The sequence below is a fragment of the Pagrus major genome, chromosome 8 (genome assembly GCF_040436345.1).
Source record: "Pagrus major chromosome 8, Pma_NU_1.0".
Taxonomy (NCBI): domain Eukaryota; kingdom Metazoa; phylum Chordata; class Actinopteri; order Spariformes; family Sparidae; genus Pagrus; species Pagrus major.
This window is the reverse complement of record NC_133222.1, coordinates 17,656,744-17,800,922: the sequence shown is the minus strand read 5'-3', so window position 1 is coordinate 17,800,922 and position 144,179 is coordinate 17,656,744. Positions and strand designations below refer to the sequence as shown.

The window sequence follows — 144,179 nt, the reverse complement described above, 5'->3', positions numbered from 1 at the left end:
TGTTGACGCTAGAAATTTGTCTAAGAAGTGACCGCCCAGTATAGAGAGTGGTAGCAAAGATAGCAACCGTTTCACTAGGTTTTATTTAACTCAGCAGCACACAAGTAGGGAATGCACAGGATGGTTACAGACACTACCAAAGTTTTATTAGTTAGAGTCAACCGGATGATAAGGCACCTTTCAAAAACCAGGCATGTTTCATGCAAATACACAGGAGTTGTGGCGCTCAGCAGTAGTGGCGTACTTCTCACAGCAGGGTGGTGATGAGGCGTCCTGCTTGATGTGTATTCTGACAGTTTGAAGACCCACTTGAACCTGACGTGACACTCATTCCTTAATTTCCTTAAATCAAGTGTCAAGTTGGTTTATTATGTGAACATACCAGTGCTCTCTTTTTTATCTCCATCATTAACAACAGTAGCAGTAACATTATGTTTCCCTCCATTTTCTCCCAGGAAGCAACCACTAGCTGTTGTTTTTACCTTTTTACATATGTGTTTAACACTGTTTGAAACACATTCACATTGAAGAATACATAAATACATGTAATTCCCCTTCAAGGTTTGTGATAAGCTCTTAATGCCCTCCTTATCAGCAGAGTAGAAGGCTGTGCAACATGTCAGTGTAATTTTGAAATGGTTGCCTCCCCCGTCAGGTGCCTGACATCTTTTCCTATCGTCCAGCCAAACCGTGGCTATCGTTAGCATTAGCATTAGCATGTGAAAGTTGTCGTCTGGAAGGTGACGTCAGCAGCTGTCTCCACCCGAGTTGTCTCCTCTCACTTCTGTGTCAAACAAACGAGCCAGTCAGCCTCGCCTTTGTCTTTGTAGCGTAAAAGTAATCACGTCAGTAACATCTCTGCATTCCTGCATAGATAAAGAAATCAGATGCCTAACAGAGTAAGTAATGAGGCTCTATTTATCACAGGTAAGTAAGTGCCTCTTGTAATGTAGAACGGCGCATCAGGTGCTGTCATTGCCATCAACTGTCACTAAGAACGGTGATGTGTCGGTCGGGAATGAGTCGACCTATGAGCCAGCTTCTCTAAGTGAATGATTTCTTCAGAATAATCGGATGATCCAATAACGCAGTGGTTCTCAAACTAGTCCCAATTTTCCATAAGCGACATATGAGCCTACCTGTCGAAAAAGTTAGTGTCAGGACTGAAGAGTAAATTCTTAGAGTTAGACGTCCATCACAAAAGAGGAGGGGGCCCACAATGTTTAAATGTATATGCATTCATGAGAGAAGGGTGTGACTTTCACATCTTTACTGGAGAAGCTCGCTTTTCTTACACTTTCACTACTGTTATTGGTATTTTCTCTTTCTCTTTTTCACACTGACTGCAGGCATGTCCAGGCAAGTTCTCCAGGGTTCAAATGCCTCCACAGGGTTTTATGAGAAACACTGAGCACTTCATTAAAATAGCACAGGTGATTTGCTCTGCAATCGAAATGAGAAAATAAGGCATTTGTGCAACTCACTGTGTTTTTTCATGGCTCCCTCATACAGAATGCACTTAACCTGACGACACTATGAGCGTTTTTTTAGTCTACTGACGGAAAATGAAGTTTTATTTTAAGAATTTACATGTTTTTTAATAGTGTTGAATTATATTAGTCGTACAAAACAGGCATTGTCAAGAGGTCACTTGAGGCTCTTGTGATGTCATGTTTCAATATTCTCAGAATTTTTGCAAACCAAATAATCATTCGATTGATGGAAATAATCAGCAGATTACTCATTATTTCCACCTCAACCAAGTATGTCAATAAAAACCTGTTTTTAGATTAAATTGTATGATAGAATATATAATAGTGTAACAGTCACAGGGGACATTTTTCTGCACTGCATACTTTTACTTTTAATACTTAGTACTTCGTTCAACACTTGGAGTCGATGTTTCCTGGAAGTTCTTAAATCTGAAGTTGAGGCTTAGTATATGTTTGTACTGTAACATGATCTGGACTGTATTGGGCAGACATGCGGTGAGTCTGTGTGTCAAAGAAGCTTGACCTGTATGTCTTGTTGTTGTGCAATGATACCAAATTCCTGTTTTCTGACTCGGGGGTGATTCCAGACACAAGGAAGTAGAAAGTGAATGTAGAGAAGGGTTTTTTCTTGTTTTGCTTTGCTCTGATTGTTTCTTTATTACTCACCTCAGATTTCTGGTAAAGCTGCGTTGTGCTGTCATCCATTGTCATAGTTACATTTGTTCACAGGGGAGGAAACATCTTCAACTGAAGGAGTGACTCACTGTCACTGCCGAGAGTTCCCCGTCAGAGTGAAGCATCAAAAAGTCCCACCACAAAACCGGTTCTCTTCAGTATTGTATGATGGTCTCAGACTCATTTCATACTCCTTCATTTCCTCTCTTCATCTCTGCAGTCTTCAGTTCCCATGTTTGCGTATCTCCTCCAACCTGCTTTTCCTTCTAAGCCTTTAAAGCTGTGCTGCTATAAAACTTAATTCCATTTCTCTTGATTTTATCTCTCAATCTCTTTACATGTCAAGTTAATAAACTCTGCTTTTCATCCATGACTCAGAGAGGACAAAGATGAATAGAAAATTAAAGAGTCATTTTTCCCCAGGGTGAATTTATCATCACAAAACCTCAGTTGGTGAGTGAATATCAGCCAGCACGCAACACTTCAAACCACTTTTTTACGGGTGATGCCTTGTCCTATCACTCAACGTACAACCTCACTGTCAGCACACAATCCACTTCACACAGCAAGTCATCTAAACAACAATCAGTACGCTTCAAACACGAGTCATATGTTTTCTGATCGGAAACCTCTATTGTGACTCTGATACGCCAGGATAGGCAGCTAAAGGTTTATGGCTCATCTCTATCTCAAAATCATAGACTTTTGGACACTGATTTTACTCTTTCTCCTCTTTCTCGTCTTTGTGCTAAGCTAAGCTAACCAACTGCTGGCTTCAACTACCTGTTTACTTTACAAACATGAGAGTTGTGTAAATCTTCTCATCAAACTCGTTCCAAGAAAGCAAGTATTTCCCAAAATGTGGAACTATTGCTTTCACACTGACCGACACACTAGCATTTTGTGTTCGGTTAAAATGATACTGGTAACCACAATGCTTTAGTGGAACTGCTAGACGTTCCTGAAAAAAACAATTTAAGGAACAAATACCAAGGTAAACGAGAGCAGCCAGATTCAGACCACAAACCTTTATTAAAAGACAAATGTTTCGACACCATGTGCTTCTTCATCTGAGTCAGACAATTTGTTTAAACAGAGCATATTTTAAACCATTTTAATAAACTTTAAATAATTTTTTCTTGAGAGGACAGCCTTCAAAACAGGTTGCACAGGTCAAAACATCTTATTTTCACAGGGAATCGGACAGTATCGAGGCAAATTCTACATAAACTCTACATATAGATTTATTGGAACGGGTTAGTTTTGTGCTGATATGTTTTTGTCTTGTTTGTTGTTGTAAAATCTCAGTCTTCAACAAACCAGAAAGAACTGTTTAGGTTTTGATTAAGTCATTAATCTGCCAACAATAAACTAATCCATGAATATTTACATTACCAGGCTCCCGAGATTGTCGGCGACCTGCCGAAACCTCTGCGGTATTTTGGCTCCAAGTGCCCAAACATGGAACAACAGGTCAACATATGGGCAATCTTACTCATTCAACACAGAATTAATCATGTGTTGGACAACTTAAAATATAAGTTGACTCAAAGCCACCAGTCATGTAATTATTGGTAACTTTCCCTCAGCTCTTCCTCTAAATTTATTGCACCATAAATCCTTTGCACAGCTGATTTATTAACAAAAGCCCATTAAAGACAGTCACTGCATCTTAGCTCATGTTATAAACTCGACGTTTTGTTGTTTGTGTGTAGATATCTATCTTTATTCAAATAAACATCATGATCTGTTTTTTCTCTCTCGTCACTCTTTACTTCTGTCACTTTCTTCTCCAACTCCTCTAACTCCTCACCTTCTTCGTCTTCTTCAGTCGCTCTTCAGCTCCCTGCGCATGTTGGATGTGATTCAATATCCTGGAGTCAAAAGGCGACTGGGACTGTGTTTATTCTTGTAGGGCCTCAGGTAATACAGCTGCTCTTAATATTAACTGAGAGATGTTTTGAACTGTAAAATGCATCACATCAGAAAGCTGATATCGCTGAAGGGTCTCATTCAGGTGTGATATTTTGGGCGTGTAGCTTCAAAGTCACATGAAACTCTTTTTTTTGGACCCTTGATGACAGCGTTGCTTTTGATTTTACAAGGATGCTGTGGGATATCATGTTTCTAATGACTTAAATATTCAAGGTGATGTTTTCATTAATGTTTCCTTGTCAGTGGCACTAATGCAGTTTTAAATTGCTTGTCACATTCATCCATCAGTTTTCCACTTCATCGTCTTCACCTGACAAGTAATTCCCACAGGCAAAAGGCATTTTTCTGTCTTTTGGCTACAAGTATTTTGTGTCGTGTCAACATTTCTACAATACATGGAGGCATGAGATCAAGGTGAAACGGGTGCAAAGAGAGAGACCAGCGCAGTGTTTCATACTTTCTGTTTCAGATTTTCTAAATGTTACTGGGTTGAAATTTCACTGAGGTTTGTATGAGAACCACATAATTAATACATTTGCATAATTTAAAAAATAAAAATGTGATGAACTGTTGTTCCCAGCAGTTTCTCAGTCTGTAGACCACCTGCTTTGAAACATGCTGGCTCGCTCACATATATGGCTCTGTAAGTCTGATATAACACAGCTTTTGAGTAGAACTAAGCAACCAGTCCGTCAGAGCTTTTGTTTTAAACTTTTACAAAGGCATTTTTAGATCGACTTAATTTAGATTTTGTTTTGAGTGGAAACCAAATTTATTGAGTTAAAGGGCAATTTAAAGGAGCACTATGTAGTTTTGGAGAATAAATTCAAACTCAGAATTGTAATATTTACAATATTAATGAGGTAATAATACAAACTCGGAAATATGTATATTTTGAAAAAAACAAGCTGTTTTAAGAGGAAAATAAGGTCCCCAGAACACTGTTTGTTTATATTTGGCGGACCCTGCCACCTTTCTAGCTTCAAAGTATAACAGTATGAAAACTGTGTTGTCCTTTAAGGTCAGTTTATGTCAGTCAGTCATGAAAACAAAGAGAGTTTGTTTATTTAGTTTGTTTCTCATAAAAAAAATCAGTCAATTAATTATTTTTCCTGCTGATTAAAATGTCTACACAGTGCACCTTTAAGTTTGTTAGAATTGTATCCTCATCAAAGTGAAAAGCCTCTACGAGGCAACAGCAGACTGAGTCACCAAGACACAAAATAATGTATTAGATGTTTTCTATTCAATCCAGAGGCTAAACCTGAGAGCAGTCATCAGGATTTAGTGCAGTAAAACAGAAAGAATATATGACTAATTAAAAATCGTATGACACACCCGAAATGTGACTCATTTATTGCTGTGTTTATGCCAAAAGTACATTTACATGCACATTCTGATTAAGGCTCTGCCATTAAGGTGCTAAAAAACAGCCTGAAGCTTCAACAGGTGAAAAGAAGAGAAGATCAAGCTGCTGCACGATCAAATGAGATTAATCATATTCCTCCTACTGATGTCACAGATGAACATCAGTGTTTTGAGGACATAATGAAACACGGCAGATTTATTGCAACGCACCTGAACACACACACGCGCGCGCACACACATGAATACACACACACACAGGTCTGGAAAAATCCCCCACATAGCTCCCACCTCTCTAGTCGTAACTCTAATTGAAGCCTCATGCCAGCAATTGCTGCATTTGCTTTTATAGCCCAAATTCAGCAAATGATTTTAATGAGGGAAGGACAAAGGTTGAGTGATGCTGGCAGTTTAGAGCTACTGTTTTAGTGGCCACTTGACTCAAAACAAATGTTTTCATTTAGCTAATCCCTTAGCTGACAGAAATCTATCAGAAAAAGTAAAACATGATTCCTAAAAGAGGACATGCTTTGATTAAAACATGTTTCATACAAACATACAATCTGTTGAAAAAAAAGTTTGCAACAAGCGCTTCCCAAACGATGAAGCACTAGATGTATATCATTTTTTTATTATGACATGTTTTGAGTTCTTTATTGCCATCATGTCACAGAAAAAAAAAAATCTAAGCAACTATGTCTTTTAAGTCAGTCTGCTGAAGCGACCTCAAAGAAACCAAATTACTGTTCTGGGGAGGCTGGTGGAACATGAAGCACATTTGCCCCGGGGCAGCTCTGTCTGGGGAGGGCTCCACTCCGGCTCCAGTGGTCTACAGTTAGTTGGGGAGTCTTCAGACAGATGTGGCGAGCTGCATGTGATCAGTGCCACTTTAATTTTAGTTTAGTCATCATGTGGTGGTGAACGAGGCAGACTGATGCCAGTCTGGCAGGAGGAGCATGGATGCAGGAGTCCTGCTTCGTTGCTGCTCTCCTCTCGTCCTTTTTCCTTAAAGAATAATTAGATGTTTGACTTCTGACGTGTGTTTATGTTAAACTTTTATTTCAAATGGAGATTGTACGAGCTTGGACCTTCCCTGTATATGATTGTTTACTGTATTTGTGCAGTTATTTGACTCATCAGTCTCTACTGGTTACCCAGTTCTATTCAAACTGCCTGATCTACTTCAATGACTCCCTAACGTTTCCCTTTGAAATGGTGGATTTCCCCCTGTATGACAAATATGTGAGTTTGGAAGCTCTTTCAAGATGGCTCTTTGATTCTGAGGTAGCAACTTATTCAAAGATCAAAATTTAGATAACAGGGAATCTTTCCTTTATGCCACCTGCACTGTCAATATCATGAACATTACAGAGATTTAATTTTTTCTGGCCTAGTCTCATTTGGGAAATCAAATACCAACGTTTTGACACGCCACTCGTACAGACCCCAACGCGGTCGCAAGAATGAAATGTTTTCTGTTTTTCTGGTGACCACGATTCATTCAAATTTGTGCTATATTGACACTTGTACAAGACGTGTCATGTCACGTTCACATTACGTGTTCATGAGCTGAGCGTCATGTTGGGAAGTGAGGGGGAAGGTGGTGGTGTTACATAGTGGTGGCTTCTATACCACTGTTCGGGACTGCATTTTATTATTTGTAAGTGTGAAACCACTGAATATTTAAAACGAGACATCAGGATCTCCAGCAATGTTTGTGGTGTCAAAACCAGGTATTTTTAAGCCAAAGCATGATTTTTCCTAACCCTAACCGAGTGATTCTTGAGCCTGAACCTAACCAGACCATAAGCATAGCATTGTCACCCCATAAAATTGAAAAGTGAGCCAAAAGAAACAAACTTTGAACATATTTGTGGTTTGCTGTGTAGCAGTCCCACTGTGTGGTACTTCTTTTTTTTTGTTTAAGCTGAGTTTCAAGGTCTTCTAGGTTACATGCATCAGGGCCATGCTCATTTGTGCAGGAGGGTTGCTGGCCTTTCAATAGCAGGTTTCTTGTGTTTGTTTACATTATCTGAACCCCTTGATACCCAAGCTCCTCTAGACACCTTCAGTTTTTTTCCTATTTCATTTCATTGGGGACTTAAAAGGTGTTAAAATAGGTATATTTCAGTTTCATTATCCCTTATAAAGGCATTATTCCATTATCCCCAAAGAGGCATTTGTTAATTGTTATCAAAGCATTAGAGACATTGGCATTCCCCGTAAATATCTATTTTTTTTGTTTATATTTGTATGTGGTTTGGGGCTGGTTTCTAGGCATTTCCCTGTCAGTACCACCACAAGGTAACCCGCTTCCAACTAACTCCAATGTAAGCCCATCCACAGCAATATGAGTCACTCGCAGCAACTGCTCCACCTGACGTTGCACAGAGAGAGACAAAAGAAATCCCCCCCCCCCTCACCCACTCTCCTTCCGCTGTCAAGAGTCTAGCAGTTGATGAGTGTTGGAAGACAGAGCGTGGGTGCCTCTGACCCAGAGCGATAGTTACTTATGTAATGACTGGGCCTCGCACAGTTAGTGGGAGGGCAGCAGTTGACCATGAAGCAACGCTGTCGAGGTCAGTCTATAATTAGCACCTTTTGGCAGGTCAAAGTGGAGGAAGACGGAAGTGTGGCTGCAGTCTAATCAGCTTTACATCCGAGTGTAGGTGATGGAGGGAGGTGTACTGAATATATAGAAGGTTTAATTACACAGTAGATATGTCTGTTCTGTCCGCATAAGGAGTGGGAAAAAAAACGACAATGTAGTTCAATCATGTTCGCACTCATCAGGTCAATGCTTTGATTTTTATTTCATTTTGTTTCGGGTTTCACTTCACTTCAAAGTTGGTTTGTTTATGCCAAACTGCGACCCTTTAACCACCACATCCTCTGATCACTGTGCCTCCATCTTGAGCTGTTGTGAAGAGCAAATACGTTTTGTGCAGGAAAAGTACGAAATAATTTGACTCTACCTTAACAAATGATTGCATGAAACAGAGAGGACCTGAAGAAGGCCAACGTGACCATGCACAGAGTGAAATAATAAAATAATATTTCAGTGGTTTTCAATTTAGTGTTGGAGTCACATGCAAAAAGCTCTCCGACGTACAGAGGTGGGAGACGTGAAAATGGTTAAACGTGGTGAAAATGGCATATACCTGAAGACAATCTCTCCTGGAAGACATTCATAGAGTTTCAGTCAGTTGTTCATGTGAAAAGTGACCGAAATAGCTGTGTAAAGAATGTAAACAGAGGGTTTAAGAGAGAAGTCCTGGTGCGACGTCCAGCTCGTACAACTGGCGTCTAGTAGGGTTGAAGGTCAGACTGATGGTGTCCAAAAGTTATAGATATCGTTAGAGGCAGCCCACCCAGTTACGACATCAGATAGTTGTGGGGAGAGGGGTCTCAGGCACTGTGTGATCCTCCAACAAGCACGGTTAAGGTGGTGGATCGGTGGATAAATCCTCACTTCGAGTAAAAGAACCAAGGTTTAAGTTCACCTCGTGTCAGTACATGGTTGAAATTGAAGCTTTTCCTTTCTTAACCTCAGGCTCAATCATATTTCATTTACTTTACTGTTACATTTAGCCAACAACACAGTGGCATATCAATTTGTGCTATCATCACATAATTTGTGGTAAAGGATCATAATTTAAAACATGTGATCTGTGTGTTACAGTCTGTGCTTATTTCATCAACTTTCAGGAGCTGTTTTGGAACCATAACTTGATCTTCCCACTCCCACCATATCTGTCTTTGGCTCTCATTCTCTCTGTATCTGTTACAAATAATCCTCTCTTACACTCTGTCTGTCTAACCCCCCCACCCCCACCCCCACCCACTCCCTGTTTAGTGTAGTGGTTGATGTTATCTGGGCTTTTGCAGCCAAAGTGGTGCAGAGTTAAAGCGCAGACAGAAGGTTTGGTTGGCTCAGTGCCCTTAAACCAGAACAGAGCTGTGAGTGTGATTACAACACTCCAGTTCTGTGTGTGTTTAGGATAGTGTGTGTGTGTGTGTGTGTGTGTGTGTTATCGGGGCTCATTGGAGGACCTGTCTTCTTAATGTTTGCTCAGAGCGATTGGACGTCAGCCAGATGCCTTAAAGTTTAGGATTACTGCAGAGCATCCTGACACTTAGTGGGCGGATGTGTGTTTGTGCCTTCGAGCATGGCAAGCCTTACGGTTCATTGCATGTGGTAGCAGGAAAAAATTAAAAACACATATCATATTCACATGAATTATCCGGAATTCAATACTTAATTGCCAAGTTAAGTTTAAATTCTCTTCAATGAAGAGTCTCAGTGTATTGAAGGGTTTAATGGGTACCTGTCGGTTGCAGAGGAGCCGCACCTTCCAAATTCCATCAATGGCTCATGAAGACCTGCATGCCAAGCAAGCTGACTGGTTTTCTGAACTCCTGTAGGAAGGTGGGTTGTAAACATAGACAGAAAAAACATATTAACAGAGTACAAGTTAGTGTGACACAATGGAACCAGTCACCTGATTGAGCCACGTGGATCCTGGAGAAGCAGGTTTCAGTCTTTCGACACACAATAATGGATCATCTGTGAGGATGTTTGCAGAGTCGTCAGTGTCGGTCATTGTCAGACATTTTAAATTCATCCTTTTTTTTTGGACTTGGAAATGTATCAATCAAAAGTCAGACATTCCTACTATGTGCTACTTTACTGGCCCTGCTGTTGTAGCATTTTGTCATGGAAACATAATTGGATTAAGGCCAGAAACATGGTTCACGTAAGTACCTAAAAGCAAATGGCAACACCTGGCCCAGCTGGCACGAACCAGTGTCATCATTAACATACTCAACATGTGCTCGTGTGCACAGGAGGTCACTAACGTCAGTCATCAGAGGGGTGACATAGAGATAGAGATGTTTCCATGACTGCAGTAGTAAACATTGTGTTTAAGGAGGAATGCGTCCTGTCGTACCTACTGCACAGAGGGAAGAGAAAAATGGAGAGGAGAGGACATTGATGCCTATGAAAATGTTCAGCAAGAGCTTCATCAGACTGGGAAGCCGTGGTTGTTCTAGTGCTCTGTCGCTTTATATACGTATTTGGTTGTCTTAATTGAAATTACAAACCTTACGTTCTTCCTGGTCTAACTTACCCGTGTTAGTGAGTAAACCAAGCCAACAAAGAATCCTGGCGTGTTGAATCTGTATTTAACACAATGCAAGATTACACCAGTTACACTCACAGGCTGCAGCTTGCAATTGCAACGTAACAACTTCCGTTCAAACCTTTAGCAAGGTGGTGCTTTCTCTGCTGAGTCGATTATGTGCACAACAGGCGCCTGCAGACCTTCTACCAGTGCTTTGTAGCTGGTGCCCTGTTCTTTGCTGTGGTGTGCTGAGAGGCAAGTAGACTCAACAAGCTGTTAAAGAAGGCCAGCTCTGTGGTCTGGTTGGAACTGGATAGTCTGGAGTCAGTGGCAGAGAGGAGGACGGAGGACAAGATCAAAGCCATCCTGGATAAGCCCTCTCACCCTCTCCATGACGAGCTGTGGTAGCCACAGGATCATCCCACCGAGGTGCAAAACGGAGCGCTCACAGCCATCAGACTGTCAAAAGACTGTCTGATGACTCAGCAAGAATGTCTAATCATATAGTTACAGTATGAAAGGCACGATATAACATTACTGTACACAAAGGAAAAAAGGATGTACCACACCACACACAAACACACACCAGTTGTTGTTCTCAGTGCTGACACATCATTTCTCACACCGTACCAGCTACTGACTGACACAGAAGCCAGCTCGTTAATCCTCCCACTCACACACCTGCAGACTGACTCCCACAGAGACATACACACACGCTCACACACCCCATCCTCACCCAGCCTACCCCTCGATCAGCAGGCTGACCTTTACCCCCCAGGGGCCTGAGGAGATGCAGACCAACAGAGGCATGTCTGGACGTCTGGATGCTGCGTGATTCACTCCTATAGCTCCAGCAGGGGAAAACACTGGGCTGATTGTCCTCTGACATCACCCACAGTTTATTTTCGGAGGCTTTGTTCAGGCTGAGATGTGTTACACAGCTGCAGATGAAAGTCAAAGTCCAGGATTTCAACGTGAACTACAGATTTATTGTGTGGGATAAAAAAACAATTATTTAGGTTGCATTGTGAATAGTTTGAGATAAAGATAAGTTATTGTACTTTCTTGAGGCAGAATACTGAAAAATTGTCTCACCTGTAAGAATACTTAGCCAATTATTTAAAGTGTCTGTTACACACAGACCTGTGGCTTTTTTGCGGTGGCATGTTTAAGATTAGTAGTTTTACAATCTTTTTGGGTTCTTGACCCCTTAAAATAAAGACTTGTGACCACTCATCACAGGTTATAGCCTGTTAGCAAGTATTTATTTCTGGATTTATAGAAGCCTAACCCTCACCCTTCACTTACATTAACTTTAAACGCTAGATGATGAAAATGTATAAAAAAAACAAAGAAACTCAACAATTTTCTATAACAGATCCTTTTCCTTATCCCTTTAATCATCTGGTGATGACTCAGATTTATCTCAGGATCCAACCCCCAGGCTGGAAACCTCACTTTATGACATTTTAATTTGCTTTCCACAAGATTAATAAAACAAGATTGAGCAGCTATGGCATGATCGATGTACTGTATGTGTGGGTGGTTCCAAAGAAACCTTTATTGCTTATCTCAAATTATAAAGTCAACTTAAAAAAAACAACAAATGAGCAGCCAAGCCATTCACTTGTGTCATTTTAGTTCTTACATTTTTATTTTGGTCAAGTTTTGATGCAGGTTTTATATGATGGAAAAGGGTATGGCATTTTTACAGGGGTTTTATATAAGTCTGTACACCACAAAGTTACTATTAAATATTTTTATATTTTCCAGACAGTAAAAACGATGTGATTTAAAAAAAAGACATGTATTTTTTCCTGGCAAATGTCTATGCCTAATGCCTATCTTTTGAATACATTTCTATAAAGATAGAAATTGGCTAACCTGGTGAATACGTACTATTTTGTGTCTCTACCTCTGAATGGACAATTAACACGAGTCAAACATTTATAGTCCTCCAAACATTAGAGCGACAGGATCTACAGTCACACTCAGTAGATCACTCCTGCTGACAGTCAGGATGAGAGCGACGGCCAAATGCCTCACATTTTGTAAATAAATACTGCAGACAAATATATTTCAAATGTAACCAGTAAACAAACAAGCGCGCTCTTCCATCTACATATCTAAACATGTGTTGTGTCAAAGGCTCCATTCACTCTCCTGCGCTGCATCACAACATGTTCTGACAGGCGGATTCACAGAGCTGAAATAAGACAACCACAGATTATGTGGAAGGATGATGTTGATTCCCAGAAATAAGACAAAGTGGTTCCTAGAATCTTAAGTTATAGAAAGAATGTACCTGCCTGAAATTCTAATGAAATAGCCTTTTAGTAATTACTGTGATTGCACTAATCAGCTGGGAATTAACACTTACATTCATTCATTCACATCTCATTGTCCCACAGCAACCCAGTCTCATCAATCTGTGTATAAATAACATGACTTTACACTTTCAAACTGTGCGCAGTGCATATGCCAGAGTCCAATTTACCATGTAGGTGATATGCAGTTAATTTCTGTTGAGAGCAGATCCATAGTCAGGTGACCTTCTTTATGGTAACAAAAATAAACACAATTGTTGCAGTTTAGGGGAAAATGGCATTATGTATATGACTTAAGTTGAAAATGTCCATTAAGGTACAGGTATTAGAACATGTCAGTGTTGACTTCTCCAGTGGGAATTTTGTGTTTGTTTCTGGACTTTCTCACTCTTAACACATCACCTGACATTTTTTATCAGTATCACCTGCATGCAAAATTACTTTTCATTTTCAAATCTAACTCAATCCACTTTGGTCACATTTGAGAAAATGAGGAATACGTGAGTCTAAATTCACTTTATAATCACATGGTTTGGTTTGGTTTTCTCTTTTCATCCAAGTTTATCTTGTACATCTGCCACAAAAGTGGCTTGATAATAAGTTACAATAAATGTCTGATCTGAACACTCATAAGGCGTTGCCATGCGTGCAGTTACACTCACAATCCATTTTGAAAAAGTTTGCTGCATTTTGCATTTTTATCTGATTTATTTAGGTACCAACACACTACCCAGGTCTTGAACCAGGTCGAGGAATTAATGGAAGGATTTATTTTTAACATATACATAAAATGTTTTAGATCATTATTCGTGCCAAATTGTCAAAGCAAAAAGAACAGTTTGCTGTGACATCAGTAACAATATTTATACAGAGAACTTTGTCCTTGGAGGTTGTTTCTCCATATTTTGGTGCAATGATGTTGTCAGTGAGGTGGAGATTTAAGACAAGGTTTAATATTATTTGCAAAGACTTCATTTTCACTGAAACCAGCTTCTTTGTGGTCATAGCCCAAAATCTGTTTTCACTTCACTACTAATCAAAATACAGAATAGTATTACAATAATTCTTGATACCATCTGCGTCAATGAAAATACCGTTCCATTACCTCTTGAACACTACTAAATGCAATGCCAGTCATGTGTGGCACTGATCCCATTGTGTCTGTTTCTTTTGTGACCTCTGACCTTTCTGAGAGGAGTTTCAAGCGGGTTGCCTTAGTGATGGGTAAAGTCAACAAGAATCGTAGAGGAGAGAAACTTTATAGACCTCATGATGACATTTACAAGCTGATGTTACATCGAGCAACTGCACAAATCAGGTTAAACATTTACCTTAACCTTGATATCCTTAGCGAGGTCATATTTTTTGATAGGTGGGAGATCCCAGAGGACAGGAAGCAGGGGTTTGGTACACACAGGAGCCACTGGTTTACTGAAGGCTACTCATTAGCACAATCCTAATCACTTGGCTGGGTTTGCCCTCAGCTGGGGGGCTGTATGTGTGTATATATGAATCTGTAGACTATAGAACATTGACTGCCCCTTGGCTAGATGTCTGCCCACTCGCGGTTGCTTAAGTGCTGCTATTTAGGGGTCTCCTGTCTGCTTTGGGAGGTTATTACCGTGGAAGTGGGGTCGGGCCAGAGCTGGGGGCGCGCTGCTAGATAATTGAGGTCCTTGTTGAGGTGGTCACATTTTACTGAGTAGGTTTTAAATTGCAGACCCCAACACCAGTAGCAAGCAGACTGTGATTGTAATTGTTTGATAGTCCACTACTTTAGCTGAGTTACAGTCCTCTGTGGAGTTGTATACCTCTGATCCACAGCTGCTCTGGAGCACAGAGTCTCAGTTGTTTTCTCTGTCGTCTGGGGTCATGACATTATTAATGGCGCTTGCAAGCCTTTAAGTGACAGGGGTTATATTATGGATTTGCTATGTTAAAATGAAAAAAGGCTCCTCTGTGTATAGAAGCAGCGCTAATGAAAAAAATCACCCACTGCTTAATTGTGCCACAATTTCAGTAAAGAGTGTAGTCATCTAGCAATACAAGGCAAGTAGCAAGTCATTTATGTCCCTGTAATTAAAAGTTATCAGCAGTGTAAACACAATAGTAGAATGCATTATTTTGTAACTTTTGGTAGGTTTTAGAACAGTTTGAACCCTGCAGCTCCACGTGAGGGCCGGACTTCTGTGCTGTGAGCATTAACCGTGGCTAATGCTAAGCTACTTTTTAAAGGTACAATATGTAACTTCTGCTGCTTGGGGGCTCTCTATTAAAACAAAATATCACATGTTTTGGACAGAGTGGGGGGCAAGAGCCGCTACTCAGCTGCTTAGCGCCAGCTAGAGAGTCTAGATTTGAGCCAGACCCCCCAAAACACCTGGAGTCACTTCTGATTTTGCTCTGATCCAGAACCATTTACTGACGTGAGGAGAGCTCAGAGATTACCTTTAAACTCTTGGGATTATAAAGCAGATTTATCTTCACTCCTGTTTATCAACCTGACTGCAACAGCGATCTGTGAAACTGACCTCTTTTGCGTTAAGTTTGCCAGCTGGAAGTAGCGATAGGCGACCATATGAAACGCACCGTTACCTTGAGTAAACTTTTAATACAGAATTCCTAAATAGGTCAATTATATCTGATACCTCCAAAATGTAGGATTGCCCCTTGCTATACCATAATGATGTATACTAACATTCGAATAACATTCAACATGTGTTTGGAGGATTTGAAGTTGTTGTTTACAGCCATCTTTGATGGAGCTATGCGCGATAAAACAAATTAATTTTGCTGTCGTTCAATTAGTCGAGTGATGTAATTAGTTTTTAAATGTCCAAAATCCTAATTAATTAAATTTTTCAAATAACACTGACTCAGTCTCATTGGCAGCACTTTTGCTCACACCAGATTGCTCAGCCTATCGAAATAAAGTTCTGAGAACTACTCGGGTATTTTAAGGTCCTAAAAGCACCGTTGAGCTCAGGTAAAAAGGGCTGTTGAGATGGTTAATTTGGGCCACCAGGTGTTTATCATGTGTAAATATGCGTTTGTGTGTGCCGTGTGATTCTGTGTCCGCCTCATGTCTGCTCTTGGGTTAGTGTATTTACATTGTGTGCCTATGCTGCATACTTGCATGTGTCTACTCAGACTGCATGGTGGGCAGCTCGTGCACTTATTTTACTGGGCTTCTCAAAATAGCTCCGGCCCCAGTGTGATTGTGTGTTTATGTGTGACGGACACTTCTAAAAGCGGGGGAAAGGCTAGCCTGGCAGCTCGAGCTGTCTTGGAGCCAAACCTCCAGCTCGATGTGTGGTTAGCCTGCATGGCTATACTTAGCGTAGCGTACCCTGTGTGCAGCTGTGTCTGTATGAGTGTGTGTGTGTGTGTGTGTGTGTGTGTGTGTGGGGTCTGCCAGATAGAGACAAGGGGATGCCTGTGTCCACCCCTACCTATTAATTCTCTTGGGGTGGGGGCTGTGGCTAACGGTTAAAGCTAACCACAGCTAAATTGAGTTGTTTGTAAATCCAGGCCTAGAGCGTATTAGTGGAAGATATGTGTGTAAAACTGTCAGCTTAGTTCAAAACTGTGTGGAAGTTGTTCAGTCTCTGTTTATGTGTGTGCATGTGTGAGCGGGCGAGACTGGGCTTGGAATGCACTGTGTGTTTGTATTTGGGTCCATATTTACAACCCGTTGGGGAAAAGCAGAGTGAATATGAGATGAAGGGACGGTGAAAGAGACTTTAAAGGAAACAAACAGCAGCACAAGATGAATGAGGGATAAAACATGTCTGCCGCACTGAACGCTAGACATTCTGTCACCAAATGTATATATGTGTTTTGCTACAGCATCAAAGACATTTTACTAACCTCCTTTGACTTTACTTTGAGCATACAAGCCCTTTGGTCAGTGTACATGTTACGTGATAAAAGCAGACATTTTAGATGAAAGATGAAATCTTTGAATTCAAACATTGGAGTTGCAACAGGATTACCATCAGAAAGCATGCTGGAAAGCCCTTGTTACAGAGTGAACCTAATACCCAGAATAAATTTTGACAAAGTGAGTTTCTGTAAAACCACAGACAAGTTAAAACTTTACATTTCTTTAGGTTAAATTTTAAGTTTTTCTCTTGTCACAACACTGTGCTTATGCTCTGGTTAGGTCTAGGCACAAAAACCATCTGGTTATGGTAAGGAAAACATCATGTTTTGGCTTAAAATACCTGCTTGGTCGCCACAAGCATGCTGGAGATGTCCCAAGGCCTTCCATGTAATATCTATATATATATGTTTTGTTACCATGCACACAGCTGGAAATTGTCTCTCCACCACGATCCTCTCCACCTCCCCATATGAAAGTCAGGTAGTGGGAGTACACTTGGGAGTGTGTACAACTTGCATATAAGTAACCAGGTTACTCTTAACTTGAATATATGCACAGCAGATCTACAACCAAATCTCTCCTTCAACACACTGATTTTATCCACCACTCAACTACATAAATAAACTTAAAGCAAATCACCGCAAGAGCTTCCCAGTTTTGTACAATAACTTCCACAAGCTGCAGGAACTTCATTAGAAAAACAATGCATGGAAACACACCACTTAGAGAGTAGACTTACAGACTGAAATTTCTGTTAAGTGACCTTATGTAACTTTATTTGTTGTTGGATAAGACTCCATGTTAGCAGACCTGACTCTGATTATCTAAAGACAATATATGCGTGCAGCTCTGGTTATATTGCAGATAAAACTCATTTATCTGAGCAGCTTTCTTCCAAAAGAAGCTGGATTGTCCTTAAAACCCTAAACTAGATTTATTTTCTCCCCAAAAGGCCTCTGGACTAAAGTTCAGCTGCATGTGCTTCCTTTAAAACATGCAATGAATTTTATTAGGTTGAAAATTGACCATTTTTATATTTCGAGTTGATCCAGCAAACACTGAATGAAATAAACTTTATTGGCATGAATGCAAGTTACATTATTGCCAAACCTGAATATATAAATATGTATGTATAAATATGTTTTACATAAGAAAACTAATTAATCACAAGATACAAATACACAATACACATTTAATTGAGCCTCGACCACAACCACAAGTTGTTTGGCAAGACTTTCAAACAGGAGCATTCGAAAACTGAAGGGTATGAAGCATCTACGTGTTGCAGGATGCATGGAGCACAGGAGGGTGAAGAGGAAGATATAGTTCTTGATACTCTGTGAAAGTGAGTAGGAAGGATAGAGAACACGGACAAAACTGACACTCACCAAAGATAATTCAGGGTTATTTTTTTTAGCTCCGTACGGTTAAAGCAGGGGTTATGTTCAGGTCTAGTTTTAAGGCTTTGGCACAGGAATGTAGCTTTAGGGTTCAGATGTGGGTTCATTTAAGGGTTTAGGGTTAGAAAAAAAGGATTCAACTCTAAAATAAATCTTAAGAGGAACTAGTATGTGTGTGTTTGTACAGTATGTATGAGTGTAAGAGTGTACAGTATGAGGACAATGGCTGTTGACTGCATGCCTTCACTACGGTACAAAATGTTCTGGGTCAGGAGAGCTGGCATTACACCAAGTCTCTGGACTGGAGTAACCTCAGTCTCACTGCTCCGTAACTCTCTCGATCTGGCTCGCATTAATTCAGCCCGAGCTTAACCCCCACAGAGTTACACAAACGCACACTGTAATGCCTGATGGTGTGTCATGTTCTCTCTGATGACGCACACCCACAAATCATTACACATTGTTTAATAACATCAAAATATCCTCATTTGCTGTATTATGTTCTGTTTGTGTGCAGAAACAGAAACACAACATACGCTGAGATAAACATCGTGTACAGACTGTTTATAAAATCTTTATCACACACCTTTTTCCTGTATGTTCTCTCTTCAAGGCTCATTTGTTTGGTCTCTCAGGACGTTACAGCTCTGACCTTTGACAGTTTTGTTATTGTTGTCCTGTAATGCTGCTGATGGAGGAAGTGAAGCTTAGTGCATTGTCTCACTTAATGTCCTCTGTTCATTTTTCAACCGAAACAATGGAGCCAGGATCCTTCTCCTTACACTCAAAGGAGGTTTGAGGATTGCCTTTATCTTTAGCCAGTAATAATTTTGATTTGTATAGGTAGTACCTTTTCCCTAATAGACTCATTAGTGGGGCTTTTCCACTGGCACTTTTAGCCAACTCAAACTGAGCCACGCTGATTTGCATTTCCATCACCAGTTTTATCACGCACGTTGAGCTAAACCGCGTCTGGGATGGACCTTCTCAGGAGTAGGTGCATCGTGCGCTCGCCCTGCCACCAAGCGGGCCGACCCCCCTTCTTTCCCACAACAAGCCTGTGTTGCGAGACTTAACTGATGTCTATGCAGGAAACTTTAGAGAAAGGTGTTTTTAGTTTATCTCCAGCGTCCCTGTTCGTACCTTCAGATATCTGCTGTATTTTACTGTTTCATCGTGTTTGCTTTAAGCAGCATGACAAGCATGTCATCAGTTAAAGAAACACCTTCGAGCAGGTTGCGCTGTTGTAGCAGAAATAGAAATCCCTACCATGCTGGGCTGATGTGCCATGTCAGACAGAGTAAAGTCTGGACGGCAGATGTAATGGAAAAATGCCATAGCTTGAAGTTTTTGGGTAGCTTACCAACAGCTGGTAGATAGTAGTGACCTTCTAGTAAAAAAGAAAGTAAGCACATCATGTCATTTTTTTATTCCCATCACCTTAAGGTCCAGTGTGTTGGCAGAAACAGAATCCTACACAACAGACCTTTAAAAGCTCTGAGTGAGGAGTTTCAGGAGTGAATCAGGAATGTGAAGCACACTTTCTACATTCTGGGAGCTCCTGATTTACAAATTAGGCACCGGTTATTTCACAAGACTTGGGTGTGCTACAAATCTAAAATTATATATTTTTTAAGACAGAAGATTTGTGAGTCTCCATCCCACGCGTTCACCACGGGGCGGTCGACAGGAACAGGGGGATGCTTGTGGAGCAGCAGAGGGATACTTAATGATCACCCATTTTACACTGGTGGGGTTTGGGGTGATCATTTTATAACTTTATGATTAGCAGCCTGAGCTGTGGAATTTGTGAATGTTCCTCTTGTTTCATGCAGAAGAGAGAGAGAGAAAAAGGCCGGGTTTGACTTCAGTGATGGATGGTGAGGTCTGGAGGCTGGAGGGTCCTGCGGTCCAAGTAATATACCCCTGCCCCTTCCTCCTTGGCCTTTTAACTTCAACAGTAAAAATGGGGTTGGTACATTCTTTGGGCTGAACAACTTCTGGTCACAGGAAGTCAGAGAGCCTCTTGACTGTATGCGGTTTCTACTTATTGTCTCAACCAGCAGGAAAGCACTGATTTTCACCGCTGCCATGTTTTCACTTCATCTGCTGCTTTCCACTTGAACCCACTGGGTGAGCAGTGGTTGTGTGCATGTTGGTGGCTTTATAATCGTGTGTGTTTTGTGCAAGTGTGCGTATGTGTGTGTCTCAGTCATGCAAGTTTTAATGCTAATGTTCTGCATGAACTAGCTAAAAGATTGTGTTCATTGAACATGCTGTTTGTTTTTGGTGAACGATGAACTTAAGTGTTGCAACTAAATGAACGGTAGTTCACATTTTACTTAAGACATTTTATTTATAATCATTAATTGATATCTTGTCATTTTGACTCTAAATGGGCTCATTTGAGAATCAAAATGACAAGATATCACCTTATTATTATAAATAAAATGTCTTAAGTAAAAAGTCTTGTTATTTCAACATTAGAAAATATTGTTATTTACTGTAAAGAAAGTAAAAAAAAAAAAAACACAAAAAAAACCCATCCATACCTGCTCTCTGGTCATTGGTAAGAAAGAAAAATCATGCAAAGCAAGACAGGATGAACTCTCCAAAATGAAATTCACTGGATTTCTTCATTATACTGTAAATTCAACTTCACTTGCAATCGTGACAAGTAAAGAGCCAACAGGAGGACTGACACTGAACAATCTATTTTAGATATTGCTCATCATGAACGGTGATTTAGTCTGGAGTCTGCCTAGTTTCTGGCACTGATATCTCAGTGCAGCATCCAGAGATCACAGAGGTCTCACTGAGGTTTTTTTGTTTTTTTTTTGCAGATGGAAAAACTGTTTATCATCATGGCACTCTGCCTGCACTCAACAACCGCTGCAGCCAGGTGGGAAGCAAGCCTCCATAGGCCCTCCTGTGTAGACGCAGCGCTGCCTCGGCCTGCTGTGCAGCACCAGGCTGCAGCGGAATTTTCATTATTTTCAAAGAGGCTGCTCCTTCTTGGGTGGTCCTCGCCATGTGTCGGCCCAGAGTATGTGTAAATATGTGTGTATCCTAGTGTGTATGTGTTAGGGAGTTTGTGTCTTGTTGCTTGCACGCTTTGTGAATAAATTTTGTCCGTGTGGCTTTGCAAACGTGTGTTTTTTGCCCAAAACTGCACAAGTCACGGATTCCCTCCCCACGTAATTAGCCATGGCTGCAATTTCACGAGGGTGATAATCTAAACTGGGCAGCAGCCAAGTGGTTAGGGCACAGCTAAATACAGCTGTTGTCCACTGCTTTTTCTTTTTCTTACCACAGACTAAAAATCTGATTAAGATGTCATCTGTTTTTTTTTTACAAAAAATAATAGTAGTAGTGACCCTTTAACAGAAATGCCCTGTGTCCATGTAGGCTCCACTGGATGAGAAACATTTAGAAGAATAAAATATCCATTTCTGATAATACATCCATCCTTTTATCACTTGTATGGTGCACAGCAAACAAACACAATAGTAGTTAAAGTGTGCTCTCCCCAGCCTGTCCACTTGGACAAGGACATTTGTAATTTGTCTGTGTAGAGGATGGGTGCCCAAACTTTTTTCTTTGGAGAGCAAAACCTGAAACTTAAAGGTGGAACATGGGACAAAAGCAAACACCTAATTTATTGTGTTGTTAAGATGCAAACCGGGACTAGGATCCCAAGTTTTGTTTAATTGACTGATCTCCTGTGTCACTTTTCCAGCATGAAGATTTTTAAAACACTCTACCTATCCATCTCTATATTGCATTAATTCATCATTTCATTATCTAAACTCACACTTACCAATTTAAAATAAGATATATCTGTTAGCCGGGTATGTGTGTAGCTTTATGCCTACATACAAAAACAGAATTCCCTGCAAACAAAAGCAGTGACTGTTCCCTAATTAAAGTCTTGATTTTGCCTAATGCATGTCCAGTGTGTCTGCAGCACAGAGCACCAAAAATTCTAAAATATTTGTGGTTGTTTGAGGCAGGGAGAGAAATTTGACTCTTCTCCCCCAAAATTATTTTTCCATTGTTTTGGCCAATACCACAGAACAGGAGAACGGAGCCAAAAGAGCCAACTGTTAGTCACAGTGAGGTTGCAAATGTTTTCTAGAGAATACACCAGCTGCGTGTGCCATCATACCATTATGTAAATACCAATGTAGCACACTAATCACACAGAGAAGCTGCAGCCAATTTTCTCGTCATGTCTTTTCACACTGACAATTTACCAAAAACACAGCCCATTCAGGCTTGGGGATAATTGAGGCACCATTACCCTACCACTGCAGATATTATATTTTCCAAAATATAATTACTCAACAGATATTACTGCCAACGATTCCTAGTCCCATGCAGAGGAGCATCCACAAAGGCTTGAAGCAAGAATCTTTCATGTAGAGTTTTTACTAGCTTTTGCTATTAGTTATTTCTTAAATGATATTTAAAGAAGAGCATCCCAAGAGTGACTGGCTCGAGGAATGCAGGCAGAAAGGACCACTGGTCGGATATGATAATGTAAAAGTATTTAATTGAAAGGAACTTTTTCAAGTGTGGCAGAGTTGATCAGAGCACCTGTAGAGGAAAAGTTCTTCCCTGAATGTCCATCAAAGCTTCATTTTATAAAAATCAGAGGGAGGGAGGACATGCTAGTAGTGAGTTAAAGCATGATGTATACCAATTAAATGTTTAAAAACTGCAAACCAAGGCAATCAAATACCTATGTTATGCTCAGAGAGTCATCAGATGACACAAACGTGAATAAAAATCAGTGACAACAACTCTATTGTGTGATTGGAACCAATATAAAGTTGAATTCTTATATTTTTGCTCTACAGCGCCCAAGTAGGGCCGTGAAAGCATGCATCATCCTTTTGGAAAGGTTTCATCTTGACCTTGTGTTTTCACAGCCCAGTGGCCAGAAAAAAATGTTGGCATTTAACGTTTCTGCAAACCACTGATATGTTTACATTTGTACATGTCATACGTACGGTCATGTTACATGTTTATGACACGCTCCAAATGTCTGACTTTCATAACGGGAGGTGGATGGTGAGAAGGCCGCCAAGACAGTGACCAAAGTTTAGGACTATGCTTCAACATTTGTAAGCGTGAAACCAATGGATACTTCTAAGGAGGCCTAAGGACAATTTAAGAGAAGTTGAGACACCTCCAACCGTGTAAGCAGTGATCAAACCTGGTGTTGAGACCTACGGACATGTCCAGCCATGTTTGTGGTAACGCAAACAGGAAAATGGTCATGTCATGTTTTGGCTTAAAATATCTATCCCTAATCAGTGTTTTTTGTAACCCTAAACCTGAACAGACCATAAGCACAGTGTTGTCACGACATAAAATAGAAAACTGAACCCAAAGAAGTGCAAAGTTGCAACATAAAGAAATGCAAAGTTTCAAATGTGCATTTCCAACCTTTATTCTGCCGATGGGGATGGTTTTCAGTTCTCAATATCATTGCAAGAACAGCGACTCAGTGTTGATACAAGACATCAAGATCATATCATCAAACGTTTTGTAAACATTCTAGCTTTGTTCTCGTCTTTGTTTTTTTCTAAAACTTTTCCTACAGTTAAGGTTGTGTCTTGTAGTATAATGACATCACCTTGCTCAAAAGTAACTCCAGGCATTTGGCTCAAAATCCATGTTTCTGATCCATATCTTCACAAAAAATACAGGTCATACCAAGGTCATGCAAAAGATTTACCATAAAGGCATTAACCTTGAAAGAGCTTTTGCTTCTCTTGCATATCAACAGCCTGCAGCCAGAGTGTATAGTGATATGTTAAAGAAAGATACATATATATATACAGACTGCAAAACCACTGGTGGACTAAGCAGAGACTGGAGTGAATAAGGAGTAGGAGAGGCATTAGGAAGAAGGATGCAAAAAAAAGAACAGTCTACTGGAGAATGGAAGAGTGTGGCGCTTGCTGCTCAGAGCAACAACAGCACACACGAACTGATCTGAGTTTATTTACTGTATTTACAACAATAAAGTATGAGAGCTTTAAATGTGTGCTATTTGCAGGTCTCTGGGATAAGTTTATTAATTTTAAGTCTAAAAGTGTGCTCGTGTGTGCGTCAGTCTGTCTCTCTTTGTGTGAACATGCCTCTCTCTCTGCCCCACTGGCAGGAACAATAGCCTGCGGTGAAGTCCTGAGGAGCAGCCAAAGCCGGGAACAATGCGAGGGGCGTCGCGTGCCTCTGCAGGAGGTGGTTCATGCCCGGGCCCTCACCGAGGGGTGGGCGTCAGGAGTCACCATTAGATCCAGGTGAAATGCCTGGCATGCCACAGTCCCATCTGGCTTCCTGCAATGGAAACCCAGAAAGGGAGAACTTGAAGGATTATGTTCGCTGTCCAGTGGAGAGGGGGGGGTCGGGCTCAGAGGGACGGAGACAAGCCAGCAGTGCCGATTGGACCCGGGCCATCAGGGATCTGGTTTTTAACTGCTCCATGCGGTTGAAGGTGGGGGTGACACATAACACTGTTAAATGACAAACTGGTTTATATACCTTTTTATTTTTTGCACTTTTTTTGCTGACATTTTCATATATAAATCCTGAATGAATCTCTGGACTCCGGTTGTGAACATTTGAAACAGAATCAATGCACCAGTTTGTTCTTAAGGGACTGAAAAAATTCTACAACAGCTCAAAGACACCATGCATGCATCAATGTCAGCCCAAGTTTTACCCTCTCTGCTTTCCAGTCCATGTGTTTCCATCTATCTGTTTTTATGCATTTCAACTTGTAGAGGGAGGTGAAAACGCCAGCATGTGAGCGAAGGATGGTAGAAACATATTTTTCAAATAAACAATGACATTATGATACCTGCATCTGGTTATTTTACTGCAGATAAATCACCTGTGTCTGATGAAAGCCAAAAAAGAGAATAAAAAGAGGAGGGCAAAGGCTCAGTTCAGGTTTCGGTCAACTTCCCTACTTTTCCTTTTTCTAGAACAAAATATACAGTTTGTCAATGCCATGTAGAGCGACACATAAGCATTTTCTTATCTGACGGCCTCATGTTTTTGTTGACCTATCCATTCACCTCGACCTCTTCCCTATGCAGACTTTTTCTCTCCTCTGAAATCGTACTGAAATTTCGTTTTTGGGGGTCTCAGATTTCGTACTGCTGTTTTCCACATTGCAAGTCTTATAAATGTAGGGAATTGATGGGGAAGTGGTGAAATTATTATGGTTTGTCTGATTCCCTATGTTTATCTGACTTGAAACCTGAAACATAGAAGAATCGTATGCGAGCTTTGCACCCTGTATATGAAGGCTTTGTCGCTCATACGTAAGCATATGCCATTTGCTTAACCAACTGGTGCAGTTGTTCTTCTTAGAGGCCAGACACACCAAACTGACATCAAAGAACTAGTGGTGATGAACGCCAACTGTTGTGTCGCCTCACATTGTCTGTATCTCAGCCAAAAATCTCCATTTAAAACAGATTGCGAAGTCTACAGAGGACAGCCAACTAGGTCGTACATCATGCGTGTGAGAGAAAGTAACACTCCATACCAGCAGGTGGCGATAGTCTGTATGCATCATTCAATGACGGAAACCAGACGAAAACTGTTATGTTAAAGCAGCGTTTTCTCGGAAGTATAGCCACTTTTTAATCAGAAATATGCTACAGTGACAGGCTTGACGGGCTTACTGTTTCTTTTTCCGTTTCTCTTCTTGTCCACTGTTTCACATAGCTTAACAGCCAATCAGAATGATCTGTCTCATCGACTTGCCACGCCCCTGATTTTAAACGCTCAATCGTCTTAAAAGGACGCTGACAAGGGCGGGACACACCACAACAACTCAGGCCAAAGACGCTGACGGACAGCCCCGATATTGGCTGACAGCCATTAGCCTGGTGTGTCAGGGTCCTTAGTAGGACAGTGACCTTTTCTAACACCAAAAAGTTTTTTCTCAAGTATTTGATTATTTTCTGGAGTAAAAGATCTGTTATTTGCAAACCTCAAGGTGATCTGAGCTGTCTGAAGTTCTGTCTGACCAACAGTCTAAAACCAAAACATATACAGTTTATTTTAAAGCATGACAAAGAAAAGAAAAATGTGAGGTTTTACATTTTAAAAGCAGGAACCAGCAGGGTTTTGCTGAGAATTGAAGATACGATTGATTTGTTTACACTAATCGATTGCTAAATTAACCATTTTGGTATCAGTTATACGGATCACATCTATTTCATGTAACATCTGTTTTATTTAATGGCCTCACAGGCTGCATTACCCAACTCACTCTTCATTTCTGTGCTTTATCATCGACGGTGGGGGAGGACACCGCTCTTTTACTGCCCACTTGTTTCCCTGTAAACTTTTATGTGTATTGCCAAACAAATCATGTGTTGTTAACACACACAGACACACACACATGCACACAAACTCCGATTACACACACACAAACGTGAAACCTCGCCCAGCCCCCGACCTCCACTTTGCTGACTTGACATAAATAAGTCAGAGAGGCTGAATTAAAAACAAGCCAGGACGCATCGCTGCGCTCACTTTTCCTCTTTGGCTCTGCTTCATGTTCTGGCTCTCTGTCACACTGAGGGAGGATGTGAATGGATTGAAGAGAAAAGAAAATATAATTTTTTGAAATATCTTTCAAAGTTTTCATCAGTCATAGAGTGTAAATTCTCCACACAATAAAGCAAAAACAGCTCAGTTTTTATGTCGGCCCCTCTCTGTTTGACAATCTCTCCTTTTTTTTCTTTTGCCCTTTCTCGCTCTCAGTTTCTCTCTGTCTCTGTTTCACCCTCAATGTCCTTCCCTAAGGTGTGAATTTGATTAAAACCATGTGTGCTGCATTGGCCTTGAGACGGAGCCAGCATTTTATTTTATCATTTTTTATTCATAGTCCCTGCAGAGAAGGAAAGAACGGGACAGCAAAAACACCTGGAATCGCTCTGAGAGTTTCGAGATAGACAGGTTGTGCTTTCAGTGCCAATACTGGTGTGTGTGTATGTGTGTGTGTGTGTGTGTGTGTGTGTAGGTGTGTGTGTGTGAGTGCATGTGTATGCGTTCTGCATGTGCTTGTACCATATCTCTGCTTCCTTCTGCACTGTCTTGTACATTTATTAGAACTTTACATTAAATGTCCCTCTATCCACTCTTTACACACAAAAACAGTCACATGATTTTTTAAATTTAGAGGTAAATACCAGCTCAGTTAGAGACACTAGCATCGAGCATTTATAGTAAATGATAAAACAGGGAGATTTGGTGGAGATTTCAGGGAGCTCTCAAAGAACCTGTGCAGCAACAAGGATTCTGCTGAAAAACTAAGCTCCCAATTAAACACATGCATGAACATTAGTCAACAGTACCTAAAGCTTTACACATAAAGAGGGGATTGGGTTGATGAAGGCATTAGCCAATCAGAAATAGCTAAAAAGAGGTCAGGCTTTGCAACAAACAGTCAGAAGATCAGATACCTTAAAAACATATTTGAAAGAGAAAACACAGCAAACAGTAAAGTTAGTATCCAGATGTCAGTTGTGAGCATCTATCACAGTTTACAGACTTCTGACTTCCTGGTTCAACTCAAGGAACTTTAAAAAGAAGGAAGGGTTGCTTTGGTGTCAGACTGTGGTGACAGCTCGAGGTGACTGTGGTGACATGCATGGAGAAACACTAAAACCAAACATATCTACGTCGTATGACTTCTGATCAAGAAATGCCTCCAGAAAATGAAAGCAAACACTTTAGAGAGTCATTGTAGTCTCATCAGCGATGGGATAGGTTCCTTGGTTCAACTGTACTTGCAGGACTAACCCATAAATTACAACATTCAGGTTAAAATAACAGATTTCAGACAATGTGGTTCTTGTCCTATTCGGTAGCCCTTTCAACTTGTTCGTACTTCTATCACTCAGTGCAAATACACACATTTATAACAGTCACAAAACTTCATTTTCGCTGCATTGAATTGAGATAAACTGGCAATGTAATGTAATTTTCTTAACCTGGCAGGGTGACCAGAGTGTTCGTTAGCAGAGCTACATCACTACTTTTGGTGCCCACCTCAGAAATTGCTCTTGAGAAAATGTAATGTACGTGTCCCCTCAGATTTCCCCCTCGAGCATGTTTGTAGACCTCAGCTTTTTATTTGATGACTACAGTTATCATGAATGATGAAATTATGGCCCAAAACTACAAAAAAACACACAAAAAGTCCCAACCTGAAATAAATTATCCTCAAAAATAAGAAACAATGGCAACCTATTTCTGACACAGAAGCACGTTTGTCACCAGTTTGAAGAGATGTCACAACTTGTCGTAAAACACACTCAAATCGCCACTAAGGTTGTTCTGTGCAGGTGCAAACATAAAGTACTGAATGTGAAAAACACTGATGCTGAGAAAAACAGGTGCGAATAGCAAATGGGTTCCCCTGCAGCAAGTACTTTAAAATACAGATGGTAAGTGACACTTGCATGAGTAAGTAAGGAAGTCTGATTTTTAAAGGAGTTTACAGGTCAGTCATTCAAGGAGAACCTTCAGAATGATTGCACACAGAACTACAGCTTTTAAAGAAATCAGTGTTAAATTTCAATTTCAAAAGGTAGACCCCAAAGCTCATTGACTTGCAGGAAATAAAATCAATGTATTCATCTGCATCACCAATGTTTGTGTTAAATTTAATCTGCATCTCATTGGCATTCTGCCTTTGAATCCCAGCCAGCGATTTTATCCTACAGCTTCGTTTTCACATCAAAGCCCGACTGAGATTGCAATAGGTGCTTTGGGACGTGTTGAACCCCTTCTGTCTCAGCGTCCCGGCGTCCTGTCCTTTGTGTCAAAACTCATTTAATCACTGCTATTGATTGTTCTTAATCACCGCATTTGGTTTCATCTCGTTTGGTGAACACTTTTTCAGTAATAACGATACGCCCATCGCCATCTGTTCAGAGCGCCAGGCAGATCTGATTATCAGCCATGTGGCACCTATTCCCAGAAGACGTGCCCGTACAACGCTCAGACGACCTGCTCCACCAGTATGGAGATGCTCCTCTAGCCCACAAAGTCATTACAGGATACTTGGTAGTGTGTGTGTGTGTGTGTGTGTGTGTGTGTGTGTGTGTGTGTGTGTGTGTGAATAAGTGTGAGAGAATTAATAGAGCTAATCTGTTGATTTTACTTTTTAAAATTGTGTCAACATGTACAATTTATTTTATTTTAGAGGAAATAAGCATTTTAAAGGTGTTTTTTTTGTTTGTTTTGTTTACAATCATACAAATGTTTACAATGTGTGAAACTACTGCTTCACTTTGGAAAAATATTGTATTGCAGTTTCCACAGATGTTTTCAGGCTGGATTTTGATGTCTCCAAATCACCCGATTTTTACGAAACATTCAGTGCGAAGTTATAAAACACAATGACAAAATACAAAAGGCGGGGGAACACCTAAACTCAAGGGTATCCCTCAAACAGCGTTCCACAGTAGAGACAAAACAATCAAACAAAAACAAACTGTGCTGACGAGCAACTGAATTGTCATTGAGGGTCGGTGCTCAGAGCGAGGACACTGAACTGATAATGGAAGCTCTGTCCTGGGCCTGATGGCCCCGCAGCTTTACAGCCTTTTACTGTCTGGTAACTCAGCGCCAACAGATGTGTTTACACAACCTTTATTACCTGTCATTAACGAGCTGTTAGCATGAGTGTGTGTGGAAACAATTGTAGGTTTACCTCAGAGACATATGTGCAGGGGCTGTGACTGAGAGGTGGTTTTAAATCTGTGGATTTGATCTGCAAAAGTGTGAAAATTACTAATGATGCCTTCGAGCAAAACACAACAGTTTGGGCGATGTCTGCTCTCTATCCTTAAGTTAAGGTAGATATATGAACATGTTTTATGTTAAATTCATGTTTGTGCAGGTAGTATAGAGCTCCAGGACATATGAAGTCTTGTATTAAGTTGGCACGGAGTCTGGAAGCAGTCAGGAGAGCATTTAGTGTCAGGAAATTGTGTGAGGGTGGTTGAGATTTAAAAAATTTAGTTGCAAGTAATCACAGCTTCTGTTGATTATGAGTAATGAGTAAGTAATGTGATCACTTTATTCCAACACTGGTTATAGGGGGATGTTTATCCTCGTATGACTGCAGAAACAGACACAGAGGATTTATTCATAAGAACAAACTCCTGTTGTGAAATTAAAACGAGAAACCACAACGATTTTTAAGCTTTTCAAAATGTCTTAACATTATTTTTATGTTTTGTACAAACTGTATTTTGACCTGTGTTTCGGGTTGTAGGGTAGTTTCACCCTTGCAGTAAACATATTTGTTGCAATCAGCTTGCAAAACACTGTTTTGTTCCCTTTTTCTATAAATTCAGCATGTTGCAACAGGCTTTGCCAATGAAAAACATGTTTTTGACGAATGGTTTATGTTTTCACATACAAAGATGGATGTAGATAGAGTGACTATCCGGTCCAGTTGGTTACAGGGGTTGGACAGAGGCAACATAAAGAAGAAAAGCTTGCATTTTCAGTTTGTGGAAAACTTCTTTCTTTTATGTTTCACATACGAAGAATAAGATAGTAATCACAATACTTGTTTTGTTATGTATTCATGCAGGAAAGATTAGTTTGCACATCTACCTTCAATCTAAGGTCAGAGGTAAGGGCTGCCAAACACCTGACAGGAACTCAGTGTGTAGCTTGATGATGGATGAACGCTTGCGGTCACAAGTGCCTCGAGCAACTCAGAAGGTGTGCAGAAAAGAAAAAAGGTGTGTAGATAATGACTAAATTAACCACCATAAAGGCATACAATGCAGGATTTGTCATTGCTTTTAGTAAACACACCATTCAAATTGGGCCCCTCCTCCCCAACTCGGCGAGTGACATAGAGACTGAATGAAGAGAGGGAACAGTGTTGAAGAAGAAAACGTTAAAAAACATTAAAAACATTATTTTCTGATTGTTTCACATTCTATAGCACAAACAAACGCACCCATCACTCTGGATTTTGTGTGAATACAGCCAAACTACAGGCTTCTTCCTATACACTGTTTGCCTCTCTGCTCTAAGTGTGTGTGTGTGTGTGTGTGTTTGACTAGCCCCACCCTCAGTCAAATAGATACACAGACCTGCAGCTTTTTATAGATATATAACAGCCTGAGAACCGAGCAGAGAGAGAGAGACAGTCATATAAGCTGTGCGCTATGTTTTAAAGAGTCCCAACCTTGCCTTGTTATTGGCTGTGGGCTCGCACCACTTCCCAGAGGTCGACACCAAGAATCAAAAGCAGTCAAGGACAAAATTATAGACAGAGGGCATGGTTTCTGCAGAGTCAGACACTGCCACACAGTGAGTCAGAAGTCATTGATTGTCATGGGCATATACATGTGTTTTTAAGGAAAATCCTGCATACTATACCTTTTTAAGAAGACGTCAACACAGCAAAAACACAAAAAATATATTCCATATTCACACGGCGGCCATTCTCTTCAGATGTCTCACTATAAGTGTAGGGTAACTGACGAACAGTTATGATTTCCTGATTGATCACCAACTGAAAAGACAATGGATATTAAAAATCGTATTTCAAGGTAAAACAACATATTTGATAACCCATTAACTACTGTTTGACAACAGCTACCGTTAGCTTTCAGCTGCTTCCAAGCTAACATTGCCATTTAATATCAAAACCTCAGAAATGTTCTGGTTAATTCCGTAACGTTATGTGACATTCACTGGAACATATTTCTGTGTAATGTTCATATTCAGTAGATACATCCAAGACAAAAGTATATTCCAGTGTGTTTGTGTGGCACGAAGAGGCTGGCATGACACTCCTGCTTCATTACATCACGTTACATTTCAAGCTTGTTTACCATCAGTGCGATTTACCTCCATGCGTAATTAAATGTGTCCAAGATATGCATTGGTATTTCAGAGTTGATTTACTTACCTATCACATTGTCTCACACTACCAAACGGTAATGCTAGCCAGAGAGTTGTTGAACGCGACGTTAGCTGTTGTCTAACAATAGCTAATGAGTCATCACATATGTTAACTGACTCGAAATATGGCCTGATGTCCCTCTTGAATTCCACTATCCAATCACTTTTAAGTTTGATAATTGAATGGGAATTGGTGAAATGATTAATATCTGTTATAGTTCCAATGGCTTGCATTTGATGTCAGAGAAAAATTTGCCGCTGTGTGAATGTGGTCTTGCTGACTAAAAGCAAAAGCAAAAGCAAAGAGTGAATAAAGAAAATGCGTCAAGCAATGATATGCAGGAATATGAAAATAGCCCTAATAAGAGAAGTGAGAGTGTGAGTTTATAAAGAAGGAACTTATGACACTGCTACTACTGTTATCAGCTACACAATCATTTTCTCATGTGTTTGATGATTCAGTCTGATACACCTGTTCCAGCTCCTATAAATAAAGGTTTTAATTTGACTTGTGCTTTCTGCTGCATGATGAGTCCTTGCTCCTACCATGCCAGCCTTTCTCTGCATGGGGTAAAATGACTGAAGGGGCCATGTAAAAGACTAAAAGTGTCTGTTTATTTTCTGCCTGTCCAGAGTTTGTTGCTGTTTCTGGTCGGCTGCAGCCTAAGCTTTGGAAAGGTCCACAGCTGCAGGCTGTAGTGTACCGTACAGACCACTACAATCATAGTAGAGCATGTCAGCCAAGCAAACAGCTACAGTGGACACTCCGGGGAGTGTGTGTATGTGTGTGTGTGTGTCTGTTCTGCTACATTGTGTGTTTAGTTATGGACAGCTGCCAGTGGAAGGAGAGAGCAGTGAGGGGGGCTGGTTGGATATCAGTGTTTGCTCTGGCTCTGCGCCAAAAGACTCCTCTGTTTTTCTCAGCTGGCGATAATAAATGGAGAGGAGAGAGGCGGAGAGAGAAAGAGTGAGACTGACCAAAAAAGAGGTAGAAAAGAAGAGGAAAGAAACATGGAGTAGGGTAAGAAAAAAGTAAGAAGAGACAAGACGATAAAAGAAGAGAACGTAAAATGTTGAAAGACTGAGATACACACAAAACATGGAAAAAGGGAGTGAAGGGGGAAAGAGAAAACAGACACAACACTTAAGAGAAATGGGTTGACTCTCCTTGCGTATGTACATGGGGGGTTGTAGCAACAGGAGGGAGTAAAAGGAGTGATAAGAAGTGGAGGGAGGGAGGACAGCAAGGAGGAAATGACAGGAAAATGAAGAATAAGAAACAGGAAGAGGAAAAAGACAGAACAAAGGGAACAATCAGGGGAAGAAGAAGAAGGAAAGGGGAGGAAAATGACCAGCTTTGCACTTTAGGTCAGTCTCCTCAAACTGATGTTGAAGACTTATTTGTAAGTCTTCAACATCAGTTTGAGGAGCAACTCATCAAAACCTTTGGGATGGTGGCCAACCCGTCCTTCAATCCCAAAGCATCAGTTTTGATGAGTTGGCAGTGAGAATCAAAAATCAACTGCCAACTGACATGCGTTGAAGCAGCGTTGGCAGTTGATCTACACTGACACGTAGACCCACCCTTGTTCAAAACCTCCTGGTTCAAAGTGGGTCAGACACTCCCCGCTAACCGCTGTGGTTAACAAGCATCTTCTCTTGTGGGGATGGCATTGTATGTATTCTACTGTAAATGCATGTTGCTCAAATGGGGCATATATGCGCACACACTGTCCGTTTAAAACACACACTCAGAGTGCGTCAGAGGGCAGAACATTAGCGTCATGTTCGCTCCTCAAGCAGTACAGTGGTTACAATAAAGAATTACAGCAACAGAGCCCATACATCAACTCCTCTCTCACACATACATACACACATGCAGCTCCAGACCTATCATCCCCATCGGTGACTTTGATCGCAGTGACCACAAATCCAGCCGGGGTGGTGTTTATAGTGTGTAGTTGTCGCCTCTGTGCAACTTTAGGTGGGCGTGGCACAGAGCGACACGACTTCCAACTTCATAAAAGAGAAGCCGAGCACAATTAGTACTGTTTTTACACTCCGGCCCTGCTACCCAGCAGCCTCTGGCCTTTTTAATGCAGAAATCTATGTGTGTCTCTGCTCAAAATGTGGGAAAAAAGAGGGGGTGGGACGCAGTGAAGCAGCTTTGCTAGCTAATTGGGAGCCACATCTGACACAAGCCTCTGCACTGATGTCAGATCCCAGCCCAGATGTGACGTTGTGGGCAGATGAAAGACTTTAATAGACATGACTCTTTTTTTTTTCTTTTTCTTTTTTTTCCATTCACGGAAGCAATGAACGAGTCGAGGTTTGATTCCGGGACGAAGGGTTTGGTAGAAGAAGAGATAAAAGATTTGAATAATAGCTTGATAACACCCAACGAAGCAAGCGAGCAGGAAGATAAAAGAAGCTGACTCCTGGGGTTCAGCTGGCTTTTTAAAAAATGTTTGTTGTTGTTCGTTTTGAAGTTTTCTGTTGACGATAAGAGCGCCCTCTGATCATAAGGCCTTATTATTGAACTACTCAGAAGTTCAGGCAGCTCATTAGGGCCATCTGATAAAGAAGAGCAAAACAAAAAAAGCTGATTTGTGTTTTCATAAGAAAAGATAAACACACAATATCTCCGTCCCAGTGGCTTTGTTTGCTTACTTTGCTGGCCTCCCCTCCTGTCTGTGTTGCAAGTGTCTCTTGAGGCCGACAGTGTCTTATTTGGGGCTTACCACTCTCCTCCTTTGTTTGAGTCAAAGGGGCGAAAATCCTCTTGGATGTAGCAGAAGCAGGGATTGGATCTGTTACTGAGACGGTCAACAAGCCACTCGAATACCAACGAGCGACACTCTCCACAGGAGAGCATGTTATCCATTAGTTCACTGAGGGGACTAGCATGGTGAGACTTTATCGTCAGTGTGGATCAATGCAGCTGAGTGCATGATGGCAGCATCTCAATAACTCATACACAATCTTTAATTTAAAAAATAAATGTTTTTGCCCCCAAAACTAACCATAATTTTTGCCATTACCATCATGTCTTCCCTTTATCTTAACCTTACCATAGTTGCCATGCACAGATATTGTTGAAAGTGATCCTTTTACTAACATCTTCATTGGACATAATCTTGAGCATAATTGTGTAGAGATATTCTTAGCTGTTGGCAGACTTGATAATCGACTGTCAGCGACTTCAATAAGGACATTTCAGTCAGTAGATCTTCATCAAGGAAGATGAACAACTACGTTAAGCAAGGTAAGGAATGGACTTAAACAGTAGACTGACTGAATAATCTCAACCCCAGTCCCAGAATAAATGCTGGCAGTGTATGCTGTCAAAAATATCAGTTTTTCGTCGCCACAAAAACTGAAAATTGTTACAAGAACAAATATTGAAACACGGTCTTAACCTTAACTCTGCCACCATCACCTCAACCTCCTCTAATGACAGTCTACTGACAGATATCACACATTTTGCAGAAATGTCAATATCGTATGTAAGCTTTGACATGTACAAATGTGAATTGTGGTTTGCAGAAACCCTAACCCAAGTGTCGACATTTTATCCTGGCGACTGGGCTGAATATTCTTCATAAAATTTTATGAAGAAAAAATGTATTTTTTTTCTTCTTTTTAATGTGGAGACGAAAGAGACAGCTGCTGACAAATTAAATTAAAAAAAACTGAGCTCATAAGTGGGCAAACAACAAATGCAGATGTTTCCATACCAAGCACCTGGCTCACTAAATGGTTGGTCAGCGCTCTCTACCACCATCATCGAAACATCAAATGAGAGAATATCTTTCGTTCACCTCTACAGTGGCATTTCAAAAGACGATGAATCCGTGCTGGTACTGAAACATTTTTTGTTGGCTTCTCCTTTAATTTGTCACCCAGCTGTGTTTCTCCTTTAATTTGTCACCCAGCTGTGTTTCAGACAAAGTCAGTCTCAAAAAAATCTGACTGTTATCAGCATCATCATGTCAAGAAAAGAATTACAACAAATTTGCAGCATCCAGACGTCTGTCATCCTCCCGTCTGGGCCTTCTACTTCTCACATCGGTCACATGGGGGCATACTTGAACCGACAGACTGCTCTTTCTCACCCACTCTGGACTGTTGTGACACACACACACACACACACACAGGCACACACACACACACGCCCTCACTCACAAGGGGCTCCGACATTCACTCTCACACAGGGAGACACCCCCTCTCTTTTCAAAATACACAATCACCATTCACTCTGCAAAATCCACACACACCACGTCCTGTCTGGTTGGGTACACTTCATCAACACACACACGCTCCTGCACGCGCACGCTCAGACACACACACACACACACACACACGCACACTTCACAGAGGGCCCCTCGCCTTATTGCCCCTCCATTTGGCTGGTGCCATTTGTTCCACACGTTTTGTCAGTGGTTGACGGAGAGCTGCTGCGAGCTGGTGGTGCTGTGAGGCCACATGATGGAGGTGCTTGTCCTGACATGTTGAAGACTTATGTCATGACCTGAGTCTTTACTTCTGTCACACAAGTGATGCTCTTCAAACACAGGAAACTTTGATGAATCTACTGTTAGAACAGCGAGGCTTTGAGAGATTCGGCTTGCTTAAAACTGTATAATACGAGGATTTAGAACTTACCCTGTTGTTTCAGGCAGTGAAAGCACCAGTGCATGCCTTTTTTCTGTCTGAAACAAAGTCTGCATTTAAGGGAAGAAACTATATTAACACTTTGCAGTCCAATTATGGTGATTGGTGATGTAGCTTTTGATATTTCCAGCACAGTAATAGAATTTCAGAGTAGATTTTGTAGCATTTCTGGTAAAATATTGAGTGGAAAAAAACTTTTACTCTCCTGCTCATACCACATGACTCCTTTTCAAGAACAGAGTAACACAGGGACATCCCTTCGAGACCCTCATAAGTCATCAGCTGTTGCAAACAGCCAACAGACCTGCAACCTGTGCCTAGCATCAAAGGACGGAATGCATCACAGAAATACGTGTAAATGTAGGACTGTTACACACAAATCAGCAATGCAATGTAATGTTAGTTGGCTTGCTAGTTTGCTACCGATGCTACCTTTATGCTTATATAAAGGAAACACCATGATACATTGAAGTTCTCATAACCCAGCAGTTTGAAGTGTGCCTCTGGAAAAGCTCAGTTTGGAGAGCGATGTAGCCCGAACGCTTGCCCCTAACCCCTCTATCCCAACGAGAATCAGGACACCCTGCCTCTAGACGTGAACACGCAAAACAGGCATGGACGAGAGGTGTATGGGATTCACGGCTGCTCTCTGCTATTGTTGAAGGTCGTTTTGGGACATGTAGGACAAAATTCAGATCTCTAAACTGGACAAGGTGTAGACAAGACAAACTAAGGGAACGTGGGTACACCAAGAAAAGAAAAATAATAAGTGATGAAGAAGAGGGGTGTTTTCAGAGAGCTGATGGATGGATCGAAACTGATATCAAGATTAAGCTCTGGACAACAGATCAGATGTTTTTTTGCTTGGGTTTTTTTTTGGGGGGGGGCTTTTAGCCCTTTTTTGATGGGACAGTACAGAGTATGGTAGGAAATGGAGGAGAAAGTGAGGAAAGGCATGAAGCAGAGGACCATGGGCTGGAACCAAACTGTGCCGCTGCTGAGGACTATCTCCTTATATCTGTACTATTGTAAAATTTAAATCTTTTTACATTCTGATGTTTTTGGGGGTTTTTTTTGTCTTTTGTGGCCTGTCCTCATCTGTCCTCCTGGATCCACACTCTTCATATATATTTTATATAATTTACTTGTATCAATGTAATTTGTAAACTGTGATTTTGTTGTTCTATTATATGATGTTCTATCCATTGCATGTCTGTCTGCCCTGGGAGAGGGGTCCCTCCTCTGTGGCTCTTCCTGAGGTTTCTTCTCACTCGAATCAAGGGTCTAAGGACAGAGGATACTGTTCACTGTACAGATTGTAAAGCCCACTGAGGCAATGTGATTTTGGGCTACATAAATAAATTTGATTTGATCTGATTTGACCCTCAACCGACAACTATATGTTTTTTTAAATCCCAGCAGCACAAGTTGTATTCAGGTCATCATCAGCAAATGTGGCTGCTTCTGTTTCGCCTCTGAATGCAGCATTTTACTTCATGCAGCCCATTTATTAATGGCAATCAAATGATCATGTACAACTCAAAACGATTATGTACAGCAAGGTTTTGTTGATTCAGTGGATGTCACATGATCTGACGCCCTGAGAGAGTACATTTCAGTTTTCATAAACACGCTAGATGCCGGTCAGCACTTCTGTTCTTTCTTCTGGTCTTCCTCCTGACGCCAAGACGTTTTTACCTGCATTGAGTCTGATTTGTGGTGAGTGTCTCTGTCAAACACACACCCTGTTTCCATCCCTCTCTCTTTCCTTATCTTTCTCTCTCACAGCTTGAGAAAAGCTACTGTTTTCTGCGTGTGAGACCAAGAAAACCATCTGATTATGCTTTTACACGAACTGGACGGACCACACACCAGCACGCACACAGGCACATGTGGTGAACACACACACACATATACACACACACACACACCTGAGCCACACTTGACTCGGTGGGTGGTGCAGAACTCACCAGATTTTACCTCTTTTAAACAGAGCAGCAATATGCAGCAAGGTGGAGAAGGGTGTGTTGTTTAATCGTGGGCTTAGAGAGTGAGAGTAAAGAGTTGGCACTGGGATGAAGGCTGGCGCTTTCACCACCCTCTTTTAAGTGTTTTCTTTTCTTTTCATACATTTCTGTTCCTCACATGTCTTTCCAGCTGCAAATCTTTACACTTGTAGCAGCTGAGAACAAAACCAACTCCATGACTAGCTGTTGTAAAATCTTAGATATCAATGCAATGATTTATGTCTCATAAAATGAAACTGACAGTAGAGAAAAGGGCGAACGGTTTAAACTTTGTCTCACACAATAGGCGTTAATTTGCAGCCGATTTGCAATAACATTATACTGTCACTTGCAACATTTATTCCTGTGTTTATATGGGAAAGAAGACGTGAATACAGCCTTTCTGGAAAGCCCCAATCTGCAAACCACCCGATGAGCGGTGAGAGGAATCCTGCCTAGAAAGGATGTATAGACTGAACCCAGTGACCCTTGGCCTGTACTGTCCCTGCACAAAGTCTCTCGTTATCCATGAGTTATGTGTTTCTTTTTCTTGGAGAAGAAAAACTGGGTCGTTTGTACATATATGTATGAAAGGGAATATTTTTCATACAAGACGTATATGAAAAACACAACAAAGACTCAAACAGGCGAGTTGTTTTTTATTACGTAAAATTAAATAATCAAAGTCTTGCAGTAAGCTTTCAAAGAATAACCTATTTTAACCTCAAACCAAAAAGCTGTACTGCATTTGTAGCTATTTGACTTATATACTATACATTTTAAAGTTATGTCTGCCTTGTTCTTTTTTTTTTCTCGCTCTCTCCAGCAGTGACAGTGAAAAGCGAATGTGCTTTCACCAGTCAAGAATAAGATTACTATGCTAAAAGTAAACACAGATGGGAAAATAAATCACCCACAACTTGATAATTGCACCAGTTTAAACTTGTTTGCTCCTTTTAAAAAAAAATAGCTAGAAAATTGAAGTAATTGCCTCTTATGGGTCACAGGAGGATGAAATGGATAAAGTATATAAAATATACTAAATAATGTGTGAAACAGAACTGTCTTTGTTTTTTCTCTAATTTTAACTTTTGTCTTGTGAGTTGGATATTTTCGCCTCTTCGGGCCTTTAAAAAACACTTCAATTGCTGCAGTGAAAATGAACAACCACTCTTGTGGTGTCTTTTACTGAAAACCAAATCTAGTTTCATGGTACAAATAACCTTGTTTTCAAGTGCTGGTTGGTTGGTTTGCCAGCAGGATTACACAAAAACTACGGAACGGATCTCCACAAAACTTGGATGGAGGATGAGTCTCAGTCCAGAATAGACCGCATTAACTTTTGGTGCCTATCCAGAGGCAGAGAGGGGGACAGATCCAGAAATCGTTTTTCTCACTTTCATTAACATTGGGAGACAGGGCTTTTTTTTTCTTTTCTTTTCTTTTTTACATTTTCAATCATTTCTCAGGAAGTAATGCATGGATCGTGATGAAAAAAATCTGGTGTATTTTGATAACTGTTATTTCAAAAGAGGACTGTTGGGCCTTGGTGGAGGTATGTTTTTATTAAAATAAGTGACTAACTATACAACATTTTGTTTCATTCATTTTTGCAGGATTTTAATCAGTGAAAGAGACAAATAATTGGTTGACAGGATGCAAAACTCCTCTTCATTTTAACCAATCTCATAGACTGACATGGTGCACTTAACAAATCTCATACACTGACATGGTGCACTTAACAAATCAAATGATGCTGATTCTTCCTTGTGACCCCTCTCCATCACCAGTGACTCTGTAGTAATGGCTCAGGGATCACATGGAGGGGTTTTGGGGGGTCGAAGGTAAAAAAAAAGGGGGATGAATTTAGGGGACGGACAGGAATGGGGGGTGCCTACGGTGTCTGGGAGCAGATGGCGTGCCTCTCCCTCTCTCTCTTTTTTGGTGACGTCCACTGGGAATTGGAGAGGCCTTTAAGCATTCCTTTAGAGGCCAGAGACAGATAAGTGAGTTATGCAGTTCACCACCATCTGGGCTCAGACAGCGCCTGGCCTGCAGCTGACAAGTGTGTGCGTGTATGTGTATACTATAGTAATAGTAGCGGGGAGGGGTCAGGGTGTGTTTCCATAGCGATAGGTCCTATTCCTGGAGAGAGGTCTGTGCATACACTCGCACGCCGACCTCCTCCCTGGTGCTGTGTCGTCATTGTAAACTCAGACGCTGACTTTGACAACGTTTTTTTTTTTGTTTCTCTCTTCTTTTTTGTCCTTTTTCCTCCTGCCCTCCAGTCCCCACCGTCATTGTCAACAAATTTCAGCCCATTCTTGTGCAGCTGACAGTGTCTTCATGGAACATAGCATCTGTTGTGAAACAGAGGGAGGGAGCGAGGGATGATGGCAGGGGACCATGTTAGGTTTGCCAATTTCCCTATTCCCATCGTTCAGGGCTTTGTGTGCATTGTAAGATCCCTCGCTGCGCTGCCAATTCTGATCTGCGCTTGACCTGCTGCATATCGGCCTGTTATCTGTGTTTAGGTCTTTTGTTTCACTCAGGGGTTAACATTGTGCAAATGCATCTGTGTGTGCAGCTCTGGGGATTTTTTTTTTTTCTTTAAATCTGCGTTTTTATTTTGTACCTGCCTCATTACTTAAAACCTTTTATTAGTAAATCTTCTTGTTGCAGTTCCAGCGAAATAACAACACAGCTGCAGTCCCTCCTGCTCCTGGCTACCACTACAACTTCCACTGTAGTTGGGCCTAGTTGGATATTTAACAACCTGCCATGGTCGTAACATCTTCAACATGAAAAACTGCAAGGCTACAAAGCAAAACTTTATATATGGAAAAGTAAAGTGTTCAGTTATAAACACTAATATAATATTATGAATGTTTTGGGACTGAGTGCTCTGCAGCCCCCTTACAGATAATAAAGGCAGCAAACCAGTCCAGAGAGCTTTACAAGCCAAATACTAACCAAAGGAGTCCTTTACTTAGCTCTCAGCCTGAACTGTCGAAAGTTATTTTCATATTCAATTTTCAAAGGTTAGTCCAGCAATTTGTACTGATGGATTAATGTTGCAAGAACAGTGTTGGAAAGTAACTAAGTACAATCACTCAAGTGCTGTTCAACTGTGTGTTTCGTTTTAATCCTACTTTAAATCTACTACATTTCAGAGGCAAACATTGTACTTTTTCCTACTAGTTAATCAGAAGATATATTTCAATAATACAAAAATATAATCAACAAACACATTATGAGTAAAAGTAAAGATATCAAGTTAAAATATTACCTTGGTAAAAGTGAAAGACACCATACCCATATACAAGAAAAGTCTTAAGTATTAGTTTTAAAAGTTTTAAAATATGAATTTTTATATCAAATGTACTTAAGTATCAAAAGTAATTTTCTTTCTTTTTTTAATTTAATAATGCAGTAACAAACAAAGTGTTGCCACTCCAGGAGAAAGACAGTGTATACAGAAAACAAAATAAACTAAACAACAAACAAACAGAAGATCAAAATCATAAACAGAACAGAAAACAAACAAAGATCAGAAACTAAAACATCAGAAAGGTGAGTTCAAATAAACAAAGCCCAAACTTGGACTAACACCAACCCAAAATAATTTTCTGGCAATAAATGTAGAGTATAAGTAAAAGTAAATTATGCATATATTAACATGTATGTATACTGTATATTATTGGTCAACAGATTATCAGTCTGGCTGATTATCACATCCAAAATCCTTCATTTTTCTGATGATCAGAACCAGTGTTTTTTTTAAATTTGATTGCTGATAAAAGAAACTGAATTAAAGGTGAGCTACTTAAGGCTCTGATAGCACACGTTATCTAATAAGTAAAGTTAGAATATAAATGTAGTGGAGTAAAAAGTACAATATTTGCCTCCAAAATGCAACGGAGTGGAAGTATAGATCATCACAAAATGGAAATACTAATAATAAGTACAAGTACCTAAAAATTGTACATAAGTACAGTACTAAAATGGCTTGAACTACAAATAAGTTGGATTCTACACTTTCTACCATGCAACTCATTAGCCCAGCAGAAATTGCCCAATTTATTTATGAATAATTTCTAAAACAATCTGCACAAGTGTTTGCAGATGATCAGTAATAGTCAAAAGACATTAAATGTTTACTTTCATTGCATGACTACATTATCAGTCACTTGCCAACAGTGCTGAAGGAGCATCTTTACTAAAATCCAGGACAATACAGGACAATTTCACGGTCACACCTTCTGAATAACACCCTGTGATGCATTCGGGTTGGAAAAATTTGGCCGTTTTCATCTTTGGCAGGCATCTGTTGGCACTGCGATGCTCTGATGATGTACAGTGCCATCTCTGTGAAGATAAGCTGCTGCTGAGCCCCTCGATACATTGATTTCCATGTACACAATGTAGGCTGAATACCCACTGTGTAAGTACAAAACCCCAAAACACACACTGAGACAGTTTCCCTTTTCCCTTCAGCCTCCCTCTCTCTTTCTTAAGTCTTCTTCAAAGCTGCCTGCCGCCACATCACCTGCTTCTCTATTCATCTTTCCATCTATCCATCCATAAACATTTAAGTAAGCTTGTGTGTTTGTGTGTGTGTGTGTGTGTGTGTGTGTGTGTGTGTGTGTGTGTGTGTGTGTGTGTGTGTGTGTGTGTGTGTGTGCACGCAGGCATGCATGTGTGTGTGTGTGTGTGTCTAAGCAGGCCTTTCCTGCTGTGTAATTGCAGGCTGCGTATCAGCCCATTGGTGTTGCCCTGCGTGGAGACTAAAAGATGTTGCTAATCCGCCAACAGAATACAGCAGGTCAAGCAGCCAGCAGCGGCTGAATTCAACCCCAGGACCACAGCCACAAATTAGGACAGGCTGACAAGGCCCCGCGGCATTCTGGGTATTGTTATGAGCTGCCAACGGGCCTCTAAAGCTTCTGGCCCTATGTGAAGAGACAGCCAAGTAAAGGTGAAGATTAATAGTGGCTTGGTGACCCGGGAGCAGGGCTGTATATCTATATCGCCACCAGACGCTCATCTATAGTGCATGTCCGTCAAGCACACATATACACAAACACACACACACACACAAGCACGCAAACACACGCACACACCATTAATGTAAAATCCAGGACTGATCAAACAAAACCTGTGGAAGATTTTCTGATGAGTTTCTCCGCGCCAACTCTTCTCAACTTGCATGTAGCTGTGTTTTCCAAAATGAAGCAACCATGCCCGAACGTGATGCAAGCAGCTGACAGCTAGCAGGACGAACCCAAATTCTGCCACTCCTCGCTGCTGTGCTGCCTGATGAATGATGGTTCTTTGTTGTGTTTCCCATAAAGGCTGCCGTGGCCATCCCTTTTCATAGGACCTGGCGAGCAAATGTGAGGCGTGAATAGCATTAGTCCGAGTCAGTGCACCCATAGCGGTGTAGCCAGCCCTGAAAACACAGCCTGCTAGCCCTCCTCCCCAAGTTTTATGAGCCAAGATGATTGAAGGAGAAGAAAACTGTTCTGCCAATGGGAAAGGACAGGGAGGAGAGGAGCAAGGAGGAGAGGCGTCAGAGATGGATGGATGGACAGATAAAACAGAGACAGCAGCCGCTCGACAGAGGACTCACATCCCATGCAAGGAGGGACGTGAAGGGGAACAGGTTTGGTTCAGAGGGACTGAAAGGCATCCAGACAAAGGGAGAGAGGAGAAGAATGGAGGTGGAGGACTCTGGCTGTCAGGACTGGCGCTGGGATGGAGTTAGATCTCATTTCTCAAGTGTCATCGCACTATCTGTGTCTCCTCCTCTCTCCTCTCTGTCCAATTACTGCCACAATGAAGCAGGCCCCCTTCCTGCAGAGCTGCATATGGCTCTCCGGTTGTAAAGCCATCACTCCAGAGTGAAGCTATGCAGTTTTGAGAGGTACAGTATGTGTGAAACTCAAAGGGCCACAGTAGGTTGTTGTTCGACTGACCGTGAGCTGCTGCTCGGACAGCTTGTCTCGACATGATTTCCTGTGAATGCTGACATGCCACCAGCCTATCACGGACTGTAAGCAGCTGTGTGGGATTAAATCATCTACTGTCAGCTTCAATATCAAGCTCAGAAATTATTATTCGGTTTACTGCCACGCCGACAGGCTCAATTTCCAACCCAATCGGCAGAATAAATGTTAGCTGAGTACATTTCTACAAAACCACATCTGAACGTTTCTTTATGTTGCCACTTTTCTTTATTTTAAGCTCAATTTTCTATTTCTCTCTCTTCACTACTCTGTGCTCATGGTCTGCCTAGGGTTTAGGCATAGAAACCACTTGGTTAGGGTTCGGAAACGTACCCAGTTTTGTAACCACAGAAAGGCTGGAGATAGTCAGCCTTCCAATGCGAACTGCGGTCACCCGCTTGGAAGGAAACTAACTTGTAACAGTAAATTAAAGATCTGCTTAATCGTCCGAGTCTTTTAAGCACATTTCCTCAATCTATAGTTCAAATTTCTCAATGAAAACACTTCACCATTTTGTCAAAACTCCACAGATCTCTTGTAAAATGAGACACTGCACTTAAAACCATACACTCGTGTCAAAACTGATTTTTTCATAAAGATATCTCTGACAGAGCTTCATTTAAACACTGGTGTCATACGTTTAAAACATTTTCAAATGTATAAAAATGTGGAGAAATTGTTTCTATAACATTTTGTTTGTTTTGCAAAATATCTTGCAATTTTGTGGCACATGCAGTTTAAAGACTGTGGCCATCTTGTGCAGTTCTGTGAATATATCGTATAAATGAATTGAATTTGTCTATCCAATGAGCTCCTTTAGATTTCGACTAAACTCACAAGCAACCTCCCCTGATTCATGCAGTAAACTTATAGTTGATGCCGCAGCATCATCAAGTCGAGTTCAAACCAAAGTTGCACAGATTCCTCTTCCTCTTCCTCTGTGTTATCGTCGTCGTCTTCTTCCTGCTCCTACTTGCTCTCACTCTTCCTTTTCCTCCATTTTTTTCCCCAACAGTATAGGTCACCTAAGGCCTCTTTTATGCTCTGACAGGTGATTAAAGTATTTTACCAATTGAATTTAAGGGAAGTAAGTGAAAGTCTTCAGGTGCGCCTTTTTTTGTTTGTTTTTTTGTTTTTTGTTTTTTTTACAAAAATGCAATTTATGAGTCTTATTTAAGTGAAAACAGTGGAATTGTACTTTGAGATTGGCAGTCTGAAGGTTTTTTTTGATATATGAGCTTCAAGTTTGCAGAATTGCTTGCACAGTTCCAGTTTTTGGAGAAAAACTGTAATATTAAAGCTAAAAACAAGTTTCAGTAGCTTCACGGTACATTTACATGTCAGTTAGATTGAAATTCCCCTGATATCTTTGTCGTGAAGGCACTCAATAATCACATAGCATCACTGGCTGCTCGTGTCTGTTGTCTGTGTAGAAATGCAACACACACACACACACACACACTCACCATATGTTGATGGTGATCTGTAGATGGTGCAGCTCAGGATCAATCACACAGGAATCTCTCTCAAGGACTCTCTGGCAGCTTTGAGTCCAGCTGACATGAATGAGCAGGTTGTTTGTTTAGTGTTGAGTTTGGTGAAAAAAAGGCTGCTTGACAGATTGACCTGTCACCACTACTTGAATAGTTTAATTAATTAGAAGCTATTAGCTATACTCTCTCAAGTCCATGGATATTTTGCAGCATTTTGCAGTTCAAACAGAGCAATATTTCACAAAACAAAACAGCATTCAATTTTTGTTATTGTGTTTCTTGTCATGTCATTGTGTTTTCTGAAATGTCATCATGTTTCCTGTAATGGTGTGTGTTTCCTGAAATGTTTTATTGTGAAATTTGATCGTGTTTTCTGTAATGTTGTGTTTTGACCTTCAGGGCCACCGTACAAAAGGTTATAAACTACATCTTAAAATAGCTTATAGGTTATGAATGTATCGCTGTTTTAAATGATAGACTGGAGGGGACCAGCTACTGTCATAGAGTACAATAATACCAACCTGATCCTGTAGACTTTTTCACAGACATTTTGACTTGTCCTAAAAAAGCACAGATGTGACTAATTACATTAATACAAGGATCCATCCACTCCAAAGCAAATTGAACAAGATTTTTGCTTTTTCCCAAACTTTAGGCCACGTTTTTGTCGTAAAAAATTCCCGAACAAGAATCTTTTAACATGTGAAAACATTTTGATGCTCTTGTGGTGGAATGACAATGATGGAATTTAGAGCTGAATGGTGTCAAATCATGCCATGACCTTTCACCTTTCAAGGCGGGAAAACTGACCGACCCTATAGAGGATCGACAGCCTGTAATCGATGCTCTCTATGCTGGAGAAAAACGTCCAACCCTGAGTCAATTAGTCGAGTTTTTGTCTTGAATGTCTTTTCGTTTTTCTTAATGTGAGCAAATCTGAGGCCAGAGCAGGAGAGAGGGGGGGATGCAGCCATTCTTTCCCACATCAATTAGCCCACATGCCTGTTCAGCGTTAATTAAGCCAACATATAAGGTGTAATTCAGGTTAAATTTGAGTTGTAATTTCTGTTTTTATCAACAATTCTCAAAAACTCAGTGATCAAACAGTCAGTAAACATTTTAAAGAAAATATCTTTTGTCAATTTTGGCACAAGTGTCTTAAATTTGATGTGTTTTGCAGCGTGCATGCATCTATTCTTGCAAATTCTTGCAAAGCTGCAGATCACTAATGAATCCTCTCAAATGCAAAAAGGCCTGAAAGCTACAAAAATCAAAAAACTCATTTTATGAAGCTCACAATATGATAAAAACTCTTTCTAATGAAGCGTCATATACAGTAAATGACTGTTTATTTAATGTGTACCGTCCTGCATTTATAATAACAGAAAAAGTCAACAAATGTGAAAAAAAGGATAGTTTTAGGCCACTTTCTCAATGTTCCAAACAAAAGTTTAAACCCCTGCACCTCCGCCAGCTCTCCTCCACAGTACAGGCTGTATGTTTGCAGCCCAGACGAGACATTAAGCCGCTCGCTCCATCACGTTGTGAAACATTGTAAAGGATCTGCTTTTTTCTTCTGGCCAGCGTTAAATCCGATCCCCTTGATGCGTGGGGAGAGCAAAGTGAATTAGAGATTGAGGTGGGAGGCTGATTAACCCCCTTCCCTCCTCCACCCCAACCTCCTCCTCCTCCTCCTCCTCTCTCTTCTCTCTCCCCTTCTTCTCCAACCGCGACCAAAGTCGAGATGCAAAGAAAAGGAGGAGACAGAAAAGAAGATATTTGAAAAGCTGCCACGAGTTCCCTGTCACACCGCCTCCTGCGTGGATTGAGCCGTGCTCTTTGTTATCCACAGGCATGAATACTGAGTGGATGTAAAGAGAAAAAGAGCCATGAGAGGAGGAGAAAAAAAAGAAAGAAAAAAGAAAAACACAAGGGCACGTCTGCATCGAGGAACCAAAAATAACTTGACCTACAAATTTTCGATAATGTGGCTATAGGGCCTGACAGTTAGTTTTGTAATGCTCCTATTGTGCTTTATGGTATTTACTGTCTCCGATGTCACAATGGGAATCTAAATATTTGCCATTTTTATGAGTTTATCACACAAACAAGTAAGCTTAATTTACATTATAAGCCTGTAAGAGAACTTCTACTTCAAATTCTTTCACTTTTGGCGCCTAATTTAATTATTTTATGACTAAATAAAATAAATTCGCTCGTTATTAACTTTTTAAGATGATTTTTTTCCTACTTTAGGCCGTTTATTTCCTTGTTTGGCGATGTTGTTTTTGTTTTTTTGCATAAGGCTTTCACTGCGTCTCCGACAGTGAAACACGCCCAAACAACAGATCCTTCCTCCGGATACAATCACCTTTATGCAAACACGTGGGTCTCTGTCTGCCCACTTCAGTCGTGGAGTGTGAGGGTGGGGGTGGGGTGGTTTGGGAGTAGCACAGGTGTCCAACAATCCGACAAACACCCTTTCAACCCCACCCACAAAACACCCTCTGCATGTACGCACAGACACACACACTCATGCCATTATGTCATTGACCTCGCTGAAAACAGAAGATCCCAGGGCGCAAAAAAAGACAGAAACAAACAGGAATAATTTAAGAAGTCTTAAATTGCGCATGAATCGAAATGTTTCATTATTAATTGTGGAATAAATGCAAGAAAGGCGTCCAAAGAGAGATGAAAGAGGCGTATTGGTGCGTAAAGCAGCTCAGCAGGCCCGTGCGTAATGAGGTTAATACACCCGCGTTAACATCATTTAGTTTGTGTTTGATATTCTGTTTCTTCACATCATTACAAGGTGGAATAATTTGCTTCATTGTGTCTTGATTAACGTTTTTAACTCACCGTCATTTGAGAAATTGTGTGAGATGGCTCTCGGGAATCTGATTTCCTCATCTGATTCGAATAAAATCAAATTTTAAGACTATTAATGAGACAAACACAGCTGCAGGATTCTATCATGTGCGCTGTTTAATTAACAATTTCTAGATTGTTTTGGTCCGCACCTCCTAAACCCACTCAGACCTGAATTCAGGCCTCCATTTGTCACACTATAGGTTAAAAAAAAGAAGTCTTTTTGGGGGGAGGGGGGTAAAGGGGGTCAGGGAGCTTTAACTCGGTGACAAAGCCTCATTTGCAGGTCAATGCGATGGCACACTCGCCTCTCCTCTCCATCCAGCTCGCCTTTGTTCCCTGTCGCCTGCGCCGGTGCCAGATGGTCATGGAAAATGCTAATTCCCCTTGGCTGATTTTCCTCCTTTCTATATTTAATTGCAGTCTTTGCAGACTGTCCCGTTAATTGTGTGTTCTGAGAGGAAAATGTGATTTACGGGGTTTTTTTTTTCTTTCTGTCTGAAATTATATTTTTTTAGTTGATACATTTGCGTGAAGCCTCAGGGCCACCGTACGCGTCAGAGGGCTGCTGCTAAATCATTTGCCACCTCAGACCCATAAAGGAGCGATATTTTGGAGGAACTAGTGACGCATTTCGCTGAGGACTGACGAGATTTTATTAGCAGTCAATGTGATTAATTACGAAGGAGAGAATAAACTCACACAGAGGACGCATTGTGTCTGGGCGCGCTCTTTTTAAGATTAATTTTAAAGATCCATCGCGTTAATTTCACTTTAATCATCTCTTCTTTTCATTACGCCGATGGACACGGTCACGTAGAGTCTGAGCTACTTCAGATCATCATTTATTCGTTCATTTTTGTCGATCCAAACACAAACAAACCAAAAACAGTTTGCATCTTTGTTTCAGTTTTGTGCACACATTTTTTGATAATGGAATAAATGCGGGTTACAATTTGCAAAATTGATTTAAATGTTATCTAATTCAAAGGACTGAAGGCCTGTTCATAATGCCCCGAGGGCATATTTATAACCAAATTGATGTTTTCCATGTTGATCTCAGACTTAAAGGTCGAATCCATTTTTATTCTCACGGAAAATAACAGAGCGCAGCAGGCTCGTGATAGATGTATGTTACAGTACATTAAATTGGATGTGATTAAAGCAAATAACATTTGGTTTTGATGATGACTGAGACAAATATAACCCCAGGATGTGGGAGACTGAATGCGGCTGATTCTCTCCATCAGCAGCTGGTTGTTTAATCATATTCTATTGTAGTGGGCTTGTTAATGAGGTCTGTATGTTAGCTGTCATCTCTTTCCTATATCCATCACCAGCATACACACAACAGGGCTGAATTGAGTTATAATTGTCATACAACATATTCTACAGTATGGAGCCTGATTTAACTGGAAAAATACATCCGGTCACGACATGTTAAGGCCTTAAATCGTCTCATTATCCGTGAGAATTAATATACATTGATGGTTTACTGTTTAAGCTATGACTAGATGTTTCTGTTTAATTAAAAGAGAAGCTCACTGAGTTGAATTTCAGGCCTTAACCTTTGACCTTTCCCGCAGTGGCTCAACTCCAACACCCTTTAGAGAAAACGAATGTGATTTTAAGTTCTATTTATGTGGACAAATTTTATATAGTTGCACAGCTGTAGAGACAAATAAAGGAAGATGACCCCTTTAACTCTGAGGGGGGACTTGAGCCCTTGAATGTGTCCAGTCTCCAACATAGAGGGGACTTCATTAAAGTAACACATGAACAGCTGTTGTCTTTAACATGTAAACTATTGAGATTTTAAAACTACACTGAATGGCCCCGCAGCTCCCCGTGGGCATATGGGCGTTAATTAGCTGGATATAGCCATAGATTAATTATAATATTTTTTTCGCCCATCCGTATCAATAGAGCAGCCAGACAAAGTGTCTTTTGTTCTCTGATGCAGGACATTCTGTGGCTGACTGAATGGGTCTTGGCTATGTCTACATGGATTTGCCATATGGCAACAAAAAGGAAAGAATGGAGCCGGAGAGCGCTTTGTGTTGGAAATCAGAACAAGCCCGTCAGAGCTTATGGCTGCACGGAGCTGACAAAGTCACTCTGGCCATCAAAAGTCTCCATTTTCATCAAAACATTCATGTCAAGGCAGTCGAGGCAGCTCGAGCAAACGGGGAAACCTACGGAGGAATTATGAAATGCGCCTTTGTTTTTCTGCGCTTGTGCGTCTGAGGGCGCAGCGCACGGAGGGCCCGGCGCGCACTGCTGCGTTTGGCTTCTTTCAATTAAGGGTAAACTTGCAAGTATGACCTGCTGAATGGTTTGTTTCAATAGACGAGGACAATTACAAAGACTAGTAGTTTTCTTTTTCCAGCTCTGGCAGGTGGCCTCCACGCCCGGTGTATCCACGGCGGGGTAAACAGTGTGTGTGAGTGGGTCTTTAGAGGGCTTGTTGAGTGCGGGTGGATGTGGGGGTGTCTTCGTGGCGGACAAAGCGGAGATCCAAAGGCAGCTGCTGCTTCTTTAGAGGGGCGAAAGGGCCTTTAAATCCCAGCCTATATCCCGCAGCTGCCATGCTGCCCAAGGCTGCACGTCTGAATGCGTTTTTCCCCCCGCAAGGTATATGAGCCCACAGATACAGGCGGAGCTCAGAGAGGAGTAATGTACTTGCGTCCCAGGGGGAGAGTCATAAATGTCTGATAACGCTGCGTGGACTCTCTCTGGAGTTTTATTGTGTTTTCTTGTGCGAAGCCGAATAAATCATCTCTTAAAATTAGACCTGATGTGGTCAGCTTTCATTAGACGTACAATGAGGCGTTTGTTCCTTCTCTGTTTCTAAATAAAAACACGATGACAGAAACCAGAGAACACGAAGACGTCAAAGTCTTTTTGTCTCAGTTTCAGGACTAATTTAGCTGGCAGCTAGTTTCAAAACACCCTGAACCAAACAAGCAAACCGGACAGAAACACACCAACAGAGCTGCGTAAAGTTGAGGTGAAAAATATTTTTTATTCTCATCTTTTGCAAGACATAATTAGGGCACTTGTATGAAAACACAAAAAATACGGCTCAGAAACACAAAGAAACCTATTTTTTTTCCAAGTGTGCACTACTATGGGGAAGCTACATGATTGCAAAACATCACAATAACAAAAGGGAAATAATAAAATAAAATAAAATAAAATAAAATAAAAATAAAAATAAAAATAAAATATGCCCTTTGGCTAAATCAACAAGGCATTTAACAAATATAAAGAAACATAAATAAATTATAAGTTAGAATAGTCTTAAAAATATACATTTACAGAAAAAACTGAACAGAAATAAACATTTATAAGCTACTGTCTCTATAAAGCTGTACACTTTTGGCCAGTGTAGACAATTCTTTTAAAGTAATTTAGGATTGCACAGATGTTAAAACATTTAACACTGTCGAGTGGCTGTATGCAAAAGCAACAATGAATGCTACATTTGTACTGGATAGAAGTCATTCGGCGACATTTCCTCTCTTTCCACTTCCCTTCCCCCCCAAACCGTTTCAGTCCTGAGAGTCTGGCCCGGAGTTCAGGCTGCGCTCCGCCGAGGCGCACCGAGCCGAAGCAGCCGGCCGGTCGGGCTCCTTTCTCCCACGCCGTCCCTTGTTTTCTCTTCTCCGGCGTTGAAGTCGAAGGGGTGGGGAGAAACATCCTCCTCCCCTTGTTCCTCCAAAAAATTGCGCAGGCAAAAATAGTGCAAAAAAAAAAAAAAAGAAGACCTGAGGAAGAGAAATAAAACACGGTCAGTTTCACGATCAGTGCGGTCATTCCGGAGAAAGACGCGAGTCCGCTTTCTGAGGAGATGTAACCTCAGCAGCAGGCGTCACCCTTTACCCATGCCTTTTCCCGCCACATCGTGACGCACATTCCCCTCCCCCAACCAGCAGTGTTACTACAGCGACTACTATCACTACTACTGCGATTTCACCACAAACTCTCCCCACCCCCCTCCCAGATAAGACTGCCTGCGCTCTTTTGGCTCACGTAACCTTTCATAAATAAGGCAGGAAAAACAGAGCAGAAATAAAACATTGTAACGCAGCCACGAAGCCAAAAACAACTCATGATAATTAACGGATTGATCAAAACGGAGTATAACGAAACAAAACAGTCATTTCAAAGTACATTTTAAAGTGTTTTTTAAAAGATTTTAGCTGTTAAGAAAATACGATAAATCTTCATACCTTCAACGGATCCTCTTTCGTGGAGTAAGCTCCACTGGGATTGGAGACTTCGATTGATGGCAAGGGCTCACATCGAGAGATTTTCTATCAGCAGCCCTCTTTCGTTTCACGAAGAAGTCTGGGGGAAAGGAAAGAGAAAAAAAAAATTACAGTTAAGACACATCGATCCGCTTGAGCTGAAATTACGCACAGGAAAGAAAAGCGACACACGGGAGTAAAGTCGGATGCAGTGCGCAGCCACACGAGCAAACCGCGTGATTTAAGGTGTTTTTATTTACCTGTGATGTGTGTGTTGTTGTCAGTGGTGGCCGCCCTCCTGCGTTTAACACACGGGAACTGTCTGTGACTCTGCTTCCCTGAGTTGAGCTTGTCTGTGCGGTTCTCCTGGTTGACCTCCACCGGAGAGGGAGTGCTGCTGCTCTCGGGCAGGGCCAAGCGCTCCTGTACATCCATAAGAGGGGTCTCCGGGAGGGCAGAGACCGGGGAGGGCGTCTGCTTGACGGGCGTCGCAGGCACACTGGTCCTGTCGTTCTGTACAGAGTCCTGATACAACACCGGGGTCTTGTCCACGGGGACCTCCTCCCATTCGTAATCCCCATCCAGCGGGGTGTTGGCCTCGAAATTAAAGTTCCATCTCTGCTGGTCCCGCTCGGAAATCTCCCGCAGCTTGGCTTTCATCTCCCGGCTCAGCTCTTCGTGATCCACCGGTCCAAAGAGGTTGCGGCAGACGCTGGTGCGCCTGTGGAGAGGGAAGGTCCTCCTGGCCACCAGCCTCTCCAGCGCGCTGCACGATAACTGGACGTTGGACATCTCCAAAATCTCTCAGCCAAAGCTCCAAAATTTGGCTAAATAAATCCCTGATAAGCGCGTATCAGTTGGTGTTGTTGTTGTTGTGCGTAAAGTGTGCGTGTGTTTCTTCCTCCTCTCTCGTCTGTCTCTCGTCTCCACACAGTTCTGTTTAAATGTACCTTCGTAGTGAGACGTGCCGTATATAACCTCCCAACAACTCGTCAGTCACCGCAGCCACCTCAAGCGCTTTTCTCATTGGTTGCTTTAAGTCCGACCCTCTCCAAAAAAAAAACACGCACAACCCCCTCCCTGATTTCCCATCGGCCCCCGGTGCCCATTTGGCTGTGCGCCGAGCAAAGCGCAGCGTTTTGATTTCAGAACCCTCTGATAACACTGAGCGGACTTTCCCGATGTCACAGTGTCGAAGCTGCACATTTCAGTCGTCTTTTGGTTTTTAGACGAGCAGGTGATGGCTGTGTATCTATTATCGGACACCTCTTTTATTTCCCTTCTTTCTCCGTTGCTGTGCGTCCGATAATGGGCTAAACGGATCGATCGTTTCATATTACATGGAAACACTCAATTTTACAATCATAATTATCAGTTTGTTCGTTTAATATGATGATATTAAACGCGCAATCTCGCTGGTTACATTCTCTGTCCGATGTTTGACCCCCCCCCCCCCACACACACACACACACACACACACACACACACACAATACGTACACCCTCCTGCCCCCAACACACACTCCCTTCTCTCCTCCCTCACCACAACAACACCACGTACGAGCTCCTCAGGTCACAGCGTATCTTCATCTGCGCTCAGAGAGCCGCTTTGGTTTTACGCACATGAACAAAGTAAAGAACAAGAGGCTGAAGGAAGGCAGGGTCAGAAATATGAATTGTTTTACGCACAGCTGAGCAGTTTTCACCTCCATAAAGACACTTTTCTCAACTTGTCTGATTGCACCTCTTTCATGCTGTTTAGAGATTACCGTAATCCAGTTAAGCAGCGAATTACAACCTTTACTTTTCAACACTGGCAAACAAACAAAACGACCGCAGTGAAAAGGGTCAAAAACTATCAGTAAGTATCAGTTTCAGATTCGATTAACGAAGGTGTCCAGTTTCAGTACGGAGGAGTAATAAATCACTGCAGCCGTGACACAAACAGGCTGTCACCGCTGCTGTGTGTGCGTGAGGTGGCTTGGAGGATAATTACTGGTTAGAATAAGCAGCATTGGCTATTCATTACTGGACAGTAGATACCATTATTTAGCAAATCTAAAATCTAGATACATTCACTTTTTGTGGGTAATACTTTAACTATCCTTAATATCAGAACAATACCATTACTGACTCTGAGTGTTTAAGTGCCTGCGGAGTCTCCAGTCTGCGGTCCTCCCATCCAGTCAGGAGGGGCAGCCAACGCCTTTCTACCGGATAATAGGTGCCCAGCGACCTCTAGTGGTTTAAAACTGGTACTGCAGCACAAACGTGTTAAAAGTGTTAGGAAATGCAGCAAAAATACAGTACAGTTCTGTGCTTGAGTACAGTTTTGAGGTACTTGTATTTTAGTCGAGTATATCCATTTTACTGCAACGTTTTACCTCCACTCTACATTTATTTGTTAACTTTAGTTACTAGTTACTTTGCAGATTACATGCAGCATCACAATCAAACTAGTGAATTTTTAAATTATTTTTTGTGGCATCCAAATTTATTTTGTAATTTTCCTTTTTTGTCATAATGGGAATTTATATATATATCTATATATATATACATATATAATTATAATGTCTTTACCTGGCAGAAATTGGCTTCCATACTTGTGAGCGTGACGTAGCTTAATAGTATTTGACACATGAGAGTTGCTTGAGGGGAATGAACATGAGTCAGGTTGTCAGGATGCCTTCATGAGTCACCTGTCCCACCAAAGGTCAGGTGATGTCCCTTGAGACCTGGTGATACATCACCAGGTCTCAAGGGACATCACCAGGTCTCAAGGGACATCACCAGGTCTCAAGGGACATCACCAGGTTGGACATGTGATTCAGCTGCAGTGTTGCTACAAACAAATCTACACAATCCTATCATCATTATTTGGTGGTGAGCAGCACCTGATCAGACCATAAAATTACTTAGGTCTGATCATCTTTAACCTGATCAATAATGGATTATTTGGTTATTGCGACAAATTACTGTAAATGACTGAAACTTCTGGGGGAACATTAGTCCTGATATAACTCATCTGATGTGATTTTCCAGATAAATTTAAAGCTTGATTGTTGCTGTTCATTTAATGATAAAAATGACAGGATCACATTGTCGTTTGTTAAGTTGAGTGATGATGATTGTTACCTAGTAATAAAATGTTACTCTGTAGGCCTATATTTACTCAAGTACTGTGCTTATATACAATTTTGAGCTACTTTGGTATTTCCATTTTAAACTTCCACTCCACTAGGAGGGGGATATTTGACTTTTTACTCCATTACATTTATTTGATTGATTTATAAGTTAAGTAACAAGTTACTTTGCAGATTACATGCTGCATCAGAGCCAAAGCAGCACATTTTTTAATTAATTTATTTTAAAAGCAATCAGATAAAAAAAAACAATAAAAAACATTTCAACATGATATCCTTTTTTTTTCTCAAGTATGACTTTTACAACACTGATAATACCACTGCCTGATGATCACTGTCATCAGTTTGGCTCTGATGTTAAACAGGAAACACAAACTTTCCTTTTCTGTTGTTTAAGCAGGCAGAAATCTCTGTGTTGTTTGTTGGCTCCCTCTAGTGGTACTAGAATACTACTACTACTTATTTAAATGTGGCCTAATTTTAAGCAGTATGTGTATGCAAAGAGAGCCATTTGTATCTCATAAATTAACAAATAAAATATCCACATTTATCTTGTTAATATTCCTTGTAATCAGTGCATACACACTGAACGGATTAAAGACAACAATGATTAACAAAACCTTGCTTCATCAGTCTTGATCGTCGCTGTTCTTTTGTTTGGATATGAAACTGCCCCTGAACTTCAACTTATCTCACCCATCAGATTTTATAACTCAGTTTCAGACATGGTCACAGATTGACTTTGAGAAGTTAGAGACAAACTCCTGTAGCCTACCTCAGGCGTACTTTCAAACAGATATTATCGGCTAAAGCCATGAAAATTCGAAGCGAAAGTCTGTTTTCTTTATTATTCAAAGGGGGGATAATCTCACAGCTTTCATCTGGGCAGCAGGAGCAGTCAGTTGACGAGTGTGATGTCCTCCGACCTGTTTCTCTCTGACAAATGAAGCAGTATGATTCTTAAATCTTTACACACACACACACACACACGTATGTACACACACATACCTCCACTGGCTTAACTTGCTCTTTGAGAGGAATGCAAACACCCCAAGGGCTGAATGCACATTAAAAAAGACCAGGGCCCTCTTGACTTTTATGTTTAAAGACCAAAAACAGGTTTTATGTCAGAAAGTCTTAATGTGCAGCAGCTACTCAAAGACCCAAGAGAAATGTTGTATGTAACGTTAAATAAAATTCAAATAAACACATTTGGTGAAACTCAGTTGCACTTTTTGGATCAAATTGTACTTCATTTTATTCAATTGGATGCTTCATTTCCAATACTTTTGCATTAGAGTATAGTTTATATGATTCTGAAAAAAGAAATGACTAATGATTACGCACATTATTCTCTCTAAGACTCTACAAGCAGAGAAAAGTAAGATCTTCAACCATTTAAAGGAGAAGTTCACCCAAAAATGTAAAATCCTTAATTTTCTTCTCACCTTCATGCCAATGGAAAGTCGTGTAAAGTTTCGTTTATTCAGAAAACATCTCTGGAGCTTCACAGTAAAACAGGGTTGCAGCATGCTCCAAAACAACCGAAGAAGATGGGGACTTGTTTTAAAAATTTAAAAAACTACTGAAAAAAAATGTAATAGCTCCATACAGCACATACTTAGTAATTCAAGTTGACAAATTGATTTGAAAAGATGCTATTTACACCTTTTTTAAAGCCAAAATCTTTACTTAAGTGTTTGCATTCACCCCCTATAAATGGGTGCACAAGATCAACAGGGTGTAAATATTGTCTTTTCAAAACAGTTTGTGATCTCGGGGCTTCCAGAGACTTGGATTTTGTGGACGAGCTGTATGGAGCCATTATTGTCGTTATGTTTTAGTGTTGCTGCAGTGGCTGGACGTTGTTGTTTTTTACCTGTAAATGAATTCACTAAAAGGCCATTTCGAAGGTGTTGCTATACCCCCATCCCCCACCTGGATCACACCTGAACAAGCTCATCCTTTTGTTGTAGCAGAGGGGCTGCGGGCGTCGCCACAGGGTCCTTTAGGAAGAGGATAAATGGTTATTTGATCCCACAACCGTATGTGACACCTATAAAACCATTTTCTCTGGATGCTGCCTTTATGATTGAAGTTGGCAGTCGTTTGACACACCCGGCTGGAGTGATTTCCTGGACGACTTGCCACTGTTTCCTACCTAATGATCCACTCCACCAAATTATGTATGCTTATCTGTAAGCTCATCAGAAAAAACAAATTGGGGATCGTTTCATCACATTTTCCTGTGGGATGAAACATTAGTCCTGCAGAAACCGAAAGAAAAATAATGAGTTTACATTCTAATCTCACCTAATTATAGAACACAATATCTGATTGTGACTTAATCAATATTTTTAAAATGACCGTGCATTCATGTCTGTTGTAGAAGTACTCAGATCGTGTACTTAAGTAAAAGTAGTAGTACCCCAGTGGAGAAATACTCTGTTACAAGTAAAAGTCATGCATTTCAATTTTAACTTATTGATGCTTTAATGTGTTCATCCCTTTAATGTTGAAGCTTGTAAAGGAGGTTTAATTAGCTTATTTATTTGGTGAATTTCAGAGATCAATAAAGTTTTATCTTAATTTAAAATATTTCATCAATATGTATTTGTTTATTTTGTGCTGTACTATTAAACGTCTGCAAACAATATTTAAGTATAAAGCAGCAGAAAATTGAAACACTCAAGGTAAGTACAAGTCCCTTAAAAAGGTACGTAATGACAGTTACTTAATGAGTAAATGTACTTAGTTACTTTCCACCACTGTCAGCATCTATTGATACAGACAGTGGTTAGTAGTTACACAAGAACAGAAAAGGCTTATTCCAAAAGCTATTGTTGACCCCCCCAAAACTCCAGTATGTAATAAACATAGCATATTATGTCCTCACCTTTCTCAAAAGAAAAAAACAGGAAGGTGGAGTTTTAGCCAAAACATGTTATGAAATGCTCTCACTTGTTTTTCATTTTACAGTTGCTGACTGAGTAGTTAAAAATAGCTCTGTAATGTTTACGCAATACTTCAGCAGAAGCAAAGACCTAAATGGAAATAAATCATGAAAAGTGAGCTGCTTGCACCTAACGTGAAGATAAGACTTCATAGCTGTTTGCTTTGTCTTACTGTCCCTTGAACTACATTTGAACTCTATACCTCTCCAGCACTTTAGCTGCACTTTTTGCATTGCTGATAGATCTGTAATTTTTTACATTTCCTTGGATATTTAAAGAGCTTATTGTTATGCTCTGAATAGGAAAGAGAATGTCAGTATATTAAAAGAATATTCTTTTGTTCAGACACAATAAATGTCTTCAAAGGAGCAGCACCACTCAAGGGTTTTTGCCTTTGACTGCATGGCATATAAAACAATTCGTATTCAAACATAATAAACTGTGTTGAGACAAATACTTAAAGCCCAGGGCTACTCCTGCCATTCATTTACCCTTGAAATAACAAAACCTCTGTCCTTGCAGTTTATGACTTACAGAGGCTGTTATGGTTCTCAGGCCTCAGTGTTCCTTGTCCACCCTGCAGAGAATGTTGCCTTTGGCTGTAGGTACTGCAATATCAATCATTTTACACACACACACACACACACACACACACACACACACACACACACACACACACACACACACACACACACACACACACACAGGCACAGGCACACAACAACAGGTGAACATGTTTTTCTTCGTCTTACTTCGTCTTTTCACAAAATAAACTCAAAAGGTAAGCTAATCATGGTGCAATATGCAAAGATATGGAAGACTATTCCTGCCGTTTGAAGAAAAGTATGGTAATGGTATGTCATAATGATGAGATGAAAAGTAAAAATTGTGACATAAAAAGTCATAATTATGATATAAAAAAGTCAACATTAGCCTATTTGATTAAAAGTCATAATTATGTGATCAAAAATATCAAATTATGAGATAAAAAGTAAAATCGCATTTTTAGGGTGAACTTCTCCTATAAATAAAGCTGTTCTATAACTACAATTATTTTGAAGAATGGTTCCTTTGAGAGTGTAAAATGATCAAAACTTAACCTCTCTCTACCTTTGGCCTGGAGTCGTCAGAGAGAGATAAAGGTGGTTTTGCCATGTGTTGTCAGCTGAGGGATTTTCCTAGCTGGAAAATGAAGTCTCGAGGAGAGTCGTATGAATGGATCTTTTCACAAGTCAAAATTGGTTATAGCAAAGGTTATTATTGACCAACACTGACTGCACTGCTGTTGTGGTTCGCTCTTGAAAACTTCTCACACAGTTGTTGAAGAAGAAAAAGTGGCCTTGAGGCTCAAGCTGTTGCGGTGAGTTTACACCAGAGATGAGATCTTCTACAGCTTACATAAAAATAAACCTTTCTGGATTTATTGCAGTGAAGTGAATAAATGAGGAAACTGTGCTATAAACATGACGTTTCAGGAAAGAAAAATAACCTTTGTAAAGAGTTTTATATTTACCAACCTACCAATAGCTTTATAAATGCTCATGCTGCTTTGTTGATCAGTAATCATTAGGGCTTACAGTAATAAGAATATTTGGGTTGCCAGGTTGTGAAAAATTGGCTGGTATTTATGGCCTGCAAGCATGACACTTGCTTTTAGATTTTTAATTATTTGGGAAGCAAACTTTATTCATTCATAATTAGAAAGTAGAAAAGCCCTGACGTGTTTTCCCAACATTTATAACGACTCTCTACAACCTGGCAACTTCTAATCAATGCTTATAACTGATCTATGAAGTGTCTGTAAGTAATGCCATACATTAATACATTTATTGTGAAAGCTGTTTTTATTATTCAGCATAATGTGACTTTTTTCCTACAGCAAAACTGTGAAAGTGTGCTCATCATCATCATAATAATAATTTAATAAAAATAATAACTATAGGATATATTTTTGTAATTTTTAAAATTAGACAGAAATCTCCTTACAGAATAATTTCTTTGATTTTTTAATTCAATTCTTATCTTATTTTGCTCATTGCTTTCATTATGGCTAATGACGGCTGAGGCGTGGGCTAGACGGAAGTGACGACATACAAATTACCAAAACATTTTGTAAGGACACCGTGCTCGGTAGCACGTCTTTTCTAGACGTTTTGCCCGTTAAACTCCGCCACGTGGTGGAGTCACTTGCATGTTTCCCGTTGTTACTGTGAGATTTCAAAACTTGAACTCATCAAATGTAACAAAGAAAGCGCTAAAACGGATGATCCTCAGCTAAACCCGCCAGATCGCTCAGGCTGTCGACGTCACAAAATCACCTAAAGTCGCGGAAGTAGCATTTCCGAGTTGCATATTTCGATTTCAAAATAAAGCAGTTATAACGTATGACTGCGAGGGCGTCCTTTATTGTGAAGAGAATTGTAACGGATGCAGTGCTGTTGCCTATGGTAACTTGACACCAAGCCGACTCCATGCCCATGTGATGTGTCTGGAGTGTAGCCCACGGTCTATGGTCTGGAGCGGTTTGCCTTTTTGTTGGTATAGTAGAGGCGGAGTGTGACACAGTTGCCGCTAAATTGTGTTTTCTTTCTACCAACGAAACGGATTACAAGCGTCTGTACTGATGTAGCGTTAGCATCTCCTGAACTCATCCGGACTTCAGTCAGTAATCCCGTAAATTCAACTGGTAAGTAACGTTAGCTTAAATTAAAAAGAAACATCTTCCTACAGCTAACGTAAAGGCAATTTCTGCCACATATAAGGTGAAGCAGTGTCTTGAGCAATGGTGGTTTTACGTCGGTTAATTGTTAACAAGCTTGTCAGTTAACTTTAGCCTCGTTAGCAAGGTCAAATAGTCAAAAAATAGCCTGCTACTATTAGCTAACGCGGTTAGCCAAGCCGCCTGACATCAAGGCTTCGTACCTATCGCAGTGCAGCCGCTGTGATTTGTTTACAACCTGGGAGCCATCAATTAAATACCCGTGCTGTGGTTCTGTCAGAAAAGGGGTGGCCATTGCTGACACTGACAGGCTTGCCACGCTTGTTTTTTGTAGACACATAAGTAGGCAGTGTCAAGATAAAAAGTCTTGGCGAGACATCCTACATGCATGTCGGTAGTGTGCCGTTCCGTGCCGTGCTGTGCGGTGCCGGGTGGTATTCAGCAGGGATAACAGCCGCAGGACGCGACTTTCAGGTTATTCTCCGCTCCTTGGCTATGAAGTAACGTTCATTCCTTCGACCACCCCAGGATGCTGACAGTCACTTGGGTGGGGCTGACGCGGATGACAGTACACGGGAGCAGAGTCGAGGGATAAACCAAACCGTAAAGGATCGACTAAAGGCACCGAGGGCGGCGAAACGGCTGGATGAAGCCATGACTAAGCCCGAGTCGAAGAAAAGCAGCGTGGCCGCGATCAACGCCACCGGCAAGTGCGCCACAGCCGCATCCGCCGCCGAGCAGGTCAACAACGGCTCGATCGAGCCGGGCTGTCAAAGTCAGAGCTCACAAATCAAAGCCGGTGTGATGAAGCAGACCTCCAGGGAGAGCCTGTACCGGAGAAACACGGAGTGTGAGGTCTATGACGACGGAACCAACACCTTTTTCTGGTGAGTGCTTTTCTGCAATATCAACTACACAAGTGTCAAATACTGAATGCTGCAGTATCTGAAGTGCCGGTGTTGTTTTGATGAGTGACTACGAGAAAATTTCATTTGTGACATGTACATAGACGTGCACAATGAGGCATTTGTTTGGTGTCAATGGGGTGTGTTATAGGTTTCAAGGTGAATTGAAAGACATGCTCATGACCTCCATTAATCACAGCAAATACTTGTTACAAATCTTTAAATAATGGACGATTTAAATATCAAGCGTGAAGTCGAGCTCAAATATGTGTTGGTGAAATTGTACTAACGCATAATGATGGCGAGGAATCAAAAGGCTTACTCCACAAGGTGTCAGCCTGAAAGGTGTCCCACTAATGTTTGCCAGGATGTCATCGATGCTTACATCGCACATCAGAGCTTGTTGATGACAAGGCAGTAGCTAATATCCCAGCCTGCACCTTCTGCAGAAAGGGATCCACAACAGACTTGAGGTCAAGACACATATTCTGTCAATGCGGTAAACTGGAGGAGTGAGTTCTGTGTGCAACCACTGACACAGACGCACACACACACACACACACACACACACACACACCGACAGGGCCTGGTGACGTGCAGGAGGATGCAGGTGTCGTGATGTAAGGGCATGGGGCTGGTCTGGAAGAGTGACATTCTCCTCTGCTGCTTCCTATAATGTATAGCCACCAAGACCCTTCAACCTGTCGCTCCAGGAATATTCAAGCCTGACTCAGTGTATGTGTGTCTCATCTCTGCTTTGTGTGTAAAGCAAGGGGCAGTAAGAATCTGCTAAGCTATCCAATATCTTTGGCAGCAGAGGAGACTGTTCCTCCCAGAGAGAAACCTTAATGAGGATTTCTCATTACTGTGTGACAACCTTGACATCCAGGTTTCCAGTTATTTCAATACTCGAGGCATTAATAGGAACTGAGACGCTAAGATACCTTTGTCTTTTGAAGTATGCAGTACGTATAAGGAGTTCTAATCTGATTTCTTAACCAGAATTAGTGGCATATATTGAGTTTTTTTGTTAAATAAAAGATAAACTCACTGAACAAAGGCAATTTACTTCTTTCCCATTGCCATGAAACAAGTTTTCCTTCCTGTTTTCACTGGAAAAAGGGGAACAGTAGAAAGCAGCAATGAGGCGAGTAACAATGTCACAGTGGTTACTTTCATATGTGTTTTACTTCAGTGTGTGTTTCAAAGTTGACATCAACTGATGTTCTGGTGCTGTTCTAGTTCCAACGTCTGAAACTTCAACACACGTCTCAGCATCAAGCCAGAAAAAGGTGATAATTAGCACATCCGCCCGGATGTCATGTTTCCGTCACGGGCCATGCGGAGCTGGAGCCAATGAATACCCATGACTCCTGCAGTGTCATTTGACAGCACTCCAAACCACAGCCTAGCACAGTTAAATCAACACATCTACAAAACAGTTTCATCATATTATTACTCACATGAAGATAGGGTTTAATGCAGGGTTGTTGTATTATACTGCATTAGTTTTACATTTGCTTACGTAATAGACTGGTAACTGAGTGTACAGTTAAATAACAAGTCACAATGTAAACAGCTCTGGTTAGTACAGCTTTTGATTTATGTGATTGTTTGGTTGGCACTCCCAGTTTGTTATAATGGAGAACTGATAATGAAGAATAGCTTTGCAGCTGTTAAACCTATGATCAACATGGCCCTCGTGAATCATATGGCATTTTGGATATTTATGGATAGGCCTGGGCGATATGGCCAAATGTTTTTATTTGTTCTATATGGTAATACATAATAAATATCTTGATATTTTAAATCTCTTCTATCAACACAATGAGATTTTTGATCAGTAATCATCAGTAATCTGGGTAAAGACAAGTATTAGAACAAGTAGAACAGTCTGTTAAATTCAGAAAATACATCACTGTACTGTAATGCAGCCTTTAAAACCAGGAGAAGACAACACTTATCATACAACGATATCCAAACTCTAAAACAATATAGTCACATATCAGGATAACCATATAATATTGATATTTCCCAGCTAATATTACATGCATAAACCCACTGAGAACAAGTACAAAAAAGGAGCAAAATACATGTAATTTAAAAAAAAAGTGCTGATGCCATGATCGCAAATTAAACCATGATTGAGAATTTTTAAGAGCTGACACAAGAACAGTAAAGTTATTGGGTGTCAGATAAACTGCACAGTAGTGTTGAAATACAGGAAGTGACAGCGAAAAAGTTTGTTGCTTGTGTTGAGATATGCCAAAAAGCTGTCTCTGGCTGTCAAGGATGGTAAGCATGTGCCATGCAGCCTGCCTTATTAGGACAGAGTTGCATTGGGAGTGTTTTTCTTTTTCTGAGAAAAGAGGAATAGTTTGGAAAGACCTAATATAGAACTCAGCCGGATGAACCACATTTTATGCTGGCATGCCACTTTTAATTTTTCCCTAAATAGAAATGCTGCACACACATTTCAGTCCTTAGAGACATCTGAGAATGCTTTGTGCATTTTGATTTATGAAAATATCTTGGAGTTTTATTTTAAAATGTTTTCCAAGAATGAACTCTTAAGTTAGGGTTGTAAGTAACACCGTTCGAGAGAAACTAGAGCTCATCACAGGATTTAATTTTGTCCAACAGTCACAAGGTCAGTGAACCTGTGATCTGTAACAAATTGAGATCATGGAAACCAGAGGCCGCTTGGTTCAAATGCATCAAACTGACAATTGAGCATGCTTCATTAACATCCTTTTCTTAAACTCAGTAAGGTCAAAAACTGTATTTGTCTGGCCTATTTCAACCCTTCACTCAGCCTCAGGACAACATGAGACTATTTATGCATATTGGTCATTGAACTGTCCTCAACCAGTAGTTTGTTGTATCTCGGTGCTCAACCTCAATTTTAGTGGTAAATTTAGTTCTAAGCTTGCCTCAGAGTTGCACCAGCTTGGCATTTCTGGTGTCTTTTCACTCCCAGTGGTGTTATGTGGTTGTCAGGCAAGGGAGAAACCAGGCCCTCTCCTGTGTCTCTTGCCAAACAGGTTGGAGGCGATAGAACAGGGAGACCTGGAGTACGGTCGCTGTGACTCAGACTCTGACTCAAAGGGCTGGCACAGTGGGTGACGTTCTTTTGTTTGACAGATGACAGCAGTGGCCTCAATACAAAATATGCTTTTTCAAACCATTGCCTTATTGCAATAGTCAAGAAGTATTTCACCACTGAATAGATAGTCTTTTAATGCAATAGAAAGATGCATATGTTTTTGAAATTGGTATTACATGACCTGAAAAAATGATGAAAGAGGCAGGTATTTGCCTTTGCTCAAAAGGTAGAAAACCTACTACAAACAGAATGTACTACGGTCACCACGGCTGCTGATGTGTGACGTATTGCAAGTTGGGAGATGCTTGGTTTTGGTACGTAACAAACTCATTTCTGTTATAGGTAAACCTTACACCGTGTTTCTGAAAACATTTTAGGCGAGAAAAAGGCAACGCAGAAACATATTCTTGATTCATATATGATCAGCACTGCCTAGTTTTACAGTTTAGCTTCAACTATAAGGCCTAATCTGATTTGATAATCAGATTAATTGTTTCAATCATCATTTAACAAGACAAAATGTCAAACATTTACTGGTTCCAGCTTCTTAAATGTAAGGATTGCATGCTTTTATTGGTCAATTTTGATAGTAAATGAAGAATTTTTGGGTTTTGGACTGTTGGTTGGACAAAAGAAGCACTTTGACGATGTCACTTTAGACCCTGGGAAATTGTGAGGTGCATTTTTTTTCTAAATTTTTTTAACTTTCATATACTAAACAGGTTGAGACCAGAGACAATTTTACTGCTTTGGTTGGACAGTAAAGTTTATTCTGTTCTATTCTATTCTATTCTTAATCGATTATGAGAAAAATCATGTAGCAGGCCTAGTAAAATGTCTAGCTCATAACATATTGGCCCCACCGCTTCAAAATATTGTATTATGGAAAGGTGTGTTGCAATATTTAGGAACAACTATCAGCCCATACAGCCGTTGCTATTTTTTGCTAACTCTCAAATATCGGAACTTAATCGGCCCTAAAGTAATGTTTGGGCTCTAATCTTGACTTACTAGATTCTCTATGGTCAGCAGCCACTCTGTAACTTTGTCGGTTGGTGCTCGACAGGTGCTTTATAGTGAAACAAGACACTGAAGTTCAGCAACCGTTTAGAGGGTTTTGCACCTGCAGCATGTTGCTGAAATTCAAGGGAAATTACTCTGTTATTTTCTTTACCCGAAGCAGAATTGCTTGCAGTACTAAATGGTGAACATCATATCATTAGGTTAATTGACGCTGCTGGCTGCTGTTTATTTACTCCTCACTGAGCCTCACAGTTCATTCGCCGGTCACTCACACACAATGCTGTTTGGCATCAGTGCTTTAACTGAGCTCAATGGAGTGTTTTTGACAGCTGAGGTACTGCTAGCAAACACAGGATTGACAAAAGGTACAGCATTTAAAAGTGATTCGATAGGCCTGTGGAAAGCCTGTGGGACATCCTGAACGATAATAAATATTGGCCAATTCAAATAGCCATCTGATCAATCTGAGCATCTCAAGTATAAAATTAAACCGTTAGTTGTCTCTGCTAATGCCCTCACCATAAACAATCTCTCTTTCTATCAATTATCTTCCAATTATGTCCTTTCCAAATATCATTCAAGTGCTAAGTCCTTTTAGTTCTTCCTAATTGAGAATTCCCAGGGTTATCTATTGGGTACAGTATGTCCTTGTGGCTTATATCAGTAAGTAAATAAATGAAACTTTGGCCCATGCTGTGAGATAAATCCCACAGATAGCATGGATATATATCTGGACCACTATGGTGTGTATCTGTCACACGACAAAAGGACAAAAGGCCAAGGTTTTTTTCCTTGCTGTCGGGTGATATGGGAGATATGAGCATGTGGCCAACATCATGGCCTTCAAAAAATACAAACCTGCAGGAAGAGAATTTTCACAGTCCGCAGTCAGGCAGGTAAACAGAAAATTGATGCAAAAGCTATTTTTGACTTCTTTCACCCCAGTGAAAGTAAATGTTAAACTTACTCAGAAAACCCATACCTCATTGTGTCTGTTTTTTTTTTGTTTTTGTTTGTTTTTTGCACCTTTTTGTACTATTTTCAGCTGAAGTAACCCAGTTTCCTAACATACATTTGTTTTATCTCATCTCCAGTCCCTCCAGTATATTTTATTCTGATTACTAGAGACTTTTCATCAAGCACACACTTGTAAAAGCTTTGTTAAGACACGCTGTTGAGTAATTACTACTGTGTTCTCAGCTCAAATTACATTACATTAACTGTATTGTCTTGTGGTGTAAGATAGCATCAGTGGATTTCTTGTCAATCCTCCAGTGGCTTTCATTAAATTTTCCTCTTCACAGATGTTATTAATATCCCTCTCTTTCTCTGCAGGCGAGCCCATACTGTGACAGTGCTGTTCATTCTGACCTGTGCTCTCGTCTACGTCACACTGTTGGAAGAGACCCCGCAGGACACGGCTTACAACACGAAGAGGTCAGTAGACTGAACTCATCACTTCCTCCTCAAAGCTTAAACCCTGCAGGAACAAGCAGAGAGCCCCAAAAACCTTGCTTGATCCACTAGGGCCTTTTGATTAGACTGAAGTTTGAAATAATCATTTTGGCAGCAGTTTATTTTGAGAAAAATGCATCACTAATAAGGTCAAGGTTTATTCTAATTTCAGCTTTTTAATGTTGAGTCATGCTGTGTTCTGATTTTGTCCGTTATAACCAGACGTTTACCATAACTGTGTCTGCATCTGCTGCTCTGTGAGTCCAAAGTTTTGTTTGTGGATCTTTTGTATGTCATGTTACACTGCCATTCAAAGCCCGCTGAATAGGTCACACAACAAAACCAACCAATAAACACCACAGTTTATATCACCTTTAACACCATTTGGCATGAAGCCACACAGCTACATGGGTGAGGTGCAGCATTCACCATTTTAAATTGAGTCAATATCTTCTTCAGTAGCAATCGCCTTGAAGCCAGCTGGCCCTCTTTCAAGGCCATGTGGATAGCTAGATGTAACTTTGCAGCAAAATGATGAAAAGGAAGAGCAGGAATACCAGGTCAACATGTGATTAGATTGCGATTTTTGGCACCAAGTTTGTTGTGTGCTTTGCCCTTTCAACACAGAGAAAATATGCAACCTAGGACATTACATAGAGACATTCAGATAGACTGAGGTGTGATTTTTCTAGTGCCCAGCCTTGGTGGTGACCACCTACTGTACTGCATTTCATGTAAAAAGCATAATGCCCCTCACACAGCAGACTGCTGTCGTCAAATGTCGTATTTTCCAGTGTTTTTGCGGTGTGTCCTGCACCATCAGCCCTTGTTGGCGGCTTTTCGGCTGATTAAGCGTGTGGAACCTGAGGTAGAGCCCATCAGTGAGAGAAATCATTCTGATTGGCTTTTCAGCTGCGCAAATCATTGCACAAGAAGAGAAATTGAAAAAGACAGGGAAAGCCTTTTACTGTAGTATATATGATTTCACCCATTTAGTGCAGATTTTTCTTATTTTTCAACTCTGTCTTTTCACCAAAGCCATTTGCAACTTTTTCTCAGAAACGTTCTTGATTAGAAGCGTCCATACAGCGAGAATGGTGTGAAAATGATAAGCAAATGCTGCTTTATCACAAGAATGATTTGTATATCTGCATCCTGAATCTTCCGGTTTCCCTTTTTGAATGATGAATACAGACATGCAGAACATACAAGCTAGTTGGCTGTCGGCTGTAACCTTTGCGGTGTGTTCAAGTGCAGCTTTTTTTGCCGAGACATGGGCAATGTGAGATGGTGCAAAAGTTGGCTTTATCGGCCACTAGTTTGTTGATGTTTGCTTGGTGTGTCTCGGCCCTAAGAAAACAAGGCAGCACTCTAGAGGTCACAGACAGCAGAACAACCACCTTCTGTGTTTATCTTTGGATGGATTTTATTGATATAAACATTGACAAATGTACTGTCTGTCTACTTATGGGTCATTCGGTGGCTACTCCATGTTGTGGCTAGTTTTGTTTGTAGCAAGAGGGATATGAAGATGAAAGCTCTACTGGCCTCTAATTCAGCAGAACAGAGTTTTATAACACAGCTTCTTTTATTTTGGACACACTGGTTTCTCTCTGTTCCCTCAACTCATAAATGTGTTGCAATTTGTGTGTCAAAGTTGAACACTAATGTGAAAACACAGTGGAAATATCCACAAGCAAAGGGTTTTCCTGGTCATTATAAGGCTTAGGCGCAGCACCAAAGCTGCTTTGGGCACCATCTGCGCCAAATAAATGTAAATTAAATGACTTTTCCCAGATCTAATGATTGTAGCTAGTGGACTTCTTTAGTAAGTTTTTATAATCCAGCTTTTTGTGTGTTTGTGTATTATCTGCTCTATCGTTTCCAACTTTTTGTACACAAATGTAATGATCGTCCCAAATTATGTGTAATTGCATATTTGATCAAAAAATGTAAAATTTTCTTGGGCAAACCTCCCACCAAATACGTGCAACATGTCTTCCACAAACCTAGGAAAAGCAGTTCAAACATAACAAATCCACCAATTTTTACAATTGTATTGAAATTATTTGATTTTGATTTGAAATTCTACTGTTGTGTCTGGATGTGTGATCTAACACCCCTTGATGGTAAAATTAAACATGGCAGATGGTTTGTTACACAGAAACATCTGAAATGTTGTCCTTTCAAACAATATTTGACAGGTAATATGACGAACCATCTGTCTATCACTGAATATGAGTGGCAAAATTCAATCAATCAGATCAACGAACCATGTGAGGAGAGTGCTTCCTGCGGAGCCAGTTGGTAGATCAAACTCTTGCTGAAGCCAGTCGGGAGGAGAGTGAAAACATATTTTTCCACTGAGAAAAGCCTTCAGTGCCGCTCCTTGCTTTTGCTTTTCTTTCAACGAAATATACTCTCCAGTTCTGATATAACTGATGGTATAGCAGCATTTATGCTAACATCTTTAGGAGCCACCATTGTGGTTTGCTTCTCCCAATGTAATCATACCTAATTGGCACCTTAGCGACATCAGTTTGATCCTATTTTTGCATTTTACACTACTCTTGTTTTAAATGTGAAGTGCTCCTATTGCCCCTTTTTCAGAGTGCTATTGTAACATCTCGCAGCAGATGAACATAGAACATCTTTTTTAGAACTGACGCTGATTTGCATACTTTGGGCTGGCAAGACTTTATTGTGTTGGTCAGGAGTTGTTGTCTGATTTACACTGGTCTGATATCTGAGCACTGAGCTCCTCTCTGTTCTACCAGCTCACTACTTGGCTCTGGCAAGCGGCCGGAGGCTCGCTTAGTACAGGAAAAGGGCCGCTTTGTGAAATGTCTCATGTAAACTCTAAGCACAGAAATGAGTTCCTTAATCTTACAAAAATGAACTGCTTTCATATTTTTATTAGTTAATTGTGTCTTGTAGTTTAATTGGAATAATACAAGGCGGGTCACGCATGACCATGCTACATAAATGACATGTGAGTGTGTGACGGAGAGATTGAGTGATTGTATGTTGTGTTTGAGTGTCTGTTGGTGTGTGTGTGGGCTTGTGGGACGGGTCTTAATAGGATTTGCTGTAGTCAGCGTAGTCCGGCTCATCTGGATAAAGACCCTGGAGCTTCTTCCTGGCAGCGGAGTATACTCACACACACTCACACAGTCCGAATCTCACTCATGTACTCATTCACACACTGCTGGATACACTCATCCTCTCACACTACTTTTTAAACATTGCGCTAATCGGTCAGCCTCACTACAATACACTGAATCGAATACCCTCACTTTCCCACCTACACACAATAGCTTAATTAAACACTCAATCACACACTCATGCTCCCACACTTACTGGCTAGCACGGGCTAAAGTACCATTGACTGTCCAGTTGCTAAGCCTTTCCTGTTCATTTTAAGTTCAGAGCAACAGCCTCGCCTGGTCTCCTGGGTTTCAGATCCCAACACAGCAACCATGAAAAGCAACTACCTGACAGCAGCAGGGTCAGACTGGCCTCTTAGTAAACACAGTCGAAACTGTAATAACGAGTAATTATCCGTGGTCAGCAGCTGAGACAGGCCTCCAGATTCATGCTATATTAAATTATTGCCCATTACTTTCCCCTCCCAGCCCTTTGTACCTATGTTTAGACAACCGACATCACAGGTTTCTTTTAACAGCTTGGATTCAGTTGGTTTTCAGTCGACAGGAAAAAAATCTGGGTCGTAGGTGGAAGTAGACAAGGCACCATTTCTGTAGTGCCACCTATTTGTAAACCTGTGTGTAAATATACAATGCACAGTGCAGCCAAGGATTTCACTTTTTAGTGCTTTGGCTAAGAAATCAGTCTAGAAGTTATTCCTGGGTTAGATTGGGCTTCTTTTCAAGTCTGTGCTGTGGCTTTAATTTTCCTAAAACTCTAAAACTAAACTTCCTAAAACAAAAATTATTATTAACTTCTCAAGTTTTGATTACCTACTGAGTGGCATGCTCAGTAGGTAATCAAAACTTGCTTCCAGACTTGCTTCCAAAGGCACTACTAGTGACTGTTACAAGATAGAGCGATGTGCCCAGTTGGGGAGATGATGAGCAGCTCCCCCACATATCTCTCTGCAGCTTTCTACTTCTTTTTCTGTCGTGTGTTTCTGCCTTTATTGAATGATGTACAGAATTGAATTGAATTTAGCTGGCTGTTATCTATGAGTGTCGGGGAGTGTTGGGCCTTGGCAGAGGTATGCGCTCTACTGAGGGCCATTCTAGTTCCTGCTGGGTTTAATTAGCTACTCAAGCACTTTCACATCCAGGGATGTTATTGTAATTTATTTAGACTGAAAAACTTTCAGATTCACAGAGATTATCTTCGTTTGTTGGTGCAGATAAACCGCTGATTAACTCAAACATCTCTGCTTTTACTGTCAGTGTGGATATGTTTGTTTCCACTCTGCGATTGCAGTAATGGTGGTGGCGATCAAGAGCCAACACATGAATCAACAGCTGGATCCATCCAAAGTAAACATAAACTTACTTAGTTTTTTTCTGTGTTTTTCTTATTGTGGTCCTGTAGAGGGATTGTGGCGAGCATCCTGGTGTTCCTCTGTTTTGGAGTGACACAAGCCAAAGATGGACCCTTCACCAGACCACATCCAGGTAAGAATAGAACATTTTTCACAAACTACCTTGTGTTTTCTAGACATCTTTTCCCAGTTGTTTTGCAACATTTTCATCTTCTTCGTGCCATGTATCTCATTTAAAGCATCACTGTCTGTTTTGGTTTTAAAGCAACATAATATGGACATTCATCTTTGCAACACATGTTGAATTTTAAAGAATTTGAGCAGGTCGAACTTTTGCGGAGCTGAGTGAAAAGGTTAAAATATATCTAAGAACAGCTTCCAAACCTAAGCTTTTAAAAGCACTTGTTTACAAACAGAGATATTGAAGATATATCTCCCATTACAGGAACTGGTGGGAGCCATAGGCTGTTCATATAGCATGCTATTATCAGGAAAAGCCCAGGTGTTGAGCCTGACTTTTTAATGGCACATTGATTGTGTATTCCCATGTATAGAGGTAAGTGTATCTCACCACTAATTCGATCAATAGCAACATTTGAGAATCTCATGTTGGCCTCTAATATGAAAAGAAGATCCTGTGAGTGCTGGGAATCAATACAAATGATGGATAGCTAAATGTAATTGTCACAACAAAGGAGACATCTCGAGTGAATTAAGAATTCTGTAGAAAGCAGGTGGGGTGGTTTCCTGGCATGGGTAAGGTCCAATCACATCCCCCAGAGGAAAAAATAAACACAAACAAGTCCACCCTGGGTGAACATCTTTATCAAATGTCGTTGAAGTCTTTCCTGGCTTATAGCAGTAATATCCAAAGGACTGTGGTGTTCATTGCAGTAACTCAACACTAATTGCTAAAGATAGTTACTAAAGATAGTACATGGTATTAAACCATGGCCACAGGGAATTCTGTCAATTATTTAGTAGCTGAATAGTATAACAGGACACCACTGATGCAGGTTTTTGTTTCCATTTCTGCTTTAAAACCATCCGTGGGGATTAGATGAAGAGCTGGGACCTTGTGTTAGCTGGGGTTCGAAGGAAAGCTGCAAGGGACAGGAGAGAGACAGTTTCAGGGCTCAAGACAAACCTTTCACACTGGTTGGTTAGGTGCACCAGCACATAATTGAGGTGCACCCAGTAATTTTTATTACATTTCTTAACACTATGTAAATCCTTGTAAACAGGAATAAAGGTGCAGATAACCATTTTCTCAATGTAACTCACAGTACATACAACAGGAAACAGTGGTATAGGGGTGGGTAAAAAAATCAATTCACATAAGAATCTAGATTCTTATCTCCTACGATTCAGAATCGATTCACAAATTTCAAAACTTGACTTTCTAAATGTTAATTGATACCGTGATGTTAATGTAACAAAAAGGTGATGTTGACGTAACTCTAGTGTTCATACACTAGAGTTATCATGAAGTTCATCTTCAAAAAAGGCAGCGGTTGCATGCATTTCTTTTAATTAATGACTGAATAATTACCTTTGTGAGACGAACGTGAAATGGGCCGCATGTTTGTGAATACTTTTTACGCTGTCACCCAGAGACTAACGTTAACGGAGTGGAGCAGCGTGCAGCAGCAACAAGTGAGACCAGCTGACCAATACACACCACATTAAACAAACTTTGTGGTGATGTCTGGTCTTGCACAATGATCAGCAGCAGAGAGGCTGCTCATCCTGCTGGACTTACTGTATAACAATTAACACAGCAGTGCACTTATCTTATTTTGTTATCCACATACACGCATGCATGCTTCAAATTAATTCATTAATGAATTAATGCTGTTAACTTTTTAGAAATGGAAAAGCTGCAGGTCGGTTGTCTTAATTTCTGTTAGTGTTTCAATGGTTTGGCACACAGTATACTGGAGCAAAAGACTGAAAATGGTGCCCTCTTTTTATTCAGTTGATAATCGAATCGAGAATCGTTCGGAATCGAATTGTATTGTGAGATTGCCAAAGATTCACACTCCTATGCATTAACCTCAAAAACATTTTATAGGCTACACTTTTTTTATCAGAAAATATTTAGTTGCACTTGACAGCTCTGAACTGGATTGTACATGATTCATAAACCTGTAATGACTACTGTCCTGTAGTTCAGCTCCTTAATGCAGTGGAAGCACCATGCCTTTTGAATTTCTCATCAATTACTCAGTTAATGGATTACTTGATGGAAAGAAAAGTAATTGCCAAGTTTCATTATTGAGTGATCATTTCAGTCATTTTCAAGGAAATTGTGATGAGCTTTTTTCACAATTTTTGACATTTTACAGACTAAACAATTAATTAACTGTGAAAATAATTGTCAGATTAATGGATATTGAATGGTCATTATTGCTTCTGTGTTTTTTTTTCATTACTTTAAGCTTATTGTTGCTTGCCTTTGATAAGAGCATCAGAGACTAACTGAAAGGGTTTATCAGGATTTTTAGGTGGTGATAGTTTATTGTATGTTGAAGCACTTTTAGTGTGGCTGAGGGCATTGGCCTAACTGTGACAAATGCAAAGATTCTTTTTTAAACAATGCACCTCTTAAAAGTATTTTATAAGTAGGGTTTTTACGAGGTCATTCATGCACAACACTCATCTCGTCTCACACACAACATGTTTCCAACTAACTCCAGAGGGAAAGAGAGGAAGGAAGGTAGCAGGGTGTGGAGGTTACATAGCAACACACACTGAATGTTGTGGGTGTTTTAGAGCCATGAAGTGGCCGGGCAAGAATTCAGGCTGCTGTTGTTGCATTACTTGTGCCTTCTTGCCCCCTCCTTTTGTGCATCGAAAAGACAAGAGGGGTTTGTTTGCGAGTGTGTAATAAGTGACTGTGTCATTCTCTCTGACCTGTTGAGCCAGCCAGGTAGGTTGAGTTCTTGTGTGCCTTGTTGCAGCTCAGTTAATCTCCACAGGTTTATGTCCTGGGAAAAGACCCAGAGAGACTTTAAGATTTACAACCTTAAACTATGTGTGGGTTTGCTGAGAGTGTCACAGCAAACTGAGCTCACACACATCAATTCACAAGAAATTACAATAACAGAAATAGTTGAATCTAATCCTTTTTTGGGTGTTTGGGCTTCAGGCTTTTACCACAGTCACTGTCAGTCCTTCCATGTGACTTCCTCGAAAAACATTTTAATGGAAACCAGATTATCTGGTGCAATCCCTCTGACTGTAGCACTCAATCATTACTGAATTTCTCTCTATCCTTCGTAATAGAAAAAAAACACACTATAATTTATGTTTTGTGAACTAATACAATTTAATATGATTTAGGGAAATATTAAAATAACCACATCTTAGAATCAAAATTTGATCCCTAGCAACTCGTTTTGTCCAGTCATGATGGGGCACTTAAGCCTTTTATTCATTATATGTTACTCTGGATATTAAGAGCATCAGTGAAAAGACTAAATGTCAAATTTAGGGCAGGAAAATAGAAGTTGACATGACATAAGCTTGCATTAAAATTCTTCATGGAGTGTCGAGAGAGAAATTCTTGTAAGTGAGCGAAGCAATACAGAAATGTCTAGACTAAAGCATTACTCTATTCCACTCTATACTTTATAACATGTACATAATCTTTGATCTGGCCTCTTTAACAACTTAGAAACTGGAGCCATATTAATTCCCAGATGTCATCCAACATTTTTAATTTTTGGAAGTGACACACCGTAACTTGTTGCTTTAACTCTCACCATCACTTTCTTTCTCTGTAGCTTACTGGCGATTCTGGCTTTGTGTCACTGTCGTCTACGAGCTGTTCCTCATCTTCATCCTGTTCCAGGTGGGTGTGCTAATGAGAATAATGACCGAAATACTCACGTTAAAATATTAATTGTCAAAAGTGAAAACCTTGGGGGTCTTCTTGACTATTTTGGTGATATGGTCCCCCAGAATGAGCAGTACAACTCCTTTGACATTATTTTCTTAAGGATCACGTTGACCTTAGGTTATATCTTGGAAAGTGTACAAACTAAAGTAGCTAAAAAAATGTGTTGGAGCACCTAAAGGCATCTTAAAACCAGGACTTAACACTGGCCAAAATATAGGATTTTCTTGGTTGAGTCCTACTCCAATCTCTGCTACTTTTTGTGCTGTTATTCTCCTACATCTTGAACCCTGGAAGCCTCATTGCGCTCTCTAGGTTTAATTAAAATGTTTTGCCAGACCCTTTAAAGTAGCAATACCTCACAGCTGGCAGACTGTGTCTTAATCGGGGCCACTGTTGAAAAAGTTCAAATACTTAATCCATCCACCTTCTTTACTCATTCAATGAAAATTCAAATTGCAGCTTGGTGAAAGCTTCCATTAAAACTGTAATGTGCCACATCGATGCAAAAAAGGAATTGTATGGAGAGAGTTTCACAAATTTGATTCAAACAGAGTGTAGTTTTTTTATTTTTAATTACAGCAGCTGTTTATTTGAAAACATTTCCAGATTCTGAATGTGTAGCTTTCTGTATAAATAATAAAGTTGAATTGACACATACACCTTTCAGTTATAGTACCTGTATCTGCATGAAAGCTCTTTTTCAGGTAGCGTAAACATTAATAGATTATATATGTACCCTCTATACCCCTGTTATCCAGACAGTGCATGATGGACGACAGTTCATGAAGTACATCGACCCCAAGCTTGGGGTACCCCTCCCTGAACGCGACTATGGAGGAAACTGCCTCATATACGACCCCGGCAACAACACCGACCCCTTCCACAACATCTGGGTGAGAATATTGATTTAATTTAATGTCACTTACCACGCATTTTTTTTCAGTAGTCAAAGTTTTGATTGGGGCAACAGCATTCTGTTTGAAACATATTTTGAAAATGCGCCACCATTCATACTCCTGGTAAATAATAGGCCACCTTCCAAGATTTTTTTCTGACTTGGTCCTGTCCCATTAATAATAAGGAATTGACCCAGATCTTAAATAGAGTGGTAGCCTAAACAAGTCTGAACACAGCCTTCTTCATTACTGTGAAATTGCTAGTATCCTCTTTCCCTGCTTCTTCACCTCATCCATTCACACAATAGTTCTCCCACCCTCTCTCATTCTCATTTTATTTCTCTCTTTCTCTCTCTCTCTCTCTCTCTCTCTCTCTCTCTGTCTCTCTCTCTCATACGCTCACACAAATATACAGTTTAATGTTGTCTATACTGACTGGCTCCAGAGGCTTGTGTCTGGTGCAGATTGTAGCCGTCAGTAGAGCCAAGCCTTTTTACCCCCTGGGGAGATAGTCTGCTGCTGCCATGACCCAGAGCCCATCTCTACTGTTGGCCTGATTACAGTCTCCGAGTGGGTCAAACCACCACATCCTCTACTAAATTACAGCCAGTCTATGTGATTAATCTTTCTAAAATGTCAAATTATAACCAACTATTTAGAAATAAATAATATGTGAATTACAAGGCAGAAAGAACTCAATATAAATACTACATGGTTGAACGATGCTGTTTAAAAAAAACAAACGGCAGAGAGCTGGTTTTGGACCTGTTATATTTCTGTACTCTATGATGCACAGCCAAGTTTTGTTCTGTTCAGTGACCCAGTACTCACTGTGCTCATTTCTGGTTGATACAAATGTGGACTAGATGTGGTACTTTATTAGGACATAGAGATGTGTAATTAAGAGTTGAGCTGCAACTGATGATTAGTTTCATTCTTGATTAATCCCTTGGTCTACAAAATGTCAGTAAACGGTGAAAAAGTACCTTTATAATTTCTCAAAGCCCAAGGTGATGTATTCATATAGCTTGATTTATTCGACCAAATGTGCCAAACAATCATACAAGACAAAGAACATTAAAATCCTTACATTTGAGAAGCTGTAACTAGGGAAGTGTTTTGGCATGTTTGCTTGAAAAATGACTAAAACAATGAACTTGATTTTTGAGTCTCAGTCCCAACTCACCAAAAACACTTGGGATGGCGGCCAAAAAGTCCTGCAATCCCAAAGAGGTTATCATTGATATGTTCAAATTTTTAACAGTTTCTTTCGAGATAATACAAATTTATGTCATCCAGCATTTGACAAAGTGACATTTCAAAATGAAAGTTTGCTTGATTATGTGACAGGTGTTTCATATTAAATGGTTATTGTGTACTAGTACTGAATTTGACATGATAAAAAGAAGCTTAGCAACATTTTTTGTGAAGAGATCTTAAATCAACATGTTGGTCTATTGTCTGCAGGACAAGATGGATGGCTTTGTTCCAGCTCACTTCCTGGGATGGTATATCAAGGTAGGTACGGAGTAGGATGAACACGACTGAAAATTCGACACCTGTGTGCTCTAATTGACTGTCTGACAACTGTACTGTTACTGTCCAATGATGGTTTAAAGGTTTAAAATGCTTTTTGAACATTCTGTTTTTTGTTTTTTATTCTTTTGTGTAAACAAAGTAAACAAAGAAATCCTTTTTTTTTTCAAAGAATAACTGAACTGTGTCCAAGTAATCAGCTCTTCATTACACTATCTATGAATGAGCACAAATTCAGTATGAAATATTGTCAGAAAATCTATAATTTCTGTATAAAAACAGATAAAGCAGGATAATTTATTTATCCTTTAAAACTTTATCAGTCTTTTCTCTAATAGAATGACAACCAGGGTCCTCAGCCTGCTGTCTGCAGCACTAGTGTGCTCGGTTCCATTTGCAGCAATGAAAAATGTTATGTTTCTTTCTGTGGTATTTTGCTGACCTCCTCCCACTCCACACCATTCTCCTCCTCCTACTCACACTCGTCCTTTGCTGTCTTTTCTTCCTCAGACGCTGATGATTCGGGATTGGTGGATGTGTATGATAATCAGTGTCATGTTTGAGTTCCTGGAATACAGCCTGGAGCACCAGTTACCTAACTTCTCAGAGTGCTGGTGGGACCATGTACGTACAAATATCACCGCTCTTTAACTTGCTTACCTAGGATTCAACAGGTGTGTCCTCAGGAGGGAAAATATTACATTTTACAGTCTCCGCTTTTAAAAGAATGAAATTCTGAATAAACATTCAGTTTATTGTCATACAAATGATCATGCAAAGGTAATGATGTAGAAGAGTAAAGTCGTAGAGTAAAAAGAAAATAAAAGTGTAAAGTAAATCCAGTAAAAGTACTTTTTTGATTAGGGACACCAAATTATACATGTCACGCAACATTTATATACATTACTATACAAATTGTTTTTAAGCGAACTTGACTACATCTGACAAAGACTTGTGTTTAAATTCTGATGGAGTTTCATTAGTCTTCACTCTAAAAGACTACATAAAAAGGTGAAATAAATAAATAGAGCTCGGCAGCTTCTCAGATTGTATGTAAAGTATGAAAAGACTGCAGTGAACATGCGCTTTTACAATCGATGTGGATCCAGGTGTGTTTGTTCAAATGTGTCCACATCAGATAGAGATTCATGTGAGTCACTGTCAGACCAAACGTGACCTGCCAACTTACACAAACTGTGGCGTAATTGTAAAAACTGCAGTACAACGAACAAAGCTGTTAGAAAGGTGCTTCTACTGTGACTATCATAGAAAACCTGCAATTTATGCCCATGAGCAGGTGCAAGTCAGCCCTGTCAAGACAGACCAGTAAACTCCTCACCAACCTTGTGCAAAGGTTACTGCACTTCTGAGGCGTTGCTCTGCAGTGCAGTGACTGGTAAAAGCACAATATGGAGCAGTGTCTTACATGAAGTTGAGGAAGCGCTGTGATTTTGTGATATCCTGGTACCTTATGCCTGCGGGTGCAGTATTAAAGCACCTTTTGTTATTGAGATTTATGATAGCAATTAAATGGTCATTTGTGTGTATGATAAGAGCCTTTTATTATACCAGTTGGAAACCAGGTAGCAGGAGAAGTGATAGCAGGGATAATCATGTAAACACTTTAAGAAAGCAATAAGAGCAGCATAATAGAATGTAAACAGACAAATTGTAGTTGTATAGTATTATACAAGGGATAAACTGTTTACTGTAAAAACATATTAAGTAGACTGGGTTGAAGGTGGTTACTTATTAACAGTAAATATGGATTAAGTTCACAGTGTGAATATTTACTATAAAAAAGAAACAAAAGGTTACTGTGTCTTAGAGGATGTACATTTAGGTCTTTAAACTTCATAGTTTTAAGAGTTTTCTTGCAGCCCCATAGGTTGCAACAACAGTAAAAGGAGAGTCAGGAAGATGTCAGTCAAGAACAAACTGAACACACCCGCACAGTCTGAAGAAAATATCTAATCTTACAAAAGGATAACAGTTGTGTTGAAGTGTTACCCTTTAATGAAGTTTGTATGTTTATCTCTCTCTAGTGGATCATGGATGTGTTGGTGTGTAACGGTCTGGGGATCTACTGTGGCATGAAGACCCTGGCTTGGTTGTCAATGAAGCCCTACCAGTGGCAGGGCCTGTGGAACATTCCTACATACAAGTACGACTTCACACTCGCTGCATTAAACGTACACACAGACACACACACAAAAAAAACATCTGCCAGGATTTAGTTATTTCAAAAATGTGATTAACATTGTTGACAGTGAAATTTAACTTCTCCACCAGAACTTTTTCTTTAACCTTTGTACTAACATGAATTAGTCCAGTTGCGTTGCTCTTTTATTTACAGGAATACCAACTTTGCTGTGCTATTAATGTATCTATTTATCTGTCACTCCCAGGGGGAAGATAAAGCGTATAGCATTCCAGTTCACACCGTACAGCTGGGTGAAGTTTGAGTGGAAGCCTGCTTCAACTGTTCAACGCTGGCTGGCTGTGTTAGGCATCATCTTTATGGTAAGAATATCCTGTTTTTAAAAGATATTAAAAATGGGACTTATGGTCATAGTGGCAACAAAGAATGACAGTACAGTACAGTGCAATACAATTCTTGTTGTTGTTGTTCTTCCTCCTTTCTCCTCCTCCCTCCTCCTCAGTTGATGAACTTATGTCAGCCATTTTCATACTTTAATTAAAAAAAAATGTATTGTATAAACCACCAACCACAAATGTAGAGTAGATATACCTACATAATTGGTGCAGGGCATAAGTGACGTTCCTATTCTGTTATCTTTAATGTACTATATTCTAAGTGCTCCTCAATTTCGACGTGTGTTATTTTATCTCCGCCCTTCACAGTTCCTCCTGGCAGAGCTGAACACCTTTTACCTGAAGTTTGTGTTGTGGATGCCTCCTGAACACTACCTGGTGCTTCTCCGCCTTGTCTTTTTTGTCAACGTGGGAGGTGTAGCCATGAGGGAAATCTATGACTTCATGGATGACCCGTGAGTACCAGTAACTTGCTCCCAATTTTTCTAAATGTTGAAAAAGACAGTTTCAGCAAAGAAATGTAATGTCTTTTTGACCAAGAGTGCAAATAATTCCCATAAAGTGTTGTTAGCCATCATATAAAAAGACATTTCATTTCTGTATATAGACGTTCCCTTTGTGCCAATTATCTCTACAGACCAATAAAACATATATTTGCTGTTAAGCGCTAAGGTAGAGCTCACCAAAGACCAGTAGCACGATGCCCACATGTACCAGTATGCACTGCACGTGAGGTTGTTGTTGGCAAACCCACACAGCAGCTCTGGGAGTGAGTGTATTCACCTGACTGATCACATCTGCCTATGGAGAGCGAGCATTTCTGCTTGTCTGACAAATATTTAAACACTATTGCATTGCCTTGACAACACTTTCTGAGAGGGCCAAATGATTTCGGTCATTTCTTAGAGGATAATTTTAAGGTCCCTGTTGTCACACACACTTACACTCCAAAAACAGTCCGGTGCAACTTATTATAGCATTGTGACTTAGTTTCAGATAGCCATGGAGGGTAACTGGAGGTACAGCTATTATTAATCAGCTTTACATTGTGTGTTGGCTCCGAGTAGCTTTGTGTTAATGGATGGCTGTAACTGTGCTGCTGCTTCCTGCCAAGCTACAGACTAGCTACTTTGAAGTATTGTTGGAAAGGTGTTTATGCAGCTGTATATCACATTGTGTATTACTACAATATAATATAACATGTGTTTGGTATTGCCCACATCACAACTGCTCCCATAAACTGGAAAAACATCCTGAAATTTGTTTTGCTTTTCCACAACACCATTTTTTCACTGTCCCATCAGGAAGTTCCACAAGAAGCTCGGCCAGCAGGCGTGGTTGGTTGCAGCAATCACAGTGACTGAGTTCCTCATAGTGGTCAAGTATGACCCCAACACCATCATGCTGCCCATCCCCTTCTCCGTCATGCAGTGCTGGTTTTTAGGAATCGTCCTCATCGTTACCTGGACCGTGTGGCGGTTCTTCTTCCGGTAAGAAGTGGACAGGGACAAAGGGGGAGAAATGGGGTTAGGCTGGAAAGTCAGACAAAATTTGTTGCAAAAACAGACTTAAAAATTGCTAATTTTGTTTTACAGGAACCTTCAACACACTAAACATTCAAATACAGGAGGAATATAACAAACCAGTTCAGCTAGTCTGCTGCTGGTTAATAAATAACCATTTGTACTCAGCTACAGCACAGTTAAATCACAATAATCAATTAAATTTCATGAATATGGTTTTATGTGCGTGTGTTCCCTGTATTTGAATTTCGTTTTCTTCATGACCTCATGCAGCATTTATTTTAGATTACCTTTGGTTTGATTTACCTTACCTTAGCATAGCCTTGCCCCAGCATGTTAAGCTTCTCGTCTATTTTCTCCCCCCCCATGCCTCCCTTTCTCCTTCCCAACTCCTTCCTGCTCTTGCTCAGCAGTAATGTCCATGTCCAGTGAGGTAGGTATAGGAGAGAGGCACTTTGCCCAGTCCATACCCTCATATTAACAGTGTTGTATTTTGTCTAATTTCTCCTCTTAAACATCACTGTTTGGATCCATGACTATATTCAACACAGATATTACTCCACGTGGATCCTTCTCCTGCATGGCACTTTTTAGTGTTTTGCTGTGGTGAATTTTATTATCATTTCTCCTTCACATCATTTTTATTCTCAGTTGCAGTCAGTAAAGTAACACTGAAGACAGCCAGCTTGTGCTGACAGTGTCGATGTGATAGACCGGGGAAACAAGGGTCTTATTGAGTGAAACACACACACTTTGTGTCAGTCAGCATGCAGGCTCCTCCGACTGAACTACCTATCATCAGATGAAAGCCAGTAAGATCAGCTCCTGCACTTTTCATGCATCTCCTCCATATTACTGTACAGTGCATCAAAGACACCAAACACTAAAGCATGCTATTTTATAGTCACTCAGACCTGGGTGAGTATTTACAAATAGTCTGAATTGTTTGTTTTAGCTTTGTTTGGTTATTTATAGCTACATGTACATTTGACATTGTCATTGTTGGTCGAAGTTGCAGCTGCGAAGCCAACCCCTCTATCAGTCCAAGCAGCTTAAAACAAACAGACAAGAAGAATTACCTGCAAATACTATTTGACCCAGTTATACAGGTTCAGGTGTGTCATGTCCCTCCCTCTCATATGAAACACTGCCTTAGCATCAGCAGACCAAGGTGAGTACTGTGGGGATGTTTCACTTCACATCCATAGATGTTGAAGAGTTTTGGTGCTCCACCATTAAGTGTTGGAGATTCTCATCAGTAGCATTTCTTATTAGGAGGTTGGACTGACCCTTGTTTTGATTTCGCATACGTGTGTGAGTGTGCGTGTGTGTGTGTGCGTGTTCTGACTGATGCCACTTTTGGGGACAAACACCAGAGTCAAGACGGCATTTGCATGAAAATATTTAGTACATCTGAAGTGCTGAAGGTTAGGTAGACCTGTTTTTATACAGATGCAGTCTTGACTCCGCTGTTTGTCCCCAACAGTTGCATAAGTCAGAACACACATACAACCCTGCTGGCTGTGTCTATAAATGGGTTGGTCCCACGGTTCCGAAGGGAGGGGGCTCACATGCACTAACATGCACGTGCAGCCAAAACAAAATAAGGGGGAGCTCAATAATAATAATAATAACTCTCTGCTCAGGATGTCTTTACTCCACTACATCTTTACATAGCAAATAGTTGTTTGCTGACATTGGACATTTAAAGAGGCCCTCTACAGAAACGAGCTGTTCCCGAGGCTGACTTTCTATTAATATCCTGTCTACTTTCCTTCCATCTTCTCACAGCGACATCACACTCCGTTACAAAGAGACCCGGCGACGCAAACAGGAAGTCCCCACGGACAGGGAGCGTCCCCTGGGCAACGGCAGCACAGCCACCCCGTCCGGGCGGAGCAAGCTGAACGGAAGTTCGGAGACGGTGCGGCAGAGGAAGTCCTGAGGTGGGGGACATGAGTCGTAATTGGTCGGTCAGCAGCAGCAGCTGGAGGGGGAAGGACGAGGTTTGATGGAAAAAATGAGAAGACTGAAGGAGAATCGTGACACAAGACACATGTATAGGCAAACAGATGGACACGTGTATGTGCTGTGTAGACTTTTTTTGTGCCTACATGAAACCAAGTAGTCATTCAACCGAGGCGAGGGGTGGAAGGGGCAGTTTTCATTCGTTATTGTCTTACTACAGGGATTTACCTCACTCTATTTCTTAGGAACATTTGGGAGATTATACACAGGACAGGATACTTTTTTTTTTTTTGCATTATTTATACATTACTTTGGATGTCGGGTGAGAAGGTAAAAAAAAAAAAAGAAGAGAAAAAGCTGAATCAAAGAGGTATAATAGAGGAAGAAGGCATAAAGGTGACCAGGGAAGTAGATAGACTCTTGACCAATAATCGACAGCAGTTTCCATTTTCTCAGCTGCACTTTGTCTTGGAAGACAAGAGATGAGCATCAGGAAGATGTCCGCCACTGTAAATATGCTTCGTTCTGTGTTGTGCAGTCACATCAGTGCAGGTGAGAAAAAGGAGAGTATTGGGATTTTTTGTAGTTTTTGTTGGTGACCTGTTCAGTATCAAACCTGGGATTTTGGCCACAATATTTGCCAAGCAGGGGTTAAAATGGAGCTTGGTTAGTAATGACACATTTCTGTTAAAATTATAGTTTTTTTTGTCCAATTATTCCAATGCATTTTTGACAGTTTAGAGTCTTAGATTTGGTCGCAGGCTCCTAATACATTGTGTACATGTGGGAGACTTTCATTTACACTTCAGGGTTAATTTCTGGGAGCAGTGAGCCTCAGGGTCCTTGTAACTGCTGGGGATCCTTCCTCAGTCCGACAGAGAGGAAAAAAACTCCTCTCATGCTTTGTTCTTGAAAAGAACGACAAGTTAGTAAAAAGAAAAAAAAAATCAAGATGTACCATATTCTAGGTATTTAACTGCTGATATTATACATGCTATATGGGATATAGTTTGGGTGTGTTTTGTAGATGTTTTGTTATCTCTATTGTTATTTCTTTAGAGTAAATTATGAACACTAGATTGTACTCAAGTTCCTTTTTGTAAAAATGAGGCACTGAGAAATTTGCAGCACTCTAATGAAACACCTTCATGACAATCACACCGACGGGAAGCTGTGCTCCCCTCTGACGGAGACATGTTGGCTCATACAGCAGAACGGTAACAAGTGGCAGATGTCTGGATGTTGCTCCACTCCACCAGGACTGTAAATAAGGCTGATGGCTCGTTCAGTCACATCAGAACAAGATTTAACATCTGATTCTTTTTATGCCAAATGTTTTTTTGTATTTAACTCTTAATTTTTTATTAAAATGTTCTGCTGTGTCTGAATTGGTTGAGACAAAATGAAAACCAAACTTATCTTAATAGGGGGAAGCGAAGGTTTAGTTTTGGTTTGGTTAGAGACACAACCTTTCCAGCTCTGTGGGGTTTCCTTATTGCACATGCAACAAGCCAAAGCTTAAATCTCTTTTCTTGCTAAAGCCATAAATGCCACCCAGAACCATTTCAGCCGCTCCAACACCTCTTTCTAGATTCCTTTTCATTTCAACTAAAGCATAGTCCCAAAGACATCTGGGCAGTCATGTCCAAAAAACATTTTTTAGGATTTGAAAAAAGGAAATTGACCGTTGAAACCAAATTTACTAAGGTCAAAAAACTGGAGACCTCAATAAAATTGAAAGTCTCTCAGTTCATTGATTAGTCCACTGAAAATTAATCAGCAACTATTTTAATGATCGATTAATCATCAGAACTCATTTGTTTTTTTTACAGTGGCTCTAATCCTTTTCTGTACAAAACAATTAAACAATGAGTCAAGAAAATGATCAGACATTTTCATATAAAAAAATAAGCTTTACATGGAAAAAAAAATCCACCTTGGTCTTTGTTCTGTCCCTGTGTCGTTGCTGTCGGAGAATCATTGTCTGTGTGTTGCTCATTGTGTCCCAATGACTACATGCTACCAACTAGATGAAATCTGTGACTCTAGCCCCAAAAGTTCCTGTTATAAACTAGGCTGTTTAGTAACTTTCTTGTGAATGTAATGCAGCAGAATCCGCTGTTCAAAATGAGAGGGTCTTGTAATCATGTATAAATTTATTTTGCCATAAGCACTAAAGTTTGTCATTTCTGCAAGACTGATTCTCATTACTTATCCAGGCTGCAACTTTCACCCTCTTTTTTTGAACACGGAGATTGCTGTGCAAATTTAAAACCTTAAAAACGATGTTTAGCTGATACGTCAAAGTTTGTACTTGTTATCCTGTGCTGTGCTAATTCCGTCGCTTGCGAGCTTGGTAGAAGTTCATGAAGTCTGCTGTTTTCTTCCTTTCTCAAACAAATGCTTATTAGACGTGGTCTGGGGGATTCACTGTGTCCATGCCTTGGATTGGTCCAAATGCTTTCATAGAAGATTTAAACCAACCCGAGTCATGAATTTGCACATCATCTCTGAAATCACAAAATAGTGAATTCGGGAACTGAACTCGTAATGAGCTGTGGAACGAAATGGGAACCACTCTGCCCGAATAAGGAACTTTTCCTTTAGTGTGTTTGAGGGTTTGGGTGTAGTATCACTTGCAGCCACATGGGGGCGGTAGATGTTTTCTTACTGTCTCTGCCCCTGTTATTGTCTCCTTGACAATTCGCAACTTGCTGTTAAAGCCATTTTCATCTTGGTTTGTGTAAATGTGAACATGTTCAAGATCATACAAACTGAAATATGCTGCTGCACCACATAATTTTATAACGTTTTCAATAAAAATCAACTGAAAACTTGAATAAGGTCAGCTTGATTTTTAGCAAATCATGTCCGAAGGAGGCAAATATGTTTTTGGATTTTCTTTCAAACAACATTTTATCTGTTGTAGTTATATTACAGTACAATCAACCTGCAGGTCAACAATGAATCCTTACTGTGGGAACTGTCGAAGGACAGAGGCTCAAACAAAAGCTGTATCCATGCTGGGTGCTGAACATTTTTCGCCACCACACACACACACACACACACACACACACAGATGTCCCACTGATGAGACCAACAGGTTAGACAAGTTCATCCAGCAGAATAGATTGTCATGAGGGACCTTAAAGGATACATTCACCCAAAAATGAAAATTTGGTAATTGACTTCTCACCCTCATGTCGATGGAAAATCAGGTGAATTTCTGGAGCTTCACGGCAAAACAGTGTTGCAGCGTTCTCCTAAACAACTGAAGATGTCAACGTTTTTTAAAAAAGGACTGAAAAAACCTCTATAAAATGGCCCCATGGTGCTAATGCTTTTAGCAGCTACTGTGAAGATTTCTGCTTAAAAAGGTTGCAAATGAGGGGGCAGCTCATCTGGTGTAAGTCTCTAGAAGCCCGGAGATCCGAAATTGGTTTAAAAAGACGTTATTTAAATCCTTTTTAAAGCAAAAACCTTCGCTGCAGCTGCTAAGCTCAAAGTGTCAGCGAGCACCCCGTCTGAAGTGGGTGCACAGGCTTGACGGTACATAAAAAATGAGGCATTTCAAATCAATTTAGGATCTCTGGGTTTCTGGAGAGCTGGATTGTGCATGACGAGCTGCTTGGAGCCTTTTTATGTTTTTCTTTTTCTTTGTTTTTTACGTTTTAAAATAAGTCCCGATCTAGTTCAGTTGTTCAGGAGAATGCTGCAATGCTGTTTTGGTGTGAAGCTCCAGAAATGTTATGTGGACTACAAATCCTCACCTGACTTTCAATCAGCATCAGGGTGAGTAGATAATGACTGATTTTTTAATTTTTGTGGGTTCGTTATCCTTTAACAAACCCACAAAACCTCCCAATGAGTAGTTTGTCTTCAGTGGTGTTCGTATGCATGGGTGCATGGGATACGTTCTGAAGTGGTCTGTTGTAAATTCCTCATAATGTCCGAGGAAATCTCCTGTAAAGTAAATGTAATTTGACATTTATTCAGGTAAGTTGAACATTCACCAAATGTTTACTGGGAAGCAGACAATTAAGCATAATATGAAATTTTAAAATTCTAATAATAAATGAATGACTGAATATTTATTGTCCAAAATGATACAGCACCTTACTGGAAATGTTTAGGAAATAACAGCCTCTAAAAAATGCAGAGAATTAGCTTTTTCTGTGTGTAGGATCAGATTTGTTGTCATTTTAGTGTCCGACACATGAAGTGACCTGTTTGATTCAGTTTAACCAATAGCAGAATGTATTCAATGAGGAGTTCATTAAATTCGTGGTTCGAGCAGTGAAGTTTCACGTCTCATTTATTGCATAGTTCCATCCACTTTTCACCCGATTCTCTTCCCACAAATTCTTTCGCAAAACACAAAACTGATTATAATTAATTTGCATAGCCCAGTAAACTGCAATAAACCCCAGGAGGAAAATACATCTCATCATGTGATACATTAAATGTCCCGGGATTTATTATGACATAAATATTGTAGTTCTCACACATGGCTGCTTGTAGTGCATTCGTCAGTACAGTTAAAAAAATCAAAAAACTTTCTGGACTCCCTGAAGCAGCTGGAGTGTACAGCAAATACCTCCTAAAAGCTTTACACCGGACACAAAGCAGTGCATGGAATATACTCGAAGCTTGACAGAAGGGTGCAGAAGGAATCATTTCACAATCAAAATACAACAACAATATAATATAAAATGTTGAGCTCTAGAAACCGAATATTAATAATGCCTGAGATCTTCCTCTGAAAATGTACCACGGCCATTTTGGTTTAAGGTTAAATAGATCCGCTTGGGAGCGAGATACTCTTTGGTGGTTTTAAGGTAAAAAGGCACAACACGAATGTTTTTAGAATCAAGGTGGAATCGGATCGAACAGTAAATACGATGCAAAAATGTGCAAAATAGGGTCATTGTGCTCAGTCTCATCCCACACATTAACATAACTGTTAGAGAGGGATGTTAAGATCTTTAAATCAAAGCTATAAACACACCATAATAAAGGAATTTAAAAGAATATAAAACCTGGCACTAAAGACAAATGCCAAAATGCATCAGTAACCTGGAGATTCGTTTTTTTCAGTAATTGGTTAATTTACAATCCAATAGCTGCCTATTTTCAGGGTTGACTTTTAGAAAATACTCTGTCTAAAATATATTCTGAAAATAAAAATAGCCCTTGTTCATATTTCTATGATCTGACCAGTTTGAAGCCTTGGCCAGTGTCCAGTATCGCTGGTGGAAACCAGTTAAGTTTAACTCTCTTCAAGCATCGCAGGCAGGCGCTGCAGAGCCACAGCAGGTTCAGACCGCCGCACCACAGCGCCAACTGGACCACCGGGTACGTCATCCGGGGGAAGTACATGCTCCAGTGGTTGGTGACATCGCTTCCTGTCGGCAGGTGCAGCGTGTAGTCGCTCCAGTGTTTGGAGACGCCGTAGTTGGCACTAACCGCCCTGCCCCTCTCGCACCACTGGATGTTGCTGTTTGAGTTGCAGTTGTATTCCACCCACTGAGAGGTGAAGTCTCCGAGCTGTGGGGGGTCCTGGTGCTCGACGTCAGTCACTCGAGCGAGCGTCGCTCCCTGCACAGCGACGTACAGATCCTCTGCCTTCCTGACCTCCTTCACCCACGGCAACGAGTTGTCGCAGTCGAGCACTAAGATGAGGCGCGAACAGAAGCTGCCGTTCTTCTCCCTCCACCACTCCAAGATCTGATCCAGACGGAGAGTGTCTCCTCCTGATGATGAACACAGAAACCAGCTGATTACAGATCAAACACAAACAAACTGTGCATGAGAAGAGTGAGATGAGATTACTAAAAATAAAACTAACTGGCAGTAAGAGGAGGGTTAGATTCCATGAGTGACATCAGAATAATCATTAAGATGAGAAATGTTCCTCATCTCATTCATTCAGTCTTTTTTATTTCACCTACATTTTTTCTTTGTTTACTAATTTAATCAAATAGGTGGAATGTTTTAAGTTCACGTTAACTAAAAATGACTCAAATGTCTTTTATATTGCTGAATTAAGCTGAATTCCCCCACACCATTACACTGATGCGTTGAGTCACTAGCTTAGGGTCACAGCCAGGGAGTTAAGTTTGAGTAATATAAATACAACAATATTATTATTATTATTATGCTATCATGGTATATAGCTGCCAGAAAAAACTACACTCAACACACTAAAGTAAACACACTCTCAACGCAAAGCAAAACAATTTCACCCAAACCAGTTTTATTAGCTTTGAACGGCAAAATTATGATCATAATCTCTTTGGGCTGTACCGAATGTCATTTTTTATTGTTTGTCTTTCTTTTTTTTAATTAACAGCCTATATTGAGGTTTTCAAATGAAACTTTGAGTGTCAGTCATCATATTTTATGACGTCACCCTAAAAAATGTTGTTTTTTTAAAAAAATCCTTGACCAAAATCCTGGTCGACTATCAGCGATCGCGAGTCCATCCTTCCATCTTTTGTTGTTGGGCAGACAGTGGATTTTAAAAAATTGCCTAAAATTGCCCATGCTCCCCTTTTGTGTGCTAGAATCAGTTTTGAGCACAGCGAAAATGTTGTTTTTGAAAGGCTCAACACCAACAAATATGGACTGGAGCAGAATATTTATTAAATGAAAACAGGCTGTGAATTTTTTAAAATTATTACATTTATATTTTGTCATAAATAATGACTTTTGGACTTTACAACGCTCTGGAGTTATTGGAGATGTTTGGATAACATGAGAACAATCATACACTGCCAACACTGGAATCTAATTCTACAAATAGTAAAACACTAATAATATCAGTGTTACCTAATCTCTATCTTCAACTGTGCAAAAATACTGATTTTAAACAGAATTAATAGACAAGCAGAAAAGCAGCATTCGAACGTTGATTTCAAATTTGAGTGTCAACATTATGACTGGAGCTTTGAACCTTCAAACTATTCTGTACAAACCTAATCCTTATAGAATTAAATGTGCAGACTAACTTGTTATGATATTACCATTCATTTGGTCACTGGATGAACCTTTACCAATCATAACCGCATCAACATCATCCCCCCTCTCACCTGCCAGCGCCCACTCCCCAGAGCGGTGACTGTGGCCGCTGTAGAAGATGACGTAGGTGTCGTGGCGAGGCCCGTCTGCCGTGCGAAGCTCGAGGAAGGATTTGATCTTGGCCTGTAGAGCCTCCAGGGAAACGCCGCTGGTGGAATAGTCGCAGCCGAAAGCCTCGATCAGGTGGTGGGCGAAGAAGCGCTGCACGTTGTTCAACATGCCCGTAGAGCGTCGGTTCAGCTCCTGCACCTGGTCTGGAGGCAGCAGCATGGGCTGACCGTCAGGACTGCCGGGGGAAAAACAAGAGGACAGTGGGTGAATCCTGTCCATTTAAATCCGTTATTCAGCACAGGTCAGGGGACGTCTACTGAGTCAAAGACAACAATCATTACAATTAAACTTGAATCACACTCTGTGCAGGAAACAGGTCTGGAAAGATGCAATTCACACTTCAAATATCAGGAACAACACAAACTACTCAATTAAAGCTGCAGAGTATTTTGATATTTACCTCTTACAACTATCATCACACAGTGGTATTTTTTGTTATTGTCATACACCCTGGTAGAACCAGACAGTCTACCTAAAAGTGGCTGGTAATTGTTTCCTTATCTGCCAGTAGTTTTGTGTTACACACTACCTGCAGTAGTTGGTGGGGATGACCACTGCGTAGCCCACACACGTTCCTCCCAGGCTGTTCCCGAGCTCGTGGAAAAGCCCATGGAACAGAGACTCCAGAGGCAGGACGAGCAGAAACATGCTCACGAAGATACTGCTGGAGGCCTGCAGAGCACATTAATGGGTCAATTTATTATTTCACATCACACCATTCCCAAACTGTCCAAACTAGTTGTTCCAAACCTGGGGCTCAGGATCCTCACATGGGTTCGCAAGACAAATCTGAGGGGTCACAAGAAGATCAGCAGAAAAAATGTGTGTCCGTTATCTAAAGATTACATTTACTTTTCTGGCTTTAAAAGAAAAATCTTTACGTCTTTGTAGCATACCTTTATGCAGAATTAAGAATATATTAATGTGCATTTGCCTCCAGATGATTAACTGCTGTTACATCCCTGATGACAAAATCCTGTTTTGTGCTCACTGTTAGTAATTTCCTGAATTTGGAAATAAAGCTTTTAGGTTTTCAACACCCACTGGACTTAAACTTCAGAATAATATACCACTGAACAGTTTTAAAGATATGCTGAAATCCAGGCTGTGTGCAAATGTTTCATCTCATTATTTAAGTGTGTTTTCCTGTTAATTTACTGTTGCAACTCTGTATTGATGTCATTCTTGGCCAGGTCTCCCTTGTAAAATAGATATGTGGTCTAAATGGGACCAACCTGGTTCAATAAAGGCTAAATAAATGAAAAATAATAATAAAAGAAGTATTTCCAGATTTGAAGAACCTTGGAGTCATGCAGTCCTGTGATATTCAGTTGATCATGCGTGGCATCTCTCTATAAAAAGATAAGATATTCAGTGTCTAGCTGCCCCTACCTGCCAGCAAAGAACAGCAACAGCAACTGTTGACACCAGCGTGAAGAGCACCAGGCGATCGGAGATGAGGCAGAAATGTCTCATGCCCTTTGAGGCCATGATCTTGTCCAGGCCTGACCCGAGCTGGGACGAGCACACCCTCTGGCAGTCACTGAGCTTGGTGTGAAAGCCCCACACTGTGATGACAAACACCATGTGGCAGATGGCCCAGAAGAGCACACAGACCACGAAGGCTGGGATCGTCAGGTACCACTGGTCCAGGTCTGTCAGCTTCCGAGCGGACAGAACGATGAAGGTCACCTCCACCACCAGCAGGGGCAGGAGGGACAGCCGGCGCCACAGGCCCCGCCACACCAGGAAAGGTTGCCAGCGCTCGGTCACAGACAGACCGCTGAAGTAGACGTCCAGCAGAGGGTCGCAGATGAGCTGGCTGAAAAAGCAGGCGAGGGCGAAGGGGTTGATGGTGATGTTCAGAGACTGGAAGAACAGCACGCCGGTGATGACAGCGAAGCAGACCAAGTTGGGAAGAGCCAGGAGAGCCTTCATCCGGAGGGCAACCATGACTGTGGCCAGCGCCACCACCAGCACCATCACGCTCAGGGACTTCTGGAGGAGCAGTACCGTGCTGGCGGCGGCGAAACCCACCAGCTCCAGCCGCTCTGCCGAGGTGAGGAAGGCAGGACGGTACCTGGTGCATCCGAACAGTCGGTCCAGCAGCGCCCACAGCGTCCTCAGAGCCACACTGGTCAGCAGCATGTAGTTGGCCGCCCGCTCCTTCAGGTCGCTCTGCAGGGCAGGGCTGTTGAGGAAACACAGCAGTCCCAGCAGGAAGCCGAACCACGGGTGGACGAGGCTGAGGCTGAGCCTCTCCATGTTGAAGTAGTAGTACACTATACTCGCTATTCCGAGGACAACCAGAGCCAGGATGAAGATGACAAGAAGAATGGTCTCAGCGGTCCTCTCCCACCGGGCATAGAGCCCCAAACACAGGGCGACCAGCAGGTTGAGACTGGACAGGTAGCCCAGCCACCGGACAGACGACCACATGCTCACCTCTCCGTTGACCTCCTCCAGCCGGGTCATCGCTGCATGAAGGCAGTGGCTGACACAGTAGCGTAGAAAACGACACATTTTGAGATGAAAAACAAACAGGCCAAAGCCAAAAACAGGCACTTTAAACGGGTTAGAGTCGGTTTCCAGTCCTTTATGACATGTGAAATCACCCCGACACAAAAACTTTAGCGAAAAGTTTAGCTAGCTGAAAGTTAAGCTAGCTAACCTGTTGAAAGTGGCTAGCTTAGCTACTGTTAGCTACCAGCGATGCATCTTTGCGCCGGTCAACGTTAGCACGAATAAACATTTACATCTTCACGCTCGTTGTTTGTGTACTTTTCATCTGGTGTCCATTGCGGATTTTAAAGGGTCTGAAATGCAGCGCCTTAAACCGAGCTGTCAGAAGACTGACAGACATATCCGTTAGAAAAGTTTGTTGTCACGTCAAAAGTTTTGAGTCGGTTGACAGACGCCATGACAGTAGCTTCGACTACGGCAAGCGCGAAGGGGCAAAACTGCCTAACCAGCATTAAAGGCAAATTCCACAAATATTCTCACACAAAATGTTGATAAACATGTTAATTAAGAACGTATTTTACCGATTTTAATTTTAAATTTTTTTAATTTTTAAGTCAGGGTTCATTATGAATTACTTACTTTATCCTGAGTTTTCAGTTGGAAAATGGGACCGGCTCTTTATTAAATGTGTCAGTTTTCCACATTTGAGTAATTTCTGGGAGTAACACTTGTTATTTATATGCCTACTGTTGCAACCCTTTAGTCAACAACACCCAAGCAGCTGTAAAAAGGCTCATTCTGTGCTAAAAGTCTATGCAAAAGAGTAGCTCCCCAATGCAGCCCTACAACCTGAGATAAAACTTAAGTTGTGTTTTACTATCTGTATTTTTTCAAACAATTATTTATATTTATTTACTTCATTAGTTTTCTGTTTGCCTTAATGTAGTCAGCTAACATACTGTAGGTATATTGGACGTCAGTAATATACTAGAATTAGCCTGTAAAATAACCATCGTGTACGTTTTCAAGTGTAATGTTTTACCACCTAATAAATACAGAGGACGTGGCCTCAATGCCAAAATGGCCTCAAAGGTTAGGAACAATACATTCAACAAATAAGGGCTGCAACTAATGATTATTTTCCTGATTAATTAACCAAAGTTGTTTGGTCTATACAATTTTAGAAAATCGTGAAAAAAAAAATTAAAAACCTCTACTCATGTTGATCTGTTTAAAAGTAAAAGGTACAATACACACACACATGCACACATGCACACACACAAAAACACGAAGACACCTTACTTTTACATTCATTTATAAAAGAGAAATACAACCATACTAGAAGCACACATTGTTCTGCATTGTTGAAAATGTTGATAATGAAGATGAACCATCTCATGCAAATAGACCAAAAAGAAACACTGGAAGACAAATGCACCAATTAATCACAAAATACGCTTCTTCAAAGTCTGAATATGTGTGGTACTGTGATTTTTTTTTTCCTGTGAAAACAGAGGAGATATCAGAAGTGGTGAGATGTGTATTAACTGGAAAATGATATGGGAATGGCAACAACACACTGCATTACATCAACACTGGAAATGTATTTGTTATCCATTAATATGACAGAGAACTGCACATTTGTATGTACTGTTTGACCAAAGAAGCTTGATATCTCTTTGTTAATATGTATGAGTTTCATTTTCTCCAGGGGCATGAAAGTCTGCTTGCAACATACAGTAAATGAGAACAAAGAAGGCACCTTAGACTCACTGGTATTATCTTATGGGCCCATCATACTGGTTGTAAAACTGTCGTCATAGGAAAATAATTACATTTTTGTGACACCCTTTGGGATCAATGATAAAGTGCCACAGACAAAAAACAACGCAGGTTCATTCTTTCATTCACACTGATAAAACCCAACCACACCCACACATTTGGCCTGTCCAGGGACAGGCAGGAACACACACTGACATTTCATCTGGTAGTGTCTTTAGCTAAAAACCTGCCCGCATAGGATACAGGCTCTTCAGATCTGGTCTCGCTTGCTATTGCTAAAATCTAGAGTTTCTCACCTTTTCAGAGGTTCAATATGACAAAACAGTAAATTAGTGCAAATCTCTTCTGTCGAGGTGAATTTTTCTGACTGTGAGGAGCTCAGATCTGGATCTTTTTGGAGGCAGAGTACTGATTTTCACATCAAAGTTACAAAATTGTGTCAAAGGGTACTGGTGCTGGCAAGTCCATTTGATATGGGTCACTGACTTGCAGTGTTGTACTATTTCTCTGCTTGAGAACAAAGATGTATTGGAAATCTAACAGGAGATGAATCTGTTTTCATATTTGTGAGGATAACGAGAGGAGGAAAAAAGTGTAATACCTACTTTGAAACACTCGTACCTTGTTACACAATGAGTCAACACAGTTACAGTTTCACATTAGCAAACCTAGTAATACTCCTACCGTATGGTACTGAAAATGTTTAAAATGCTACAAATACCACTTTCTTGTAAAAGATACACAAATTATTCAGAGGATGCCAAATTAAAATGGCATTGCCACACTTAACACTGGACAACACCAATGTTTTGACTGTTGAGAATATATATTTCAAAACAATGATATTCTTTTTTTTTTGTCTTGGAAAACTAAATGCACATCAAGAATTTTCAGAAAATCTAGCTGCATGACTGTGACAGAAGCGAGCGTACCAGTTCAGTCATTCCACCTCAGTCTCCCCAGTCCAATCAAACTCCTGTCACACCGCTCTCGTTGCTGTATTTGTCTTTTGTATGAAGCAGCCCGCCACACTAGCTTATTGAAATAGAGACTGAGTACAGAATGTAGACAAGCTGACTTTTGTTATTGAGAGCTGATTGGAAGATGGGATGGAAATCAAGGAGAAGGGAGTTCAGATATCTTAAGGGCATTCGCTTTCCAACTCTTAAAAAACCTAGATATTTATCAAAATATATCCATCTTAGTGTGTGGTATGTGTATATGTGTGTGTGTATGCGTGTGTACTCTCAGAGGAGTGAGGATATGAGAAAATAATTTGTAAACTTCTCTCTTTCACACTGTGCAAACTGCATTATTTCGAGAAGAGGGAGGAGAAGTGGGAGAACAATGCAGCAGGTTAAATTTGGCAGCGCAGCAGTTGAAGGGGAGGTGACAGTTACGTAGAGAAAAGGAGGAGGGGGTAGCTGGTTTCGCTTAGCTCTGAAGCAGGATGGGGTCTTCTAGCTCGTGGAAGCCAGGCACCGAGCTGCCCTGGCTCTCCCCAGAATCCGAATCATAGGGCGTGTCAGGTAGCTCCGTGAAGCCCCAAGCCAGCTGGTCATCCTCAAACTCGGAGCGCACCTGCACGGGCACGTCGGCACACTCTTCTTCCTCATTGGAGTGGAAGTCCTGAGGGATGTAGAGCATCTCAGGGTAGTTGCGTGACACCAGGTCGCTGGTGGTCGCCAGACACACCTTACGGAAGGCGATGAGATGCATGTGGGAATACTTGACATATTTGTAGCGCTTGAAGCCCAGTGACTCCACCGCGACGCGCCAGCTGCGCATCATCAGGGCGTGGCGGTTTTGATGGGAGGAGTCGGGCGTGATGATGAGCAGCAGGCCGTGCAGCTCCAGCAACTCGTGGGCCTTCTTACAGCAGATCCAGCGCTGGTATGGGGAGGGGAAGTAAGACAGGAGCAGGGAGAAGACCACCACGTGGAAAAGCTGGGCAGGCAGAGCGTCGATGGGGTTGTGGAGCTGGCGGAGGAAGGCCTCTACCGCATCACCAGCCAGCTGGAGAGGCTGCTGGAGCTGAAGGTTGAGGAAGTCACACTTGTACACACTCTGAAGGGGAGAAAACAGGCAGAAATTCAGATGGTTCCAATGAGATCTTTTGCTGTTCATGAGCTGTCATTGTCATCACTATGTAGTTTCTCGTCTTGCAGCTGCAGAATGCAAAGCGCTTTTTGTTCCGCTTTCTGCTGAATTTGTTCACAGACTGTCTAACCACAACACTGACACTCTTGGCATGAGTCATTTCTGGTGTTGCCTTTGCTCTGAAATGGTAGTAGGGAGCCACTTGACAGGAAAACCTCATGCATTTTCTTTGTGAATTTAAAACATGTTGTCAACAAAAAGTGAGCAGAATAAATAAACACTCATACCTCAACTGCAGGCACTATGTCGATACCAACTGTAAGGAATTCATCAAACTTCAAGAAAGGGTTGAAGCAGCTTCCCACGTCAAGAAGGCGCATTTTCCCCAGCTGAGAGATTGAACTGCAACACAAATGTGGAAGAAGTGTCGACATCAACAGCTTACAGTTGCTTCTTAAAAAAGTGGTACAAGTTTGGTACAGACACTCATGGTCCTCAGAGGAGGAGGATGATTTAGTGACTTGCTTTTCTCTTTCACCACCTTCAGGCATGCAGTGTGTAAGTGGTATTTTAAACAATTATGCCTGACTAACTGGAGGCTTAAGATACAACTTTTCATCTCGCTCTGCCGAAGAGTATTCCTTAAGAACTTTTTTTCTCTTCACATTACTTTACCTAATTATTTTCATGCTACTAGACCGAGCTAGGGGCGAGCTTGATGCCAAACTTTACGTTCTATTCCTCAGCAACAAGACTAACAAAAGCAGATATCATAGTGAAGTTTAAGTATCAAACACTTCTTTAACACTGTGTGTAATATACACTACAGACTGTAGGTGCCAGTAGTATAAGGCTAGAGAATTTGAATTGTTGCAAAGTTTTAAGCAGCTTGAAAATGTGATTTAAAAAAATTAAGTTTATGTTAAACTATAAAATATTCTGCCTCCGTTACATATCTTTGTCACAAATGTTTGATATTCACATTTGCAAAAAATGCGTGTATATTGGCCGATATATTGATATTGGAATTTTTTTCTCCATAATATCAACATCAGCCTTAAAAAAATAAGTTAGGCTCTTGTTTAGTTGTTCTGTCTGTTTTTGATTCTAAATATTCTAAGCATTATGCATAAAAAAGTAACTATTAACAACTTTTGAAGGTGCTGTTGGGGTACAGCAGACTACAATGTGAGAAATTAAGGTGCCACTCACAGCTGTAAAGATGTAAATACTTAGGGAATACCGGTAAAACAGCTCCAAAAGCAAAAAAAATGTGCAAAATATCTTTAGAGGACATATGCAAAGTTTAATTTGTCGTTAAAGTAACAGTTTGATTTGACGTCAACTATTGTATCATTTTCTGTCATTACAAAACAGTTAAGAATGTTGATTTCTTGTATAGTAACTGCAAAAAAGTATACTATAAAGGTGAGTATACAGTGAATACTTCGCAATCTGTATACAGTATACAATTAGGATATAAAAGGTTCAAAGATCTACATTTATGGCAGGAGAGGTTTTAAATATAACTTACCTGGGGATGGTGCTGTGCGGTTGGGCACTTGCTGCAGTCAGACCCATGGTGAGCGTGGCACTTTTCTCATCCTTTTCTAACATTCTTTTCATCCCGCCGTCCAAAAAGTATTCCTGACAGACACTGTGGAAGTTGAATCAAAACAGTACTGTGAAAGTGACAATGACATGTCCCAAAAGCACATCCTACAGGTTTGGATGAGTCAGAATTCACAGTCATGAGGTCTAAAACTGCAGCTGTATGACGTTGGAAGACGTTTGAAGCCAGTCGTACCTGCGACACCAATCGATGCGCCCCTCTCCTTCGCATTTTTTCGTCCAGTGGTTGTCAGCAAGGTTCTTCATGGCGAGGGCGTACTCACTCAGCGTCTGTTCATCCTCACAGTGCTCGCGCCAGATCTTGTCAAAGTCGCCCACTGAGGACACAAAAATAACGACAGAACTAAGAAACAAAAACACAGAAAGTAAATCACACAGCTCACCAGTTAAGAGGAATCAACTGAGACTTTCAAAGTTAGCTTAAACTACTGACTATACAATCATCCCCTGCTGTCATCTGCTTCTTTTAGTCTGACATCACGATCCATCGCAAACAGCAAACATTCACCACCTACTTTCAACTTTGGTCATCCCAGCACCAAAACAGTATTCCTTTGGAAAGACCTGTTAAAAAATCTCAGGCCACATTTCCTGCTACATTCCCGACGTGTTCTCTCGTCTCTGCCAGCACTGAAGTGGAACTGTTTCACTAAAAATCATCCTCAAATAGCTATTTCACAGTTAGAATAATATCCACAGAAAAATCCCTTCAGCACATCTTCACAGTTGCTCAGAAGTTTGCAGCCTGTACCGTAGTCAAACACGCTGATAAGGGTGTAATCCCATGACCACAGGGAAAAACTTCTTTATCAGATTTGCAGAAATGAAAGGACAACAAGAGGAGTGGTGGTAAACAGCAGCACCCTGGAAGCATGACCACTGTGATTCAATGCCAAGCCTACCAGATCATGCTTTACTTATTAACCAATCATGAGGTCTGCTACCAGGACGACTTCTCTGGGCTGTTCTAGCCTCCAAAACAACCAGCTAGTCTCTCCTACTCTGAACATTTTGTGATTTAACACCATGATTCAAAACATGACTTGATCTGTCATTATGATTATGTAGTGCTTTCAAAGTAGGACAGGGCTCACACAAATAACAGCAAAACCTAACATCTTTTTGCATTGTTTACTACACAACTGATAGAAGAGAGTAATTGGCCTCCTTTTTGCAGTTTTTGATAGCAGAAGTTATTCTTTGCTGAGTCTTTCAGCTGTTTACTTTGACACTTCAGAGCCGTGAAATGTTAACATGCATATTGTTGATTCAGAATCAGTCAAATGAAACAAGCAGGAGACAACTTAGATCATGATATTTGAGGCTTTCATACTTTCACAGTCAAATACACATTGTCTACAGACACCTAAATTGAATGCCTTTTAAAAGATTTTAACCAACTTTGCAGGTAAGTAGCATAAATATGGTCCCATGCAGAGGTAGGTTTTATGCAGGAATATGGTTATTAGAGCAGTTAATCTACATTTTACCGACAGGTAAGTGCAAGTATAAAGTAAAAATATATTATTGGGTTCAGTGGTAGGTTTAAAGATTTGTAAAATCAGAAATGAGGACTTTTAACCAGAAGAGCTTGACTCATTTTAACAAATAAAAATTAAAAGATGAATAACAGAAATTGGATGAAATACATGTGGCTTTAAACACCTCACAAACTATGGCCTAACATTTATAAAATTTAATTTAAGACATTTTAGGGACCTGCAGACACTGGGCAAATAAATCTGTTGGCTGTTCTTTTGCTACAATCACAAGATAATGATGAACTGATGCTAAGTTTCTTTCGTCAGAGTAACAATTTCACACCTGCTGTTTTGAATTCTCCTTTTTGTGTTCCCCTCCTACACAGTCTCTGGTAGGACTATGCATTTCCTCAGGAAGACAAAATGAGAGAGAGAATGTAGCATCAACAACAGCACAAAGCCTCTGTGTGGGCAGGCACTGTAGCAAGTTTTCAAACCTAGTGCACTATTTGCTGGTAGGCACTTTGAACTACAAACAGTATCAAACTTCAAACTCGTAGCTGGAATAAATCCATTTGTTGGTGCTGTAAAGTCAAATGTCAATTTCTTCTTTGAGCAAACATGTTGAGCACCCTGACTGACACTCAAATGTCATATGTCAGTTCTTAAGTATTGTGAAAGGGGTTTTCCAAACTTCCCATTTTACATCTTATCCAGATTGACTCATAATAGGAAAGAAGAAAGAAGTTTTTGCAGATGATGAACACAATCTAACTCTTGTGGAAATCCAACTCTGACACAGTCTTTACAGCTTTAAAACATCCATTACTTTTTATTTCAGTCACTGGAACACAAACACATGAGAGAATGAAGCTGCATTTAGTTTTGCATCTGGAAAGACTGATTATGGTCTTGCTAATTTTATTTGCAAATCATTCTGGTCTGAGTTCTGAGTGATGTGAGATGAGGTGATGGAGAGCAACATTTCAGGTGAACTTAAACATTCTTCTTTTTTCTTTTTTTTAAAATCTCAGTCTCACAGTCAGCAGTCAGAGAACCATCTGCCAACTAAGTGGTTACTTTTGGACATTTTTGTACTTCCCCAAATTATGAAAGCAGAAGAAAATTCATCCTAAAGTGGTATCCAAACTGCCAGTAAGAACTCTGGTCTCATGCCTAAAGACAGTCATGGACCCAGCAGATTTCATACATTTTCTGAAGACTCATAATGAATTCATTGTTGAATCAAACTTCATGTGACGAAGTAGTAAACAAGAGTTGTAGAAATCATTGGAACACAAGACTGCCATAACAAACATGCTCTTAATAAGTGTATGTAAACTTTTGACCACCACAGTACCTTTTTGATTTACATGCATGTCACAAAGCATCCAGATCCCTCAATTCATCTGGGTTTACTAAGTATACCCAGGATCAAAACCAAGCAAGGTGAAGCAGCATTTAGTTTCTATGATCCCTACTTGAGGAACAAACTTCCGTAATATCTGAGTTTGGTCAGCTCATTTAAATCAGACCATGTAACATTATTGATTACTGTTGCTCTCCAATAAATTAGATACATAACTTGTTTTTAAATCTGAAAATATCCATTTGCTTTTGTTTTTTAATGTCTTTTAAACAAAGTTTTTATGTTTTCTTAATGTCTTGTAAAGAACTTTAAATTGCCTTGTGTCTCATTGATGCTATACAAATACACTTCCCTTGCCTTAATTTTATTCGTGAGCAATGCATGGGGAAAATTCCTCTTTAAAAGTAGAAATCAAGAGTAAAAAACTTCAGTCCTTGATGTTTTCAGGGAAATGTTTGTTCAGTCCAGGGACTTATCATTTATTGGCAATAAAGAGGCGACAGAAAGTCATTCATTGTCAACAGCTCTGTTGGTATCTCTCATTAGTAACCTAGTAAGGTCTCGGTTGTCAGTACACGGGTTTAAGATAAGAGTTAATACATGACTTCGCTTTATAAAAGGCAATATAATTTGTAGGTTATGTTATTGTTAAGTAGCTTTAAAGGCCTTGCTTGCTGAATGCGGTCTGCCTCCATAACACCTAGCTAACCAGCCACAAAACCAGACCGTTAGCTAGGAGGGGTGACGTTAACATTAGCAAGCAGAATATGTTAGCTTTACGAAGAGTACTGTTAACGGAAAATGAGTTAAATTAGTATTTTTGAGCTAATGTTAAGAGTTAGCCACTCGGCTGCAGGGCCAGAGAGAGATAGGGGGGCCCAGCCAGGCTGCTTACCCTCTCTGTATTTCCTGCGCAGTTTTCTGTGGACGTTTTTGACGACCCCTGACAGCTTCTCCTGCTCCCTCTTGCACGGTGCTTCATCTGGGATCGGCATGTAGAACAGCTCCGGGTAGTTTTCCGTCTCCCCTGTCTCGACATTGTCCCTGAGGTCCATAGCACCGTGCTGCCGATGCTGCCTCCTCCGCCAGTCGCTTCCCCTTTCCCCAGCTGCAAACCGACCGGCGAACCGGTGCACCGGCCAACAACACGCGAGCTGATTGGTTGGCTCTGACAGACATGCTTCAGAACTGACAGTCCGTCGTCCAATCACGGGCGAGGAAGAGAATCGAGCCTGCGTGAGTGCCGTGGAGCGTTTAAAGGCACCTTGTAAATCCTATAACTCGTGAAATTAGGCTGCCTCTGTGACTGTATGTTTTCAGGAGTAATGTCAAAATTTGAATAAAAAATGTAAGAAATGTTTTTTTTAAATCACAACGATGCGACTTATTTCTATAAAAAATAACTTGATGAAGCAAATCTGGCATAATCAAAGTCTCTGCAAGCCCTGAGATAGCAAAATGTTCATTTTGGGGTGAACTTATCCTTTAAACACAGCTTTTCGCATTTAATACACATTGATTTTGTGCATGACGAATAAACCTTTAATAAATATAATAAAACCTCTACATCCTATAAATATCTTTTGTCGTGTATTAATAAAGGCTACTTCTATCTTGCCCCTTGGCATGGTGTGCTATTGCTGTAACTTTAAATATTTCCAAATAAAGTTTATTTGACCAAAAAAATAAAAAAATACAAAACCAAATGACTTGGCATGGAAAACAATGCTTAAAGGAATTTAAATCATGTGGCAGTACATTTTTATGTATTTCATTATTATTTGTATATTTGAACAATCAAATCATACTGTAAATTGTGGGTACTACAACCACTGCAGTTAAGTGATATTAAATTCATAACTTAAATTTTACTATAAACCATAGGTCCTCTTGCAAAATAGTATATTTCAAAAAAAGTGCTTAGACAAATGTTTAGTGCAACCTACATTGATTTGGCACCGATGCAGCCACACAGCAAAGACGCTTGGCTAACTGCCTCAGCAAGTGAGATAATCTGATTAGGCACAGCAGTTGGATGCAGTCTGCACAATAGATTTGGGAGAGTGTGTCTGGACATGAACATGATATTTTGTTTTTTTCTTGATAATTAATGTTGCAAGTCCTGGTTAGATGCCAGTGCAGATTATTCAGGAGTGCTGAATAATACATTAAAGTGCTAATTTGAAGAGGTAATGCATTTAAAAAAAAATAGGAAAAGAACTTAAAAGCCTAAACAAGAGTGAAATAGTAAGATATTATTTCTTGTTATTATGAAACTAAACAGTTTTGGAGTTAGTCAAACTATGCTGGAGAGAGTGTGTCAGCCTGACAAAGCGCGTTTCAGTCTGGAATGGTAAGCTGACTGTGGCTAATAAAAACAAGCTGCTGTTGTCAAAACAGTTGGGAAAATCTTAGGCTGCCAATGAAATTATTAAATACTCTGTATAACTCTGCTGTTTACAGGAAAGCTCTGTCTAGTATTAAGCACACTGAACATCTAATCATTTCAGAATTTGAGGTAATGCCCTCTGGAAGACACTGTATCTCTGCTAAATAAAAGACATTTTTCAATACAATGAAAAAAACAGCACTGAAATACACCCATGCTGGGAGATTTTAATAAAAACAACTTGTATTAACTTCTGCATCACTGCCATGATGCTGAAGATTTGATGACATGCTGTGCTTTTGTGATTTCTGTTGGTTAGAAAAACACAATTTCTTCACCCTGGGGGAACAATAAAATTTCTCCTATTTTATTACTCTATTATATACATATATTCTATTCCACAGATGTAATCTGTGAAGGTGAACAGTCATGAACATGAAGTTGAGCACAGGTAAGGCCCAGCTAAATGTTGCATGCACTAGTCAAAATATTGCTAAACATTTTAGATTCAGGGTTATAACTTGAATTCACAAAGACAGATCTACACTGTACTTTTCATCTTTCGGGTTAGGTGACGATGTTTATGTCAAAAAGAATAATATTATAAGATAAGAGTGTTGCAGCAATGAAATTACAAAACAACTATTTTGTAGTTCCTACACTTCTTTTAACTTGATTTAAAGTTAAATTCTGTGTGAAATAAAGACAACTGCAGCTGAATCCAAGCCTTTTCTTAAACGGACCACAGTTATCAATTCTTTTAAACCCCTTGACAGAACATACTGTAACGATTCCTCTCTTCCAAAAATAACACACAGCACATGATGCCAACATTGCTTTCTACTGAAGCTGTAGATATGCCTGCTTGATGCACTGTGATAATGTCAGGGGTTGGATGTACTTACACCATAAAATCATCACGTGAGGTCTTACATAAAGGCTGCCAAGAAACATTGATGAAGGCCTTTTTTCAGATATATTTTTACTATTATTTAATTGTTGCTTTTATGTGATTAAGGCCAGAGCATCGCAAGGACCCTCTTGTTAAATTCGATTTTTTCTGTTCTGTATGGTTCAGATCATCAATCACTCATTTTTCATGTTGATATTTCAGTAAATAAACATGCAAATGTCTCTTATATGCTTTATGTAGAAAGACAGCACTACTGGCTTAAGCAATAGTCCATATGACTTTTGATTTATCACTGCATTTGAGCAATAGCAGTCCTAGAAAGAGGTCAGACAGGCATATGATAGTGTGGATATGAAGACAGTTGGCTGGCTGCAGTCTGGAGTAGGTATCAAACACAGCAGTCATTATCAGAATACGGATGCGGTCCAACAGGTGTAGGGGTCAGCCAACGTGCTCTGATGATACAGGGCCAAAATAAGCTCCACCTGCACAGCTAATAAAAATGTATTATTATTGCTCTCATGGGCTTTGTTACCGAGGACAACACCTATTAATTAAGGTCAAGTGTTATTATTTATCTTTGCAGAGATCACTATATCACTCTGTATGCCTGGCTTGTCGAAACTGTTGTTTTTGTTTCCTTTGATGGCTAAAAATATTCATGTTTATGTGACAAAAAGAGAGTGGTAATCCTCACAGTGGACTGCCCGTAAATCTTCTGGCAAATACATTACTGCAGCTGTGTTCAGCTCAAAACACTGCAGCTTAAAGCCAAAGTTCAAATAGGCAGAAGAACAACATGCTATAGCTGCAAGTCACGCACATGGACTTGGCGCAAGGGCTGTACTCTATTTGGAAAGAAGTGCGTCATACTTTCCCACTAAAAGACAACGAAAAGACATAAAAATATGAGGAATACTTCTTAAAAAAAGGTTTAACTCGTACTCTGTTCCAGGGCCTGTTTGTTCATTCATTGGCAGGCTACACCTCAAAATCCCTGTCCCTCAGTGTGAAAAAACAGGTTAATACTTCTGTTGGTCACCTTGATGCCAAACATATTTTAATACTGATAAGTGTTGATAACGATACCCGATTTGATCAGAATGCACACCAAGATAAAACCATTTCAACACAGCAGAAACACAAATAAGAATCCAAACTGTCAGGTCAGAATCCGGTTTCTGCATTCTTGTAGAGTTTCAGGGTCTGACCGCATATCTCTGACATAACATACCCCTGATGGCATTCATGTTTTCTTTTGCAAAACACTGAATATGGGCTGGATTATCTGTTACGGAACTGCAGATGTTTAGAGGAAATAAAATCTATTCCAAGTATATTACCCTGCTATTTATTTGTTAGTAGTCCAAAACTGTCATTCGCTGATTGATGCACGAACAATGATTGTAATAAACACTGTTATGAACACACAAAGTAATTTTTAAAAAAGCCACCGAAAGCATTGAATTATGTGTCTGCAGTGTAGTTTATTACTTTCCAGACAAACTAATGTACCCCACACAAATGCATCCATACACACAGCACACTGACAAGTTTCATTTACACCTCAAAAATGCACTAACACTCTGCAGAAATGATCAGTGAGCAGTGGTCCGCAGCCTGTTGTCTGAATCGACGCAAAGCTTCATGTACAGTACAGCATAAAGGAAATTGGTTCATACTCTTGACAACAGAGAGTTAACATCCTCCCATAGGGAATATACAGCATTTATTCTGATATGTGTCATATTGGCTTTAAATCAGTGCCCTTTATTATCCATTGTTGTATGTGTGTTTTTTCCTTCTTCTAATTAATTTATCTTCAGATGAAGGGACGTATCAAATGGTGTTATGATAGTAAGTCGCAAAAAGGGAGAGTTTTTAATCCGTGGCTGTCATAACTCATTAAACACCTCAGAAGTCCACGTTAAACAATACCTAAAACAACCCAGACGTTTACAGTTCAATTCAGCCTATCCTGTTGTTGTTTTTAGCTGGCTGCCTCTCACCTTGACAGCAAAGCCAAATCACTGATATCACGTAGAGCCCAAAACAGGCAAGAAAATCATAATGGAAGGCCACAACTGCAAATACCACTAGTAAGGTGGTGCACAACAATGTTTTTGAAATATTACTGCAGGAAAAAGTCTCTTTCCACCATGAAACGTTTCTGTTGATGCTTTCCCGTTCCTGACTCAACGGTGGCAGAGCTGCAGCAGTGGGTTGGAAGTCTGCTGTCTCCATTTCTTCATGATTGTCCTGAAGGCAGCTGAGGTTCGGTTCTTCATCCAGAGACTCACTGATGGATGGCATGGGTGTGGACAGCATTTTGTTTCTGCTGACAGACGGCTTTTTGCCCCCACTGAAGCTTGTTTCTTTGTTCCTGTCTTTTTGGGCCTGTGCTCCGGTGTGAACTGCTCTCAGACAGTGCATGTACAACTCCACCTCATCGTCTGAGTCAGACTCTGATGCGCTGTTGTGGCTTAATTGGTCACTTTCAGGTTCATTTGCTAAAAAGCTTGAACCTCCCTCTGCAGCAGCAGATTCAAGCTCATCTCTCACAGCTTTTAATAGGTCATGTGTAACATTCTCGTTGCTCTGAAAAGCTCCCTCTTCGTAAAGATCCATTTCAGTTGGGATTTGTACATTTTGCCCTTCTCCTGTATTTTCTTTGTCAGTTACTCTCTTGTCCTGCACATAATCAAGAGCAGATAAACCATCATCATCCTTGTTTTGTATTTTATCTAATCTCTTTTCACTGTCTCCTTTTGTAATGCTCTCTAACTCTGCATCTACTATCCTTGACGTTTCATCAACTGGAATTTCCTCCTTGTAATCTGGATTCTCCTCCCTTGGTTTTACGTGACTCTCCCACTCCACACCATCATCATTTAAGTCTACATCAATTTCCTCCTCCCCCTCTATCTCCTCTTCTCCTTGAACATTTATCCTTTCAACACTGACCTCTTCTATCTCTGCAAAGAGTTCTTCTTTCTCTAACTCTGTTTCGTCTTGTTCCTCTCTTTTGTCTACCTCATTCTCCTCGACTAGCTCTTCCTCTCCAGCTGTCTTTTTGGCTTTAACATATTCTAATTCTTTCTCAAATGCTTCGTCATCTTTCCCAGCCACAATCTCCACAATCTGTTCCTCTCCAATCCTGTGTTTGTCCCCTGAAGCATCTGCATCTTCAGCCTCGTTCTCTTTTGCCCTTGCACCTGTAATCTTCATCACCATTTCCTCTTTCTTCTCGTTGTCCGTCTCTGTTATATCTCTGTTTTCTAATGCCGTCTCATTCCCTGTGTCATCCAGCTGTTGTCCTCGGTCTTCCTCCACTTCTTCAGCGTCCTCTGCCTTTGAACTTATTGCCACACTCTCCTCTTCATCAGTTAATATGTTCTTCTCCTCTTCTTCAACCATCATTTCCCAGTTTTTTACCTCAGCAGTGTCTGCTAAACAAATATTCTCCCGTTTTAAGACAGCAGCCTCCATTTCTTCTGAAACAATAATTTCTTCATCTTTTAAAGTGTCTTCATCTTTGAGCTCCACGAACGTGTCAACACATGTGTGATAGTTACTCTTCATTTTCTCTTTATTTTCTTTTTCCACATCATTAGTTTCTTTGTGGTTTTCAAGAGACATCTGAGGTGTGACATCTGTTTCCTCCAAAATTCCAAAACAAGAAACACAGCTATTCTCGGTTTCTTGTGTGTATGAATTATTGATGTGGTTCGGATTCAATTCATGTAAAGCTTCTGGTAGCTTATCCTCCTCTGACATGCCATTGTTTGTTGATTCAGTTATTGTGCCACAAACGTCATTTGTTATGTCTTTGTTTGACTCATCCACACACTTATAGCTGTTGAGTGGTATAAATGAGGTTTCTGGACTGGCCACGACTTCTTCTGTTTCACTTTGTGCACCAGTGTCATCTAGATTAGTTTTAGTTTGTGTACGTGCATGCTCCAACAGTTGAGCCTGTGCTGTTTCTGCTGTGGTTTGGCTTCGGAGGTCATGGGTTAGATTGTCTTCCTGTGCTTCTCCCTGGAAATGTAAACTCTCTGTGGGTTTTTGTGGATTTGACAATTCTGTATTTATAGCGTTCACAGTGTGTGGATGTATTACTGTGTCTCCTGAATGTGTTTTTTGAGTTTCTGCATGGTTCGGGACGTCATTTTTTTCTTCTTCTTCAACGGGAGGATTATTCAGAGTGGCATCTAAGGATTCTTGCTTTGATTTTTCAGTCTTAACCACATGTGCTTGAACTTTGTGAGCACCTGTTTGAACAGTGCAGCTGGTGTCTCTTCTTTCAGCATGACTTAAGTCTCCAACATTCAGTGTAGCCTGGACTGGATTCCCCCAATCACCTACGCTCTGACTTTCACTTCCCACTTTGCCAGACACCTGATGATACAGCGGAGCCACCACTGTTCCAAATGTGAAGCTGTCGCTCTTGCTAACAAGACTCTCAGTGCTCATTGCTGAAACAACACTGTCAGCTGGTTCAGCTGCAATGTTGGTTGTACAATCATGACTCATGCCTTGCTTCTGACTGCTTTCCTCAGCTTTGGAGACAGACTTGTTGATATGTTGGTATTCTGCAGCAGCAGGATCATCATTTGAGTGCAAGCTGTTGTCTGGGATATCTGCGGCACTCTCACCTCCTGTTAATGTGGCTGAGTCAGCCAAATTGATGCTCTCAGATTTCCCTGGCTCACTGTTAGATGTGAGGTCATGTGCTGGTGACGTATCATTTGGAACATCACAGACGGGTTCACTGCATGATTCAGAAACAAGTGGAGAACCTTCTAATTTGCTGATAGCCTCAGAAAATGATTGCATATCTGACTGCTTCTCCTTTAGCGTTTCTTCTTGAGTTGCCCGATTTGCTTCTGGAGGTGATTCATCTCTTTCAGTGCCATTCGCCCCTCCACCTCTTTGGGCAAAGAGATCCCTCACCCGAGCCAGCCGTGCAGCCCTTCTGCGATTTCTCCGGCTGCAGTTCCTTCGGTTCTCGGCCTGTCCATCAACAACAGATTCATTTCAGTTTGCTCACAGAATAGTTATGCTGGTTTAAGAAAAGGGAGTAGGGTGATATTTAAAGTTGCATGTGACACAGGAACATGCTCGGATTAAATAGTGTCCTTGACTGCATTTTTGATTAAATATAATGAGATGAATGATTAAAATAGTCCCAAAATAGTATGTATGACAAAATATGAGACACTTGGGAGGTGCAAAACAGGCACTGAGTGTCCCTAAGGTGCACAGTACATAATGTTACGCTGGTGCTACTTAAGCCCCGGTCATGTGAGACTCTCAGAGTGCACCAGGGCTCATGTTAAGTTTTCTGTTCCTCCTGTACCTCACAGACACACCATTTAGCTCTCTTTCATTAATGCATCTAATCAAATTAAGTTTGGAAAGATTTAGGATTTAAGAGCAATTAGATAATCTCAAGCAACTTGTGAGTCACAATAATTTATTCAGTATACAGTTTAATATCATGCTTAAGATTGTGTTGCATGCAAAAATGTGTTGAATTGTCTTTAAAGACGCACTATGTAGTTTTGGAGAAGAAATTAAAACTCAGAATTTTTATATTTACAATATTAATGAGGTAATGATACAAACTCAGAAATATATTTTTTTTCCATAACTGAATAAACAAGCTGTTCTCAGAGGAAAGTAACATCCCCAGAACACTGTTTGAAGCTAGAAAGGTGGCAGGGTCCACCACTGTGTTGTCCTTTGGGCTCAGTTTGTTTATTCAGTTTTTCCAGTCATGAAAACAAAGAGAGTTTGTTTATTTTGTTTGTTTAGGCTTAAAAATTAACATTTCTTCCCCAAAACTACGTAGTGCACCTTTAGGAAGGAAGTCTATAGCAAACATGAATGTATTTGTAAACTGGACTATAGCATCTTGGTTTTTATGTCCCAAAAGAGAAATAAGGAAATGCTTTTTTTTACTCACCAGTAATTTCTGCCCGTCTTCCTCTGACTTTACTGACTGACCATCAGAGATCTGCTTGGCTTTCATGTCCACTTTCTCTCCATGTTTTGAGACATCTGGAGAAAAGATACATTTTACATTTACACTGAGGCATTATAATTACAACCATGCTTATATACATTTTTTCAATTCAATTTTACAATCACCATGTTTAATATTCACCTGTTGATATGTTTTCCTGAGATGAAGCTTCCATTGCTGAAATGTTTTCCACAGTGGAGAAATTCTGACTGTGAATTAATAAAATTGTGTTTGGTCAGACTTTTACTTATGAGATCACCAGTCAACAAACCACATAAGGTGACAATGTTGAGATACATTAGTGCTTTTTGATTAAAACATATTTCAAATAATTTTGCTGGTGCAAAATGTGATATTCCATTTTGGATTTTTAAAAACTTTTTGGCTATTTTAGTATTCACAAACAGCTTTGTTGCACAACCCCTGCACCATACCACAGTTTTGTCAATCAAACATATTATTCATTCAGCAATTATATAGAGGATTTTTCCACCACTTATGTAAAATGAAAGAAAATACAGCCCTCACACAATCACATGTATAACCCTGATTCCAAAAAAGTTGGTGTCGCTGTGTAAAACGAACATGAAACAAAATGTGGTAATTTGCAAATCCTAATTTTTATCGTATACTCAACTGAAAACAGTAAAAAGGCAATATGTGTCATATTTTACCTCATCAACCTAATTGATTTTTGTAAATATATGCTTATTCAGAATTTGATGCCAGCAACATGTTTCAAACAAGTTGAGACAGAAGCAACAAAAGACTGAGAAAGTTGTTGAATGAAAAAATGAATGGAAAAACACCAGTTTGGAACATTCCACAGGTAAACAGGTGGTTAATTGGTAACAGGTCATAGTATCATGATTGAGTATGAAAAGGACATCCTCAAAAGGCTAAGTCGTTCACAAGCAAGGGTGGGGCGAGGTTCACCACTCTCTGAAACACATGATTGTATAACGGATATTATTTTATGGGCTCGAGAACACTTAGTTAACAGTCTTTAAAAGTTTGTTTGCAAATTATTGCATTCTGTTTTTATTTATTTAACACAGTGTCACAACTTTTTTGGAATGGGTGTTGTAAGTAAACCCGATTGGCCATTTTATCCTTAGCTTTACATACAGTTTGACCCGTCAATATAATGTCAAGGCTGTTAGCAAAGTAACAACAATAATTACAGCAACAGTTACAATTTTGGTAACTATATTATTTGACCGATATTTTTTAAATCGCATGGCAGACACGACCAGTCTGCTCTTCCACCTAAGGTATGACAGACATTTCTCATAAAGAAAACCACCAGTGAAACATTTTATAGCCTCACCTGACAGCCTTCAGGCAGCTTTTCCTGTTCACATTTTCCAACTGTGTTTTCTCTTTCCTCTCTTTCACTCTCTGGTGACAGAACAGCACGTAGTTCTTGTTGTTATTGTTGGTCCAGAATGTCCCCACAGGTGTCTCGTATCGTAGACAAAAGTCCACCCTGGCTCCCTGCTCCCCAAACGGGGGTACTAAGGTAAGTTTGAACGAGAAACAGTCTGTCAGACTGTCACTGGAACTTGGGATGTACTCTGCCAGGAGGTCAAAGTGGGTGGACCAGGAGTCCAAAGTGGTTCGGATGTACACCGCCTTATTGAAGGAAATGTTGAGGACACGGATCATTCCTTTCAGTATTGTGGTCCCTGGAAGTAACTTGATGGACTCCAACTCCATTTTCTGCTCCCTGACTTTGATGAACAGCTCCTCAGTTGATAATGTAAGGGAGAAATTGAGAGGAGATAGAAAGTATTCCTCTGCATCTTTACCTTCGCTCTCAGTTGAGTCATATCCTGGCAGCTTGGGTACATCCCAACAGTCAAACTCCTTCACTTGCACCAAACTGAGACCTTTGGAGTCCGCAAAGGACACCCTCCTAGAGCCAGACAGGGGCGGCTCAGGCTCCGAGTCCTCGTCAGAGACAGAGCTTCTTCTCCGTGGTAGAGGAGAGGACTTGGGCCTGATGCCAATTAAAACCTCACCCTCATCATCGTCCATATCCAGGTCCCAGGTGCTGAGGCCTGGCACTCCTAAGAGGCTACAGGCCCCCAAAGGTCTTGGTTGTTCCACAGACTCCATGGGGCTCTCTGTGAGAGAGTCGGTGGGAAGTGAACTGCAGTGCTTCTGTTTCTGGCAACTGACATTCAACATGCCTTGACTAAATAGATGGAGTCCAGTTACAGATGACATTGTTGCAAGGGCCAACACTATAAATAGGCCAGAAGGGACTTAAACTATGTACAGTAGTCTAAGTTCAGGAGGAGAAAATATCATCCTCTTGCCTCTTCGAGGCAGAGCGTTTGTGTGATAGTCTACAATATACAGTAGATTGATAATTAACACATTTTCTTACCATAAAACTACCCCAGCTTGTTAAAGTTTTGTTGACATCATTCTTACGTCATCAAACTAATTGTTCCTTGGAGAGTTATAGTGCTATTTGTATAACAAGCATGAGATTTACAATGATGGCTATTTGTGTTTTGTTGCTTTTGGCCAACAATCGGTAATGTGAGGTCTAAAACAGGACAAATGGCCTTTACAGATTGTTTAGGCCTGACTCTTACTGACTCTCATGGTGCAATAACTGTGAAAACCTGATAGTTAAATGTAAGAAACCATCACCATAACCATTCCACACAATATTATTCTTTTGTCTGCTTATCATATCAAGATTTATCTTCAGATAACAGAATTATACAGTTTACAGTTATGAATTGTGTTTGTGCTACTTCCTGTGTTTATCTCACAGCTGTGGCATGTCCAGCCAAAACCATGACCAAAATGGTTAGTCCTTAATCTTGCTGTGCAAATAAAATACATATTTTAACAGTGAGTAAGAGTGTCGTGTTTTAACTGAAGAATGGTGAACCCAGCCCACAAGTTGGATATGAACAGTATAAAAGCACGTAAATGCTGTCTGTGTGGTGATAGTTTTGTCCAACAGGAAAAGCCAAACTGTCAGAGGATGTTGGATCTGGTACAGACAGAATACTGCGGTGCTAGGACTCGGATGTAACAGCTGAAATAAACAATGAATACAGAGGAAGGAAGAACAAGGCCGGAGCTCAAGAAGTATTCACACATGAAAGAGGAGAAAGCAAGATGTGTCTTCATGAATGCATCTAAGACAGAGGAGGACAGCAGAGAAATTAGTGCACAAGAAATTGCTGCAACAATTGCAGATACTGTCAGTACCTACGAGAGCATCCCCACCAATCCAGATGACATGATGAGCTCCTCAGACAATCCCTCCTCTAAAGACACTCAGCTCTTTTCAAAACCCTCGCTCTCCTACATCGCTCTGATCTCCAAAGTTATCCTGTCCTCCCCCTCCCAGAAACTCAACCTGGCATCCATCTACAGGGCAATGGAGGAGCAGTTCCCCTACCTCAGGAGCCGGGGCCCAGGCTGGAGAAACAGTGTCCGGCACAACTTGTCCGTGAACGACTGCTTTGTGAAGGTGAGCCGTTGCGAGGATGGTCGGGGCCATTACTGGGGTGTTCACCAAGCTCACCTGAGTGACTTCCAGCAGGGGAACTTCAGGCAGTGCAGGAAGGCTCGGGGGAGGAGGGAGAGGGAGCGATGTGACGAAGTGGCGGGGTGTCTGGCTTGGATGGAGACCAGCTGCTTCCTGGGAAGGCTCTATCAGAACAGATCTTTGGGTTGTGTGGAGCCGCAATGCCCTCTGCAGGAACAAAGGAGGTATCAGCTGAGTTCTTTGGACTGGACCCATCCACACTACCAGCCCTGGAGCATCAATGTGGGCTGTGTACAATCTCCCTGCTGGATGAGACAATACTATTTCCCAGAGAGGCTACCAGACTCATATGGCAGGGCTCCAGTTGGGAGAGGGCACAACCATCAACCCTTGACCTCCAGACTGCACTATGGGGAGATGAATGAACCAGCATTCACAGGCATGCAAGAGTCATATGACAGCAGGTTCATGACACCACCAGGTCAAGCCTTCAGGTTTTTTGGCTGCTGGTGTACGTCTCCTCTCTTCAAAGAGTTTGAAAAGCCTTTACCGTACAAAGTTGACTTTAATTTTCAAGCCTGAACTGTTTTAAAGCAGTATAAAGAAAAGTAGAAGAAAGTGGTCTCTGAAGGTTTTTACTGTTTCTCAATCAGTTATGAAAAAAGTACCTGAAAACCACAGTAAAAGCATAGATAACATGTTAAAATATTACTTTGGTAAAACTGAAAGTCTCTCATTCGAATAGTACTTGGTGAGAGGTCTTAAACGTATTTGATTTTAAATGTATTTAAGTATTAAGTGTAATTTTCTGAATTGAAAGTAAATTACACACATATTTATATGTATGTTTATATGTATACTGTGAATCGAACAGTTATCGTATCTGATATTCAGCATTTTTTGATTATTGGAATCTGTGTTTTTCAAATGTCATATCTGATAAAAATTAATAATTAAAATGCTGTACTTGTAAAGTAACTGGAAACTGAAGCTGTCAAATAATTGTGAAAGAGTACAAAGTGTAAAGAATAAAGTGGCATGAAAAGAAAATACTCAAGTAAAGTACAAGTACATCAAATTTGTACAAAAGTCATACTTGAGTAAAGGTAGAAAAATCTTTATATATCGTACTTGAGGATCAAAAGTAATTGTCTGGCAAAAGGTACATTATATATATATTTACATGTATATTATGGGTTCACTTATAATGTTTTTTTAATTTGTTGAAGATAAAATAAATTGATTAAAAAATGCGCTTCTGTGTCTCTGCTGCAGCATGTAATCAGCAAAGTAACTAGTAATCAAAGTTATCAAATATATGTAGTAGAGTATAAGGTACAACATGTGCCTCCAAAATGTAGTGGAGTGGAAGTATTAAGTAGCAGCAATGCGTATACTCAAGTAAAGTACAAGTACATTGAAACTGTACTTGAGTAAATCTACTGAATATACAGAACAAATGTATAGTCCTTTTCACTTACAACACTGCAGGGCAGGTAAATACTAATCCAGTAGGTGGCAGAAAGTTACCTTAGTAACAACATCTTCAATTCAATCATTAATTGCTTGCAGGTCTGAGCTGCTTTTGTTCTGTAGAGAGAAGATATAGTTGGCCTCTCTGCTCAGCTGTCCATTATATAAATAAATCATGTCGAGGACTCATCGTAGAACACTAATTCACAATGACATGGTGTAAATAGCGTCATCTTTAACATGTATTGAGTTACTGTTGTGTAAAGTCATAGTAAAGACATGGACTTTCTTCATTCTGCCATTTTTGTGTATTCAGGGTCTTTGTTCTTACCTCGATATCGCTGTCCTCTCATTAAAGTCTAATTATACCTGATGGTACGGCAGCCTGGCCTTTGGTCCTCGTCATCTTACTTCATCATCTCCTTGAAATCTGTAAAACACAGAGCTGATGTTACAAGAGTGTGGGAAAGGAGGAATGCTCAAAAGTAGAAAATTAATAAAAAGAAAGAAGAGCAAAAAAGAGTAGAACAGATCACCAAAATCCCTAAAAACACACAGGTGACAGGAGCAGAAAAATCCTGTACAAAGTTGATTGCCTCCGAGTGATTTCAGGAATTGTTTGTCAAAGTAGACGTGTTGAACTTTTACACTCTAGGGTACGCTGCGTTTACCGGCAGCCAAAATTAAAACACTTTTATTTGTTTTTTAACAGATGTACTGATATGCTATTCAAATAAAAGCACAGACACCACTGTAAATAGCTCTTTGATAACAGTTTGACAGTTGTGTAGCTGCAGAGCTCTTTTTGTTGTTCTCGCTGCATATCTAAATAAAGTCACAGACAACTATACTTGTCTTTTCTCAAAGAGAACCATTTGTTTTAATCATGAAAGACAATAAATTATGCTTATTTTGAGGCATTTTGTTTTGTAATGTTTCTTGTCTTTTGTGTGTGTGCCTATGAATATCAACAAAGAGAACTAAGGTGTGCAAAAATGCCTTCTATCTGAAAAATAGGCAACTGGAAGAAAATAAATCATGTTTTATCTATATATTATGTAGAATATATAATCCAATGAAGAAGTAATGTTTATTGATTAATGCAAACTATAGAAGATATTTTCACAAATGCAGTAAAAAAAACATCACCACAAACCAGGTAAGCACTGTTTTTTTAAGCCTCAAACAAAAATCTATAGCTCTTAATGATTTGTTATTTACTCTTTTATTCCTGTTTTCACACCCTGATAATCGACTGCTATTCTCACTGTCTACTTCACTGACTGACACTGTGACTCCTCCCCCGCAGGTAGACACACAACTCCATCAGTTCTCTCCCATCCTCACTCCAAACTGCATGACTTGGAGACATCAACTCTGCCTGGCTTCTCTGAATTCGACTCTTCATCTCAACGGTATGTAGCTTTAACACAATTCTGACAGAAATAGAGCTGTCAGTTAATACTCAAAGTTAAACAACTATTTGTGCTCGATTTCAGAGGTAAAAGTCTGTATTTTATAGCGGTCCTGCGTATATGTGTGGTCTTTTTTGTTACCTCTTAGTTTCTATCTCTGAAATAGTCACATACCCCGAGAGACAATAACTTAGTGGTTGAGGAATAAGAGTAAAACATTTCAGAAGATGTGGCAACCCTTTCAGATCTCTCACCAGATTGATTGTACCTGTTTAGTTTTCCTGTATTGAGGATGTGCTTAACCATATGATCCTTGGAATAAGATGTTGCCCTGAGACTCTCAATGTTTTGTCTTGATTTGTTTATTTACTTTATTTCATTGTTATTGTGGACAGAGTGTCTATTTGATGTTGATGTTGATTTTCCCATTGTTTATTGTCTTGTGTCATCTGATGGGTTAAATGCCGTCTGTTCACATGTTTGGTTCTGAAATAAGCAAAGTAAAATATTCCTAAAAAAAAAGTTGGCTTTGAAAATCTCACTGTAACTCAATAACACTGTGTGATAATGTGACAGCGATACTTTATGTGAACGGTCCAATTGTCAGTAAAATGTCAAAAAAACTTTTGCATTAATAGTAACTGTATAAATATGTCTTTATTCTTAAAACCCACTGTTATAATGTCTATCAATGACATTTATGTATATGATGATTTATTAACTTTATCTCGTCTTTGATTCTGTTAATTGCATCTATCTACAAGTTAGTTTTCTTTCTTCCTCCACACAATTCAGGTGTAATTTAGCTGAAATGCTGCACCGTACCAGCAGTGTTTGTGTCTCACGGCTTATTTAGTGTCAACTCCTTTCTTGTAGGACCTGAGCTGGGATGCCTGAGTCTCCTCTCAGTCCCACAGCAGCTCGTCAAACTCCAGCCAGCAGCCTCCTCAGTCACACAGACAACGGTGCAGGAGAGAGAGCAGCTAATGGGGACTCCTGCAGTGGAGTGAGTGGTGAAAACTGGCAGAGTCTTCACCATAAACAGGTATCTTCATTCACATCTTCTTCCATCCTCGCCTCTATAATCGGAAAAAAAGAACAGTCTTAGTCAAACACATGTCAAGGGAAATACAGCGAGTCAGCTCCATATTGGACACCCTCTGACAGGTCACCAAACCTGGAGCCTCTGGCTCTGTTGACAGTTGCAGGGATTTCATAAGATCTGATCCGGGTTGGGAGTTGACACGCAGAACTCTGTTTGTCCTTCATTATTAGTTTTCAAGTCAGAGCCAGGGAGGAATAATTGTCTATAGACCCAGGCCAAACAGATGCAAGTGAAACGCAAATAAGCATGGCTCGACATAATTTTATGGTTGTCTGTTGCGATTCCATCCCTGGGAATCTTAATCTAGGGGATCAATGAAACAACCAAGATAATGAATGCCTGGTCGCCGCCGTTTTCTCCAGTCTGTTCTCTCATCTTGTCAGTTTTGCTCTGCTCTTTTCTCTTAATTCACTTTATAAACCTGCACATGACACTCAACTTGTGGCCGACAGAATTTAAACAATATAACAAAAAACATCAACGCTGTCCATAGTAACGGGTCTGCTAGCACTGTCTGCAACTGTGTGAGCTGAATCTTTAAAGATGCTATTTTTTGTAATTTTCAGCCAACATAATGACTATAGTAAGTGACAATGCAATATCGCCACTGTTGCAGCCTTGCCTGTCTGCCAGAGTGCAATTCCAGTCCTCATAAAAACACCATAATGCCTTGTGATATGAAAGTTTTTCAAACTGCAAACTCTAAAAAAAACATTACAAATGAAGGCTATTTACAGTGAAGACTGGTTTTCCTTTATAATGAAAGAGAGGGGCCTCCATCAGTCATATATTTCTTTTCTAAGTGTAGCATCAAATCCACACACCACACAGTGATTTGTAAAGCATGATAATGAAGCCAGCTGTACATCAGTGCCTTCTTTAAAACTACATACACAAGATTCTGAAAAGATACAATAAAGTGTAAGACGAGCTATTATTTTCACTATGAATTCAGCTTTTCAGTATTTTTCTGATTAATTCATGAACTGTTTACTCAATAAATTGTCAGACAATCCGGAAAACAATTTGGCAAAGTGACGTCTTGAAGTTTTTGCTTTTTCCAACTAAAATTTCTGGAAAATTTACGAGGCATGTGTCGGGGTCAGGACATTAGGTAAATTAAGGTACCTTGTATATTTTTACATACAAAGTGCACCTAACGTGACGCTAATTAGTTAAGTGTATTGTTTGGATTTTGTAACTTTGGTTTGGAAATCTTCGCAAAACCACTTTGTTCTGTACCCCCACATTCACAGAATATTTTTTACTTATGAAAATATAGTCAATAGTTGAATAAACGGTGCACAATTTCTGCCTTTTCCACCACGACTTTCTCGATGCCATGCTTTAGCTCTGATTGTCACCGTCTCTGGTTTGCTCTAGTCCACCTTGAGGATGTGACATGGACTGAAAAACAGATATTCAATTCAAACAGGTATAAATAACAGAAACGCAGCAAATTATCATACTTAAGAGGCTGTACAGTAAATGCTTAAACACTTTATTAATTAATCTTTAAAATGACCATGTTTTATTGTAACCTACATATCATTAAATAGGACAAAATCATACATGCCTACAATCAAGCAATAGAGATCGTTGAAGCTGCTGTGCCAAAGTATGAATTCTTCATCTCATTTCTACTGTTCTTAGCTTTCTAGCTGTCGTATCAGTGCGGTTGTAACACAAGAGGCATGTTTCTCAAAGGATCGACGAAAGAAATGACAAACTTGAGGTCCATGTGTGTTCTTCTTTCATTACATCCTGCAAGACACTAAGATATTACTCCAATATAGACACAAGGCTTCACTGAAACCTCTGAAGAACATCTGGTCAGTCTTTACACATGCCTGTTTACAGCATGTGACATTTTATAAAGAAGGCTTTGAAGAAAATGAGCCATTTGATATTTCAAAAAAGGGTTAAATAAAGTCACAAATAAAAAAATATGTTACAATCAATTTTCAGCACTAGTATTGTTTTTGTTTTTTTTTAGTATTGTTTGTAATACAGCGTGTTAAATTTGTTAGTGGCTTTTGTTGTTCCTTAATGCAGTCATGGCAATTCATCTCTGTTGGCTCTGTCTGAATCCAGAAGGAGACAATCGCTCTGTTATTTGTCACACAACCAGCAACAGTGCAGATCGGTTATTATTCTGCGAGTGTTTGCCTTTATTAATACGCATACACTTCTATTAGGAGTCACAACAAGCATGTAATTGTGTTGCTAATTAACTGGTCAGCCTATCTCCCATCTCATTTAGGGTCAATGACACAATCCAGCATGATGATGTTCACTAAAGGTTGACAGCCACTGTTTTGTAATTGGATTGGAAAGATTTCCATTCGATGGTTATTACTGTTTAACACCTGACACTTGCCTTCTGTCTCACTCACTCGTGCTCTTGCCTTCATGCTTTAGATTGTGGTCCTTTGTCATTTTATCCTTCCTCCTCTCCTTGAAGGTGTTTCTGGCTATGATGGCTCCTCAGCAGATGCAGCACCTTCTGTCCCCCAACCAGCTGCAGGCCCTGATCCACCAGAAACAACAAGCCCTGATGCTCCAGCAGGTATTTATGCAATAATACTGCTGACTCCGGTTTACATGACTATACAGTAGCAGTGGCTAGTTTTTCTTGTGTATAAATATTTATTGGATTGAAAACACTGTAGCTAATGGAGTGAATGCAATTTAACATTAACGTTAGCCACAAGTTGATTGACTAGTTAAGCTAACTAATAATGTAAACTTATAAAGTAAGCTAACTGGTTGGTTAAGGTGAACTAGCTTAATTGTCTGCTATAAACTGGTTAAGTTACACAAAAGTACAAACTGTTATGGGAAAATCCATTTTAGCCACCTAATGCTAACATTAACTTTACTACTAAGATAATTTAAGGCTAGTTAGCCTCGCTAGCATTTCATTCCAGGGATACTAGCTAGCGAAACTATCTCACAGCCAACCAACAGTTACATTTATGAAGGTACGTTTTTAAGCCAGTTAATTTATCCAGGCAAACTTGAATAAAGTAAAAGTAGTGGAAATACAGAACATGTGTCCTTGTTAACACTAACATTAGCTGCTTAGCCTACCTGACCATCCAAGTTCAGTTTGTTCATACAGGTCTTTTCACGGCAGACATTTTGACTGGTAAACCACAGGTGTAGCTAATTAATAATAAAATGGAGGCTCTCTGCTCTGCTGGCTGACTGATAACCCATTCAAACAAAATAGTAGTAAAATTGTACCACATACTGCTCCTCAAACTGGTTCATTGTTAGTAGCAGTCTAGTCAACAAAGACTCCATCGTGGCAAAAATAAAATTCACTGTTGGTCATTTGTAATTCATTTTTTATTCTAGCAACATCTGAAAGAGTTTTACAAGAAGCAACAACAACAGATCCACCTGCAGCTGCTTCAACAGCAGCCCAGCAAGAAAGCCAAAGAGGTAAGAGGTTATTTATGGTCTGTTTTTATTTATCGTATTATTCTATCCATGTTTTAGTAAAAGCTCTCATTAGTAAGCTCAATAAAATGAAAATGTAATAGAAAATATAAATAACTTTATGTTGATAACCGATCTTTGACTTTTCTGTGGGAAACGAAGCAACTGCTGCAGTATCCTCATTGAAACTGATGCACGTTCTTGTGGTGGCCTGACAGTGAAATAATATTTTATATTTTAACAGGACAGATGGAAAAAGGAAGAAATGTTCAATCAAGACAAACATGTTTATATGCTTTGTCACTTGCATTTGGGATTTGATAACAATGTTTTCTAGTTTGTTGGCGGTGTGGGCGGTGAGTTTTTCGTTTTGGGATGTGAGATTTCAAAGCATTTCGGGAAGGATGACACAGTATATGCCACTGATTTTACCTCATCAATACCCGAAGAGCTACCAGGAGAAATAAGCCTGTGAGCAGCAGAGCTTTACATGAATGCTGCCTCACTTTTGAAACGTCTTATTTTCTCTCTCCGTCCTTCAGCTTCCTGCACAGCAGCTCATGTTCCAGCAGCTACTTCAGCTCCAGCAACAGCAGCTTCTCCGGGTGCAGAGGCCGGTCCTGTCCTCTCCAGGTCACTACTCTTTACATTTTACAGTACATCTTTCTTTCTTCTCCCTCTTTGGAGCAGTATCCTTTGAAAGCAATGGTGTTCAAGTCTTCTGCATGTGTGTTAACTTGAGATTGGATCTACTGTAGGGTTTACAGTATGTTGTATCATATCACAAGGACACAACCAGAGACAGTGGACATGTTTTTTGTACAGCTCTGCACAGAAAGGGTTGATTTTAGGTTCAGTTACATAACTGCACTGACCTCAAGGGACATGATGATGAAAGTGAAAACTAAAAGTAGACAAATAATCATTACTCATTTTCTAGCTGTGATAATTATTCCTGGATTACAGTGAAGAGGTAACACAAGGTCACGCTTCCTGATTGTGCAGCGCAGATTGAAAAGGTGCAGGTGTGAACAGCAAAAAGTAAATATGCCACACAGCTTGCATCCGTCAGCTGCTTCTAATGTATAATATATAGATAATAACCCCCCATTGTTTTCGCTGTTTCCTTGATCAACTTGTAAAACAAAACTCTCAGATGTAGAAATCTACAATGTGCTGTGTGTGTTGTTGTTGTATGTTTTAGGTGGTCTCAGCCCTGCAGAGCTGCAGCAGATATGGAAAGAGCTCACAAATGGAATGAATGATGATAAAACCACATCAAAGGGCAACCAGGACTCTTCTGTTCATGACATAATGTCAACAAAAGTCAGGCGGAGACAGGCGGGTGACCAGGAGACTTCTTCCCCTCAAAGGGCAGAATGGTACAATCTGTTTGTTCGTGCTGTAAACACATTGTGAGAACTGAGATGCTTTTTTTGTAAACATCAAAGACGTGTCATCTGAAGACGTTTTCTTCCTCTCAAGACGCTGGTGGGGAGCTGTTTGCTTTTGCAGCGAGACTTCACTTTTAATTCCCCCTGGGACAATATATTTTGTTTTGTTTGTTTGCTTTGTGTTCCACCACCTGAAGTGGTTCAGCAAAGAAAAAGTTTACATGACTACATGTCCCTAATCAAAAGTAAATAGTTTTTCGTTTATTTATCAGTGCTCCCTTCCACCTCTCTCTGTCATTTTCTGCTACCTGAAAAGAAAAGAAAACACGCTTGTATCTGTTTTATTGCTGTGTTGCTCTTGTTTTGTTGCTGTTGTCTGGCTGCTGTTTGGGTTTTTAATCATCACAATACTTTCACCCTCCTTCTCTTCCTCCTCGTCTAGCGCTGTTAAAGCTGATCGAGCTGCCACACACACTCTCTACAGCCATGGAGTGTGTAATTGGCCCGGATGTGAGTCGGTGTGTGAAAACTTCAGCCAGTTCGTCAAGTAGGTTTCAACGTCATCCTAATGCATTTCACTTTCTGACTCGTTGCACCGTTTCTTTTTATGATTTAAAGAAATAATTTCATCTCAAATGAAATATGACCAAAGCATCTATTTTTGATAAAGCTCTGGTAACATTTACTGCTTTTTGTAAAGAATTTTCTGAATCGTTAAAGGATTTTTCTAAACATCTGGTTTAAAACATTTCTGTCTACTGCACAATAATAAAGATATTTATTTATCCACTTTTCTGAGTTGCAATCTCAAAATTTCTCAATCCAGGCTCATTTTGCATGACACAAAAAAGCCTAAACACACGACTGTGTGTGAAAATCTAAAATATTTCAAGATTCGAGATCAATTTAATTGTCATTATACAACCAGGATTTCACAACCAAATTTAGTTGTTGTCTCTTTATGCTATAAAACATGCTATAAATTGATGATGAAGTAATGAATCATAAAAATAAAAAAATAAAAGCCTGAGGAATGAAGCTGCTCAGTAGTCTGGTGGTATGTCAGCAGATGCCTCTGTATCTTTTGCCAGATGGCAGCAGGGTGAACAGACTGTGGCTGGGGTGGGCTTTGACTTCTAGTAGGCGTCGGGCTCTGTGCAGACATCTCACTTCACTGATGTCACTGATGCTCAGTAGATGGGTACCGATGCTGTTCTGGTTGGTTGTAACCACTCGCTCTAAATCCTTCCTGTCCTGGGTCGTGTACAATCTGCACAATTTGTGATTTGGAAATGTGTGGTGACCATGACAGGAAACTATGACATCACATGGAAAGTGACATTAAATGTAACTGATAATCAAACAAGTTAATTAATGCCAAACCATTTTCAGATTCTACCTTTATTTGTACACCAAATAGAGCCATAATTTGGGGAACAATGTGATATTTGTGTAAATTGTCCAGCAGGGTATTATTTTATCCGGATGGATAGAGGACCATTTAAGGATTCAGGAAATACTCTCAAAAACTGTTGTTAAACAACTGTCAGAATTTTTAAAGCCTGCTGGGGATTTATCTATCAGAGAAACGGATGCTTGTTGTGGCTTAAAAGTAAGTACAAGACATAAAGGGGCTCAAACTGGGGATAAAATGTCAGTCAGCCTTGATTCAAAGCAATCACGGTGTATTTCAGTGGTGAAAAAACAAAACAAACAAACATGTCACATCACAGCACCCACTGAAACTTCTCTAACCAGACCCGTTCAATTGTCCACTTCTCTGCTGTTGATGCATATACTCAGTCGAACTATCTTTACTTCACTAAAGATCATTAAATTCATTTCTGCACAAAAGATCCAACGAATGTTTTGATTGGTTTTTTTTGCCGTGACTGCAGTGGGTCACCATTGAAATCGACTGTAGCTGATAACATCTGCTATCTCTGTGAAGGAGTATTTGTTGCTCAACAGACCGATTCTCAGCTGAGCCTTCTTTTAATGTCTGTGTGTGTGTTTCAGGCATATAGGCAGTGAGCACACTCTGGACGACAGAAGTACGGCACAATGCAGAGTGCAGATGCAGGTGGTTCAGCAGCTCGAGCTTCAGGTAGGCATGAGTCCTGATCAGATGTCCAACGACAGATGTGTGCTAGTGGCCATGCAACTTTTAATAACATCGTCATATTCTACACAAAAAAAAACACTAAGTGAGCCTTAATAAGAGTGTGAGTCTGCTTTGCACAGGTTATTAGTTTTTAGTGATTTTGAAAATTATATTTAAAGTGGTAATATTAGTCTGCAGCACTGGATTCTTTTCCTAAAATTTCACCACCTAAAACCACCATGGTAAATATTCATGTAATGTTTGGCCTCCTTCCTGATGTTTGACACAGCAGGAAATTGTACTTTGGGTCACAGCGCTCCATTTCCATATGTCGAGTGATTTTGTTGCCACGCCGTCGACTATGATCTCTTCTCCCTCCCTTCCTCTCCTGTAACAGCTCTGCAAAGAACAGGAGCGTATGCGAGCGATGATGGCTCACCTGCACCTGCCGTCTTTAGAGGCTCAGCCGCTGTCTGCACCCACGAGTCTGCAGTCGCCACAGTGTGACACAGCTGCTGACCCCCGCGGTCCACAGGTAGATAGTGTGCTGTGCAGTAATAGCTGCGTGAACAACAGACACAAAGCAAATGAGGCGTGAAGTGTAAGCATTTCTGAGCCGTGAGCAAAACGTCAAATATGTGGTGGAGAGTGAAAATAACATGTGTCTGCCGGCAAGTTCATCTTCTCTGGCACTGATGAAGATGCTGCCAGCCTGTAACTGACCTGGTGGACTTTTACAGTTGGATGAGTTGCAGAAATATTTTGGCATTTTCTTAAAAACGAAAAACATGTTTGCATGAGATGAAGGTCAGAAATATTTGAACCTGCTCAGAAAAACTATGTCAGATCGAATCACAAATGCATTTTTCCAAAAAGTTTTTACGCCTTTTTACCATAACTCTAAATTACTCTTACACTTTTCTCCATCCACCTTGAGTGTGACTTACTGCACTCCCTTCCCTTTTGTTGCCCAGCTGTTGGCACTGGACGGCTGCCATTGTGTTTTCAGACATGCTCTGATAACGTGGAAGCTAATCATTTTGTTAATCTCGCAAATATTGCACCATAATCACAACACTCACCACACAATTTCACCCTATAATTAACAATAATTGGCTTCCTTCTTCTTGCTGTATTAGTGGAATCACCTCTGAAGAGGCGAAACAAATCGTTCTGTTACACTCATCTCCCTCTCTGTTTTGTTTCTCTGTCAGTCTTTTCCTTCCTCTTGTTCCTTTGTTAACTTGGATCATCCTCTTGTGTCGCTCTCAGCTCAGCTCAGTCGTCGTCACCAACAACCTGCCCTCGCTGAGCCCATCAGACTTTGCCCAGACTTCCCCCCAACTTCTGGCCCGTGTCAGCTCTCCCTCGCACGGGTGTGAAGACGAGTCGCCCACTCATACATCGTGTGCTGGGGCCATAAGACGTCGTCATCATCCTTTGGTGTACTCGCTTTCTTCAGGTAAGTCAAATACTGTACTTATTTTTTGATTTTGTTCAAATAGCAAAAAGATTGTTTGAAGCACATTTTTTTTCTCTCCATTTTACACTTATTCTTGTTTCAGAAAATGAATATGAGCTCTACAAGAACACTGACATCAGACCACCTTTCACCTATGCAACACTGATAAGACAGGTAGTCTTTCTTTTTTGAAATGTAAATATTGTTTAGTTAACTTAGATGTAATATATCTATTCCTCCATCTCCTCACATCAGATCCTACATCCCTCTCTTCATGTCAGTGGTGAAAAATAACTAAGTACATTTAGTCAAGTACTGTACAATTTTGATTTTAAATATTTCCTTTTCATGCTACTTTATGTATCAAATCCACTACATTTCAGAGGGAAGTAATGTACTTTCTAGTTTCTCTCTTAGTTGTTACTAGCTCCACCATATAGTGATTTTCCCTCTAAACTTCTCACATGATTAGTTATAATAATTACTCAAATAATCGAATAATTCACAAAAAAATTAATGATTAGTGAAAAAGTCCAAAAAAAAAAATTTATGTATCAGAACTTTTTTTTTTCTTTCTTCTCCTCTTCCATTGATCACCTCAGGACATGTTTTGATAATTGATAAATTATGTTTATTAAGTGATCTTCAAGCAAAAATTCCCCAAATTTCTTGGGTTCTCCTAGTTGCCCATAGTAGGAAACTGACAATCGGACCCAAAAAAGGGACCCAAGAAGGAGTTTAAATAGGTCATCTTGAGCTCTGGGATATTTCTGACATTTTTGATATCAAATGATTAAATAAGAAAATACTTGGCAGCTTAATAGATAATGAAAATAAAACTTCAGTTTCAGTCTTTTACCTTAAAACAAAAAGGCTGCATCTTTGCCAAAATGTTGAGTCATAGATAATGTCCCAAGATAATGTCCTCAAATGTCTTGTTTTGTCCACAACCCAAATATATTCTGTTTACTGTCCTAGAGGAATAAAAGATCAAGAATATTTTCACATTTACGAAGGTGGAATCAGAGAATTTAGGACTTTATTTTTCTTATAAATTATTCAAAACGATTAGTTGACAACTATTCAGTAAAACGATTCATCGCTGCAGCTCTAGTTGTGAGCCTCACACTTTAATTTGATCTTATAACGTGATGCACTGTTTGTATTGCCCCTCCATCTACAGGCTATTATGGAAACATCAGACATGCAGCTAACACTCAACGAGATATACAACTGGTTCACACGGACGTTTGCTTATTTCAGACGCAACGCTGCCACTTGGAAGGTATTGCACCCCCAGATAATTAACTGTGTGAACCCAGCGTGTGTCATACCTGATTTATGCAGCATGTTTTCAGTGATACCTCCTTCACTCTGATTTTCTCTGGATCAGAATGCAGTGCGCCACAACCTGAGTCTGCACAAGTGTTTTGTGCGTGTGGAGAATGTGAAAGGCGCCGTGTGGACAGTGGATGAGGAGGAATACCAGAGGAGGAGATCCCAGAAGATCACAGGGTACAGTACATGACTTCCTGTTGCTGTATCTGCACATATTTCAGTTCAGATATAATAATGTTTAAGATATTTTTTGAACAATAATATTAATATGTTTGTATTTTAAGATACTCATGGTTTATTTTTGCTTCATCATCAGAGTAGAAAAGGGGGAAACATCTGGGTTTTAACATATATTTATTGGATCGTATGTTTTGGGATATAAAGCCCACATAATGACTGAATAAAAGACTAGACAATTCTATCTGCCACAGATCAAATTTGATATTTTCTGCATCCACAATCTGTTACAAAATATATACTCCTGTGTCCAACATTGGACAAAATAGGTTCCCTATTCCTGCAGTATTTCACATGTTTGTTTATGGATTATAAGTATCAGTAAATTAACTATAAATACAATTGGATTGATTCTGGTGACAATTTCAAGGCTCAAGTTTCTCTCATCAAAATAATGAGACTGAATTATTTGTCATCAAACTGACCTTGCCTCAAACTGTTGTTGTTACCATGTTGTGGTTTGTTGAATATATACAAGATATTGATTTACTTGCCATGAATTAGACATAGATTGTGTCTGTTTTCAAATCCTTTGTTTTTCCGCAGCAGTCCATCACTGATGAAAAATGTGGCCTCCAACCTGGATTTTGGGACCATTCTGAATGCGAGCATACAGGTGAGAACTGCAACACTATACTCCTGATTTACAGGAGTTCGAACTGGTCGACATCATGTTTGATTTTTGATCAATCTTCTTTGTAGACGGCACTGGCTGAGGCATCACTGCCAGGACTCAAGAAAGAGTGTGTCGGCAGAAACTCCAGGAGTCAAATACAGGAGAACAAAGCAACAAACAGCCACAGTCAACAAAACTTCTCCCCACAAGTCCAGCAGTGAGTTTCTTATTTTTCCTATGAAGTACGGACCAGTATGGAATTTGATTTTAGTCATTTCTGAATCCATCTGTAACCAAATTAGGTGGAAAGAAAATGCTGAATAGCTTTGAATTGCATATGTACATAGCACCACAAATAACCAAATATCAAGCTGGACAGAACATTCATGAGTTATGCAATGATGCAGTTATCAGAAATGTAAATAGACTTCTCTGTGTAAAGAAACACAAACTTTATGGCTGCGTTCATCATTATTTCCATGGACACAGTGCGTTCAAGTGTGGACTGAACAGCCATGTCTAAATGCAAGTTTTCCACTGGCTGGCAGTACCTAGCTACAATCTTCTGGCAAGGGTTAGGGTTAGGGAACTGGGAAATGTATGTGTAGGACCCCTATTTATAATGACTGATGCGCTGCAAAAACTTATCAAAATGTCTTTGTCTTTCTGTCTCACAGGTCTCTTCTCCTTAAAGACGAAGCACTGACTCTGAACAACCAAGAATCCCTGATGCCAACAGTAAAACCAGCCGGTCTGCAGCACGACGTGACTGAAAATGACGAAGAGCATTTGTTCGACCTTGAATGACAACAGAAGGTTTCAGACTTGAAACAATCAGTTGCAAAGCAGTAAAGTAAAACTGTGTTGACTATCAGGGACGTAGACAACATTATACCACCATGTACACATCAGAATGGAGCTATTCAGAGTTGTGGTTCATTATATGGTTCATATATTCATACACATGAACGCTGGTCTGGTTTTGTTGTCTTCTGTTCTTTTGACATTTCAGCCTTAAAGAAAGGTAGTAGAATAAATCGCCACCTGTGATTTTTTTTTTTTGTGTTAGGTTACAGAAAATTATTACTGTTAAATACAAGACTCAATGTTTCTGAAGCCGTACTTTGCTCAAATTTAAAGTACCCAGATAAGAAAAGCGCGTCAAAAAAAATATATGAGACAGTACACAGTCACAAATAGAGCTGGGATCTGATAGTTTGGGAGACATTATGTCCTTTTTCACCGTGAACAAGTCCTACACTGCCATGTAAATGTTATATCGTAAAGGCCAAAGTAAGTGATTTGTAAAATGATGTAAAGAATGAATGTTTTGTCTGTTTATTGTGACAAGAAACCACACAGAGTGGATGTGAATGTTACAATAGAGAGAGAGGTTTTGTGGTTTTCTTCCGATGAAACATGTATAGTTTGTACCGTGGCTTCTCTCTAGTGTCTCTAGTGTGTACATTAAAATTACTTGTAACTTCAGTCACTGTCTAACAGTATGTCTGTTGTTCCCTGTGTGTAACTTGTGTTTGATCTTCCCAAACATACACTTTTATAAGTCTTTACGATGGATGTTTGTCTGTAGCTGTATGTCCAAAGTGTCTGATAAAAATGTAATAAATAAATGTAAACTTCTTTATTGTTTGTCAACTAATGCTGTTCATGTGTCTCTGTCACACCTGTGATTAATAGTATTGAAGAAAAACATTTGTGTTTTGATGTCAAACTCTACAGTGAGACCAAACTTAAATATAACTGTTACAGCACTGTCACTGTTGTATAGACTTGCTGCCACTAACCTTGACATGGTTGCACCTGTGAGAGTATATGTTGTGTGCTTGGGAATTTTACATGATAATAAAAATAACTGCGTTGTTTTGGGTAAATACACGTGTGTCATGTTTATGCTTGTGTTAGCAGCGTAATACAACACATATAACCTGAAAGATGTTTTTGGGTCATCCGTTCGTCTGTCCAATTCAATTTCTCAGGAATGCCTTGCGGGAATTTCTTCAACTTTGATACAAACGTCCACTTGGACTCAAGGATGAACTGATCAGATTTTGGTAGTCAAGTGTCAAGGTGTGCCCTCACGTCTGTCCATCCTATTCTTGTGAGTGTGATCTCTCAGAAACACCTGGAGGGTATTTCTTCAGCTTTTACAACACAGGTTTTTGGCCATAACTCAATAATGAATATGCTTATTATGACAACATTTCCCACAAATGTCTAAAAGGATAAAATGATGAAGTAATGTAATTTTATATCCAAAAGGTCAACCTCACTGTGACATCATAATGTTCTGCAAACACACTTGCGATTGTACAGATCTTCTCTGCTGCTGGGTTGAAGACGTGAGTGGAGTGTCTACGTTTTAGCATTTGTAGCTTCTCCGTGCCCTATCAGAATCAACTTTACTGGCCAAGCATGTGAACACATACACATTGTTTCTCTCTACAAAGCAGTAGTCCACCATAAACTCAACTTGACTGGTGCACTGAGGCATACAATTGCGAGGAGATAATTAAAAGAAAATGGGGAAAAAGCAATTAAATGCAGGAAATTTCCTTGAAATAAGCAAAATTATCAAGGTGGCATTGATTTGAATCAAGCCAAAGAACCTTCCCTTGGAAGTACAAGATCACCCATTAAAAACAAGAGCAACTAGATTTTTAATCTAAATGTAAGATTATTTTACTGGGTTAGATTGCCGTGGTTTTCTATTTGGCTTGACCGAATGCCAATTCAATTCAAAATCTTGAAGAAAGATGTCCCAATTCACAATAGTAGCCGATACTGCATTGTTTTTAAACGTGTCTTTTATAAAGTTAGAATAAATGCAATGATAGCAACTTATATGAGGAGAGTAAAAATGCATGTGCAACTATCCATGAATTAAAGGTGCCATAGCTTAAAATACAAACTGCAAACTATAATGATCAGAATTGAATCATTAGGCTAAATCTGAGCTAAAAAAATTTTGTTAATATTTTTGTTTTTAACAATCACTAAGGGAGGTTTTCAGTAAAATGCTAAAAGAGAATCCATGAATATACAGTCCCAAACAGTCCCATCAGCTACTGATGAACACCATGAAGTGAAGCCGTAACTGCAGACTTCACAACCAAATACAGAACAAAGGCCTCCCTGTTTTGACTAATGTCAGTAATTGTCTCGGCTGATAACGAGTTAGCTTTAAGTTCGCTGTTGCCTCTCAGGGCTTCCTTTGATTCGCTGTCAGCCCATTAGATGACATTCTCCTCTGATTGCCTCTCCACGCAGCGCATCCACTGACTGAAAGTTAGCATGGTGCTCGACAACTTCAACAGCTTCACTTATGTGTTGCTTTGATGTGCCGTATACTCACGTTGAGGCGGGCGAGTCAACATGTTTTTCAACGCAGCACTTTTGACAGCACTTAGTCAACAGTCCCTGTGAAAGGGCTGGTCTCTGTTCATTTTCTCATCAACATGTGATGATGATGCTGTCGCCCATGTGTCCAATCTCTTCATAAAGTCCTCATCTGTGGGAATGAATTATATTTTCCAAATACAAGGATTTGAATGCCACTGACTGTAATTAATTACTGTATTTATTTTGTTTTGTGAGGTTGAAATAAAACTCAGAATTAAGGTTTTGTTAGTGGAGCTAGTCAACGACATGTATTTGGGTCATTCCATGCCAACTCACCCAAAATACAGAACTTTTCCCAGTTCGTGTCGAGGATTTTCTTGAAAAACATTCACATTGAAACTTCTATTAAATTTGTGAGGACCTTACAAAATCCTATAGTTGTACTCCAAATACCATTTATTGATTATTAATAATTTATTAATTAATAGCATTTTTGTGATTCCTTGTATGTGTATTTTAAACTTTAACAATCACTTATTTTTCACTAGATTGGGTTGAAATTTGTCCAGAACATCCAAGAGAGAGAATTTATTAGAAGTTTCAACATGAATTTTTTTTCAAGAAAGTCCATTACATGAACTGAGAGGCTTTGCTTAAGTATGGACATGGTGATTCTTTCTCAGACTGAGATACAGAGGGTTGACACTGTCACCGTGTGAATACTGAGCACTAGCCACCCTTTTGCTCATGCGCTACACAAAGGTCAAGCGGGCATGCCTTCACATTGGTCAGGATGATAGAAAAATGGGGGCGGGGGCGGTCAAATGCAGTTCAGTTATAGAACAGAGGCAATGGAATAAAAGAAAAACATAATTCTTTTCCACTTATTGCCCAATATTGTTTGTAGTTTCAGTGGTTAACACAAGAAATGGCCAAATAAATAAATAAATGAATAATTCAACTGCTTATGTAAGCATGAATGTAGATGAACCACCAGCCAGCTACAGCAAAATGTAGTTGAAGGTACGTGAATTTTAGTGGAATACATAAAAAAAATAACTGAAATTATCAAGAGAATTTGAAGAAATAGCAGTTCTGACATAATGGTGCCTATGTGAAGGTGTTGCAGAGATATTTACTGAAATTAGCATGCTAACCACAAATGCCTGGCCCTGGCCTGTCCTGGTCCAAAGCTGCTGTGCTAGCGGTGCAAGCACAGACATTTCCCCAGTGCTCTGAGCTCCAAGTCTGGACTCCTAACTGCACAGCTAACTGAGCTAACTAGTTTAGGGTAGCTACAGTTAGTGATTATTCTGGTAATATGCTGCCCCCTATTTGTTTTGAGCGTGAATTCGGCCAGGCCCACAATTCTTATATACTGCACCTTTAATACACTGTTAACAAACAATGAAATGCTTTATTAACTACTTATTAAGCAATTGTTACGGTTTGTAAACATCAGTCACAACTTTATAATGACTATCCAGTATTTTGTTTTTAACCATTTATGAAGTGTTATAAATATTAGTTGTAACTAAACAATAACAGTAAATGGTTTCATTGTTTGTGTTTAACTCAAAATTTAAAGTGTTACCAAAACATGACAAAAAACAAACTAGTTATTACATTTATTTGTATACCTCTATACTAGAATGTATTAACTATGACAGGTTCATATAAGTGTGTGTGCGTGTATGTGTGTGTGTGTGTGTGTGTGTGTGTGTGTGTGTGTGTGTGTGTGTGTGTGTGTGTGTGTGTGCACGCATGCATACAGCTGACACACTTGTGGGGCATGTGTCTCCATTGTGTTAGGTGACTAAAAGAAGAAGGGACCATAAAGTCACACAGACAGGCCGCGGTCGTCTCTGCTGTTCTGTGATCAGCATGTTCAGAGCAGCCTCTCAGGGATCTACTGGGAAGGGGAGTGTTATTAAGTCACTGAACAACAACAACACACACACACACACACACACACACACACACACACACAGAGTACAGCTCACGGTCTCCTGAGCAGTGACTCAGGCCGGCATGTTGGGTGTTGTTGGAGGTTTCCTGACCTCTTGGTGTGGACAGAAGCAGGAGGATGGACATGGTGGACGGCTGAACAAAATGTAACAGAGACGCTGAGCAGTCATGAGCGTCAGACATGTTACCAGGAGACCATTTACCTGCGGATGGGACGGAGGAACAGAGCAACCCGACTAAAGGCAAGTACTCATGATCTAACCTGAGATAAAAGCAGTTTATTTTCATAATACTTTCATGCTGCTCTGGCCACTTGTTTTAAGCTTCACAGAATATTGAAAGGTTTCAGTGTTTCCCCAAGAAATGTCCCTCTGTGCAGGGTGTTAAAAAGCCTGAAAACACACTGAAAATATCAGGAGACACAAAAAGTTCCCACTGAAGTTAAAGCTCTTTAAGGCAGGATTGCACTGCACATATTAACTGCCAGTGATTTTGATTAATTACTGTTGTATTTATGGGGAAATTTAAAAAAAAAATGTTTTTAAAAATCCTTTCCATTTCCAGATTTTTCATGTAGGTGTGTTTCATATCTTTCAATAACTCTTCAGCTAACACGACTTTCTTTTGATGTGTCTCAAGGTAGTGGGTCTTTAAAATCAGCCCAGGAAATCCTTCCAGCACGTGACCCTGTTAGCAGAGGAAATACCATCCCCACTGACCTCATCAGCAGTGAGTAGAAACCCTGAGACCTGTACAGCAAACAATACAGTGACCACAATTAAATGTTGTTGTGACTCCCAACGAGGGGTTCGGCTGCAAAACAAATCAGTTGGGGAGGAACACTATGTGCAACCCAGTCTCACAGCAAGTAGGATAGTGAACATGTCATTTTATTGTGCGACCACACAGGTACATTAATCACATTCAGTTCAATCAGGAGAGGCTCATAATTTTTTAAGTGAACATGAAGATTTATTGACATGTGTACAAAAGAGAATGAGAAAGTCTTTGGCAGTTAGACTCCATCGTGATGAAGCAATATTTGGGGAGGTGATGAAGCTGTGCATGGAATAGGAACCCCCCTGATGGAGTCTAGACACTGGTGGTGGTAATGGAGGAAGAAGAATCTTGGAGATCTGACGACAATAACAATCAGTAATGAGAAATAAAATGCCTTGCCCCTGATAAAGGTATGACACAGGGGCCCTCTACAAGACGGGGCCACAAAATTAGCTAATAATAATAACAATATGAGAGCCCTTCACTCTTCATTGTAATTTATTGGAACAAGTTCCCGACCAAAATGTAATTGGAAACAGCCTCGTTTCAAAATCTTCAAATTCTCAAAATATAATAGAAAAAGATGAGGAGAAATTACATCGTTGCAGCAGCACAGAAACAAGTACAGATAAACAGAGAAATACCAAAATCAATAAACAGTATTTAAATAAAGATTAAATAAAGAAGTAAAAGTAGAAACTATACAAGAGCCATTAAAGACTAAATTACAAGGTAAAAGAGAAAGTGGTAAGATTAATAGCAGCAGCAAAGCTATTATATGTATACAGCCAGGAAAAGAAAAGCAGATCAGTTTCACATTCTAACTCCAAAAGTTTCACAATATAACAAGATATTTTCATGTTATTATAACACACAAACATATCACGTAATAACATTAAACTATCTTGTTACAACAATGTACTATTTATCTCGTTAACATGTGAGATGTTTTACGTTATAACATGAGAACTTATATTGTTATAATGAGGAAATAATATGCAGAGAACAGATGAATTGAGGAATCGACTTACTTGATTTGATTAAGTTCAACTTCATGCTTGGGGTGAAACAGGATAAATAATAAGTATAATAAGTCAGCATAATTCTGTGAAAATATCTTGTTTCTAAACAACTAAACTATTCAAGTTATAACGTGATATTGATCCCGCATACAAACTTAACATGTTGACAAAAAACTTTTCATGTGGTTCGTTTTTGTTGGAGAAAGAAAGGTTTCATGTTATAACACTTTGGTTTGTTGTAATAACATCAAAAAAATATTATACTTATAATGTAAATACACTTTTTATTTTATGACGTGGTACTGATTCATTTTTTCTTTTTCTGGCAGCAATATGCTTCCATACAAAACAATAACTGCCCAAAAACTGTTTTATACTTATCAATCAGGTTACATTAGCACTGAACACACATCATCAGTCATTTATATTTTGACGTCCACCTTAAAAATGAGACATCGACCATAAAACTGAGCTGTCCACCTTAAATATGATATAAAACGACTTTAAACACTGACACAGGCTGAAATAGCATTATGCCTTGCTATTACAGATAATATACACATTAGTGTGCGTAATCAAAAAAGACGGTTAGCAAGGCTTCAGATAAATCGGCGGCGCAATCTAAGTGAGCCTGATGTCGTCGTTAACTACATAGCTGACCAGCTACGAGGTCCCGGGCGTCTCCATAATCTCAGGCCTATCATATCACAGTCATTATCTCAAGATCTCGAATGAATTATATCGTTATCTCGGGAAAACAAAGTTTCGTTATCTCGAGATCTCGAGAAAATTATCCCGTTATCTCGGGAAAACAAAGTTTCGTTATCTCGAGATCTCGAGAAAATTATCCCGTTATCTCGGGAAAACAAAGTTTCGTTATCTCGAGATCTCGCGAAAATTATCCCGTTATCTCGGGAAAACGGCAGTTGTTATTTTGAGATAATAACTTGAGATCTCGAGAAAACAAATGAAATTAACTCGTTATCACGGAAAATGGAGGAAATAAAATGTATGAATGAATTCCGTATTAAAGAACAACACAGTTATTGTCCTCTGAGAACAGCTTGTTTATTCAGTTATGGACCAAATAAATATCTCTGAGTTTATATTATTACCTCATTAACATTGTAAATATTAATATTCTGAGTTTGAATTTCTCCTCCAAAACTACACAGAGCCCCTCTAATGGTATTCATGTGAACTATTAATTTAAAAAGATTGTATTATCATTAGTTAATTCAATAATAAGCATTAAGCACTGGCTAATTAATACAATTATGAGCATTGAGTTACTGTTCACACATTTCTCTAGTTAATAATGATTAAGATTTAACACATTAATGAAGGCACTTTCTTATATTATAGTCTATGAGCAGTGCTTTACTTGGTAATACAAACGAAGCAATGTCTCCTGCACAAACCTCCAGGGAAAAATCCAAACATTTTTACAAGATATGGTGGGTTACATCTTCAAATATATAAATGTCTTCCACAAAATGACAAAATGTTTTTGCCTTGGGGCGACGATGAAGATGCTGAGGTCCCCAGGTTCTTCACTGGGGAGCATCACCTCCCATACAGTGGATGAGGAGTTTTCAAGCTGGGCTGTTGTTGTTGTATCTACTATGAGTTTAATTTCATGGAATATTGTCATTGAATATTATATTTATTTATTGGAAATTGAAACAAGAGTAAATTCAGGTCGGTAAATTACAATAACTGTAATTCAACGAATTTGGTCATCTTTCATTCTCATGGGAAAATTAGTACCAACAGGTAAGCATCAGAACCGTGTTTACATTACAATGATTTTTCTGTTACCACCAAAGAAAGTCGATCTAATATTTCTACACAAATAGAGCTCTAAAAAGTTTCCCTTGAAACTCATCATGTTCACACAAAACCTTTCTTGTTTGTTTTTGTTGGAGAAAGAAAGGTTTCATGTTATAACACTTTGGTTTGTTGTAATAACATGAAAAAATATTATACTGTGAAAAACATCTTGTTATCAGAATAAACTTTTTATTTTATAACGTCATACTGACTCTTTTTTTCTTTTTCTGGCAGCAATATGCTTCTATACAAAACAATAAGTCTGTGCCCAAAAACAGTTTTATACTTTCCAGGCTGTCCCTTCTGCACTGTCTAGTTTAAAAAACCAAGTTAATTACAGCTTGAATTTGCTTTGTGTTCACTGAGAAGTTGATGATCAGGTGAGACAATCTTTGCCGTTTGTTTTTTTTGTTTTTTGTTGCCCAGCCCAGCCTCTACCTGCTGCAGCCCCACCAGCAGCGGCCTCACAGGAGCCGGCAGAGTTTAAGAAGCCTCAGTGCGACCTGCAGAAACCCACCTGCCCACGATGTGGCCTCGCAGTCCCGGACCACAGACTACCACCTGTCTCTCTACAGGGCTCCAGCTCATCGGTGCACAGCAGCAGAAGCAGCAGGAGGAGCAGGAGCAGGAGCAATGTGGCTGGATCACACCAAACTACTGCTTCACCTGCTGGTAGGCACAATAACGTGTCTCACGCTGACACCAGAAAATATGATCTAAAACTGACATCATGATAAGTTGTCACATTTATCTCGATAATGGTAGTAAGTTGCCATGCTGAAGCTGCTGAAGCTCGGTTTATTCTTATTTGACGTCAAATCTACAATCTGTATATTTTCTTTAAAAATGACAAGTAGAGCGAAAACGAAATAAACATTTTATTAAATAATTGACCCAAAGATAGTTCAAATACCAGGTTACATTAGCACTGAACACATATCATCAGTCATTTATATTTAATATTTATTTATTTATAAAACTGAGCTGTCCACCTTAAATATGATATAAAACGACTTTAAACACTTTTACAGACAGAACCGTCTCCACTTCCTTTCAGCAAGAAAACTTGCCGATATATATTGAAACTTATATATTTAACACATTTCAACATTTCATGATTTTGTAATCAAACATATTAGATTTGATAAACTGGAGCAGAATTTGAATCAACCTTTGGATCTGGTTGCTCAAACATGCAATAATTCACACACAAGTCAAAAATAATTTAAAATTTTTAAAAAAAAAGACATAGTATCGAACTAAGTGAATCATTTCCCACATAAAAAAGGTTGATCTTATAAACAAAAAGCAGATTATCATACAAAATTACAAAACAATCAAATAAACAACATTATAAATATAATCATGTGAATGCCACACGGACCTTTGTGGGTAATATCTTCAGAGGGTGTTTATCCTTATTGGTAATAAATGGAAATGTCCTCTCAGTGAAAGTTTGTGTGAAGGTGTGTATGTGTGTGTTAGTGTCAAAATCAGAGAAGGACAGCTTTCCTCTGTTCCAGTCCAGATTCATTCTGATCCTCTGGATCTTCTTCTGCACTCCAAGAACAGTGAATGAATCTGGTGATGACTGTGCTAAGTATTTACCTTCCTGGTACCTTATTTCCCAGAATCCTGATTGTATGGCTCCCTTCCTCTTGAAAGACTCCGTTAACACACCCAGTACCCAATGTCCACTGTCTCCTACCTCGACAACCCAGCTGTGAGTCCCAGATTCAAAACCCTCAGAACCCAGGACAGTGATGTACGAATCCATCCTCTCTGGATTATCAGGAAGCTGACGTCTCTCTCCTTTTCTCACACTGGTCAGATCTTCAGACAGGATGAGGTCTGGATTTTCAGTGTTTGGGTCCAGAATCACAGGAGTGTAAGAGACCCTGTCCTGCATCTTGTTCCAGATGTTGAAGGTCAGGTTGCCCAGGTGTTTAGCCTGGTTTATCAGAGCTCCAGAGGGCAGCTGTGGATCATCCGGCAGGACTTGCTGCTGGACTCTTTCCACTGCCTCCTTGTAGTTTTCCAGGAATGAGACATCTTCAGCTCTCAGCTCCTCCTCTGTGGCTCTGACTGTGTCTGAAAGATCTATGATCTCTTTGCTCAGAGCCTCCATCTTCTCCTTCATCATCTGACTCTTCTGCTCTTCTTCCTTCCTCAGTGCAGCCACCCTGGCCTCCTCTTCCTCTTCTAGAAACTGGTGTAGCCTCTTAAACTGCTCCTTAATGTGCCTCTCTGTGTGTCGGGCCTGGACCGTCATGTGTTGTGCTGTTTGATCAAACTTCTCTTGAACTTCTTCAAAAACCTTTAACTTCTCCTTAAAGCGCTCCAAAGTTTCCTGAAGTTTGTCCTTGAGTTGTGATGCAGCTTCATCGATGGGTCTGATTGTGTGGTTGATGTGATCTTCTGAATCTCTGCACATGAGACACACTGGCTGTTGATGGTCCAGACAGAAGAAGTCGAGTTTCTTAACGTGCTCGCTGCAGAACGTTACAATTTGATCCATCGAAACTCTTCTCTTACAACGTGGACACTCTTGTATTTGTTTCTCTCTCCACCAGCTCTTCAGACAGTCTCCACAGAAGCTGTGGCTACATGACAGAAGAACATGATGTTTAAAAACTTCCTGACACAGCGGACAGCAGAGCTCCCGCTCCGTTCTTGAAGCCATCTTGTCTCTGAGTGAAGTTGATAACACAGCAGACAGCGCGTTAAAACAGCGAGTCATTCCAGTTTGCCCTCCCTGCTGGAGAACGTTGCCTCATTTACTTTCACTTTGAGTCTTATCATTTTTATCAGCCAGCAGCAGGTTGATGTTGACGCATTTCATCACTTTACTAGTTCACTACTTCAGTACAAGAAATCTTAATCAGAAGAGAAAGATCCTCATCATTGGAATATTATATTTATTTATTGGAAATTGAAACAAGATTAAATTCAGGTTGGTAAATTACAACAACTGTAATTCAACGAATTTGGTCATCTTTCATTCTCATGGGAAAATTAGTAACAACAGGCAAGCATCAGAACCGTGTTTACATTCAAATGATTTTTCTGTTGCCACCAAAGACAACGATCTAATCTTTCTACACAAATAGAGCTCTAAAAAGTTTCCCTTGAAGACTTTCAAACTGCTGCACTTTATTCCAGTTTTATCAAAGCGTGCAGAGGGTCACTCCTTGTTTATCATTGTGTTCATGTTGTTATCTCTATGAAGTTACGCATTAAACCAATACGGTAGCCATACATAATGCTCCTTTTTCATCTACACACATATATAGATATTAGCATATGTTATGTGCGGGGGGTGTATAATTGGGGCGGCTGAGCAGGAAAACGCTGGACCCCACTCCCCAGGGAATTCTGCCACCTCCTTTTCATTTACTTCCTGGAGTAAACAGGATAAAACAGCTCGATTTGCATGAGCTCACTCACTATCCGGTGCTTGTGAGGAAGAACGGTAGCTGAGTAATAATACAACGGCTAGGATCGCGAGAGATGCTCTGTAACACACCGCTGGGGTTAATGTATGCACCTAATTTGAGTAGGAGAGCAATTATGTTGTGACAGCTTCTTCCTAGCTGTTGTTCATCACCGGCAGCCTCTGTGGCCTTTTTCATTTTCCCTCGAGGGCTGAACGAAGCTCTGTGATTAAGTAAACACAATCACACTTGATCACTGCAGCAGAGTTGTTTCTCTTTTAAGTTCTACATAACAAACAAACATGCAAGAGATTAATTTAGGGTTAATAGAATCGTTAATCCCCATTTCTGATGCTGTCTGACAGCCTTTTACAACATACAACAGCTTTTTTGTGACCTCAGCTGTGAGATTTGCTGCTAAATCATGTTTCCTCACTGTGTTACCCACAGACTCCTGTGTACAGCTGCTGCTGGCGTGCCTGTGGTGCCAGGGCTCGGTGCTGCTCCTGGGTCTCTTAGAGGTCTGTTCCTCCTGCCTCCACACCCTCTGCTCCTCCTGCTGCCACGCCTGCGCCCGCTGTTGTGCGGCCATCCAAGAGGCGCCTGTGGAGGAGCTCAA

The 144,179-nt window shown here is 40.1% G+C and overlaps 6 protein-coding genes across 8 annotated transcripts; 2 read left to right on the top strand and 4 right to left on the bottom strand.

Annotated features, from left to right (window-relative positions):
* Positions 1-52,239: 52,239 nt before the first annotated feature.
* cdkn1cb (cyclin dependent kinase inhibitor 1Cb) lies at positions 52,240-54,440 on the bottom strand. The gene is made up of 3 exons (XM_073472294.1): positions 53,753-54,440; positions 53,475-53,592; positions 52,240-53,009 (listed from the first exon to the last, which is right to left on the bottom strand). The coding sequence occupies exons 1-2, from the start codon at positions 54,282-54,284 to the stop codon at positions 53,477-53,479; spliced, it is 648 nt and encodes a 215-aa protein (XP_073328395.1). The 5' UTR covers positions 54,285-54,440; the 3' UTR covers positions 52,240-53,009; positions 53,475-53,476.
* Positions 54,441-62,085: 7,645 nt separating this feature from the next.
* Positions 62,086-86,626, top strand: ptdss2 (phosphatidylserine synthase 2). The gene is made up of 13 exons (XM_073471598.1): positions 62,086-62,274; positions 62,836-63,194; positions 68,677-68,778; positions 73,366-73,448; positions 77,104-77,171; positions 77,978-78,112; positions 79,583-79,633; positions 80,162-80,275; positions 81,697-81,815; positions 82,060-82,174; positions 82,517-82,662; positions 83,512-83,697; positions 85,522-86,626. The coding sequence occupies exons 2-13, from the start codon at positions 62,962-62,964 to the stop codon at positions 85,673-85,675; spliced, it is 1,506 nt and encodes a 501-aa protein (XP_073327699.1). The 5' UTR covers positions 62,086-62,274; positions 62,836-62,961; the 3' UTR covers positions 85,676-86,626.
* A 3,353-nt stretch (positions 86,627-89,979) lies between these two features.
* Positions 89,980-95,826, bottom strand: tmem168b (transmembrane protein 168b). Of its 2 annotated transcripts, XM_073472936.1 has the most exons (5): positions 94,282-95,810; positions 93,640-93,678; positions 93,419-93,561; positions 92,790-93,064; positions 89,980-91,451 (listed from the first exon to the last, which is right to left on the bottom strand). In XM_073472936.1, the coding sequence occupies exons 1-5, from the start codon at positions 95,410-95,412 to the stop codon at positions 90,904-90,906; spliced, it is 2,136 nt and encodes a 711-aa protein (XP_073329037.1). In that variant the 5' UTR covers positions 95,413-95,810; the 3' UTR covers positions 89,980-90,903. The 2 variants fall into 2 exon arrangements, with proteins under 2 accessions (XP_073329037.1, XP_073329038.1); XM_073472937.1 differs by lacking the exon at positions 93,640-93,678 and having other exon boundaries at positions 94,282-95,826.
* Positions 95,827-96,650: 824 nt separating this feature from the next.
* samtor (S-adenosylmethionine sensor upstream of mTORC1) lies at positions 96,651-104,830 on the bottom strand. 2 transcript variants are annotated; one of them, XM_073471220.1, is made up of 5 exons: positions 104,612-104,830; positions 101,042-101,183; positions 100,769-100,891; positions 99,522-99,636; positions 96,651-99,201 (listed from the first exon to the last, which is right to left on the bottom strand). In XM_073471220.1, exons 1-5 carry the CDS (start codon positions 104,769-104,771, stop codon positions 98,569-98,571), a joined length of 1,173 nt encoding a protein of 390 aa, XP_073327321.1. In that variant the 5' UTR covers positions 104,772-104,830; the 3' UTR covers positions 96,651-98,568. The 2 variants fall into 2 exon arrangements, with proteins under 2 accessions (XP_073327321.1, XP_073327322.1); XM_073471221.1 differs by lacking the exon at positions 104,612-104,830 and adding an exon at positions 101,382-101,711.
* A 3,709-nt stretch (positions 104,831-108,539) lies between these two features.
* On the bottom strand, positions 108,540-115,143 carry ppp1r3ab (protein phosphatase 1, regulatory subunit 3Ab). The gene is made up of 4 exons (XM_073471392.1): positions 114,380-115,143; positions 113,191-113,258; positions 112,990-113,084; positions 108,540-112,034 (listed from the first exon to the last, which is right to left on the bottom strand). The coding sequence occupies exons 1-4, from the start codon at positions 115,087-115,089 to the stop codon at positions 108,987-108,989; spliced, it is 3,921 nt and encodes a 1,306-aa protein (XP_073327493.1). The 5' UTR covers positions 115,090-115,143; the 3' UTR covers positions 108,540-108,986.
* Positions 115,144-120,337: 5,194 nt separating this feature from the next.
* On the top strand, positions 120,338-131,970 carry LOC141000953 (forkhead box protein P2-like). Its single transcript, XM_073471841.1, has 15 exons — positions 120,338-120,505; positions 123,030-123,134; positions 123,929-124,015; positions 124,555-124,645; positions 125,217-125,394; positions 125,849-125,953; positions 127,426-127,513; positions 127,908-128,045; positions 128,783-128,972; positions 129,076-129,146; positions 130,156-130,257; positions 130,366-130,487; positions 131,094-131,163; positions 131,250-131,380; positions 131,841-131,970. Exons 1-15 carry the CDS (start codon positions 120,350-120,352, stop codon positions 131,968-131,970), a joined length of 1,764 nt encoding a protein of 587 aa, XP_073327942.1. The 5' UTR covers positions 120,338-120,349.
* Positions 131,971-144,179: the final 12,209 nt, after the last annotated feature.

Bases quoted from the DNA above. Each gene is read 5' to 3' on its own strand.
- cdkn1cb (XM_073472294.1), bottom strand. From the start codon at position 54,284: ATGTCCAACGTCCAGTTATCGTGCAGCGCGCTGGAGAGGCTGGTGGCC. The intron at 53,593-53,752 runs GTAAATAAAAAC...CCTTTCCCCCAG, and splicing joins CAACAACACACACATCACAG to ACTTCTTCGTGAAACGAAAG.
- ptdss2 (XM_073471598.1), top strand. From the start codon at position 62,962: ATGACTAAGCCCGAGTCGAAGAAAAGCAGCGTGGCCGCGATCAACGCC. The intron at 80,276-81,696 runs GTACGTACAAAT...ATCTCTCTCTAG, and splicing joins CAGAGTGCTGGTGGGACCAT to TGGATCATGGATGTGTTGGT. The intron at 81,816-82,059 runs GTACGACTTCAC...TGTCACTCCCAG, and splicing joins TGGAACATTCCTACATACAA to GGGGAAGATAAAGCGTATAG.
- tmem168b (XM_073472936.1), bottom strand. From the start codon at position 95,412: ATGTGTCGTTTTCTACGCTACTGTGTCAGCCACTGCCTTCATGCAGCG. The intron at 93,679-94,281 runs GTAGGGGCAGCT...GTGACCCCTCAG, and splicing joins TTGCTGTTCTTTGCTGGCAG to ATTTGTCTTGCGAACCCATG. The intron at 93,065-93,418 runs GTAGTGTGTAAC...TTCCCCCGGCAG, and splicing joins ATCCCCACCAACTACTGCAG to TCCTGACGGTCAGCCCATGC.
- samtor (XM_073471220.1), bottom strand. From the start codon at position 104,771: ATGGACCTCAGGGACAATGTCGAGACAGGGGAGACGGAAAACTACCCG. The intron at 101,184-104,611 runs GTAAGCAGCCTG...TTGTGTCCTCAG, and splicing joins GCGCAGGAAATACAGAGAGG to TGGGCGACTTTGACAAGATC. The intron at 99,202-99,521 runs GTATGAGTGTTT...TCTCCCCTTCAG, and splicing joins ACATAGTGCCTGCAGTTGAG to AGTGTGTACAAGTGTGACTT.
- ppp1r3ab (XM_073471392.1), bottom strand. From the start codon at position 115,089: ATGGACGATGATGAGGGTGAGGTTTTAATTGGCATCAGGCCCAAGTCC. The intron at 113,259-114,379 runs GTGAGGCTATAA...ATTAATTCACAG, and splicing joins AGCTGCCTGAAGGCTGTCAG to TCAGAATTTCTCCACTGTGG. The intron at 113,085-113,190 runs GTGAATATTAAA...TCTTTTCTCCAG, and splicing joins TCAGGAAAACATATCAACAG to ATGTCTCAAAACATGGAGAG.
- LOC141000953 (XM_073471841.1), top strand. From the start codon at position 120,350: ATGCCTGAGTCTCCTCTCAGTCCCACAGCAGCTCGTCAAACTCCAGCC. The intron at 125,395-125,848 runs GTACAATCTGTT...CTCCTCGTCTAG, and splicing joins TCCCCTCAAAGGGCAGAATG to CGCTGTTAAAGCTGATCGAG. The intron at 127,514-127,907 runs GTAGGCATGAGT...CTCCTGTAACAG, and splicing joins TTCAGCAGCTCGAGCTTCAG to CTCTGCAAAGAACAGGAGCG.